This window comes from Babylonia areolata, chromosome 9 (assembly GCF_041734735.1).
Source record: "Babylonia areolata isolate BAREFJ2019XMU chromosome 9, ASM4173473v1, whole genome shotgun sequence".
NCBI lineage: Eukaryota > Metazoa > Mollusca > Gastropoda > Neogastropoda > Buccinidae > Babylonia > Babylonia areolata.
The window spans coordinates 44,961,958-45,106,136 of record NC_134884.1 but is presented as its reverse complement, the minus strand read 5'-3'; the positions used below and the strand labels follow the sequence as shown (position 1 = coordinate 45,106,136).

The 144,179-nt window shown below is 42.5% G+C and overlaps 2 protein-coding genes across 5 annotated transcripts in view; one reads left to right on the top strand and one right to left on the bottom strand.

The window, feature by feature from the left end:
- Positions 1 to 27,191: 27,191 nt before the first annotated feature.
- On the top strand, positions 27,192 to 89,736 carry LOC143285524 (CCR4-NOT transcription complex subunit 10-like). 4 transcript variants are annotated; one of them, XM_076592879.1, is made up of 17 exons: positions 27,192 to 27,294; positions 36,316 to 36,610; positions 36,787 to 36,937; positions 47,254 to 47,315; positions 48,532 to 48,681; positions 53,361 to 53,450; positions 54,852 to 55,104; positions 65,617 to 65,804; positions 69,287 to 69,402; positions 72,148 to 72,282; positions 74,003 to 74,077; positions 75,411 to 75,524; positions 77,531 to 77,667; positions 80,423 to 80,482; positions 82,249 to 82,370; positions 85,996 to 86,068; positions 86,697 to 89,736. In XM_076592879.1, exons 1-17 carry the CDS (start codon positions 27,287 to 27,289, stop codon positions 86,765 to 86,767), a joined length of 2,100 nt encoding a protein of 699 aa, XP_076448994.1. In that variant the 5' UTR covers positions 27,192 to 27,286; the 3' UTR covers positions 86,768 to 89,736. The 4 variants fall into 4 exon arrangements, with proteins under 4 accessions (XP_076448994.1, XP_076448995.1, XP_076448993.1 ...); XM_076592880.1 differs by lacking the exon at positions 27,192 to 27,294 and adding an exon at positions 27,324 to 27,465; XM_076592878.1 differs by lacking the exon at positions 27,192 to 27,294 and adding an exon at positions 27,876 to 28,081 and having other exon boundaries at positions 72,151 to 72,282.
- A 46,373-nt stretch (positions 89,737 to 136,109) lies between these two features.
- Positions 136,110 to 144,179, bottom strand: part of LOC143285891 (carbohydrate sulfotransferase 6-like) — a 75,053-nt gene continuing 66,983 nt past the window's right edge. Inside the window, exons 5-7 of the mRNA XM_076593337.1 lie at positions 143,768 to 143,939; positions 141,420 to 141,560; positions 136,110 to 136,953 (exon numbers count right to left, since the gene is read on the bottom strand). Coding sequence (XP_076449452.1) covers positions 136,236 to 136,953; positions 141,420 to 141,560; positions 143,768 to 143,939 — 1,031 coding nt within the window. The 3' untranslated portion in view covers positions 136,110 to 136,235. The remainder of the gene's footprint in view (positions 136,954 to 141,419; positions 141,561 to 143,767; positions 143,940 to 144,179) is intronic.

The following is a 144,179-nucleotide window of genomic DNA, read 5'->3' as shown; positions in this document are numbered from 1 at the left end:
GTGTGCACATGTCAAATGATCGGTATAAGGACTTTCTTGTGTCATTGCAGCTGTGTGCACATGTCAAATGATCGGTATAAGGACTTTCTTGTGTCATTGCAGCTGTGTGCACATGTCAAATGATCGGTATAAGGACTTTCTTGTGTCATTGCAGCTGTGTGCACATGTCAAATGATCGGTATAAGGACTTTCTTGTGTCATTGCTGCTGTGTGCACATGTCAAATGATCGGTATAAGGACTTTCTTGTGTCATTGCAGCTGTGTGCACATGTCAAATGATCGGTATAAGGACTTTCTTGTGTCATTGCAGCTGTGTGCACATGTCAAATGATCGGTATAAGGACAACCCCGGCGCTTCCTTTTTGAGAAAGTGTCTGGGTTTCTTCCGATGTACCTTTTATTTACCCGTGTGCTGGATAACCTAAGCAGCATTGACTTGGAGTTGTGTACCTTGTGAATGGAGAGAGTTACCACTCTTTACTGCTTCTCATTTCAGCGCGTGCACTGATATGGAAATATCTATTTTAGATCAGTGCAGCGCATGACACTCACACGCCGGGAGGAAGTCGGTAGTTGTCGAAACATCCCACGGATATATTCTGATGATTGACCCCAAGACCTCCCGTTAGTCGGTCCATGATGATAACTGCAATGGGACTGCGGCTGTCTGTGTTGTTTATTGATAGTCGTGATGCTTCCATCGCTCCGGTGGTGTCAGGATGGCGGTGATGTGTGTGTTAACCTTTCCCCCTCCTCTGTCTAGGATGAAACTCCACATCCGTACCACCCGAAGAGAGTGTGACGTGGCGTTTGGCTGATGGATAGTCGGATCATTTGAGGATTCATCTCTGTCCAGGGTTTCCTTCTGTGCCAGCTCTGGCTCACGTGTGTAAAAACTGGAGGGGTGGTCATGTGAGAGAGAGAGAGAGAGAGAGAGAGAGAGAGAGAGTGCGTGTATGATCTCTTTGTTACGATATGTCCAAATTTTACACACAGTGCAACAGTGCTTCTGTCCTATTAAGCTTGGTTATTTGAATTAAAATTTCGATCAGTTTGGATCGGAAGCAAAGTTTCCCACGCGTCCAATCAAAAGTACAGCTTGTGGAGTTTTACAAGTCATGAAAAATGTTATATGTATAACAGTGGAACCTCGTTCCAATCTGACGTAGCGAACACGTCTTTGTTTGTATTTGTTTGTTGTTTTTTTCTTCTTCTTTTTCTATGGCATATGTCTGCAATGATGTCTTTAGATCATGAAATGTGTAACAGAGCAATACGCTTTCATGGACATGCGTGTTGCATCTTCAGCATACAATGTCATACGTAAGGTCACAAAACGCAGCAACTTGGAAAGCAGCCATTATAAAACTCGTTTCTTTGTTTTTCTTTTTGTCTTTCTTCGTTTCATCTTCTTCTTCAGTTTTTTGCTTCTTTCGGTGCTTCAGTTTCCTTGAAGGTGTCTGATTCATGTGCAAGAGTTTCCTCCCTTCCTCCTCCTCTCCCTCTTCCCCTCCCCACCCCCTCCCACCTCCCCACCCCCTCTCCCTCACCCTCTCTCTCTCTCCCTCTGAGGGCATGGTGAAAAAGAGCTTGTAGCTTATCCTTTGACCATCAATTAAACAGTTGATTTCAAATTCCCTCTCTCTGAGTGTATGTGTGTGAATGCGAGTGTGCGCGCGCCTGTGTGTTCGTGTGTGTGTGTGTGTGTGTGTGTGTGTGTGTGTGTGTGTGAATGTGTGTGGGGTGGGGAGGGAGGTGATATTTCAGACATGAACTTCCTCTATTAAATACTGACCCGGTACAAAAAACAAAAAACAAACAAACAAAAAAGTTCTTGTCGAAGTCTTGACGATGATTTCACCATGGCAACTCTTCCTGAACACAACAAATGGAAGTGATGGCCTAGAGGTAAGGCGTCCGCCTAGGAAGCGAGAGAATCTGAGCGCGCTGGTTCGAATCACGGCAAAGCCGCCGATATTTTCTCCCCCTCCACTAGACCTTGAGTGGTGGTCCGGACGCTAGTCATTCGGATGTGACGATAAACCGAGGTCCCGTGTGCACTTTGCGCACGTAAAAGAACCCACGGCAACAAAAGGGTTGTTCCTGGCAAAATTCTGTAGAAAAATCCACTTCGAAAGGAAAAACAAATAAAAGTGCACGCAGGGGAAAAAAAAAAGAGTGGCGCTGTAATGTAGCGACACGCTCTCCTTGGGGAGAGCAGCCCGAATTTCACACAGAGAAATCTGTGGTGATAAAAAGAGAAACACTATGCAATATAATACAACAAAACAGAAAACAACATTTTTATCTTTGGAAAAAAAAAACAACCTTTGAGAAGTAAAACAAAGCGGTCAGACACGCCACGAAAGTCATTATAATTATTTTTGATAGCGTTGTGCAGACACGTTTCTCCAGGTTATCAGCAGCAGAAACAGCAGCCAAGACTGTGGTGATGATGCTACCACTGGCGGAAGACGTGTGATTAATACAACAGGTAGGTGTTTCATGTGACAGAACTGGAGGGGGGGGAATGACAACCAACCGTTGTAATAGCACAGGAAACACTGGCCAAAAACAAAAAATAAACAGCCAATGGGTGGTGTGGTACAGACGACTTCCTGTTTGCTGATGACTGCGCTCTCAACGCTGCCTCTGAAGCTGACATGCAACACAGCGTCGACAAGTTCCCTGCTGCCTGTGACAACTTTGGCCTCACAATCAGCACAAAGAAGACTGAGGTGATGCACCAGCCAGCTCCAGGAAAGCTTTACGTTGAACCAAACACCTTCATCAACGCGGTGGACAAGTTCACATACCTGGGCAGTACACTCTCTCGCACAGTTGTCATCGACGACGAGGTGAATGCCAGACTCGCCAAAGCCGGCGCTGCCTTCGGCAGACTCCAAAAGAACGTTTGGAACAGGAGAGGCATCACCCTGGAGACGAAGCTCAAAGTATATAAGGCCATAGTTCTCACCACACTGCTCTATGGATGTGAATCATGGACGGTCTACAAACGCCACGCCAAAAAGCTGAACCACTTCCACACCACTAGCCTCAGAAAACTTCTCGGCATAAAGTGGCAAGAGAAGATCCCTGACACAGAGGTGCTCACTCGTGCAAACTTGCCCAGCATCTGCACCATCTTGATGCAGGCCCAGCTGCGCTGGGCAGGCCATGTAGTTCGCATGCCAGACCACCGGCTCCCCAAAAAACTGCTGTACGGCGAACTCTCCCATGGAGGCCAAAAGAAGCGCTTCAAAGACACTCTGAAAGCTTCTCTGAAGGCTTTCAACATCAGCCACGACATATGGGAGCTGAATGCAATGGACAGACCAAAGTGGCGTTCAGCTGTCCACAAAGGCACCAAATCCTGTGAGGCCAACAGAATCGCTGCAGCAGAGCAACGCAGACAGGCCAGGAAAAGCAGTGCCAGCAAGTCCCTGACAGCCGCCACTATCCCTGTCCACACTGCGTCAGAACCTTCCGGGCGCGGATTGGCCTGACCAGTCATCTGCGCACCCACCCCCAGGATGACTAGATGGTCCTCGTCGATCCCGACGGACGAACCACAGTGCATGAAACACTGAAGAAGGAACTGGTGGTAACAACAGTGGGAAACCTGGCAGAAGAAGAACAAGCAGGAAACAGATCGAATATATAGAAACTGACAGTTTCAGTTTCAGTTTCAAGGAGTCAAAGCGTGCGGACCGGTCCACCCACGCAACACTTCATCTACTTTAAAAAAGAAAAAGAAAAAAAAAAGGAAGCTGATCCCTAACCTACGTATAGATTCGTCATGTTGGTCAGGCCTTGAGAGTTACCAAATTATGATATATATATATATATATAGAGAGAGAGAGAGAGAGAGAGAGAGAGATAGATAGATAGATATAGCTATACATGTTTATGAAAACAGTAAACAACATGAAATGGAATATATATATATATATATATATATATATATATATATTCCATTTCATGTTGTTTACTATATGTATATATATAGGAAGCAAATGGGTGTATAAATAAAACAAAGCAATGACAAGAAAGGCAAGGCCTTAGAAGACTCACTTATGATACGCTTAAAAAATCGCTTAAATATGTTCTGTATTTGTTATATATTATAAAGCTTCGGGTTCCCCCCCCCCCCCCCCCCCAAAAAAAAAAAAAAAAAAGAAAAAAAAAAATGAAATGAATAAATACATAAATGAAAAAAAAAAAAACCTTCTGAACACAGATTCGAACCAAACATGTTTGGGGTGGGGGAGGTTGTCTTAGCCATTACACTACAGCGGATCTGTCTGTTGAATTAAGAAATCAATACATAAGTATGCTTGTTTAAGCGTGATCAATCGATAGCGATAATGCTGTTTAAATCATGTTATTTTGGTGTATCTCCGGCACTTAAGAATTCTTTTAAGTCCGCGGTAAAGGAAAACCAGAAAAAAAAACATTACCATCGCCCCAATCACACTGCAACATTTAGCGTTTTTCTCTGGATCTAGACAGATGTACGAAGTTTAGTTCCACTCGTTGGGATTGTACGACACGATCGATTCAAATTCTCTTTTGTGTTGATTCTAGTTAATTGAGTATCCACTTAAAATATTCATAGGCAGTAAACACGTCGATGATGTAGTCTGTGTCACTGTATGTGTTCTGTCCAGAATCTGTATTTCTTTCCTTTTAATTTCGAACAAGAAAAACGAGGTCACGCCACTTCTTCGCTACAGCAACTGGGATGCAGAAATATGGTTTTCGTAATCCCGAAAATATCCTCAACGAAATAAACCGTTAATGATACGGGAAACACGGCTTAATTCGGGAGACTTACAACCTATTATTGGTATGATGGTGAAAAAAAAATCCTTCTATTTTTAAGCAAAATTTGGTATTGACGGACAACTGAAGTATTTGTCCAGAGAAAATGGCATTATTAAAGTTTAGCACGGGGACACACACACACACACACACACACACACACACACACACACACACACACACACACACACACACACACCATGTAGAACAGAATAGAATATTTTATTGTCATAAAACCTTAAGACACAATAAAAACATAAACATGAGCATATTAAGAAAAGAAACATTCGGGAACAAATTTCAGCAGCCTTGGCTGTAATTCTCTCACTAGGATCATGTATGTATGCATAGATGTATCACTGTCTTCCGTTTCTCATTTATTTACGGGCTACAACATTTCGTACAGTTTCTTTCCAGCATCTGTTTTGTTTCAGTTAATGTAATTCCCTAGTCTGTTTCCAACTTTTGCTGATGCACGTTTACCTATGTGGTCAACATAAGTTTGTTTTTGGTGTTGTTGTTGTTGTGTTCTTCCTATGATTCCCACCTTGCCTTTGATCGGAGAATGATTTCCTTGTTGTTGTTGTTGTTGTTGTTGTTGTCCTTCCTATGATGCCCACCTTGCCTTTGATCGGAGAGAATGATTAATGATTAACGACCGATGCCGACTACGCTGGGGTTGGTGGTGGTGGTGGTGGTGGTGGAGGCGGAGCCTGCAGACGGCAGACAGGTATCGATGCCGTGTTCCACGCACCAGGGCGCAGGCAGGCGGGGCGGGTGGAAGTAGTTGGTGCCCATGACGTGGGTCTGCAGGGCGAAGACGTTGTCCGCCTGGAAGCGGCAGTGGGCGGGGTCGGACAGAGGGGCACAGGCCGCGTACATGTCCGTGCGGAGCTGGCTGTCACAGTCCTCCTTCGTCAGCCCTGCTGAGGCTCCCTGTGACGATGCCAGACAGTGAGAGAGAGACAGAGACACACAGAGAGACAGAGAGAGAGGGGGACAGAGACAGAGACACAGAGAGAGAGTGTGAGACAGAGACAGAGAGAGAGAGAGGGAGACAGAGACAGAGAGACAGAGAGTGTGTGAGACAGAGAGAGGGGGGGGGAGACAGAGGAAGAGAGAGAGTGTGTGAGACAGACACAGAGAGAGAGACAGAGACAGACAGAGAGTCAGAGAGAGAGGGAGACAGAGACAGAGTGTGTGTGAGACAGAGACAGAGAGAGAGAGGGAGGGAGACAGAGAGAGAGAGAGAGAGAGGGAGGGAGACAGAGACAGAGAGAATACAAGACAAGACAAATGGTTTAATGTGTTTCGGCCATGGGCATACATACACAGGGGTATTGGGAAGGGGCGTAGAGTATTATGAATTTCAAAATAATCGTGTGATATCATTACTTTAAACCCATTCTTTTCATTTAAATATACTGAATCATTCCCATTCCCCCCCCCCCACCCCGTTCTCTCCCCACCCCCCCCGTTCTCTCCCCCTCCCCCCCTCCCCCCCCCGCCCCCCCCCTTTCTCTCCCCACACACCACACACCCCTTTCTCTTCCCACATTCAAAAAAAAATGTTAAAGGTAAAAGAACCCATAGCCTTTAACGGCCATCAGGGCGGTGAATTCACGTCCACCGTGACAAGGGCTCGGCATCAGAAGGCGGGGCCCAGTCCTCTCCTTCCGCTGTTCCAACCCATCTACATGAGGGTGGAGTTGGGAAATTCGGCATAAAATGCCTTTCCCGAGGTTATAGCGTCATGCTGACACAGGGTCTCGATCCAATGAACTGGTGAAAAAAAAGTATAAATCTTTCTTGATATTTCCTGACTGCCCTAATAATTCCAGTAAATGTTAAGAAGTTTGTCCTTGTGACAGCAGCATGTTTTTGTTTAAACTCATCAAAAGAAAGATGATTTCCATTTCCATCCATTAAATGGAAGATGTTAGTTATCCCTGCATCAATCCATTCCTTCATATAAACCATTTTTTTGTCTCTTGCAATGTTAGCATTATAATGTATCTTTTCAGATAAAAATTCTTTCCAGTCCTCAGGTTTACATTTTGAACGGTAGTACTTGTAGTGGTTGATGACATCTCTCCAGGAGAGGTTATCTGTTCTATTCATTAAAACATTGACATATTCTCCCCACTCCCCCTAGAACATTCATTTGTTTCAAGTCTGGATACAAGTTACGTTTGAAATCTGTGAAGTTCGAGCTGGACAATGTGCGTCTCAACCAGCTAATCTTTAACACTGCAAGAAAAGAAAATATTTCGCCATCTTTAAACCACCTTTTTCATATCCTTGGAACAGAGCAGTCTTCTTTATCTTACTTGGTTTTCCATTCCATAAAAACTGTAACATTTCTGACTCTGTCTGTTTCAATAACTGTTTTGCAGGATCTGGCAGGCTTATAGACAAGTAAGTCAACTGAGAAAGCATTATGGTTATTTTACCAAATGGTGTAAGATTTCTTCTTTTCCATTGTTTCATTGTTTTTTTTAACATTGAAAAGACAATTATCATAATCTGTGTCAACAAATCTATCAATGTCTGTCGAAAATATGATTCCAAGAACCTTAAACATTCCAGGATTCCACTGGAAAATTTGGTCTCTAAAATATGGCAGTTTTTTTCTTTCACCATTATCATTATCATCATTATCATTATTTTGATAAGGCCTTCATTCTGTGTCATAAACTTTTCTCCATTGTTGAATCATTCAGTCCCAGAAAGTATTTCGAAGTCTCTAAATTGCTTTCTAGAAACTTTGAAAATGTTTACGGACACCTTTTTAAAATCTCAGGATGCTCCTTTTAATGCGATATGTCATTCCAGCAAGTCTCAATCTTACACTGTCAGCTTAACAAGGGCTTTTTTCTGTTTCGCTTTCTTCCGTTTTTCTGTCTGTACACAACAATTTCTTTGTGTCTTCCAACATTTCTTTTTCCGTTGATTTAATTCTCTTGTCTGCTTCCAAATTGGCCGATGACATTTTATTTCTCTAGTCAACAGAAAAGTTGTTTCGGTTGTTTTTGTTTGTTTTGTTGTTGTTTTCCTCCCTGTGATGCCCGCATTGCCTTTGATCGCAAAGTGATTCCATGGAATTTAGTATTCCTTAGTTCATTAAACTGTTGTTGTGTTTTGTGTTTTTTCTTTGGGGGGAGAGGGGGGGGTTGTTTGTTTTTGTTTGTTGTTGGGTTTTTTTTCAGAAACGTCAGTGAAACATGATTCAATTTCCAATTTCTATATGTCATTTTCATGAGGTCTTTTCAAGTCGTTTCTGTTCTGATTTTTATGGGTACTTTAAGTTCTGTTTGTGATCTGATATCAATAATTGGCATTAAAAACTGTCCTGACATGGTAAATTGAATCTGATCCTTTGGAATCTTATTCAATGCTTCTCTTTCATGAAGTTTCAAGGCGTTTTGTTTGCTTGTTTAATTGCTTTCAATGGCTTCATTTATTACTTTTACATATTCTTTATCTTTGAGAAGTGGTGAGTTGAATTTCCAAAAGCCCGTGAGTCTCTTTGAAAGCAGTTTCATTATAGTTTTTACTTTTTCTTGTCATTATCATTGTTTATTAACTCTCTCCATACGAACGGCGAAAGAGACGACATTAACAGCGTTTCACCCCAGTTACCATCATCAAAATATTGCAAGCGGAGCGCTCTTATACTGAAGACGTGAATGTTGACAAAGAATACCACAATTCTGACGACGGAAGCTAAAGGTTGGGTCATTCAGACACCCACTGGACATCCGAGGGGTCTGTGTAGAGGAGAAGAGAGGACTGGCTGTACTGAGTGAGTTAACATTATTATTATCATTATTCTTTGCACCTTTGAGGACATTCTGCTGATTTCATTAAACTGTTGCTTGTTTTCCTGTTGATTCTTCTTTCCTTACCCTCCCTCTCTTCATCTTTTTCGTTCATTTTCTTTTTCCTTGTGTTTTGTTTCTGTGATGACACGATTCAAACCTTTCCCGCTTCCTTTCATCCTCAATATCTGATTTCCCTGTCTGTCTGTCTGTCTGTCTGTTGTCTGTCTGTCTGTCTGTGTGCCTGGCTGTCTGTCTGTGTGTCTGGCTGGCTGTTTGTTTTTCGTTATTGTTGTTGTTGTTTTGTGACACATGAAAAGGATAATTCTGCTCGAAACAACAACAGAAGAGCATGAACATTATTGTTGGCTAACAATTCAAAGTGCGCAGCTTCAAACGCATCTGAAGTCTTCTTCTCTCCCTTTCTTTCTCTGTAGTGATAATTTAGTGACGTGACTTGTGACTTTTGTTGATATCAAAATGAAATAGTGAAGTAGTCGTTGTTGTTGTTTGTTGTTATTATTTGTGATTCTTGTTGACTCACACAGCAATCTCAAATGCACGCATATAAAATCTTTCAAAGAATAAACACACACACACACACACACACACACACACACACACACACTTACGTACTTACTTACATGCTAACGTACGCACGTAAGCACATACACATAATAAAATTTGATAGGTTTGCGGGCGGCTATTTGTTCCGAAGCATGCAACTGATAAATAACCGACGCTTAACAAAGGATTGGGTAGATGTTGAACGTAGAGTGGAAAATAGCAAACGCGAAAATCAAAAGCAATTCAGATGTCATAAGACCAAACTGAGAAATCTTCGGCAATAAAGAGGGAACTAACAAAATGATGGTTATAGCCAGTCCCAACAAGAATCAAATTACGAAATTACAGGGCCCCCTGCCCCTCCCCACGCCCCCCCACCCCACCCCCCCACACCCCCCCCGACCCTCAACCCCCTCGCCTCTCTCTCTCTCTCTCTCTCTCTCTCTCTCTCTCCACTATGTGCCATTCCATCCATACTAAATGATTTTCTGTTGTTATTGATGATGATGTTTTTCAGACCAAATTGTGGCCCTTCACTCTCAACTTATCTCCCATTCCACCTCAACGTCACTTCCCTCCCTTGCTCCCTGTATAGTATATATCAGTGCTTGTTTGTGTCGATTAACTTTCGATACGACTGAGGAAAATACAAATAACTAAATAATAAATAAATATATGTAAACAAATACCGATGGATAATATAAACGGATAAATAAATAAATACAATAACAAAAAAAATACATAAAGCGATAAACGATTACAGACTTGAATTGTAAACAAATAATTTCATTAGAAATTAAACAGTACCGTTTACAGAATTCTGTCCCTCGCCGCTAATTCTACCGCAGAATAATTATTACTGATAATGAGAGTGACAATGTTTATCCTTCCTTTTCGTTGTCATTATCGACGTTGTAGTCGTCATCATCGTCATTACTATATTTTCTGTCATAATCATCATTCCTGTCGGATTTTTTTTTTTTTTTTTTTTTTTTAAATTGGTATAAGGGGTTTTATGTGCAGGCGATTGTTGTGAGAACTTCACCTTCGACGCTTGTGATTTTGTGGACCTATGTGAACTGTGCTCTGTTCTTTCCCTGGTGATACGAAAGGGAGAGCCGCGCGTGCTGTGTGTGTGTGAATTCTGTGAACAAGATGCAAGAGGGTGAGTCAGAACAAACCTGTTCATCAGTGTACTGTATACACGAAATGATGTTTGCATAATCTATGGGCCTGTTGAGGATATCGTTCCTACATAATGTCTCAGTCATATACACCAAAACCCACCACGCACCACACACACACACACACACACACACACATATATATATATATTTATATATGCACACGCTCGCGCGAACAGAAAGAGAGAGAATGCCAGTCTTGAAGAACACTCACACAGGAATAGCAGATGCTGTGCCTGTGACAGGAAGGGCTGAACAGAGTCTCGTAGGCCCCATCGAGCCCAAAGGGCGCGCGACATCCACTGCCACGTGACATGCACAGGTCAGCTGAGGTCACGTGAACTCCCATCAGCATCAGCAGCAGTGTAAGGGTCAGACAGGGCGACATTGTTGGTGGCGTTCTGTACAGATACATACATAACACATGCATCGTCTTTTTTTTTGTCTTTTTTTTTTTTTTTTTTTTTGTCCCTTTTTTTTGGGGGGGGGGGGGCGTGGGGGGGGTCTTTTTTTTTTAATGAAAAGAAAAGAAAAACAAAACGAAAACAAGCATGCGCGCGCGCACCACACACACACACACACACACACACACACACACATACGAAGCACAACAAATTGTCGATCTCTCTTCTCTCACTCTCTCTCTCTCTCTGTCTGTCTGTCTGTCTCTCTCTCTCTCTCGCTCTCTCTCTCTCTGTGTCCCGGTTTGTCTGTCTGTTTGTCCATCTTTCCGTCTGTCCCTTCTCACTCCTACGCCCACCCGCAACCCCCGACCCCCTCTTTCTCTTTCTCGTTCTGTGATTCCTTTCCACTTGTCCACCTGTTTGAAAACAAAGAGTGTGATTATACAGAATTTGTATCATACTAATTATAATTAATCGCATGACGTGGACTCCATGTTTTGATCAAGTGTACAGCGCGTCAGTTCTCATATTTGGTGACGTTTCGGACATGTACAGCCTTCCCCTTCCTGTCCCTGTCTGAATGGGCAAAATGAACCTGACCACAGTGAATCGTTCGTTCGTTCGTTCGTTCGTTCGTTGTGGAGGGAAGACAACAGCGCAGGGTGTGTCCTCAATACCGCACTGTCCATGATCACGATTCTGGCACAGTTGTGTTGCCAAGGCACCGAAAGACAGGAAATGTGAAGGTCATCATGCGATTAACACGAACTGGCCGATATATGATTTATACTGTTAGATTTCTTTGGGCGAAGCAGGAGGTTGGGGGGGGGGGGGTTCGGGGGGCGGGGGGGGGAGGGTGATGGGGTGGGGTGCATACTTAGTACTGATCCCAACATGATTTTTTTTTTTTCTTTTTTTTGTGCTGCCTCATCATCTGCACCGTTTCAGTGGCATTACTCCCACGCCGCTCATTTAGATTCCCCCATACACGGCCACACCCGGGTTCGCCCGTCGCAGTTCCACCGTCGGCAGTCCACAGGGAACCATCGATGTTAGGTCGCCAGGAGGCCACACACCAGAGGAGACCCTGCACTGCTGCTGAGTCACTTCGGTGGTGTTCAGTGGTGCCTGGTCTGTTTTAACGTACTTAGGACACCACCTACTAAGCCCCCTACTAACGACAATAATCGCTTAGTCGCGGAGCCAGACTGAGTGAGCGTCCTTCCCAGAGTGATCCCAACATGATTTGGTGGCGACAAAGTACGCGTCTGTCCCATAACGCACTGTGAGAAGCAAGACCCAAAGTTTTTTTACTTTTTTTTCTTTCTTTTTTTTTTCTTTCATTTTCATTCGCCAGCGCAAAGATACTGAGTCTTAATAATGACAACGTTTATGCATGGAGATATTCGTCAATTTCTCGGGATTGATGCAAATATTATTCGAAGCATTACTTTTTCATCGTGTGACACCAGCACAAGGCACATGTTAAACAAAAGATTCATTCACTCTTTTCTTTCTTTCTTTCTTTTTACATGATTCATTCCAGTCCTCAGTCGCACGAAATCACCTTTGACGTGGTATAAGACCCTGTATGCAATGAAACAGAAAAGCGAATTCTTACTTCACGGCAAAACAAACATGAGACAGGCACACTGCCATTTCACGTAAAACTAATGCATGGCCTTATATCTTTCAGTCAAATTAGTGAATAGTGACCATCATATCAAGACCCAACAGGCACTAAACATGAACAAACGTATCAGTAAATGTTTATATGCAGTGACTAGGACAAATCCAAGCCACACAATGATCAATCAGTTTCAGTTTCAAGGAAGTATCAAATGTCTGATCCATGGTTATACGCTACAACACCACATCAGCTGTTGGAAAAAGGAGAAGAAAAAGAAAAGAAAAATGGGAGGGGGTGGGGGACAGATGCCTGACCTTGGCATTAACCCAACACGCTGATCAGGCCTGGGGACCCTGCCACATACTATGATCAAATACCTCAGTAACTGCTCATTTTTAAAATGAAATAATTAAAGAAAAGAAAAAAAGGACTAGAACATTGCCATGCTAGGACCCACACCATCGAACAACGAAACCGTCAGAAAACAAAAAAACCTACGACCAGAGCAACTTGACCTTAACCCTTTCTACGCCAGTCAATTTAGAGTCCAAAATTCCCTTGTGCTACAAACAGAAAATATGGTGTCTAATAATAGCTGGGGATTCCCCCTGCGACAGTCAATTTAGAGTCCAAAATTCCCTTGTGCTACAAACAGAAAATATGGTGTCTAATAATAGCTGGGGATTCCCCCTGCGATGTGTAGAAAATATGGCCTGTCCTACCACCGAACATAAAGAGCAGTGGGTTCATGGATAAAAGACCCATGATCTGATCACCTTTCAGTGACATGGGTCCTCTACCTAGCTGCTGCATAAATGCGAGCTTGGTAGTGAAAGGGTTAAAGGCGCTAGTCAATTGTAGTTCGGAAAACAGTTCTGCCGACAAAAAGTAATACATGTAGAATGATTAAACAACTCAGTCATATTTTCCCCCACTGAATAGTGGATTGCAAAACATAGTCCCCCTCCTCCTCCTCCTCCTCCTCCTCATTTCTCTTCTTCCACGCTTGTGGGCTGCAACTTCCAGTCACGCGATTTTACTCCACCATGTAGACAGCCATTCTCCGTTTTCTGGACTACAATAGGGTTCAGTTTTGTTTATCTGAACGACGATACCTTCAATAGAATCAGACTGGCCTGCAATATGTTGTTGTTTTTTTCATTAGAATTGGGTAGGCCAACTTCGCAACAGTCCGCGTCTATCCATTTCGTCGTTTGTCTTGCCACATGATGATGAAAATAATGGCTTGCCACATGATGACAACAATGACTTGCCACATGATGATGACACTAATGACTTGCCACATGATGATGACAGTAATGACTTGCCACATGATGATGACAATAATGTCTTGCCACATGATGATGACACTAATGACTTACCACATGATGACAACAGTGTCTTGCCACATGATGATGAAAATAATGGCTTGCCACATGATGACAACAGTGTCTTGCCACATGATGATGACACTAATGACTTACCACATGATGACAACAATGTCTTGCCAGATGATGATGACAATAATGTCTTGCCACATGATGATGACAATAATGACTTGCCACATGATGATGACACTAACGACTTGCCACATGATGATGACAATAATGACTTGCCACATGATGATGACAATAATGACTTGCCCCGTGATGATGACAATAATGACTTGCCACATGATGATGACACTAACGACTTGCCCCGTGATGATGACAATAATGTCTTGCCACATGATGATGACAATAATGACTTGCCACATGATGATGACAATAACGACTTGCCCCGTGATGATGACAATAATGTCTTGCCACATGATGACGACAATACTGATCACAATTCACAGACTCCACTGACCAAGCAGTGGATGAGAACCGTGGCGTGTTGTCCACCAGACTTCCAAGTACCAGGTCTCAGCACTGACGACAGAGGGCTGACAACCACAACCACACTGGCCTCGTCACGGCTGTTGTCGTCAGCGAGCACACCACACTTCTGTCCGTCACGTCTTGTTCTTGCTTATCTTGTCCAGCCCTACACGTTCATTTACTTACATGTCGGCCGACTTCCACTCCTAGCTGGACAGTCCAGTGGGTCACAGTCCTGTTTTGCTTATCTCAGTCACTGCTGTTCTCCTGACTCAAAACTTCCTGCGCGACATAAAAAGTAAAAAAAAAGATTTTTTTAACTCACTCAGTACGGCCAGTCTTCTCTCCTCCTCTACACAGACCCCTCGGATGTCCAGTGGGTGTCTCAATGACCCAACCTTTAGCTTCCGTCGTCAGAATTGTGGTATTCTTTGTCAACATTCACCTCTTCAGTATAAGAGCCTTCCGCTTGCAATATTTTGATGGTGGTAATTGGGGTGAAACGCTGTTAACGTCGTCTCTTTCGCCGTTCGTATGGAGAGAGTTAAAAGCAATCAAGCAAGCACACTAAAGGCCTTGGAAAAGGTCGACTTTCTGTCCTAAATCTTACCCTTGTGTGTTCTTGCGTTTCAACCCATGGTCGTTCCTTTCTGACAATGTGTGACTGTTTTTACCCTTCAATAAATGAATGAACGATATGGATACTTATACAGCGCCTATCTTCGGTCGGAGACCAAGCTCTAAGCGCTTTACAAATTCGGGGTCATTTGCACAACAGGCTGCCTACCTGGGAAGAGCCAACTGACGGTTGCCATTGGGCGCTCATCATTGGTTTCCTGTGTCAGCTAATCAGATTTCAGACACGCACACATGCACACTCAGACAGACATGTAGCATTCTACGTGTATGACCGTTTTATTTATTTTCCCCGCCACGAAGGCAGCCATACTCCGTTTTGAAGGGTGTGCATGCTGGCTTTGTTCTTCTTTCCATAACCCACTGAACACTGACATGGATTACATTATCTTTAACGCGCGTATTTGATATTCCGCGTGCGTATACACGGGACCTATTTTGACCTGGGAGATCGGAAAACTATCCACCCTTTTACCGCCAGGTGCCGTTACCGAGATTCGAACCCGGGACCCTCAGACTGAAAGTCCAACGCCTTAATCACTCGGCTATTGCGCCTGGCTCAATTAAGGCAGCCATTCTCCGTTTCTGGGGTTGGCTGAGATTAGGGGTAAACCTCACATTGAAAGACCACATACAAAGCGGCACAGTCAGTAATTAATTAATTAATCAATGGTTTCTCCACTGCATTGGGAATTCAAGGCACTACAGTAAGTGATTAATTAATCAATTGATTGATTGATTAACACAGCATAAACCGCTTTTCAACGAAATCGCTTCTTAGGTCGGACACTTGCCTTTGTTTGAACACAGTCCTATTGTTCCCCTGAACAAACATTCCCTTCTACTCTTGTTTATTTTTCCTATAAAATAAAAATAAAAATAAAATAAAAAAACTCGCTGGATAAAATGGCTTCGGATATGCCGAACATCGCTTTCCATTGCACAATTTTCCGTTACAGAGGAAGCCATGGCAGACAGTAGTGACATGACATAATTTCATAATACCCCTCTCTCTCTCATCATCATTATTATTGTTATTATTATTATTATTATTATTATTATTATCATCATCATTATTATTATCATCATCATCATCATCATTTTCTTTCTTCTTCTTTTTTCTTTATTGATCGTGATGATCATCATAATGATGATGATGAAGATGATAATTAAAAACAAAAATTACAAATTATATATATATTATATTACACACACACACACACACACACACACACACACACACACACACACACACACACACACACACACACACACACACACTAACACACCTCTAGTTCTTCCTCATGAAACATCATGGCGAACAACTGACAAAGACATCGGTGATTTCGGAGGTGAGATGGCAACCCGCCGACAGATGCCCAGTTTGGGCATGTAGTTTCTCGGTTTTTGCTTCTCTCAAGGCCTGACTAAGCGCGTTGGGTTACGCTGCTGGTCAGGCATCTGCTTGGCAGATGTGGTGTAGCGTATATGGATTTGTCCGAACGCAGTGACGCCTCCTTGAGCTACTGAAACTGAGCTGCTTCTTCTTTTTTTCCTTTTCTTTTTTTTTCTTTTCTTTTTGTTGTTGTTGTTGCTTTTTTCTTATTTTTTCATCTTTTTCTTTTCTTCTTTTTTTTCTTTTCTTTTTTTTTCTTCTTCTTCCACCCCTCCCCCCCCCCCCCCCCCCCCCCCCCCCATCATCTGCACCGTGTGCGGCCAGTCGCCAAGCGTTGAGGTCTGTGACAAGAGTTTCCCACCCGATAACCACCACCGCCACCACCACTGCCAACAATAATAATGACAACAACAACAACAGCAACAACAACAATAATAATAATAATAATAATAATGATAATAATATGATAATCAACATCATCATCATCATCATTACCATCATGTCACTACAACAACAACAACTACTACTACTACTACTACCGCTACAAAAACAAAGACAGTAATGGTAATCATGACGACAGATGATGACAGATAAACTGAAGATGACGACTATAAACAACGATAACAAGCATGATGACGTTGCCCTTTCCCAAACAGCCAAGCCTCCAGGGGCCGAGGCTTACTGTGGAGCATTACACAACCCGTCACCCTCCATCTTCCTTCTGCAGTCTGCATCCACAGTGCTGCCACCAACGTAAGCCCGTCCGTCTCCCAGGGAGAGAACCTATACGTGTAGTTAGTTCCCCGGGCTCCAGTTTATGTCAGAGTGACGCCACCACAGTGTTCGGTGACCATAGAGCTTGCCCCTTGTTGTGAGCAATGCCCTTTGTTCGCTGCCAACACCCTCCACGTTGTCCATCGTCGGTATGGCGATCCATTAGTGTCAAAATGTTTTTAGTGGTGTGTTTTTTTTGTTTTTGTTTTCTTTCTTTCTTTCTTTCTTTCTTTTTCTTTTTTTCTTTTTTTTTTCTTTTTTTTTTCTTTTTTTTTTTTTCAAATGCTCTTTCTCTTCATATTTTCTCACATTCGTTTACATTCATCCACGCTATGCTTTTTTGTTGTGTTTGTTTCTTTTGCCTAAAATGAATGCAATGCTGTTTTGTTTTTTTGTTTTGTTTGTTTTGTTTTTTTGTTATTGTTGTTTTTTCATGTACTATTTTCTTTGGTTGAGATTAGGACGCAGATGGAGCAAACTGAACCCTAGTGTTATTAAGACATGCATTGCTTTGATTTGTGTCATTTTTTATGAGACAGGATGTAAACTGACAAGCCATCGTGTATTTAATATTGTTTCCCTAAAAATCATCCCTTTGTATTTGCACGCGCGTATGTGTGTGTGTGTGTGTGTGTGTGTGTGTGTGTGTGTGTGTGTGTGTGTGTGTGTGTGTGTGTGTGTGTGTGTGTGTGTGTGTTATAAGTATCCCGAAGTCAGAATGTTCAGTTTTGCACATGTAATGTTCCGCATATGTATACACAAGACTTGCAGGAATCTGGTATACTGTTATGTGCGGCGCCCAAATGACTCTTCACAGAGCTAAGGGGGACGAATGATTGATGAATGAATGATATGGATATTCATATCGCGCCTATCCTCGGTCGGAGACGAAGCTCTAAGCGTTTTACAACCACGGGGTCATTTGCACAACAGGCTGCCTACCTGGGTAGAGCCGACTGACGGCTGCCATTAGGAGCCTTCATTTCAGTGTTTCCTGTATCATTCAATCAGATTTCAGGCACGCACACATACACACTCAGACAGACATGCAACATTTTACGTGTGTGACGGTTTTGTTTATTTACCCCGCCATGTGGGCAGCCATACTCCGCTTTCGAGGGTGTGCACGCTAGGTATGTTCAGTGTTGTTTCCATAACCCACCGAACGCTGGCATGTTGGGTTTTGTTTCCCTCAAGGCCTGACTAAGCGCCTTGGGTATCGTACATGGATTTGTCCGAACGCAGTGACGCGTCCTTGAGCTACTGATACTGATGCTATTTTGCACGTGTTCCTGCTCACATCTGCTTCGCCCTCTCCGAGTTCAATAAGTTTCCCATGGAGACACGAGAATCCATAAGAAAAAGAAGATGTAAATCTACTTATGCTTTCTATTTCGGTTGATTCACTGATGGAGTCTCCCGTCGGACCGACGGATGAGTAGGCAGGCAGGCTTATCTGTCGATGTGTGTCCTCATATGGGAGAAGAGGCTGATTCTGCCGACATTAGCCTGGTTGCCCGACCAGCATAGGTGACTTTTTTTCTTTTCTTTTTTTCTTTTTTTTTTTTTTAGTGAAGAGGAGTTGTGCAGTCCCTTCCCCACTCTCTCGCCTACCGACGCTCACAGTCACACAGGTGCAGATACTGCCACGTGTAGGACGGCCTCGGCAGGTGCAGGTTTTTTCTTCGGAGTTCCGTCTCCTGGGAGGACTTCCAGCCAAGGATAGAAGCTTCCCTTTGGTCATCCTCTTCCGCCTTCACAGCCGCTGGGAAAGGTTTCCTCCTCCGCCTGGTCCATCGTTGGGACACTTCACATGTGGCAGGTAGTACTGGGTTACATGGTACCAGTAGCAAGGGCTATGCCCCTGACCTGACACTGATTCACTAAAGCTTCAGTAATTCGGGAGATAAATTCATATTGCGCTCGGTTTTATTTTGTTCGAAAAACAAAACAACTAGTAAATCAATAATACTGATAACAAGGTTCTAGCTTTCGCATGAACGTTGGTGTCACACAAAGTTCTATAAAACTGAACTCAAACGCTCAAACTATTCCAGGTTAAAAATAATAAAAATGAATAAATCAATAAAAATTAAAACAATAACTCTTTCCTCGATCCATCATTTGAAGTGGAGTGATGGCCAAGAGGTAATGCGTCCGCATAGGAAGCGAGAGAATCTGAGCGCGCTGGTTCGAATCACGTCTCAGCCGCCGATGTTTTCTCCCCCTCCACTAGACTCTGAGTGGTGGTCTGGACCCTAGTCATTCGGATGAGACGATAAACCGAGGTCCTGTGTGCTAGCATGCACTTAGCGCACGTAAAAGAAACCACGACAACAAAAGGGTTGTTCCCGGAAAAATTCTGCAGAAAAAATCCACTTCGATAGGAAAAACAAATAAAACTACACGCAGGAAAAAATACAAAAAAAATGGGTGGTGCTGTAGTGTAGCGACGCGCTCTCCCTGGGGAGAGCAGCCCGAATTTCACACGGAGAAATCTGTTGTGATAAAAAGAAATACAAATACAAATACAAAATACAATTTGCAGCACAACGACATGGAGCGTAGGAGTGACTAAAGGGAGAGAATGAGCTTGTGGATGAAAAGTCATTGTATACCAGTATTCCCCCTTCTCACAATCAACTGTGCCGCTTCACGGGGGCATCCACTTTTGAGCTGTTCGGTAGGATGGATAATGCGGGTTTAGAGATATATTTACCAGCTAGAAGAAGAAGAAGAGGATGCTGCGTGGATTGTGTGAGAGTGGGGTAGGAGGGGGAACAGGAAAAGAGAGGAACCATGAGCATTTTTGTGGTCAGGCTTGGATTTGTATATTTCTCACCACTCCACCTTCCCAGACAGCATCAAGCCCATCTAGAAGCTGGGACCCACTTGGTTTTGTCAAAGTTTCTTGGGGACAGGGGATGCAACTCACCTAAGTCTGACCCGTTCCCCACTTGACAAGAGATAGGTGGCCACTTACGCAACACACTGGCGCTTGTCTTACTTGGTAAAGCCCATGCGAAGCCCAAATCTCACACACACACACACACACACACACACACACACAGCCCGCCTCTCCCCCCCCCCCAACCCCTCCACCCCCACCCCCCACCCCCCTCCCATCTCCCACAGATCCCCAACCAACCTCTCCCAGTCATTATGTAATTCCAACCCCAGGCACGGCTGTGTGCAGCAGCTGACAGTTTGTCCTCACCAATCCGTAGCTGATTCTTGAGAGTGCTTCTCCATCTGTTGAGGTCATCTGCAAGGTCCTTCCAGGACTCAGTGTTGATCTCAAGTGCCTTCATGTCACGTTTGCAAACGTCTTTGTATCTCAGCTGTGGGCGGCCGATGCTTCTCTGCCCCGTGGCGAGCTCTCCATAAAGGATGTCTTTTGGGATGCGACCATCTTCCATGCGGCGAACGTGGCCCAGCCAGCACAGCCGACTGACGTTGTCTCAGCATGGTATACATGGTCGGGAGGCCAGCGCGAGTAAGGACTTAGGTGTTTGTCACCTTGTCTTGCCAGGAGATGCCGAGTATGCGCCGTAGGCTTCTCAGGTAGAAAGTATTGAGCCTTATATACAGCCATCTTTGTCTTCGTGGTCAGCTTGGGATTTGTCCACACTCTTTGTGTGAGGCGGGCTAGCGTTGTGGCTGCCTTCCCGATCCTCTTGTCGATCTCGGTGTCAAGGGAGAGGTTGTCAGTGATGGTGGACCCAAGGTAAGTGAATTGATGGATGGCTTCAAGCTCGTAGTCATCAATGGTGATGGCTGGTGGAGATGGCGTGTCTTGGCCTAGGACATTTGTCTTCTTGAGACTGATGGTCAGACCGAAGTATTTGCAGACCTGGGAGAAGTGGTCCATTAGTGACTGCAAGTCCCGCTGGGTGTGGATCACAACTGTGGCATCATCAGCAAAGAGCATGTTTTTGATAAGGGCTTCGCGGACTTTTGTCCTTGCTCTGAGGCGGGCGAGATTGAAGAGCCTGCCATCTGATCTGGTCCGCAGGTAGATCCCTTCTTGCGCTCTGCTGAACGCATGTCTCAGGAGAAGAGCAAAGAAGATTCCAAACAGGGTGGGGGCGAGGACACAGCCTTGTTTGACACCGCTGCGTACGTCGAAGGGCTTGGAGAGGTTACCATTAAACTGCAACGTCCCTTTCATGTTGGAGTGGAAGGACTCAATCAAGCTGTGCAGTTTGGGGGAGTAGCCAATCTTTCGAAGAGCCCTGAAAAGGCCGTCTCTGCTGACTAGGTCAAAGGCCTTGGTGAGGTCAATGAATGCGACATACAGGGGCATCCTCTGCTCTATGCACTTCTCCTGGATTTGGCGAAGGGAGAAGATCATGTCTACCGTGGATCTCTTTGCTTGAAAAGCGCACTGTGATTCCGGGTAAAGGCGTTCGGCCAGTTTCTGCAGGCGAATTAGGAGGACCCGAGCATAGTCTGCCTACAATGCTGAGAAGTGAGATGCCTCTGTAGTTGTTGCAGTCGCTCCTTTCACCCTTGTTTTTGTAGAGGGTGATAATCTTGGCGTCCCTCATGTCCTGTGGTACAGCTCCCTCATTCCAGCACTGACAGAGGAATGTGTGCAGAGGATGCAGCAGAGTAGTCTTGCAGTGTTTAATGAGGTCTGGGGGAATTCCATCACTGCCAGGTGCCTTGCCTGATGTCAGGCTGTTAATGGCCTTGCTGAGTTCGTCCTCAGTTGGCTTTGCGTCAAGTTCTTCCATGACCGGCATGCACTTGATGGCATCAAGGGCTGAGCTGGACACCATGTTTTCTGTGGAGTAGAGGTCGGAGTAGTGTTCTGCCCATCTCTCCATCTGCTGGCTAGGATCGTTGATTACTTCCCCAGTGGAGGATTTGAGGGGGACAGTCTTGCTCTGTGTTGGTCCCAGTGCCTTCTTGATACCATCATACATCCCTCGGATGTTCCCTCTTTCAGCAGCATTCTGTATCTCTTCGCTGATCTCTATCCAGTACTCATTTGCACATCGCCTGGCGTTAAACTGAACCTTACTCCTGGCGGCCCTGAGGATTTGCAGGTTCTTCTCACTGGGTGACCGTTTGTACTCAGTGAGTGCAGCGCGCTTGGCCTCAATACTGGGAGTCATCTCTGATGATTTGGCTTCAAACCAATCGTGGGACTTTGCGGTTTTCTTCCCAAAGGTGGCCATAGCAATGCGGTGCATGGTGTCTCGTCCCATCTTTCTGTGGCAGAGTCTCTGGGCTGCAATGCATCGAATTCTCTCTCAAAGGCCTCTGCGAACTGTTCTACAAGGTCTGGCTGAGACATCTTGCTGACGTCAATGCGGGAGTTCCCTTGTTTTTTTTTAGCAGTGGAACTTCTTTGGTTGCAGTCTGATCTTGCAGCATACCAGAGAGTGGTCCGTGTCGCAGTCTGCGCTGTGGTAAGAGCGAGTGTGGAGGTTTTTGATGGCAGCTCGTCTTACTAGGATCAGATCCGGTTGGTGCCAATGTTTTGAGCGCGGGTGTCTCCAGGAGACTTTGTGTTGGGGCTTCGTCTTGAAGAAGGAGTTGGCGATGCACAGTTCATGGCAGGTACAAAACTCAAGTAGTCGCTGTCCATTCTCATTCATTTTCCCCACTCCAAAGGAACCGAGACAGGAGGGCCACGAATCGTTGTCTGCACCCACTCTGGCATTGAAGTCGCCCAGGAGAACAAGTTGTTCTGTCCTGGGGATGTTCCTTATGGTTGATGCAAGATTTTCGTAGAACTCATCCTTGGCGTCTGGAGATGCGGACAGTGTTGGAGCATATGTGCTGACGAGAGTGACATAGCCTTCGGAGGTGTTGAGGCGGAGAGTCAATAGTCGTTCTGAACCGCCGCTGCCTGGTTCGATCAGGTTCAGCAGGCTGTTCCTGACTGGAAAGCCTACTCCGTACTCTCTTGGGGCATCAGAGCTCTTTCCTTGCCAGAAGAAGGTGTAGTCCCTCTCCTTTAGTGTTTTTGAGTCAGCCAGCCGTGTTTCCTGCAGAGTGGCAATGTCCACATTTAGTCTCTTCAGCTCGCTGTTTATGAAGGCCGTCTTTCTGACGTCCCTGATGTCTTGCAGATCTCGGGAGAGCCAAGGCATTATTGTCTGGACATCATTGTTGATCCGTTTCTTGAAGTTTTCATTTTGCCTGGTGCGGAAATTAACGACCTGCTTGTCGGATATTCTCCTAATCTTCATACACCCATAGAAGAAGGCAGGTCGCTGATGTCTTGCACTGAGATCGCGGGAGAGCCGTTTCTTGAAGTTTTCTTTTTGCCTGGTGCGGAAATTAACGACCTGCTTGTTGGATATTCTCCTAATCTTCATACACCCATAGAAGAAGGCAGATCGTGGAGGGACAGCACCTAACTGGCTGGGGGCTGCTCAGCTTGGGCGGGCGGTAGCTGTCGAGTGGGTCGCGAGGGTCCCTCCCACCGTCAGAAGCTACCCCTGGCGTCGGCTTTACGCCAGTTGAGCGCTAACTTATAACCGGTAACTGTTATTGAGCCCAGGCATCATTGTCCGGACATTCCAACAGGTCAGTTTCATTGTTGATCCGTTTCTTGAAGTTTTCTTTTTGCCTGGTGCGGAAATTAACGACCTGCTTGTCGGATATTCTCCTAATCTTCATACACCCATAGAAGAAGGCAGGTCGTGGAGGGACAGCACCTAACAGATAGGTATGTATGTATGTATGTAATGTTAAGATGTAATGTACTAAGTGAGAAACCCAATTGTTTTTTGGGTTTTTTTGTTGTTGTTTTTTTCTCAAGGCCTGACTAAGCGCGTTGGGCTACGCCGCTGGTCAGGCATCTGCTTGGCACATAAGGTGTAGCGTATGTGGATTTGTCCGAACGCAGTGACACCTCCTTGAGCTACTGAAACTGAAACTGAAAACTATCTAGCTACCCTCCTTACCATCCTCCTGAGAGGACTGGTGGGGGTACTGGTTTAGTCACCAGCAATTCGACCCTGTGACAGGTAGTACTGGGATCCAGGTTACCAGTAGCAGATATATCTATGTGACCTGACCTGTTTTAATATATATATATATATATATATATATATATATATATATATATATATGAACAATATAAAGAACTTTGTGCAGGAAAGCTTTGGCAGACAGGTAGGTAAGTATGAATGTATGTATGTAATGTTAAGATGTAATGTACTGAGTGAGAAACCCAGGACAGTTGCACTGTGACAAAAATTCACAAGACCAATAGACAGTCAATAATAATAATAATGGATATTTATATAGCACACTATCCAGAAATCTGCTCTAGGTGCTTTACAAAAATGCTTTTGTTAACATAAAACATTACATCAATGTTACATACACACACATCAAAATGTGACTACACACACACACACACACACACACACACACACACACACACTGCATACATACATTTTAACATACATATGTATCTAACAGCTACCCTAACACATATGCACACATAGGCAAGCACAAACTTACATAAACACACGTACACTCAATACACATTCATATACATGCATGTAGTTATGTACACATACATATGTATACACACATAATCAAGCACAGCTAACACAAAGGAAGTGGACCTGCCACAATTGAACTTATTGCTGAGGGAAAAGGTTAGTTTTGAGACAAGATTTAAAAGATGCAAAGGAATCAGAATGACGGAGGTTATCAGGGAGCTTGTTCCACGTCTTTGGCGATTGAAAAGAAAACAATCTGTGTCCATAGGTCTTACTTCTGACGTGAGGTATCCTGAGAAGTTGAGTATCAGAGGAAGAACAGAGCTGGCGAGACGGGGTATAGATATGGAGGAGTTCAGAAAGATACTTGGGGCCAGATCCGTTGACTGCAGAAAAGGTCAGAGTGGATAGCTTATAGTCTGTTTGATCAGAAACAGGCAACCAGTGGAGAGACTGAAGGAGAGGAGAAACATGGTCAAATTTAGAAGCTCTGCAAATCAAGTCAAGATACAGCACAACTGATTTTCCACTTGAGATCTGTGAAAATGAGCACCCTTTTAATTGTTGTTTCAACTGATATTTCACCAAAATTAACTCATTAGAACAAAACTGCATTGGGAAATGTAAATGTTATTTCTACCATGTCACCAAAATAATTTTAACACTATTTCATTTTGAATGAATTTCACACTCTGGCACATCCCAACTATCAACTGACAGAGATGAAATTAAAATTTAAAAAAAAAAAAAAATATATATATATATATATAGCAGCTTGCTTCACAGGCTGCATGTATGGAAGGTGCTTTCCTTTTCAGCCTTCTGTTCAGTTGCGTCTTTGAGAAGGTTGATTGTGACTTTTATTTATGACATCTGTTATTTTTCAGGTGATTTGTTTTTCTTTTATTCAGAAAGTGAAAGTTTGCTTTTCTTGTAGTCACCCATATCTTTATGCATGCTTTTGTTGTTGTTTTTTGTCTCAAGCATTTCCCCCATGTGACAGAGTTGCAATCAATGCTTGCTACCTATTGATTTTTTGTGAGTTTTGTATGACAATGCTTGATTCACAATGTCCAGTGCTCTGATGTTGTATAGCAATATGTATTTCAAGATAAGCATTTTCTTAAAAAAACAAAACAAAAAAACTGAGTATTCTTGGCTGCCTTAACTGTACTTCTGTTTATAAAGAAATACTTTTTCTTATGAATGCCACATTGGGGTGTTAGCTTTGTGATTTGGATGTTGCTGATGAAGCAGATGTATATTATGTAAAATGTCATGGAGTGAAATTGTAAAAATGCCAATGACCTTGTATTTGTGAAAATGATTTTCCACCATGCGATGTAATCTTATTCAAATAAAACTCCTGTTATTGTTTTTTTCAAAAATATGTGTGTGTGTGAGTGTGTGTGTGTGTGTGTGTGCGCGCGCGCGCACGTGCGCATGTATGTATGATCATAATCAGTTTCAGTTTCAGTAGCTCAAGGAGGCGTCACTGCATTCGGACAAATCCATATACGCTACACCACATCTGCCAAGCAGATGCCTGACCAGCAGCGTTACCCAACGTGCTTAGTCAGGCCTTGAGAAAAAAAAAAAAAAAAAGATTACAGATATGGGATTGCCCACTGGGATCCCAGCAGAAACCCATGTGGGTCCCACTTGGAAACCCCGTTGCGAATCTTAGTGGGGCCCACATGGTTAGCCCAAGTGGGGCCCATCCTGGTTAACCATGTGGGGCCCATTTGGCTCTGCTGTCTGGGTTCCCACTTCTCCCTCCCAACCCTTCTGTGTGTGTGTATGTGTGTGTGTGAGTGTGGGAATGGTGGTGGAAGTGATTCAGTGTTCGTATGTTCATATCAGCAATTTGTAGTGTTGGCGTAGTGTGTACGTACACCTGTACTGAATAGTTGTATTTTCATGTGCAACGGTATATTATTACTATGCACTGGTGTACATGTATTGTTTCATGTGAGGCGCTTAGAGCCCATTATATGGGAAGTTTGCGCCATATAAGTACTATCTATCTATCCGATTAGTTGTAGTAGGAGTAGTAGTAGTAGCAGTAGTATGATTATTATTATCATTACTCATCATCATTATTATCAATATTATCATCATAAACATTATTATCATTATTATTATCAATGGGTGCTGAAAGAACACTGAGCCAGTCATATATATTATTACAGCCTGTATAGTATTGTACTACCGGGCCGATCACATCAAGTTTGCAGACAAATCATACTTGTTGCACAGAGCATCATCAGCCGGCTATTTCAAGATCTTTCTGTTCTTCTTTTACACACACACACACACACACACACACACACACACGTGTCAAGTATATCATGTTGTTTTTTTGTTTTGTTTTTTCCCCTGCAGAATTTTATAGGCTCTCAAGGCCTGAGCAGCGCCAGTTTAGGCAATGCGTAACCAGGCATCTGCTTCCCTTTCATAAAATTATATTTTTTAAGCCGGTGTGCTGGGGGCGTATATGGTCCTATTGATCAAACCGCACGCTTTGACGGCTCCTGGGAAGAATGTTCAGCTTCATTCCGAAACTGTGGACTATTGTCTGTGCCGGAAATGATACAGAACGATTTCCCCTGGAGAAAAATCTTTTGAGTTTGGAGGAACGGAGTTTCAGGAGAGAGAAAAATCTTGCAGACGGTGACTTCATTTAGTCTTCATCGACTTGGATCTCTAAACAATGAGCCGGTAAGATTTTTGAAAGAATTTATTGTTATGTTTCAAATGCTCCTGTAACTCTTCCATTGGCTCATGATTTACAGGTGTGGATAATCGATCTAGGCCAGCAAGAGGGCAATATCGACATTTCTTCCCCCCCATTACTCTGCGTGACTGACGGAATGAACGTCCACCTCTTTTGTGAGTACTATTCATTCTGTCTTAGGGGGATTTTGCGGAATTCTGTAAACACACGCAGATGCACTCCAACATCACACAAAGGCCGGCGCTGGGCATCGGTCTGGATCTGGATCGATACGTCGCTACATCCATTTACTGGCATGAACGCGACTTAATCCTTGATCGATGTGCAGCGAACAGCTCGTCATCGGTCCATTCTCGGCCAATGAAAGTCAATGCGGACCTTTCTTGATTCTTGAGTTTGTCCGCAATAATTTTTCGCCGCGACCTCTGCCGTTTGCGAACGCAAAGCGGGTCACGTGATACGCAAGTTTTTGCTTGGAGGGTAAAAACAACTCTCGTGGAACATCGCCGGTCTGTTTTGAGTTTTACTGTACGCAGAAATGTCAATGAAAACCCATAACATTTTAAGTGAAAAAGCACTCATGAAGTTCATGGACACGCTCGATACCGTCTGCAGAGGAATATATGATGAAAAACGTCGTGCAGTGCAAAACACTGATCCCTATGGACACTCGGAATGGTCGGGTGACAAATCCTTACTGCCTTTCATTGAACACTGGGACGATATCACTAACTACCTGATTCACCGAGCCAGCAACTACACACGAAAAAGGTTTAATGCAGTTGTTGTTTAGCCCAGATGCTTTGTTTTTGTCTAGAATGTGCACGCTGTGTGTGTGTTTGGTTTCTGTTTGCTTTGTGTACACTGTGTGTGTGTGTGTCTCACTGTGTGTGTGTGTGGGGGGGGGGGGTTCTTTTTTCCTTCCACCCCCTGGTCTAGGAAAGTGCAACCAAAGTAGTGAATAGCATGAAGAACTTGCAGTTAAATAGTTTTGACTGGGTGTGCTGCAATCAACTGAAGTTAATTACTCATAATGACATGCTTGATACAGTTTTGTTTAAGAAGTCCTACCTTATTGTCATTAAACTTAAGTTTCTGGTTGTGTTCACTTGACACACCATGATATATTTAAAGTAAAGTGAACATAAATTATATTCATCAGACAGCTATGAAAGACAAGTGAACTGTAGTTGAAGTACACATTTCATGCATAAAGTATCAACCTTGTCAAGTTTTTTTGTGGCATTTTTTTTTTTTTTTTCAACTCAGTTGACCACAATGAAAGAGTTGTTTATGTTGTATTTCATGGTTTGAAGCGAAATAACTGAAAAGTGTTTTACAGTTTTGGTAGTGTCATTTCGCTGATAGCATCTGGCCTGATTCTGTAAACTGCACTTTTCTGTGTAAAACATGATCAACAGTATGTTTACAACAATACAAGAAAAGTAGTTTAAAGATGTGTTTAAAAGGTTTTGACCCAGACTACCTTGACCTGACTGCTATATTTTAATTGAATGTTAGCATAATTTAGTTCTTATCAGTTTGCTATTTTTGTTTATAGATATTACCTGTTATGTGTGAATGTTAACTCACTCGCTGCCATTGTCCGCATATGCGGATGTCATCGGACAAAGCGTTCGATGCCAATGTCCGCATATGCGGATTTGGATTTTGAAAAGTTGCGCTGTTGGAGTGACGTGTCGAATACGAAACTCAAAAGCAGAACTGATTCTTAAGTTATCTCCGGCCAACTTTTCATTCACACACACAGCGTGTGTGCAGTGACACGCTCATTATCAGACGACAACGAAGCATACCCTCGGTCAGCTCTGCAAGTTGTTTGACAAAAAAAAAAAAAAAAAAAAAGCCAACTAGCCCCCCAAGCTTCAGCAGTAAGAGCCAGTGCCACCTTGCCTCTTGGTTTGAGAGTGTTAGTCCTTCACAAAAGACTAAGCTGTAAATGAAATCCCCTTTGCAGTGGAGAAACTGTTGATCTTGGAGCTCTCACTTTGCTGTTGGCCCAACTGCAAGATAATGTCAGTCTCTGGTGTAAGTTGAGCGTTGAGCCAATGGTAGGAAAGATAAAAGATCCAACCTTTTTGAGATTCTGTGGCCTTTCATGCTCTGCTCTCATGGTGACCTCAGTTTCATACCCCGCTCCCACCCCCCACCACCCTTGCCCCTCCCCCCACCTTCCACCCTCTTGCACTTCAGTACTTGGGGTGGGTTCCGGTCAAAGGGGTTGTGTGTCAGCAGATTCATGGGGGACTGTCACAAGACTTGGTGGTGGTTTCCAATATAGGGTAGATGCTCACTCAGTCTGGCTCTGCCACTAAGTGATTTGTTGTCATCAGTAGGGGGTTTAGCAGGTGTGTCCTGTGTATATCAGATCAAAACACTTAAACAGGCAATACCGAACATCACCAAAGTGATCAGAAGCAGTGCAGGGTTTCCTCTAGTGTGTTGCCCTCTGGTGACCTAACATTGACAGTTTCTTATGGACAGCTGACCCTTGGACTGCGACTTGAACCAGTGACCATGTATCACCTTCACCTTCACCTTCACCTATCCCGTAGTCTTGTGGACCGTTGGGGCACCACAGGTGACCTGGCAACCAGCATCCTCCAGTCTTCTCGGGTGGAAAGAGACCATGTATAGTGGACTCAAAGTGAATGGTTTGGGAGAAATTCCACTGAAATGGTCCAGATGATGGGGCAGAAAGAAAAAAAAACACTAAAACTTTTGTGTGCCACTAGAATTATACTGATATGCTCTAAATGTGGGGAGGGGGGTGGGCTGTGCTTTGTTTAGTGAAAGGAAATGATTGTTCAAAAGATGATTTTTTTTTTAACTTGCTTATGTCTGTTTACATTTTGTACAGTTTCATACACAATGCATAAAGATACATTAACTCACTCGCTGCCATTGTCCGCATATGTGGATGTCGTCGGACAAAAGCGTTCGATGCCATTGTCCGCATATGCGGATTTGGATTTTGAAAAGTCGCGCTGTTGGAGTGACGTGTCGGACACGAAACTCAAAAGCAGAACTGATTCTGAAGTTATCTCCGGCCAACTTTTCATTCACACACACAGCGTGTGCGCAGTGACACGCTCATTAGCAGACGACAACGAAGCATACCCTCGGTCAGCTCTGCAAGTTGTTTGACAAGATGGCGTCGCGTCGAAGTGTTTGACACGGTAGGAGAGGTCAAACGCAACACAGCGTTGAAGCTACTCTGGAAATGATCCAGACTGAAGGCTCCGATGTTGAAGGAGATAATGTTGGTTCGTCGGACAGTGATTTTGAACCATATCCCGATGAACTAGAAATAGATTCGGCCGCTGAAGAGGGTGTTTACAGTGGAGAGGAAAGCGAGTCCTGACCATGTGCCAGCTGACCAACACTGACAACGAAATCACTGAGGAAACGGACAACTTTGCTGGTGTTTTTACCAGTGATTGGACTGAAAATGGTGAGTGTGTATGTATTATATATATATATATATATATATATGTGTGTGTGTGTGTGTGTGTGTGTGTGTGTGTGTGTGTGTGAAAGAAAACAATGTCACATGCTCAGGTGTACAACTGTGTGTGTGATTGTTTGCATATGTTTACTTATTTTCTGTTTTACTTGTTCATTTGTAGAACAAGGTGCTGTAGAATTCTAGAAATGACAGTAATAGTACTAATACTGATGATACTGTCATTTTTGTTTGTAATATTGTTAAAAAAAAAAAAAAAAATTTAATAAAAAAAATCAAAAAATCTAAAGTGGTTTTCTTTGACTACATGTAAAAAAAAAAAAACTTACCACATTATGCTTCCATTCACATAAATATTTAGAATAAACAAGGGAATAAGCAAACAAATAATTTAAACAATAAGAAGAAAGAGTCAGACCTGCATGATCATTTGTGTGTGTGTATGGTTGCAGGGCATGTTGCTGTGCTGAAGTGGCAGGACATAAAACCAGTTCATGTGCTGACAACAGTCATGCTGCCAACTACCATGGTCAGTGTGACAACACGACACCGTCCTGAAAGACAGAAGCCAGCTGCAGTACAAGACTACATCACCAACATGGCTGGAGTGGATATGAGTGACCAGCTACTGCAAGTGCAAGGTCTGTGAAGTCCTGATCAAGCGCCACAACACACAAAACACCAAACTGCCAACTGGTGTCCAAAATGTGGAGTTCCACTGTGTGTGAAGCTGTGCCCAGGACTCAACGTCACCTGCCATGAGCTTTTTCACTCCAGACAAGACAATTGTCAGTGATAATACATCAGGTTTTTGTGTGCAGTGAACTCCCTTTTTTATGTAGAGACAATATTTTCTTTTGTGTGCGTGATTTTCAACTTTCTCCACCATCTGTTCATACTTCATTGCATGTACTAGGTCTTCAGTTCCTCAAATAGTGTTAGGATGTGATGTGGAACATTTGTAAGCTGTTCAAGGACACTTGGTATACCTTTCTGATGAGTGCAAAAATGCTACAAAATACACAAAAAATGAATACCGTGATCAAGAACAAGATGGTGAGTAAATAATCTAATTTTTTGCACAAATATGGAACAACATTCACTGAATACACATACTAAATTTCAATTCTCTGGGTGTTTATTTGGTTTTTTTTGAGAATTTTTTTCCCATCCTATACAAACACTGGGTTTTCAGGGATTCGCAAGGGCAAAAACTCTTGGCATGGAGTGAGTTAAGAAGAGGTGACTTGACCAGTTTGAATGTTTTGGCTTGCATTAAAAAAATGTGAGTATGTTATGATGAGTGTGGTGTTTTTGGACTGGTGGTGGTAGGATTTATGGTAGTGTTGATAGTTTAATATGGATTGTAGTACTAGTAGTAGTGGTGGTTGATGATAGTGGTGGTATTTATTTATGCATTTTGCCATATGTTTAGTGACTTATGTCCCCATGATGTGGGAATCTTAATTACAAAGATTTGTTCAATTGTTGTGCTTGCATACATGTATGTGTGTGTGTGTGTTGGTGTGAGTGCAAGTGTGAAGAGAAGTGTGTGTGTGTGTGTGCATACAGAAAAGTCCAAACAGAAATCAAACTCTTGGTCCACAGATTGGTCACGTGACCCTCAGCACAGCTTCCTGACTCACCATTTCTCTCACCAGATTTACCAACGAACTCCCACTGTTTGTTGTTGTTGTTTGTTTGTTTGTTTACCAACAAACTCCCACCAAAATCATCTTATGTAACGATTACCAATGTTGTTCAATGACATTTTTGTCGGGAACTCCAGAAAATACCAAGTTTCGTATCCAGCAAGGATCGACGCCCAGCTACTTCGATATGCAAACATTTCTCAGTACACCCCCCATTCTCATGTTCAACCCCCCATTCTTCCAAGGCATGGACTAGGTTCTGATGAATGTGTATTGTCCAGCAGCTGAGTCTGCTGAGCTAAGTGGGTATGATAAGCGCGTGGCTTGTACTTCAAACTTGGTTTAGAAGGTTAAAACTGTGTACATGGTGGTTATTTGTTCGTAGTAAAGCCAGTATGCTGACCCAAACCAGCCTGGAAGAGCTCCAACAAAGGAGTATCCATGAGGCTGGGTGGCAGGTTGTTCCACTGGCACAGGGTTCTAGCAAAGAAGCCATTGAAGAAGGTTGGGTGGGTGGCATTTTCCTGGAACAGTCATTGGGCTCCCCTTTGCTGTAGAAAAGGAACTTACCAATGTTGACCATGTTGTTATTGATCTTGAAAAGCATGATGAGGCAGTTGTGTTGTCTTCTTTCTGTGAGAGGCTCCCAACACAGCATGGTGTCTGATCACTTTTGATGAAGACGCAGCATGCTGTGGCCTCTTTCTGACAGGTCGGGTCCCAGACTGTGGATGCATACTCTAAGACCAGTCTAACCATGGTCTTGTACGTCACTGACTTGATGCTTGTGGAGCATTTGCGGAAGATCCGCCTCAGAAAACCCACAACTCTGTTGCTCTTGTTGACTGTGTTGACAATGTATTTTCCCCAGGACAGGTCCTCTGTGATGTAACACTGAGGAATTTATTTAATGTCCCGTCACACATATCGGTGATTGAAGAAGTAACACTGAGGTATTTGTTGCATGCTGTTCTTTGCAGTGTCTGCCAATGTAGGCTGCACATAGTTGGTATTACAGCTTTCTTCTTACTCAGGGAGATACGAATGATGGTGCATTTGCTTGGGTTGAGGCTCATTTGATAGGTTGATTCCTTATGTTCCAGAGTTGATAGGTCATAGTGTACTGTTGTTGGAGGCTATCTTGAGAGGAGGCAATTCATTTGATGAGGAAACAGTCATCGGCAAAAAGTTTGGCGGTACTGAACTTGACAGCGTTAGGGAAGCCGTTTATGAAACTGAGGAAGACTTTTGGCTAAACTAGAGGACCGAAGACTGTGCCCTGCGGGACTCCGAAGATGACATCAACTGACGTTATTATGTTGCCCTCTAGAATAACCTGTTGCTGGCACTGACTAACAAATGCAGAGATCCACTGAAGGGTGTTTTCCGCACTCCATAGTTGTCCAGTTTTGTAAGCAGGCAGGCATGTGGGACCTCGTTGAATGTCTTTGAGAAATCCCTCAGCTGCTAGAAACATTTTATTGTTCTGTTGTTTCCAGTGTTCTGTTTTATGGTTCTGTGTGCTGGGGTGGGAATGTGACCAGACAGAACAAGGACAGACTTGACAAGATCATTAGAAAAGTGGGCGGGGTGGTGGGCAGAAAACAAGACAGTTTTGATGACATGTACTAGGAAAAGTTGACTTACAGGTTTTATGTCAGTTTAGACATTGAAACTCACCCTCTTACTCAGATTTTAACAGCAAACAGGTGGACAGAAGTGGTAGGTTTAGAGCCCCCCGTGCAAGAACAACACGTTACAGCTGTTCCTTTATTCCGACAGCCATTTGGACACTCAACCTTGGTAGGCAGCACACACACTTTTAACATATATCCATCTGTACCATTTCTCTTGTTGCTGTTGCAGTTGGAATTGTGTAAGATAAGGGGGTGGGGATGGAAGCGAGTGTGGGCATGGGCGCATTTTTCGAGTTGGAATGCAGGGTGTGCGCATGTGAGAGAGGGTGGACAGAATGTCAGGGTGGGTGGCAGGGGGTGATGGGTTGAAGTTGTCTGGGGAGAATGGGGGGTGGAGGTGATTGTGAATGTGTCAGTTTTTGAGTGGAAACATGTGCTTCTATATGTATGTTAAAAACAGTGGTCGTTTCTAAATGTACTTGCAGACAGTTGTGTTTGTTGTGTTTGTTCACATATTGTTAAAATGTTATATTTAATGCATACCATCTGTACCTGTTTTTTGTGTGGGTTTTTTTTTTTTGTTTGTTTTTTTGTGTGTGTGTTTGTTTTGGGGGGTTTTTTCGGGGGTGGGGGGGGTGTTGTTTTTTTGGGGTTGGTTTGTTTGTTTGTGTTTTTTGTTTTGGTTTTTTTTTTGGTTTGTTTTTTGTTTTGTCTTTAGAATTTCTGATAACTTGGGGTTTTTATTCTGAAAATCAATGTTTCTTAATGTATGTGATAAAATTGAATTGTAACTCATTTATGACATCCAAGAGTGTGATATTTTTTTTATTGCACAAAATGCTATTGAAGAATTCATTATAATAAAATGATAATTTTATCATAGTGTCTCTTAATCTTATTTGGAAATAGGGCTTCTTAGTTTTTCTTTAAGATACATGTTATAATTTCTCTTACCGGAAATAGTTCTTCTTAGTGTACTTAAGAATACATTTTTTATTTTGCTCTTTGTCTCTCACTGTGTTATAAAGTAAGTTGTTAAGCTTTTATCACTTTCGAATTTTAACTCAGTCTTTTCACTTTTAAGTTAAAATTTTGCTTTGTTCATATGTTAACTCGACTTCAGACTGACAGACTGATTGGTGTGAGTGACATGCACATGTAATTTCCAATTGGATTAAGAGATGAGATGTATTGTAAATCACTTTGAATCAGTTGTAGTCAATAGACAATAAAACCAGGAGAAAATGATGGTGGTTTTTTTGTTGTTGTTGTTTTTTTTTTTTTACATGATTTTAGCCTGGGTTGAGTTGAAGTGCAGAAATTAATTTTAATGATGAGCTGTACTGTTATTATTCTGTAACACTAACAGCACAGCTGTTCAAAATCCAATGATAATGCATAGTATTCTACATCAGTACATGTGTTGTGTGTTTTTTCAGACAACAGCATCACAATCATGCTTATAAAGTACAGTAATACTAATACTGTAATAGCATAGTGTGTCAACAGTTTTTGTCATTTTACAACAGTATGATTGTTCACAATCATGCTAAGCATTCTGCATGTGTGTGTTTGTGGTTGTATGTATGTGTTTGTGTTGTTCATGTGTGGTTTGTGTCTTACTGATCTGTAGAACTTTGTAAAATGTTTTGATATGTTTAAAAGTGTAGTCTACATTGGTATTTGTTTTCTCTTTTTATCACAATATATTTCTCTGTGTGAAATTTGGGTTGCTCTCCCCAGGGAGAGCGCGTCACTACACTACAGCGCCAACCATTTTTTTGTATTTTTTCCTTCATGCGGTTTTATTTGTTTTTCCTATCGAAGTGTTTTTTCTACAGAATTTTGCCAGGAACAACCCTTTTGTTGCTGTGGGTTCTTTTACATGCACTAAGTGCATGCTGCACACAGGACCTCAGTTTATCGTCTCATCCGAATGACCAGTATGTACTAGTATGATTATCATTATTTATATGTTTTAAGACACCACCAACAGTTGCATGATTATATTGGTTTAAACATTCTTGTTAAGCTGCCAGGTGTTTTGTAATATTGTTTATTAGATATGTATATTGTTAATGTCATTCTCTTGAATAGCAGATGGATGCAAAGATTGATGCTTAGCATTCTTTATTGTGGATTTTTTTTTAGTCACACAGCATATAGGTACACACATTCATTGATGTGTACCATTCAAGTATTTCTACATGTACATGTTTTGTTTTCCAGTCAGCAGCAGCAGACAAAGGCAACAGCGGCAGACAGCAATGCCGTTGGCAGCGGAGACATGTCCAGCGCCAGCATCCCGGCCCCCACAGAAGCCCAGAAGGAGATAGCGACCACGGCCACACAGGAGTTTGAGAAGGGTAACATGGAGAAGTGTAAGAACCATATGGAGAGGTTGCAGCGACAGAGGCCCATGGACCCAAAGGTGGTGCACAACCATGCCGTCGTCTGCTTCTACAACAGCAACCAGTGTGCTGTGGAAGAACTGAAGAATGGTCTGAACACTGCTTGTCAGCTGGTGAGCACAGAGAGTTCCTTTTTAGCTTTATTGACTTTAGTTTTCCATTTTTTCATTATTGATTTTAATGATGATATTAGTATTGAACATAAGTGATGTTCCTTGCCATCAATTTGGTGATATAGATTTATAAGTTATTGTCTGTTGTAAAGGTAAGCTATTTTGCACCTGGACAGGCCAAGAACAGTGAAGACCCTCTGGACGGTATTGAGGACGTGGACAATGCTGTTTTGTATTACAACCAGGCAGTGCTCAACTTTGTCCTGAAGCAGTACCGCACGGCCCTGGCCATCCTGGACCGTGGCTTCCAGTACATCGAGCCACCAGGTGAGTCTGGGTCACCGCTGGAGAGAGCCCGCGGTAAGTATTGGTCTGACAATGGAAGGGACAGTCATAGTAGTATTACAGCTTAACGTGTTTGACCTTCAGGGCGCATTGTGTTCTAGGTAGTTCTTTTCATAGAGTTGATGTTATGAAAAATCCTGCTCATAAAGACTCAGCTTGTGGTAAGCATGCTGGAGCTTGAAGTGAAAATTATTGCATGTAAGCTTTGGCTTCAACATGTGATTGCTCAGAACTTGATGTGACAGCTGCTGGTAATCTTCTCCACCCCAGGTCCCTTTCATCTGTCAAGTTGGTGTGTTCCTTCTGGTTGACATTGCACAGAACTGGGCTGTGGTGGGGTTTTTTTCCACAGTTTCTGATGTTGGCAAGAGAGGGAAATGGGATAGTAGACAGTACAGTAAATACCAGACTATACAGTGACTTTTTTCCCCCCTTTGTTGCATAAAATTAATCACAGAACAAGTGGAGATTTCCCAGTATACATCACAAGACAGCACAAGCTCACACAACAATACCAAAGAAGAGGAAAAAATGTGGGGAAAAATTGTGTGTTGTCGGAAAATGAGTGGAAAGCGATCAGAGGTCACCACACAGAAACAGACTTCCATAATCTTGCAGTCAGCAGATTGCAGAGTCTACAGCTAATTGTATTCATCATAATGAGCAGAAATAACTCTGATCAGAAAGGATAATGCTGAAAACAAAATGCACCTCACATGATTACGTGTTAAAACTGAAGGTGATTGACCATGTAGAACTTTCAGTTGACAGTAATAAAAAATTTTTAAAAATTAGAAAGAAAGAAAAAAGTGGTGGCAATCAGTGAGGCACATGCAAATGCTAAGGCAGTTGACAACCTTCAGCCTTCAGCAGAACCAGATAGTAGTGCTGTGGCCTTCACCTTGAATGCCAGCATGTTGGTAGAGGCTTCTTGATTTTGTTATCAGATTCTGCAAATTCAAATGTTTAAGCTTCTCATACGATAGTGACAGTGAATCCAGTTCATGAATGAGGATGTCCATTTTCCTGTTTCTTTTATTCGTTTTATAACATTCCATATGATGAAAGTTCATTAGCATGGGTTGCTAGTTCCAAAGTTTCTGGTCAAACATGATAAATTTGACAGCCCCTAATTCATGAGCACACCATATTCTACTTTTAATTTTATTTCTAGAATTTTTTGTGACTATTTTGAAATATTTTTGTGACTATTTTAAAATTCAAGTCATGCGCCTCAAGTACAGGACTGCCTTTCAGACCGAAAATGGTGTTGGTAACCACCCTGCTTGTTTGTGCTTTGCATGTCAAAGTCCTGTTCACACCAAGAAACTGTCGCATGTTGGCAGTTGAGCCACCCATAGTGCCTTGACCCACCCCTTGTGCTTTTAACCCCAAATAGCTCCAGCTGGTGTGGCCAAGGTGACTGGGACTGCCCCAGGTGGTCTAAACATCCACCACCAAGTTTGATGACTGGGTGATTAAAAATGAGGTTACCTACTTCCGGGAGGTTATCAGCCGTAGTTTCGTTTTCTCCGCATAGGCGGATAGTAGTTTGCACAGGCAGGAATGTCAGACCCCCGCCGGAGTCTGCACTAGTTGGGTCACGGTAAGTATGTTATTTAAACGTAATTTTAGATAGAAAATTTCCTTTTGAAAATACCTGGGAAATGATGCCAAAATTTGCAGCAAAGTTCTTGTCACATAGTTGGAAGAGGCTGTTTTTTTCATGCTTTTGTGAAACTGAAAGAGAAAGTTCATGTTTGTATTTTATTCCTTTACTCTTCCAGCATTGCTTGGTTGTGTTGAATTGTGACTTCACTTGGGGCTAACTTAACACATGGCTGATCAGCAATACAAGAGCTTAAATGGAGAAGCAGTGTGTGTATGTGCCAGGGACTAGCACTCATTGTCTCTGTGCACCGTCTGTGCTGCTTTTGATTGTACAGTCGTCGTCTGATGTGCTTGTTTTTAGCTTTAACCTTGCTCAGGTTTCTGTTGTTTTGCTCTGCTGGCTTACAAAACCCATTCCTTGATGAAAATGTTCTGTTGTGAGGTATTACAAAATATGATGCTGTGTCAGGAAAGTCCAGCAAAAAATTCTCAGCACTAAAGTTTAGTTTATCATGGAAAAATGAATTAAACATTCGCCCTCCCTTTACAGCAGGGCACTGTCCACTACCATATGTTGTGTTTGCTGTTGGTCTGAAATTATTGTACATAAAATGAAAAGAATAAGTTCAGACTTGCTGAAAAAAAGTTATGCAAAACCACTTAAGGTGACGTCTGTCTCAGTCCATGATCGACAGTCATGTGCATGTGAAAGACCTCTTAAACTGATAGGCAAGCACTTCCTTCATGCTTATACACTTTTTTCTACTTCTTTTTTCTGAAGGCAAGCACTTCCTTCATGCTTATACACCTTTTTCTACTTCTTTTTTCTGAAGGTAAGCACTTCCTTCATGCTTATACACCTTTTTCTACTTCTTTTTTCTGCTTCTCCTTCCCCTGCTTCTTCTTCTCCTCCTCCTCCTCCTCCTGCTTCTTCTTCTTCTTCTTCTTCTTCTTCTTTATAAAATGAAAAGACTAAGTTCAGACTTACTGAAAAAAAAAAAAATGCTACACCAATCATGGTGACATCTGTGTCAGTCCATGGTTGACAGTCAGAACTGGAGTGGATGTGAAAGACCTCTTAGACAGATAAACAAGCACTTCCTTCATGTTTTATACACTTCTTCTTCTTCTTCTTCTTCTTCTTCTTCTTCTTCTTCTGTGTTTCTCCTTCTCCTTCTTCTCCTTCTGTTTCTTTTTCTTCTTCCTCCTTAACTCTGTGAAGAGTGAAGAGTCAATGGGGCAGTGCACAAAACTGTTCGCCACATTCCTCCAGGTCTTTCACTTGTTTGTCAAAGCCTGGGTCTCTGTAAATGGTATTCCTTTCCATTGTGCAGTGTTGTCTCAGTCCATTGCTGTTTTTCTTCCGTCGTCCCCTCCATACAAAATAAAGTTATCTGAGGTTACATTGATTGAATCAAATAAAGATGACTTTCTTGACACAGCAACATGATCATTCTTCAGACATCAGACATTCCCTTTCTTGCTGCTGTATTTGTCCTTCCCAGATGTGTGAATGTTTGCTTTTATGGCTTCTTTGTCTGCTTTTATACAAGTATTAATTCATTTTTTAGATTCTGTTGTCTGTTTTTAGTATTTTCATTGCCTTTTGTTTTAATTTATTTCTGTTCCCGCTTTTACTCAGTCTTCAACGCCCCACACCTAATCACCTGGTTTTCGCAACAAGAGAGCGGTAAGCTAATGTCTTGCACAGTTGCAGTTCTCACATATATCCTAAAACTTTAAAACTGAACATTTGTTTGCGACTATTATGAGAACTGTATTAACTCTTCTTTCTCCTCTCTCACTTTGCAGTGAAAGCATTGGTGTGTGCTCTTCACTTTCACTTTTCTGTCATCAAGTTATAAAGTTTCCTTGGAATCCATAATGCATCGAATGTTTCACATGTATTATGATTAATGTTTTAACTAGTATTGTTTTGATATCGTGTTCACTACATGCCGGGGAAAATTTTCACATTTTGAGTGTTTGGAGGGGGTGGGGAGGGATGGGAGGTGGGTTTGATGCGGGCAGGAAAAGACAGACACACGGGACGTTCCAAAAGAGTTTCAAAGCATTACACTTTTTTTCCTTTTTTTTTAAGTCATGTTAAAAAAAAAAGACACTATCAACATCATTTTTTCCTCAGCGTCTAACAGGAGGTCTGGAGCAATGAAAAGAACCATTTCCAGGGTAGGAAAAGTCTTGGAAAAGTATGTTTTGGCCTTTAGGGTCTGGAAAAGCCTTGGGGGGGGGGGGGGGGGGACTTGATCAGTACCTTTCAGCAAAAAGATAGATTTATGCATTAAAAAATCAAAATTTAAGATTGACACAGGGATATATATATATATATACTATAGCTATTGACCTTTTTTATCAGTGGTGCAGCAGATAAATTTTTGATGGCAAGTAATTTGATACAGAATCAGCTGTCAGATTCTGGCCATGGTCATTTTTACTCGTGTTGAATTGTAATTTTCATATGATATGAAAGCAGATAGATTCTCAGATGAGGATTGTCAAAATGGGTCAGGAATAAACATGAGAGGAGATCAGTGGCAACATATGTGATTGTGGAATAGATTTATCACTGTGTGTGGGGGTGTGTGTGACAGTGTTTGTTCTTAAAATCCTATCACATATTTCTGTTTTGTGTGTGTGTGTTGACACGGATGAAGGAATTCATGGCATATGTACACATTTCTTGGTGTTGCTGTTTTCTTTATTCTGCAAACTGCTATTTTCTAACATTTGTACACATGTGTTTGTGTGTTCTTGTTTACTTTGAGTATATTTCCACTTTATTGCTTTTTTTATTGTGAAGAGGGAGGGGGGATAAGACTATATAACACTTCATTTTTCTTTTTTAAATTCCTTGTAAATTGAAAACTTTTTGAAATTATTTTTCTGCACTTTGTTTAGCTCTTTTCTGATAGAATGGTAGCATGATAGAGGTGTGGTTATTGCTTACTGCAACCATTTTATATGAACCAGTTGAGTGCTGCAGAATTTTGTATAAAAAAAGTGTTTTCCCCTTGCCAGGGATTTTTGAGGATTCAGAAGTAATAATGAATTGCAAAAAAAAATCTAGTACAAAAACTATGGAAGATACAGAAAGTAAATGTTTTCTTGAAGGAAAATTAATATAGAGTCTGCATCTGGGCTTTTTTTTTTTTTTTTTTTTTTTTTTTTTTTTTTTTTGCCAATTAGTTGGGTTGTAGATAAACTGTTCAGGCATTTAAAGTCAAGATGATAATTTTTGTCCAATACAAAAGTCTATTTTCACATCCACATAATGACATCTATAAAGAAAACAAACAAAATACAGCCAGAAATAGCTTGCCTACTGTCAGATTATACCTGTAGAAGAAATTAAAACAGTTTGTAAGTTTATAAAAAAAAAAAAAAACAAATAACAACTTGTATAGACATGTAAGTGAATCACTGTCCCAACAATTACAATGACAAACTTGGGTAAAGTCAATGTTAAAAGTCAATCACACTCTCAGAAATGGATCTGGCAAGTGTTTTGACAGCTAAGAGCTTTCGCAAGTTAGAGGGTGAAGTTCTTTGATGACATTCACTCCCTTCAAGTTGCATGTGGGCCGTTTAAAGTGTCTGCTGTGCATTCTGCAGGAAACAGACAACCACCAGTGTTCCATGATTTCCTTGAAACGCAGGGTTGAAGTGGATGTGAAATATGTGCTTTTTGTTATTAACACTTTTTGTTACTGAATCAGATAGTTGATTTGTTTGAAGAGGAGGCAAGCTGGATGCACAGCAGACACTTTTATCGGCCCATGTGCAGCTTGGAGGAAGTGAATGTCAGAGAACTTCACCCTCTAACTGGGGAAAGCTCTTAGCTGTCAAAAAGCTTGCCTGATCAGTTTCTGAGAACATGATTGAGTTTTTATGTTGACTGTACACACATTGGTCATTATTGGGACAGTGATTCACTTACATGTCTACACAAGGTGTGATTTGTTTTAATACTTGTAGCAGATATAATTTCTTCTACAGGTATAATCTGACAATATGTATGCTATTTCTAGCTGTATTTTGTTCGTTTACTTTTGGTTGCCATTCTGTGGAGGTGAAAATAGACTTTTTTGCACATGAATTATTATCTTCACTTTGAATGCCTGAACAGTTATCTGCAACCAAACTGATTGGGGAAAAAAGCCCAGATTCAGAATCATACATTTATTTTCCTTCACAGAAATGTTTACTTTCTTTCTGCATCTCCCATTGTTAAGAAAGCACAACTGTGCCTGTATGTTCTTCAGCGCCTCAAAAAGTTCGGAATTAAAAAAGAAATCATGGTTGATTTCTACTGAGCAGTCATTGAAAGTGTGCTAACTGTCGCTATTACAGTTTGGTACGGAAACATTTCCAAGGCAGAAGTTGCAGCCCTGAACAGAATCGTAAAAACTGCCCCCCTCTGGTCGATGGTACAGAAGTGTAAGGACGAAAACCAGTCGCTTCGCCAATAGCTTTTTCCCCAAAGCAGTCAGTGCCCTGTCTCGCGAACAAATCCAGTATGATAAAAAGAATTGTGCAATCAACAACCATCTACCTGAAGATCTAGTCATCAGCCCCATCCACATGTAATATGCGGCTTCTGTTCAGACGTGTGTGTGTGAGAGAGAGAGAGAGGGGGGGGGGGAGGGAGAGAGAGAGTGTGTGTGTGTGTTTGCGCATGTGTGAGCATGCACAAGTTTTTGTATTGATATACACATGTACGTATCCTGATTTATCCTGATTTCTACTGTATCTGTGTTTGTGTATGATTTTCGATGTATGTTCATAGCATGTTATGTACTATCCCCCACACCCCCACCCCCAATATTCCTTGTGACCCCAGTACACTTGGTAATCAAGATATATTCTGTTCTTTTCTATTCTATTCTAGTTCTTGTACTAGAATTTTAAAAAAATAAAAAAAAAATTATTGATTATCCCTGAATTCTCAAAATTCCTTGGCAAGGAGAGAGTACTTTTTTTACAAAATTATCTGGCACTCAACTGATAAAAAGTGGATGAAACCAATGATATTGCTGGTGGCCCAGAAGCAGGTAGGCAGGGAACATACTTGCTTCATCGGTTTTCATAACCTGCATTCCCCAAGGACAAGAAAAATGCACACAAGATGATCTGACTGATTTCTCAGCTGTCTCTGGACACATTTTCACCAGGTGTGTATCATAGACCCCACTGTCCCCAGCGGAAGTGCAAGTCAAAGAAGAAGGCGAGGAGGAGTAAGTGTATGTGCATGGCTTAGGTCACAATGACCCCACCCCCATTCCCCCACACACCCCTAAAAAAATCCAGGAAGGAAAAAGGAGAGTCTCTTTTTTTTCTTTTCTTTTTTGTTGTACTTTTTTTTTTCAGTAATGTTTTTCTCATTTTAATCTGTATCTTAGTGCTACTTTTTTGTAAACACAAGATACATAGGCATGCATTAAGCAGCTTGTTAATTTGCAAAGTTAATTGAACAATACAGAGATAATGAATAATATGCAGTGTTTGCAAGAAAATATTGAATATTTCCATTCAAACATTGCTTTTTTTTTTTTGCTTTTTTTTTTTTGTATTTGTGTGAAAACTTTTTTTGCGAATAGTTTTTTTGTTTTGTCTTTTTTCTGCATGCCTAAGTAAATCAATTGAACTCATTTCCGTGTGGTTTTCTGCTTTTTCTAGGGTTCCTTTTCACTTTTCAGCAATACATGTGTGCAACATCCCCAGAGGTGGTGTCAAAAGCGTGGCAGGAAGTTTCTTTGTTAATGACTGAACTGAAATTACAAAATACTCAAGAGTCAAGTGCTGTATCTGAAATATATTATTTGTTTTATTTGTTAAGAAGCTGTTTCAACAGGACTTTGCTGAATTGCTGGGTCCTTTTTTTTTTCTTTTTTCTTTTGCCTCAGAGTGTAGGATTCTCCAAGTTCTATTAACTTTCTTTGCTTTGTTTTGTTTGGTTGTTTTTTTTTGTTTTGTGAGTGTGTGTGTGTGTGTGTTTTTGTTTGTTTTTTGGGGTTTTTTTTGTTTTTAGAAATTGCTTCTGCTGTGTCTGTATATCATGATGCTATTAACATTTCAGCATGTTTTCTTGAAATTAAGTAGTTAATTTCTGAATACATTGTTTAAAGAAAGGTGGAATAAATTTTAAAGATTTTTTTTTTTAAGTATAATTATATTATACTTATTTTTGATTGGTCTGGGTGATCTTATGTCAGAATACCTATACTCGGGTCAGGAGAAATGGTCCACCTTTCACGCCCCCCCTCCCCCCCACTCCCACCCCCATAATAAATTTGTCATATGTATTTTTTGGTGCTTTAGAGTGTAGAGATCATGAAAAATCATGTCAACATCAAAAATCTTGGGATTCACTGTCCCTTCTGGCTTAATATGAAGGGTACCCATCTCAGGTGCCACGGCTGCTTTTCATCGGTCCAAAACCTTCAATAAGTTTGGTGATCACCCGTGTCTTTGTTATTTGAGCTACAAGAACTTCCTTAATGTTTTTGTTGACAGTAGTGCCTTCTACACGATACGCCATAATCAGAACGACAATATATGCAATAAAGTGACCGCAGTGAAGCTAAGTGTGTACCCATCTTCTGTCACATGTTGCGAACTGTGAATTTGCCTAAATGTTTGCAATAAACTCTCTCGAAAACTGTGCAACTTATTAGAAACAAAGTACACCACAGTTTCAAAGAACAGTCTCTTGTGATTCTTTTGAGCTAAGCCACATCACCATGGGCCTATTCTGCTGTCCTCTGCCGCCGGTTTATCTCCCCTACCCCCTATTTGGCTTCAACGCCAATTTAATTCTTTACAAATTCATATTGGTCAATTTATTGAAAAAAACGTTTATGTGCACTTTCCAAGTGGGAGCACATGTGTGTGTGTGTGTGTGCTGTCCTCTGTCACCGGTTTATCTCCCCTACCCCCTATCTCATCATTCTGAGTCGCTTCCCTCAGCATAAGTAGAAAGCGATTCTTCTGATAGGTAGGATATGACAGCTTCTTCTTCGTCGTCAGTCTGGAAAGTCCACAAGGAAGTCAACCATATCTGCGGGCAGGATGACGTCTTCTGCGGACCACATTGGTTCCCAGGTGCCATCATCGTCGATCCATCCATGTCCATTGCTTGCTGCTGGAACATCAGACATGGGTTCGAGAGCCCTTTTCCAAAAGGACAAAAAGCAGCCGTGGCACCTGAGATGGGTACCCTTCAAAATTAAGCCAGAAGGGACACTGAGTCCCAAGATTTTTTATGTTAACATGATTTTTCATGATCTATACACTCTAAAAAAAAATACATATGAAAAATTTGTTTGGGGGGGGGTGAAAGGTGGACCGTTTCTCCTGACAGACTACTAATGTTGAAGCTGACTTAACATAATTCTTTGTGTTCTTTTCTCCTTGCTTATTTTGCTTTCTAGATATTTGCTAGTGGTGGTGGTTTTTTGGGTTTTTTTTTTTGTTTTGTTGTTTTATTGTTTTTTTATTTATTTATTTATTTTTTTTAGTTTTGCTCATTTGTTACTTACTGTTCATTTATTTTACAGCCAATGATTCTGGAGTGATGTCAACTTGGCATTATCTAGAACGATATCATTCTGGCAGTTGTTGATGATTTGGCGTACATTTTGTTTAATCATCATGAATGTATCCTTTCATGACTTTCATCTTGGAAAACTTTGGTTAGACCATTTTAATACTTTTGTTTCAAGATTGCACAAGCACTCATTAATATACACACACCTCAAGCAATGGCATTAGTTGTGAGGTTACCACCAGAAATATTTCAAAAATATGTTTTCTTGTGAAATTGCCAACCTGTTCAGAAAGATATTGTTATTTAAGCAGTACGGGATCACCTATCTCCTGCAACAAGTGGAAAACACCAGTCCGTTTACATGACTTGGCACTTTGATACTGGAGCCACTTGAATCCTTGTGTGAAGTGACAGGTCAGGTTTTGAGTAATTCAGGACATTTGGCAAGATGTTTTTTTTCTGCTGCCTCACTAAGTTCATTTTTTACATAGAAATTTGCTGGGTTTTGGAGACACATTTTGCATGGACAAAGACACATTTTGCATGGACAAAGGGGTGATAACAAGTGTAACACTTATCTCTGGCTGTTTACGACTTTTGAAAATACAGGTGAAATACATTGCTGTAAAGATTTTACCCTGATTGAAATTGCCAGTTTCTGAATCTATGTTTTCTTTTGCAAGACTTTTTTTTCTTTAACATTTCAAATACTTTATTTGTTTCATTATAAATATGTCATGGTTTGAAAGTTATGAACAGTGTATCTGAGGAAATCAGGTGCTGATAAAAAGCGTTCTTACAATATTAGACATCTCACATCAAAATGGTAGGTTGTGTTTTGTTCCTATAAGTCAGTACACAGAGTACACATGAAGCAGTTCTTGAACTTGAATACATGTCACTTTGTTTGCGTTTCAGCGCGTTGGGTTACGCTGCTGGTCAGGCATCTGCTTGGCAGATGTGGTGTAGCGTATATGGATTTGTCCAAACGCAGTGACGCCTCCTTGAGCTACTGAAACTGAAACTGAAACTTGCGTTTCATCCAGGCTCATCAGTGAAGGGGTTAAGGAAGAGTCAAAGAAATCAAAAAGAAGAGAGAGAAAAGTGTTTTCTGTTTCAGATGAAGCCCTGGCACAGAACGTGTTACTGCTGTGGACAGAGTTGCACCTTTGTGTGGGACAGGTAAGTTTGGAGGGCATCACTCTTGCACAGGCCACTCGGGTGTCATAACACACACACACACACACACACACACACAGAGTGTATGTATGGGATGAAGGAATTAGACCAGAACACAAGATTGTAACATGACTGTAGGCCCATGTATTCACTGAAAAAAAACAGGCATTGCAGGTAAGGTGGCAATGTACACAGCAATGTATCACTGTTATTATTGTTAGTAGCTGTAGTATCAGCACTATTGTTATTGTTGTTACTATCATTATTATTGTTATCATTATTGACTCACTTGTGTAAACAAAGTGAGTCTGTGTTTTAATCTAGTGTTAGGTTGTCTGTTTGTGTGTCTGTGTGTCCGTGGTAAACTTTAACAATGCCATTTTCTCTGAAAATATGTGGTCCACCAATACCAAAATTGGCTTAAACATAGTGTGAAAAAAAAATTCTTCACGGTCATACCAATAACAGGTTTAAGTCTCCCGAATTAAGCCGTATTTCCAAATTATTGATGGTTTATTTCGTTGAGATGTGTTCCGAAATCCAAAAATTCTAAACACCCGCTTTCTACTAAGTTTGGCTGATGAGAAGGTAGGTTGTTTTTGAAGACAACACAACCTTGTGTTTATTGTTCACAATTAAAAGGAAAGAAACACAAATTCTGGACAGAACACTTACAGTGATACTGTCTACACCATTGATGTGTTTACTGCATATAAATATTCTAAACTGGACTCTGAATCATCTGGAATGAACATAAAAGAAAAATTGAATCAATCATTGTCTCCTCATGATTCCTTTACTGGATAAAGCGCAAAGCACAAGTGAGTCTTGAAGGCTTTGCCTCTTGTTATATTAGTTAGTATTACTACTGTGATTATTATCATAATGCTGAGATGGGTGACTCCAGATGATGTACAGACAGTAGATTGGTCACAAAAAGTTCACAGTAAAATCTTTTTCTTTTCTGTTTTTTTCAGTACCTTGTTTACTTCAATTTTTGCTTGTTTAAATGTGTTTAAAACACCTTATATATATTGCTATTTTACTCTCTCTCTCTCTCTCTCTCTCTCTCTCTCTCTCTGTTTTTGCTGTCTCTCTCTCTTTCTTTAACCTTGTTCTTTTTTTCTATATTCTCTTTCCTTTCCTTTTTTTTTTTTTTTTTTTTTTTTTTTTTTTTTTTTTTTTTTAAACAAACATGTGGTCTACTTGTATGCTTCAGCCGGACAAGGCGCTGCGGGTACTGGGATACCTGGAGAAGGGGGTGGCCAACGGGAAAGGTGGGCAGGGCACGGGCACACCTGAGCGAGGAGAGCAGGGGGCCTCTGGGGCCACGGACAGCAACGAAGCGCTCAGGTTCAAGATCTCTTTGGTAAGTCATGCAGTGCTGCAGCGCTGCTCCTCACGTTGCCTTGTGATGGGTCATGTGTGTTTGTTCTCTGGCTCCTGTATTGTATTATATCGTATTGTCTTGTATTCAATATTGTATTGTATCATTCTTTTGTCACAACAGATTTCTGTGTGTAAAATTCGAACTGGTATCTCCACGTGCGATGCTACACTGAGAGCGTCGGCTTTTTTTTTTTTTTTTTTTTTTTTTTTTTTTTTTTTTTTTTTTTGCCTGCAAGTGTATTTGCTTTCCTGTCAAAGTGGATTTTTCAGGGACAACCCTTTTGTTGCCGTGGGTTCTTTTATGTGTGCTAAGTGCATACTGCACATGGGAACTCAGGTTTTTTGTTTTCCTCGGAATGGCTAGTGTCCAGACCACCACTCAAGGAGGAGGAGAAAATACTGGCAAGTGTATGACTTGAACCACTGTGTTCAGATCCTCTCTCTCTTCCTAGTAGGTACTGGCAGTCAAAATTTTAAAATAGAAAAAAAGATTTGTGATACATTTTATTAAAAACTACTTTAAAAAATAGACAAAACACAAAAAGAATGAAGTCTCTACCTTTCTTAGTTTCTGAGATATGGACGTTTTAAGATGACATGTCATGACGAACTTCGTAAATTTAGATTCTCCTCAAGTTCAGTGATACCTGAACAGCATGATCATTACCACAGCAGCCCCATCTTAATACTTTTCAAGGGTACATAACATATAAAACAAATAAAAAGAAAAATCAAATCCATTACACAGAAAGTTTCTATTTTACAGAGCCTCAAATTTGACAAAAATGCCAGTTTCATATGTCCAAAATACCCTGATAAGGCATTTTTGGAGGACAGCCACACAAAAAATATACATTGGAAACAACTGAAATCTATGATTTGGACCCCATACAACACACTGATTTTGCTTATTTTTTTCTGCACATTTAACTTGATTTACAAATGAATAATTGGCCTTTAAAAATGGCGTTTTCCTTAATTTGTGCGATGGAAAAAGTGACGTCACAAGCTGTCGAACTTAAAACAGTCCTAACTCAAAAACTATTTGATGGATTTGCTTCAAATTTTGCAAGAGTGTTAAGAATGTTACAAGAAACAATTCTATTCAAAACAGTAATATACAGACATCAAACCGGCAGTTTTGGTTTATCCATATGATGAAAATGAATGTCTTGAGGTACAAAAAATCTTAAATCAGTGAATTAAAAAAAAAAAGTCTAACATATTTCTTTTAATCTTTACAACTTGTCAATACATGTACTACTTTATGTTTGTAAACTGTTTCCATAACATGAAAATATGACACAAAAGAGGGAAAAAAAAGGGGGGTTGGTGGTGTGGGAGGGAGGTTGGTGGCATTGTCACTGACTGTCAACAAGATTTATGCATATCTCTGTACAAGTATGTCTTCCTCAGTTTGTCATGTTCAGGAACAGACCGCACTCTGCCATTCTGCATTGTAACTTCAAAACCAGAAGAAAACACAAACATTGCAGAAATACTCCCATCTTCTGGCTTATGTGGCCACACATATGTGTTGTTGGCAACTGTACATTTGTGTGGAAAGTTCACCTTAGCCTGGTCTGGTCTAAAAATTTCAGACACTTCTGATATGAAAATCATTGTCATTGAAGACAGCCATATTTTCTTCAATCCTAGTGAAAACAAAATCCTCAAAAGTGTTTTCCTCTTCAGCTGTGTTTGCTGGATTCTGGAGACAGGTCATGGTCTGTATCAACATCCATTGGCTCTGAAAAAAAATCATTTGATCTGATACAGATGGTTTACAAGTTCACAAAACACAATGCAGGCTAAATCACTAAATGTGTAAATATTGGTTTATGATATGATGTACCTGAATATGGTTCAGTGTGTGCTGCCCGGAATTTATGCATGTGTGGTTCGTCCGTCGGGATCAACGAGGACCATCTAGTCATCCTGGGGGTGGGTGGGTTGGGCTCTGTGGGTGCGCAGATGACTGGTCAGGCCAATCCGTGCCCAGAAGGTTCTGACGCAGTGTGGACAGGAGATGGTGGCGGCTGTTGGGGACTTGCTGGCACTGCTTTTCCTGGCCTGTCTGCGTTGCTCTGCTGCAGCAATTCTGTTGGCCTCACAGGATTTGGCACCTTTGTGGACAGCTGAACGCCACTTTGGTCTGTCCATTGCATTCAGCTCCCATGTGTCGTGGCTGATGTTGAAGGCCTTCAGAGAAGCTTTCAGAGTGTCTTTGAAGCGCTTCTTTTGGCTTCCATGGGAGCGCTTGCCATGTTGGAGTTCGCCAGACAGCAGTTTCTTGGGGAGCCGGTGGTCTGGCATGCAAACTACATGTATACATATACTGAATGCATCTGCAAGTGCATCATTTCATTTGATTTATGCTGTGCGTATGTGTGTGTGTGTGTGTAATTATAAGCTATGCATTGTTTGTTTTTTTTGTTTTTTTTGTCATGTAGCTTTGGTATTTGCATATAAGAACAGGTTTATATAATACTGCTGCAGACCATATAACAAAAAAAAGAGAGAGGGAGTAAAACCTGTCAAGGCTCTTCTCTATGGACAGTTACATTAATATTTGCAATTGTCACTAAAACTGGGATTTTTTCCCCCAATTAATGAAAGCTAGTTTCTATTACTTATTTCTTATTTAACATTTGTTACATGTGTTAATGTTTGTTATCAAAAGGAATTGCATTAAATCAGTTATGGTGTGAATCCTGCATGTACAGCAAAGACACTGGGTATGAAATGCTTTGCACAATATTCATCATTCTGTCCCTCAGTGTTAGCACAAAAGCACACACAGCATGCACACTTCATGTGTGTGTGTGTGTGTGCTAAAACTATGAGAGAGGAAGGAGAGTGTATTGACAAATGTAAACAAAGAGCATGATGATGGATCAGTATATTCCATTAATGTTGGTATTTATTTCTGAACTAAGTTAACAATAAGTAATAACAAACCAATCTCAATCATTATGTTAACCTAGTTAACTTCTAGGTCACAAGAGGCCTGTGAGTTGGTTATTTCCGGTTTATATCATGAAAAATTGTCTTGATTTAAATCGGCAATCCTTTCTTTTAGAATCCTAGGATCATAAAAATGTAATAAAATGCAAAATAATGCATTTACTTTTCATTACACGAGTTTTCATACAATATTTCAGTCTAGAATAAAATAGCACTGACGCGAAACACAACTGGTGGAAACGTGTCGATCACTTCGTCAAGCGGTCAAAGCTTACTCCATTTATCATGAAATTGGAACGATCCTATGGATTAATAAGCCCTAAAAACTACGTGGATCAATTAAACATGAATCGATTTGTAAAATTTGTAATACTTAACCTTGGTGATTTTTTATCTGGATAACGAAAACGCTTGAAATGTTAGCGTCATCGTTTGTCGATTTCATAGGAGCCGCCGCCGCCGAGTCGAGTCGAGTCAATGTGTGAATGTGTGTCACGGTTGCAAGCGTGCTTTTCATTGGCTGCGCTATATTTGTGTGCGTATGAATACCTTGACCTTTGGTACCATTCGAATCAGCAAAAAATAAGCTTTCTATCGCTATGATGTACCAATGATTTTTATAAAAAGCTTTACATCGCGAAAAAAGCCTTCAAATGTGTCCTTTTAACCGGATCGGTGTGCTGGCTCTTTGTTATTAAGTAAATTAATAAAATAACAGACCCTCGGACAACGCGAATGTCCGCCATGGCAGAAGCGCGACAGGGGATCAGTTTCGCTGATTACGGTAGGCAGTTCTCAGAACGAATACACGCTCGCACTCGCACACAAGTAAATAAACAAACAATGGATTGAAAGATAATGGCTTGTCTTTATTTCCATTATATTTTAAACAAGACTTATACACAATTTCACACAAAAATCATCAAGTGAAAAGTGACAAATTTCGGCCTGCTGCCGGCTTTCCTGCAGCCTTTGTTAGCAGGTGTCGGTACTTATTCCAAGGCAGTTGCGTTACCTTTAAGCCAACAGTCGACTTCACACTCTTGTTACTGTGTGTCTTTTTTGTTGTTTGTGTGCATTGCTGCATCTCTCTCTTCAACCAAAAGACAGAGGGATGGGGGTGAAAGGGTGGTTTAGGAATATATGCATATAAAAATGTATACATGTATGTGTGTGTGTGTGTGAGTGAGAGAGAGAGAGAATGTTTAGTCTGCTGTTCAGTGTGTGGTAGTTCTGTCACAACAGTGCCAGCATATATGCTATAACTCCAAAGCCAAACGTCAAGGAACAGTTCCGAGTGCAAATTTTGAACAAACCAGACCAGACAGATGCAGTTTTTTTTGACTAAACATTGCTCTGTGAGTAAAAAAAAAAGAAATCTTGTTAAAAAAAAGGTTTGCCCATGTATTTTCTGAACAAGTCTTTCTTGGGGGTTTTTTGTTGTTGTTTTTTTTGTGTGTTTTTTTGTTTGTTTTTAGGAATGCTGCAGCTGCTTTTTGCTGTCTTGAGATCATGCTTCTGTATAGGGCTTACACCAACATGTCTAGAACACCTCTGATAATTTGCCGATACAGTCATAATAACTGTTATTCATGTAATTTTTTAAACAGTACATAAGTTTTGAAAATTGAAAAAAAAAAATTGATAAAATGCCTTGGACACGTTTCTGTTCACTGCTGTCTTGTGTGTCAGTTCAAGACACGATGTCTTGCCATGATGAAGTCACTCAAGTCTTGCAAGCGGGAGATCAAAGCTTTGACCAGCAACAGTCCTGGCCTGACAGTAAGTTGGTGCTTCAGGTGTCCGTGTTTGGGTTGTGTTTTGTTAATGAAGTGTGTTGTAGTGTAGAATAGAATGGAATAGAATGTCTTTATTACCACTAAGTGTACCGGGGTCACAAGGAATATTGAGGGGGGGTGGATAACAAGATACAAACATAAATTGAAAATCATACACAGATACAGTAGAAATAAGATACATACAAGTGCATATCAATATAAAAACTTGTGCATACTCATGCATACACGCACTGCGCACACACACACACACACATGTACACGCGCGCACACGCACACACACACACACGTTTGAACAGAAGCTGCATATTACTGCATATTACATGTGGATGGGGCAGATGACTAGATATTCAGGTAGATGGTTGTTGGTTGCACAGTTTTATTTATCACACTGGATTTGTTCGAGAGACAGGGCATTGACTGCTTTGGGGAAAAAGCTATTGGCGAAGCGATTGGTTTTTGTTTTTATACTTCTGTACCGTCGACCAGAGAGGAGCATCTAAAAAAATCCCAAAAGCTGGATGTGATTCGTCCTGGCTGATTGATTTTGCTTTTTTGAGTAGCCGCTTATAATATATATGTCTTGTAGAGAAGGTAGATCAGCCCCAGTAATCTTGGTGGCAGTTTTTTGGGGGTTTTTTTGGTGGCTCCAACTTCTGCCTTGGAAATGTTTCTGTACCAAACAGTAATAGCAAAGGTTAGCACACTTTCAATGACTGCTCGGTAGAGATGTACTGTTGTGTTTTGTGAATCAAGTGTGTACTGTTTGGTTTTGTTTGTATACTTTTATAGAAATATATGTATGACTATACAAGCCTACGAACATACAGGTATACATACATTTCCATAAAAGTGTACAGACGGATATATAATATGCAAACAAACACAGAGACTCTGAACAGTCAGACAGACAATGGGTGCTCTCAGAGATTTTGAACTCATTCAAAATTATGATTTTAAAACACACACACGTACACACACACACACACACACACACACATAAGTATAAGAATAAAAACATCTTGGTTATCCCTTTACAGAATATGCTTTTCCTGTGTAATTTCATATTATTCCTTTGCAACAGAATAAAGTGTGAGTGTGAGACAGTATAATCATCCAACCTTAAGTGTGTGTGTGTGTGACAATATAATCGTCCAACCTTAAATTTTGTGTGTGTTTGTGTGTGTGTGTTTCACAATATAATCATCCAACCATAAATTGTGTGTGCGTGTGTGTCTCAATATAACCTTCCAACCTTTTAATTATGTGTGTGTCACAATATGATAGTCCAACCTTAGATTCTGTTTGTGCATGCATGTGTGTGTGTGTGTGACAATATACATGTAATCGTCCAACCTTGAATTCTGTGTGTGTGTGTGTGACCCAGGGCACAGCAGTGCAGTACCTGCGGGCATACTTTGAGTACCTACGGGGGAACTGCCGCAAGGGGCAGAAGATCCTGGTGTCGGCGCCCACAGCGGGTGTGCCGTGTGTGGGCCAGAGCCTGACCACCATGCTACACAACAACCTGGCCTGCATCCACATGCAGATGAGGAAGCCCCATACGGGAGCCCACCTCCTGCGCTTGGCCTGGCAGGAGAATGAGAAGGCCATGAAGGAGATCAAGTCCACGTCTAAAGGTGGGTGTCGATGTTGGCGTTGGCGTCGTGGCGAGCGTGGGTAGAATTCGGATCGAGATGACATGCCAAGGTCCACACCCCTCCCTGTTTGCAGCCGTGCGCTAAATGCATGTGAAAGAGCCCTCTGCAACAACGACAGAAGTGGAAAATGTGATATCAGTGTTATATCATAACCTACCTTCCCAGTAACTACAGCTGGCACTGAAAGTCCCAGAGCAGCACTAGACAGAAACACACCTGCAACAGTCACAACAGGTGGTGGAGCAGTGGCCCAGTGGTAATGTGCTCAGCTAGGAAACCAGTGTCCAGGGGTTTGAGTCCCCTATACAGACCAGAATTTGTACTTTCCCCCTCCACTAGAGCTTGCGTGGTGGTCTGGACGCTACTTGTTCAGATGAGGCAAGGTGTTAAGGGAAATGAGCGAGCTGACAGACTTGCTGGTAACGCAACAACAACAAGCGGCCTACATCTAGGAAAATCGGAAATCCTCAGAAAAGTCAAAGAATACCAAAAAGAACAGGTACAAGGCCATCACACAACTGATCGCCTCAAAGAAATATAGGTAGAGAGAGGGAGCGGCCGTACATCTAGCATGAAAGGTAGAGCACGATGCTTTGCAAATCAAATGAATATCGGCATCATTTCCAAACCAACATTGCACAGATTTCTTTAAAAACAGAACAGAGTCTCTGTGGGCTTTTCCAAATACAATAGACTGAGCAACACCTAGACGCCACGTTCTTGTTATCAGAGATCTTTTCCCACCTCTCTTGCAGCCAATCAGTGGCAGCCTCTGCGTGTGTGTATGTGTGTGTTTGTATGTCTGTGGGTGTCTGTCTGTTTGTGTGCGTGTGTGCGTGCATGAGGGTATAATTGTACACATGTCAGGAGAGCTCTGTGCATGTGAGTGCATGCGTGCGTGCGTGTGTGTAGAGAATGAGGTATGTGTGTTTATGCATGTCTACACTGTGGGAGCAACGGAATATTGGAACATGCGGGTGTGCATATATTTGTATATGTGTGTGGGGTGGGGGATATGGGTGTATGTGTGTGTGCTTGTACAAGTAAGTTTGGGGAGTGGGGGGATGGGGGGGGTGAAACTGCATGCTTGTTGCATATCTGTTATGTGTATGTGAATGTGTGTCTGCATGTTTTACATTTATTTGCTTATTTATCATCATTGGTTTTTTGTGTGATGTGTGTGTGTGCGCTTAGAGTTGACTTCATCAAGATTTTGCACCGTATAAATATTAAATAGTAGTAGTAGTAGTATTTTTATGTATTTTTCTCTCTTTTTTCTCTCTCTCTCGAGGCCTGACTAAGCACGTTGGAATACGCGGCTAGTCAGGCATCTGCTTGGCAGATGTGGTGTAGCATATATGGATTTGACCGAACGCTGTGACGCCTCTTTGAGCTACTATATACTGATACTGCTATGGGAACCCTGTTTATTACATGTGCTGCTTTGTGTGTTTGGGGGGGATGCGGTGTGTTTGTCAGAGCACCTTTCCAGAGGATTTGGGATGCATGTTACATTTGTTGGGTGATACACTTTTAATTTCCATAGTGGATAGACAAAGGTGTATCATATTGTCTCACTGACTGGTGATACATGTTTTTAATCTCCATAGCGGATTGACAAAGGTGTATCGTATTGTCTCACTGACTGGTGATACATGTTTTTAATCTCCATAGCGGATTGACAAAGGTGTATCGTATTGTCTCACTGACTGGTGATACATGTTTTTAATCTCCATAGCGGATTGACAAAGGTGTATCGTATTGTCACACTGACTGGTGATACATGTTTTTAATCTCCAAAACAGATTGACAAAGGTGTATCGTATTGTCTCACTGACTGGTGATACATGTTTTTAATCTCATAGTGGATTGACAAAGGTGTATCGTATTGTCACACAGACTGGTGATATATGTTTTTAATCTCCATAGCGGATTGACAAAGGTGTACTCCATAGCGGATAGACAAGGGTGTATCGTATTGTCTCACTGACTGATGATACAGTTTTTTAATTTCCTTAACGGATTGACAAAGGTGTATCATGTTGTCTCACTGTCTGATGATACAGTTTTTTAATTTCCTTAACGGATTGACAAAGGTGTATCATATTGTCTCACTGTCTGACGATACAGTTTTTTAATTTCCTTAACGGATTGACAAAGGTGTATCATATTGTCTCACAGACTGGTGATACATGTTTCTGATTTCCATAGCAGATTGACAAAGATGTACCATATTGTATCTCTGGTGTTGCAGTTTTTTTAATTTCCTTAATGGATTGACAAAGCACTGCTGTCTAGGCTATAAGCAGAACCACACACTTAGCCGACTGCGAGACCCCCCCTGACAGGCCTGATAGTGCCAGACACTGATAAGTACCAGCTGCTGTGTCTGCTAACCCGTCACTGACCCTTCTTTGTCTTCTATTAAAGTGTGGCAATTTGCGCGCCTCTTTTGAGTGGGCTGGTGAGCATACTCCTATTTCTGTGGCATTAATGTTTGCACTGTTGGAAAGAGCGGACACTTCTCTTTTTGATGGTGGTAGTACTTTCCTTGGCTGGATAGCTGCATTTACTTGAGAGAACTGTGCTGACAATTGTGACTGGCGGTGGTGTGGGTTTTTTTTTCATAGCAGAAGTACCGTGAGTTTGGTTTTCCTTCACATTCTGTTCTCTCACATTTCTTTCTTCCATTCCTTTCTTTCATTCTGTTTTCTTCCCTGTCTTTCTTTCGTGCTGTTTCCTTCTCTCTCTTTCTCTCCTTCATCCCTTCCTTTCTTTCGTTCTGTTTCCTTCTCTCTCTCTCTTTCGTCAGTGCTGCTTTCTTCCCTCTCTGTTTTCTTCCCTCTCTTTCTTTCAGTTTCATGCTGTTTCCTTCCTTCTCTTTCTCTCCTTCATCCCTTCCTTTCTTTCTTTCATTCTGTTTTCTTCCCTCTCATTCTCTTGTTCATTCATTTTTTTATTTCACTGTTTCTTTTTCACCTCCCATCTCCTGTTGTTCTTTGTTTCTGTTTATTCTCTCTCTCTCTCTCTCTCTCTCTCTCTCTCTGTGTGTGTGTCCGTCATCCTTTCTGTTTGTCTTTCCTGTTTCTTTCATTTTGTTCTTCCTGTTTCTCTCACCCCTTCACCCCCACCCCTTTCTCTTCCCACGCCCTTCTTACTTTCATCAATCTCTCTCATCACCCATTCTTCCTGTTTCTCTCACCCCTTCACCCCCACCCCTTTCTCTTCCCACACCCTTCTTGCTTTCATCAATCTTTCTCATCACCCATTCTTCCTGTTTCTCTCACCCCTTCACCCCCACCCCTTTCTCTTCCCACGCCCTTCTTACTTTCATCAATCTTTCTCATCACCCATTCTTCCTGTTTCATCTCTTATTTATGTTTTCTTCTTTCTCTTTCTCACTCTTTTTTTCTTTCATTCTCTCTGCTCGCCCCCCTCTCTGACATTTTCTTTCTTTTTGCACTTCTTTATTTCTTTCCTCTTATTCTCTGTCTGTCTTGCACACATATTCTCGACCTCTTTCCTTTTTTCCTGCTCTCTCAGTTTTGTCCTTCATTCATTCTTTTTTGTGCCATTTCTTTCATTTCCTTTCTTTCCTCTCCACCCCAGTTCTGTATCCCTTTCCCAACTCACTAATTTTTTTTTTTTCGTGCATGTGTGGGCCAGACTCTGCCTTACGTAGAGTCAGGGCAAGCTAGCCCTTCCAGCTTGCTGGGGGTGAAGAGTGAAAAGTAGTAACCTGCTTGCAGCTCCACACTTGACCACGTGATAGGCAGTTTATGGCAAGTACTTTTTAATACTGTGTCAGTCCTTAACTTCTGGCAGAATGACAAAGTGATTACTGCCAATGACTGTATGATGAAGACCACCATTTTAACAGTTCTAGATTTAACACACACACACACACACACACACACACACACACACAAACCAGCAGAAATTTTTCTTACAAACTGCCATCCACACCCCATACATGTGGCTGTGGTTTTCTTCAATGTGCGTGAATGACTGAATCAGTGTGCCTGTGGAGTACTTGTACAAGCTGATCTTTAACACACCACAGCTACCTTCAGAATTTCCAGCCATCAACACAGGTTAGTGAGAGGCATGCTGATGTGTAATGCTGTGCATGGAATGTATTGTCTGTGTTAGCGAATTTCGTGAGATTAGATTCAATGTGTTAAAAATGTGTCAAAATGCATGTTAACAAACTGGTGGTAAGCATACCTGCTTTTTTCAAATAGTTATCCTGAGAAAAATAATCGGATGTTCACATTTGAGTTTCCTATCGTTTTAAAGCTAAGACTGTGCTCTTTCAAACCATACTATTCATTAAGCGATTGCGTTGACAAGCAGTGTGTTATCAAAAGTTAACGAAGAGGTGTTGTTTTCTCCCTGTGGCCGCTGCCATCGCGCGGAACAGCACACTGGTCTTTCTCCCTCCCAATAGCTAACGGCTGGAGGCGCAACGTGAAAGAGAACTCATAGCGTTTTTGTGCTCTCAATTCTTCCAAGTTAAAGTTCTAACCCTTCCGGCGGTAGCGTGTTATTTTTTAGGCAGTGCCTTTCCCTCCTGAGTTGAATGCAGGGTCAAGTTCGCTCCTCAGATGAACTAAACATCAAGCGCTGAACACGTGTGAAAGGTGTATTGTAATGTCTCGCTGACTGATGATACATGTTTTTGATTTCCATAACGGATTGACAAAGGTAAATGATATTGTCCCACTGACTGGTGATTCATGTTTTTGATTTCCATAACAGATTAACAAAGGTGTATTGTAGTGTCTCACTGACTGATGATACATGTTTTTTAAATTTCCATAGCGGATTAACAAAGGTGTATCTTATTGTATCACTGACTTGTGATACATGTTTTTGATTTCTATAACGGATTGACAAAGGTGTATCATGTTGCCTCACTGACTGGTGATATGTGTTTTTGATTTCCATAACAGATTGAGAAAGTGTATAGTATTGTCTCACTGACTGGTGATACAGTTTTTGATTTCCATAACGGATTGACAAAGGTGAATCGCATTGTATCACTTACTGATGATACAGTTTTTTTAATTTCCATAGCGGATTAACAAAGGCGTATCGTACTGTCTCACTGACTGATGATACAGTTTTTTTAACCCCTAGGCTGCCTATATGACGAGATAACTCATCAGCGCAAGCATGTACACTTCGCTGCCACAATGACGAGATAACTCGTCATCGAAATATTCAGACCTTTCCCTGGTTTGCATTCAGTTCATTGACGAAAATGCTGATTGCTTTAGCTTGGGGAATCTTTCTAGTTTCTGTTCATAGCTAGAAAACCCATCCACGTCATGAGGCAGTCCTTTGAATGTTTTGGTTGGGTCACTGTCGCTGTGTTTTGCCTGGCTCCTTTCCTCACTCGCTCAACAAAACATTGGACTGACGCCGTGCTCAAGACATGCGATCTCAGAACAGAACTGCAGGTAAATGTCAGTGTGGATAGAACATGCTTTAACTCACTCCATGCCAAGAGTTTTTGCCCTTGCGAATCCCAGAAAACCCAGGGTTTGTATAGGATGGGTAAAGAATTCTCAAAAAACAAATAAACGCCCAGACAATTGAAATTTAGTATGTGTATTCATTGAATGTTGTTCCATATTTGTGCAGAAAATTAAATTATTTACTCACCATCTTGTTGTTGATCGCGTTATCCATTTTTTGTGTATTTTGTAGCATTTTTGCACTCATCAGAAAGGTATACCAAGTGTCCTTGAACAGCTTACAAATGTTCCACATCACATCCTAACACTATTTGAGGAACTGAAGACCTAGTACATGCAGTGAAGTATGAACAGGTGGTGGAGAAAGTTGAAATTCACACACACACACAAAATATTGTCTCTACAAAAAAAAAAAAAAAGGAGTTCACTTTACACAAAAACCTGATGTATTATCACTGACAGTAGTCTTGTCTGGAGTGAAAAAGCTCATGGCAGGTGATGTCGAGTCCTGGGCACAGCTTCACACACAGTGAAACTCCACATTTTGGACACCAGTTGGCAGTTTGACACCTTTGTGTGTTGTGGCGCTTGATCAGGACTTCACAGACCTTGCACTTGCAGTAGCTGGTCACTCATATCCACTCCAGCCATGTTGGTGATGTAGTCTTGTACTGCAGCTGGCTTCTGTCTTTCAGGGCGGTGTCGTGTTGTGACATTGACCATGGTGGTTGGCAGCAACACTGTTGCCAGCACGTGAACTGGCTTTTTGTTCTGCCGCTTCAGCACAGCAACATGACCTGCAACCACACACACACACAAATGATCATGCAGGTCTGACTCTTTCTTCTTATTGTTGTTTAAATTATTTGTTTGCTTATTCCCTTGTTTGTTCTAAATATTTATGTGAATGGAAGCATAATGTAAGTTTTTTACATGTCAAAGAAAACCACCATAGATTTTTATTTTTCAATATTACAAACAATAATGACAGTATCATCAGTATTAGTACTGCTACTGTCATTTCTGTAGCACCTTGTTCTACAAATAAACTCCATGTTATTGTAAAACAGAAAATAAGTAAACGTATGCATGCAATCACACACACACACACACACACACACACACACACAGAGTTGTACACCTGAGCATGTGGCATTGTTTTCTTACACACACACACACACACACACACACACACACACATAATATATATATAATATATATATATATTTATTTATATATATATATATAAGACATACACACATCATTTTCAGTCCAATCACTGGTAAAAACACCAGCAAAGTCATCCGTTTCCTCAGTGATTTCGTTGACAGTGTCAGTCAGCTGGCACGTGTTCAGGACTCATTTTCCTCTCCACTGCAAACACCCTCTTCAGCGGCCGAATCTATTTCTAATTCATCGGGATATGGTTCAGAAGCCCTGTCCAACGAATCAACATTATCTCTTTCAAATTCGGAGCCTTCAGTTTGGATCATTTCCAAAGCAGCTTCAACGCTGTGTTGCATTTGACCTCACCTACCACATCGAACACTTCGACGTGACACCATCTTGTCAAACAACTTGCAGAGCTGACCAAGGGTATGCTTCGTTGTCAACTGCTAACAAGCATGTCACTACACTGAATGAAAAGTTGGCCGGAGATAACTTACGAATCAGCTCTGCTTTAGTTTCATATCCGACACGTCAATCCATCAGCGCGAATTTACAAAATCCAAATCCGCATATGCGGATATTGGCATCTTCCACTTCATCCGACGGCATCCGCATATGCGGACAATGGCAGTGAGTGAGTTAACATTGGATTGAAACTTTCTTTTCTTTCTTTCTTTCTTTCTTTTTTCCTTCATTTCTTTTTTTTTTTTTTTTTTTTCATTCTTGAGAGACAATTTTGGGTCCTGACTGATAAATTCAGATTAGCCATTGCCATGAACTAAGTGTGTGTGTGTGTGTGTGATATGTCTGTTCTCTCTCTCTGTCTTTTATGTCTGTTTCTGTCTGTCTCTCTCTCTCTCTTTGTTCAGTGCAGTATTTATGGATTAGTCCACATGCTTTGACAACACCAGAAAGCTGAAACTGTTGTATTTTTGTCTGTGCATTACTGCATGTGTGCATGCTTGTGTGTGCACATGTCTATGTGTGTGTGTGGAGGGGAGGAGTTTGGGTGGATGGGGAGATTGGAGAACCTGCAAGATTGATTGTTAATTGCATTAATTACCTTTTTTGCTGTTCATATTTCTTCTGTGGGTTTTTTCTCTCATTTTTCCTTTATATTCTTTATGTGACCAAGCGCTCTATGCTTGGTCCAAAACTGCTCACACACGAGCTACATCAGACAACGTTTTTCCCAACTAACCCGCACACAGATTGTGTGACATCACTTCCAGTTTGAACGCCAAGCCCCTTACATCATTTTGTCCTCCTAGCCAGACAACCTACTCACGGCTTGACCAGTGTCACGTCACGGTACGCTATTGGCTGAGCTGGAATCTGTGTTTCTGCACCACGGTATTTAATTAATATATCTTTTGTCGGATCAATAAACTACAAGTATTATATACCTGCAGAATCGTCGCGATTCCATCTTTAAGTCTATTCCATTTGCGTTTGCCTACATTAAACTGATTTAACGCAGTTTGTAATTTTCAGCGACGAGCTCGTTAAAACTGACCCTGCTCAGGTGACTTAAATTAAGGTTATAAATTCATAGTAAATAATCAACACTTTATTTTATACTCATTATAAAGTAGGTGTTGAGCTCTTCCTTTTGCAACTTATCCGACGTAAATCGGTTCAGGAATCATTTAGAAATCTATCACTGAACATCTTGTCAGAAACACAGTTGTTGTCAGATTTGGCCAGATTAGGGTCGATCTGCTCGCAGCACACGTGACTGTCTTTGCGGTCCGCTTAACTTGCATAAATTGGCACAGTGAGTGATGAGTGGTCATTTCATACCTGGTCAGTCATCTGACCAGAGCTTCTCTCTCTCTCTCTCTCTCTCTCTCTCTCTCTCTCTCTCGCTGTGTCGCGAGCAGTGTGTGTGTCATGTGTGTTCTCACAATGGCTGACATCTCGCTACGTATCGCTGTAAGTACTAGTGTGTAGAATGTGTTGATTTGTAAATTGTATTGTTCAACACAGTACTTGTGTTCATATGAGAATGTTCAGTTATTGCTTTGTTCAGTTATTGCTTTGACACGTTAGTCACAGCTCGGCTATGATTGATTTAGAAAATTGCCATGTCGTCATATGCTTGGAGCAGTGTTCCATTTGATTCTTCTTAACGTCACAGTCAGTGACGTCTCTGGACACTAAAAGTTTGTTTGAGAATATTCTAGTGAGTGCATATGACGCATTCTTTCTCATTTGCTGTCACTGATGAAGTAGTGTTTCACTGATTCTCCGTACTCTAAGATGTGTGTAGTATTCTGTCATGATTACAAGATAGTGTTGGGTTTATATCAGTTACTGGTTAAGACCACCTGATATGTATCAGTCTGTTAATTGTAATTTAGTTATCATACACTCTCCTATACGGCTTACTCCAGCATAGTGCTACATGATAAACTGATTCATTTGAGTCACTTTGGCACAGTATAAGCTTTACCTTATCTATACTGTCAGTATACTTTCACTAAATCAGCATAGCTTCAATCACTTTACCTGCACTATTTAAAAGTATTAGAAATGTCATTTGATGTCAGTGTTTGGTCTTCACACATATGCAGTCCCAAGTGGTAATCTTTCCATGTAATATGTATACATGTACTTTATTATTCACTTGTGCTGACATGTTGTGCTTATGACATTTATTTGTGTCATTCCAGGCACTGTCTTCTTCTCTTAGGTCTTCTCTTTTTATGTCTTCTTCTATTCTCTTCTCCTTTACATCATCTTCTTAGTTTTCTTTCACAATTATTGTAAATAAAACAATAGAAAAACCAATTTGTGACTGGCCTCTATATGTTCCTGGCCTGTGCGCGGAAATTCTTGACTATCCTTTCATTCAATCATTTAGTTTAGTTCTTTTGTACCGTCCGTACCCTTGAATAACCAGTCAGTAACACGGCTACATTTATCATTTTTTTTGTTTTTTTTTCTTTATCTCTCCCTCTTTTGCTATACATGTGAATAAAATAAATGTTTGCAATAGTGCTTAGGATAAGCGCTCTGTGAATTCCTGTTATTATTATTGAAACCTAGTAGGCTTCGGGTACCTCTTCCAAAATGACTCTCCCCTCCCCACCCCTTCCTGTTTGCAGTCAAGAGTTTCTCCAGCTTTCTGTTAACATGTTTAAGTTTTGTTTTTCAGCCCTCAGAATCAGAGATACGGATACGTGCATAAATGACTGGTGTGAAAGCAATTTGATTTGCTTCTGGTCAAGATAAAGCACTATATGAATATGTTTATAAATGCTATCATTATCAGTAGTAGTAGTAGTAGTACTATCTGGCGTGAAAGTAATTTGATTTGCCTCTGGTCAAGATAAAGCGCTATATAAATATGTTTATGAATGTCATTTTCATTATTATCATTAGTACTAATAGTAGTTGTAGTAGTAGCATCATTATTATGGACGGGTGCAATAGCTGAATGGTTAAAGCGTTGGACTTTCAATCTGAGGGTTCCTGGTAATGGCGCCTGATGGGGGTAAAGGATGGAGATTTTTCCGATCTCCCAGGTCAACATATGTGCAGACCTGCAAGTGCCTGAACCCCCCTCATGTGTATACGTATGCAGAAGATCAAATACACACGTTAAAGATCCTGTAATCCACGTCAGCGTTCGGTGGATTATGGAAACAAGAACATACCCAGCATGCACCCCCCTGAAAATGGAGTATGGTTGCCTACATGGCAGGGTAAAAACAGTCATTACACATAAAAGCCCGCTTGTGTGCGTATACAAGTGAACATGGGAGTTGCAGCCCATGAACAAAGAAGAAGAAGAGTATCATTATTATCAATATTATTATTACTGTCACTGCAGGCAAGCCCATCCAGTACATCGCCATCAGCCGACACCATGAACTGCTGTACAACATGGGCATCCAGGCGCTGCACTGCAACAGGGCGAGTCAGGCCTTCGACTTTCTGATTGTGGCCATCCAGGTCTACCAGATCAACCCTCGCCTCTGGCTGCGGCTGGCCGAGTGCTGTATCATGCACCACAGAGAGGTCAGTTCTTCTTCTTCTTCTTCTTCTTCATTCATGGGCTGAAACTCCCATGTTCACTTGTATGTACATGAGTGGGCTTTCATGTGTGTGACCACTTTTGCCCCCGCTATGTAGGCAGCCGTACCTCATTTTCGGGGGTGTGCATGCTGAGTATCTTCTTGTTTCCATGCTGTATGATAGTCCGTTGTGTGCGACTGTGACCATCAGAACAGCAGAGGAGGCAAATGCTGTCCTGACTATGTGGGCTAGAGTTTGGTTATGGTGGAGAGTGGCTTGCCCAGGTTACACCGCACTCTCTCGGCCAAGAGGGCTTCAGGACAGTCGGCATTGGGATGGTCCCCAAAAAGCCAACTAGCCCCCCAAGCTTCAGCAGTAAGAGCCAGTGCCACCTTGCCTCTTGGTTTGAGAGTGTTAGTCCTTCACAAAAGACTAAGCTGTAAATGAAATCCCCTTTGCAGTGGAGAAACTGTTGATCTTGGAGCTCTCACTTTGCTGTTGGCCCAACTGCAAGATAATGTCATTGTCAATCTCTGGTGTAAGTTGGGCGTTGAGCCAGTGGTAGGAAAGATAAAAGATCCAACCTTTTTGAGATTCTGTGGCCTTTCATGCTCTGCTCTCATGGTGACCTCAGTTTCATACCCCCCCCCTCCCCCCCTTGCCCCTCCCCCCACCTTCCACCCTCTTGCACTTCAGTACTTGGGATGGGTTCCTGTCAAAGGGGTTGTGTGTCAGCAGATTCATGGGGGACTGTCGCAAGACTTGGTGGTGGTTTCCAATATAGGGTAGATGCTCACTCAGTCTGGCTCTGCCACTAAGTGATTTGTTGTCATCAGTAGGGGGTTTAGCAGGTGTGTCCTGTGTATATCAGATCAAAACACTTAAACAGGGAATAACGAACATCACCAAAGTGATCAGAAGCAGTGCAGGGTTTCCTCTAGTGTGTTGCCCTCTGGTGACCTAACATTGACAGTTTCTTATGGACAGCTGACCCTTGGACTGCGACTTGAACCAGTGACCATGTATCACCTTCACCTTCACCTTCACCTATCCCGTAGTCTTGTGGATCGTTGGGGCGCTGCCACAGGTGACCTGGCAACCAGCATCCTCCAATCCTCTCGGTTGGAGAGAGACCATGTATAGTGGACTCAAAGTGATTGGTTTGGGAGAAATTCCACTGAAATGGTCCAGATGATGGGGCAGAAAGAAAAAAAAAACACTAAAACTTTTGTGTGCCACTAGAATTATACTGATATGCTCTAAATGTGGGGAGGGGGGTGGGCTGTGATTTTTTTAGTGAAAGGAAATGATTGTTCAAAAGATTATTTTTTTAAAAACTTGCTATGTCTGTTTACATTTTGTACAGTTTCATACACAATGCATAAAGATACGTTAACTCACTCGCTGCCATTGTCCGCATATGTGGATGTCGTCGGACAAAGCATTCGATGCCATTGTCCGCATATGCGGATTTGGATTTTGAAAAGTCGCGCTGTTGGAGTGATGTGTCGGACACGAAACTCAAAAGCAGAACTGATTCTTAAGTTATCTCCAGCCACCTTTTCATTCACACACACAGCGTGTGTGCAGTGACACGCTCGTTAGCAGACGACAACGAAGCAGACCCTCGGTCAGCTCTGCAAGTTGTTTGACAAGATGGCGTCGCGTCGAAGTGTTCGACATGGTAAGAGAGGTCAAACGCAACACAGCGTTGTTGAAGCTACTCTGGAAATGATCCAAACTGAAGGCTCCGATGTTGAAGGAGATAATGTTGGTTCGTCGGACAGTGATTTTGAACCATATCCCGATGAACTAGAAATAGATTCGGCCGCTGAAGAGGGTGTTTACAGTGGAGAGGAAAGCGAGTCCTGACCATGTGCCAGCTGACCGACACTGACAACGAAATCACTGAGGAAACGGACGACTTTGCTGGTGTTTTTACCAGTGATTGAACTGAAAATGGTGAGTGTGTATGTATTATATATATATGTGTGTGTGTGTGTGAAAGAAAGCAGTGCCACATGCTCAGGTGTACAACTCTGTGTGTGTGTGTGTGTGTGAGTGTGTGTGACTGTATGCATATGTTTACTTATTTTCTGTTTTACTTGTTCATTTGTAGAACAAGGTGCTGTAGAAATGACAGTAATAGTACTAATACTGATGATACTGTCATTATTGTTTGTAATATTGTAAAAAAAATATATATATAAAAATCTAAAGTGGTTTTCTTTGACTACATGTAAAAAAAAAAAACTTACCACATTATGCTTCCATTCACATAAATATTTAGAAAAAACAAGGGAATAAGCAAACAAATAATTTAAACAACAATAAGAAGAAAGAGTCAGACCTGCATGATCATTTGTGTGTGTGTATGGTTGCAGGGCATGTTGCTGTGCTGAAGTGGCAGGACAAAAAGCCAGTTCATGTGCTGACAACAGTCATGCTGCCAACTACCATGGTCAGTGTGACAACACGACACCGTCCTGAAAGACAGAAGCCAGCTGCAGTACAAGACTACATCACCAACATGGCTGGAGTGGATATGAGTGACCAGCTACTGCAAGTGCAAGGTCTGAAGACCTGTTCAAGCACCACAACACACCAAAACACCAAACTGCCAACTGGTGTCCAAAATGTGGAGTTCCACTGTGTGTGAAGCTGTGCCCAGGACTCAACATCACCTGCCATGAGCTTTTTCACTCCAGACAAGACTATTGTCAGTGATAATACATTAGGTTTTTGTGTGCAGTGAACTCCCTTTTTTATGTAGAGACAATATTTTCTTTTGTGTGCGTGATTTTCAACTTTCTCCACCATCTGTTCATACTTCACTGCATGTACTAGGTCTTCAGTTCCTCAAATAGTGTTAGGATGTGATGTGGAACATTTGTAAGCTGTTCAAGGACACTTGGGATACCTTTCTGATGGGTGCAAAAATGCTACAAAATACACAAAAAATGAATACCGTGGTCAACAACAAGATGGTGAGTAAATAATTTAATTTTTTGCACAAATATGGAACAACATTCACTGAATACACATACTAAATTTCAATTCTCTGGGTGTTCATTTGTTTTTTTGAGAATTTTTTTCCAATCCTATACAAACCCTGGGTTTCCAGGGATTCGCAAGGGCAAAAACTCTTGGCATGGAGTGAGTTAAAGTCTTTACTCTTTGGCTCTTGATGAAAGATGTTGAGAAAAAAAAACAAAAAAAAACCTGATGTATGGTATCATACATAATTCATATAAGATAATATATGTTAACATGTATGAGCTGTGACTTTTGATAAAAGAAGCTGAAAAGAAAAAAAAATGATATAAGGTTTATTGGTTACATTCTTTATAGTATCATACATAATTCATTGATGATGTTTCAACATCTTTGAGCTGTGGCTTTTGATGACATATATTATTCATCCTGCCTTTGCACTGTTTTCACAGTGGGCACAGTATCAATGATTGACCTGTGTGTGTCAACAGAACAATGACCAGGACTCCAAACTGGAGAAACGGCAACAGGTATTTCAAGGTTCTGTCGGCAGTGGCTTCCACAGGAAGCTGATCATAGGGCCTGGCACAGGGCAGGACAAACTCAGGTACATGATGGGCTTATGCTCTTCGTTCTAGGCTTTGGCTACCGCACTTTCCATAGCCCAGATTAGATGAATTTGAGAGCACCTTTCTAGCAGGGCTCCTTCTATTCAGTGCTTCACTGCAGGGACCACGAGAGCACCTTTCTAGCAAGGCTTCTTGTGTTCACTGCAGGGACCATGAGAGCACCTTTCTAGCAAGGCTCCTTGTGTTCACTGCAGGGACCATGAGAGCACCTTTCTAGCAAGGCTCCTTGTGTTCACTGCAGGGACCACGAGAGCACCTTTCTAGCAAGGCTCCTTGTGTTCACTGCAGGGACCATGAGAGCACCTTTCTAGCAAGGCTCCTTGTGTTCACTGCAGGGACCACGAGAGCACCTTTCTAGCAAGGCTCCTTGTGTTCACTGCAGGGACCTCAAGAGCACCTTTCTAGCAAGGTTCCTTGTGTTCACTGCAGGGACCATGAGAGCACCTTTCTAGCAAGGTTCCTTGTGTTCACTGCAGGGACCACGAGAGCACCTTTCTAGCAAGGCTCCTTGTGTTCACTGCAGGGACCATAAGAGCACCTTTCTAGCAAGGCTCCTTGTGTTCACTGCAGGGACCACGAGAGCACCTTTCTAGCTAGGCTCTTTGTGTTCACTGCAGGGACCATGAGAGCACCTTTCTAGCAAGGCTCCTTGTGTTCACTGCAGGGACCATGAGAGCACCTTTCTAGCAAGGCTCCTTGTGTTCACTGCAGGGACCATGAGAGCACCTTTCTAGCAAGGCTTCTTGTGTTCACTGCAGGGACCATGAGAGCACCTTTCTAGCAAGGCTTCTTGTGTTCACTGCAGGGACCACGAGAGCACCTTTCTAGCAAGGCTCCTTGTGTTCACTGCAGGGACCACGAGAGCACCTTTCTAGCAAGGCTTCTTGTGTTCACTGCAGGGACCATGAGAGCACCTTTCTAGCAAGGCTCTTTGTGTTCACTGCAGGGACCATGAGAGCACCTTTCTAGCAAGGCTCCTTGTGTTCACTGCAGGGACCAGAACTAAGGCAGACGGTGCCCTGGTTCGGGTGTCTCCTCTTGCCTGCGACAGGAGTCTGCTCCTTTCTGTGCAGGGTGTCTGTTGCTGCAGCCACTGCTGGACGTGTGTTGCTGTCTGTGGGCAAAATTCAGCTTTGTTTGCCTGCTGTTCTGTATGATTTTGTCTTAACTATATGTAATTATGCTTACGTTTGGGTTAATTTCTTTTTTTAACCTCAGGAAAAAAGTTGACCGAATGATCAGTGTCACAGGCATGGCCAACGTTTATGTGCCTAATAAGACTACTTGTACCTGATCTTTTCATGGTTTTTTTTTTTTTTCTCTCAGATTCAGTAGTTAAGACAGAATGTTGTGGATAGTTCCTTTCAAGCAGCAGTATTTCCTCTTGGTTTTGGATTAACCCTGTGGACTGTTCCAGTTTAATGGTGTTCTTTTCTAGTCAGTGCTAATGGTAGGCAAACTTTGCTGGACATCTTCCCTTGTTGAAGCATCTCCACGGTGCTGAACACAGCACGACAAAACACAGGACACTTGTGTGATGAAAGGAAGAGAAAGATGCATGCAGGGCTTCTCAAAACACATGAATATGTGTCCCTGACGCTTTTAACATGGAAAGTAGGCACTGCATGTTCATCAATCAAGTCCCAGAGATGCTCTAGAAAATTCTAGAATGAACACATGAAAAGAGGGAAAACATAGATCAGAGCTTCAGTCTCATGCCAGAGTTTTCTGCAAGAGGACCATTTGTTTCCCATCCCCACACCTTGGCCCAGAAACCAAGATGATCAAGACCAGAAGATATGCCTGACTTAGTGTGAGTGACAGTTGAGATTTGATCAGAACATGCAGTATTAGTATGACTCTCTGAAGGCACCTCCGAGAATTAAGGTAAAAAAATTCTGGGACCCCTGGATGTTGAAGTGACCAGAAACTGTGGTAGGACATTCAGAACACAGCACCATCGTTCAGTAAAGCAGGCAGGGGAAAAAAGCAGGTGTAAGTGTAATTGCGCTACACAGTCAAATAAAACAGGTATGAGAAGCAAGCAGCAGGTGAAGGAGGGACAGAGCGGCTGAGAGTAGAGGAGACAGTGCTGTGTTGAGACACAAAAGGGATTTTTGCCTCACAGTCAGACTATGACAAACGCACCACAAAGGAATTTGCTTCAAAAGATGTTAGTGTTTTTATTTCCAGTTTCTGATCAAGAAACAAATGAAAGCATGCAATACTTTCGACACTAGATTCACGAACCAAACCCAGGATGGATGTATGCATTTGTGACGATTTTGATGTGTTTTTTTGTGATGCATGGTACCTTGGTGTTTATTTTTGACTGTGGTGAATGTGATGTGCTTTGTTTTATTGTGATTTGTACCTGTGTGGTTTGAGACTGTGGTGGTGCCTGACTGTTGTGGTGCCTGAGTTGATTTGCATATTTTTGTATCACTTAGTCTTCAATATATATATTTTAGCCAGTGTCATGTGAGAAAGTGTTGACTTTGTATATATTTTATGCCACTTAGTCTTGAATTTGTATGTTTTATTGTAAAGTACGGTGAGCCCCATCTGTGATGGGGGTACTGCACTATTTAAGCCTGTTTTTGTTGTTGTTGTTTTTTTGTTTTTTGTTGTTTTTTGAGACACATGACATGAAACATCAGCCTCTCTCAAACGTCGATATTTGATGAACAGTGCCCTGAAAACTGTCACCATGTGATGTGCAGCAGCAACAACACGGCAGCGGTGCCGGCCTTGACCTTGGAGTTTGCCGCCTTCTGTCTGAGCAGCGCCCTCAGTCTCCTTCCCCCTGACCCTCTAGACATAGCAGACGTGCCCCCCACAGACGATGCTGACAGCAGGTGGGGTTTGGGGGGGAGCGGGATTTTGTCCGCTTTTTTGTTGCCAGGAGTCAGGACCAGTTTGTGGTGTTGTGAGAAACATTTACTGTATGTGCACACAGAAGGTTGGAATGTTACTGGAGGGAGACCTAGTGTGTGTGTGTGTGTGTGTTTGATGGATTTGGCAAAGGATGAAGAGAAGGTGGTGGAAGGTGTAACTAACTTAGAGAGGTTGAATGAATGCAAAGTGTCATTCTTCAAAGAAAACAAAACAAAAAACAAAAAAAAACAGTGTAAAAGTGCAAAAGACACAGGATTTATTTTTCTGTCTACACACACACACACGCACGCACACGCACACACACTGATACACACACACACACACACATACACATTGTTACTCACAGGCACACACGCGCACACACACACACACACACACACACACATAATTATATATATGTATGGTTAGTGATTGAAAAGAGTGATCAGTGAGGGAGAAGTGTGGTAAGTGACTGAGATACATGTTTTGAGACTGAGAAGTGTGTTCAGTGACTGAAAAACTTGTTCAGTGAGAGAGAGAAGGGTATTCAGTGAATGAAAAGCATGTTGACTGAGTGAAAAGTGTGTTCAGTGAGTGAACAGTACATTCAGAAGCATAAAACTTGTTCAGTGAGAGAGAGAAGGGTATTCAGTGAATGAAAAGCATGTTGATTGAGTGAAAAGTGTGTTCAGTGAGTGAACAGTACATTCAGAAGCATGTTCAGTGACTGAGGAGTGTGTTCAGTGAGTGAAAAGCGTTTTCAGAAGGATGTTCAGTGACTGAGAAATGTTCGATGACGTGAAAAGTGTGTTTCAGTCAATGAGAAGCATATTCAGTGAGGGAGAAGTGTGTTCAGTGAGTGAAAAACGTTTTCAGAAGGATGTTCAGTGACTGAGAAATGTTCGATGACGTGAAAAGTGTGTTCAGTCAGTGAGAAGCATGTTCAGTGAGGGAGAAGTGTGTTCAGTCAGTGAGAAGCATGTTCAGTGAGGGAGAAGTGTGTTCAGTCAGTGAGAAGCATGTTCAGTCAGTGAGAAGCATGTTCAGTGAGGGAGAAGCATGTTCAGTCAGTGAGAAGCATGTTCAGTGAGGGAGAAGCATGTTCAGTCAGTGAGAAGCATGTTCAGTCAGTGAGAAGCATGTTCAGTGAGGGAGAAGTGTGTTCAGTCAGTGAGAAGCATGTTCAGTGAGGGAGAAGTGTGTTCAGTCAGTGAGAAGCATGTTCAGTCAGTGAGAAGCATGTTCAGCAGAAGCGTGTTCAGTTTGTAAGAAGCATGTTCAGTGAGTGAAAAGCTTGTTCAGTGAGTGAGAAGCGTGTTCAGAAGCATGTTCAATGACGTAAAGTGTTCAGAGAGTAAGAAATGTGTTCAGTGACTGAGAAGGGTGTTCATTGAAGGAGAAGCATGTTCAGTGAGTGAGAAGCGTGTTCAGAAGCATGTTCAATGACGTAAAGTGTTCAGAGAGTAAGAAATGTGTTCAGTGACTGAGAAGGGTGTTCATTGAAGGAGAAGCATGTTCAGTGAGGGAGAAGCGTGTTCAGAAGTGTGTTCAGTGAGGGAGAAGCGTGTTCAGAAGTGTGTTCAGTGAGGGAGAAGCGTGTTCAGTGAGGGGGAAGCGTGTTCAGTGAGGGAGAAGCGTGTTCAGAAGTGTGTTCAGTGAGGGAGAAGCGTGTTCAGTGACTGTACATGTATATTCTGGCAGCAAAGCAGCAGAACCAGGCCTGGTGCCGGCCCCTCCTGCCAGTCCCATGAGGCCGGCTGAAGTGGCCAACCTCAGGTTAGTGCACAGTGTACACCGCTCACCAAAAGTAAGGAACCACTTGGGAACTTGCACACTGTTCTTCTTGGTGTGGGGCATGGTAAGATGGTGCTGAATTTTTGGCAAACAGCAGTGCATGGGGCCAGTGTGACTTGCACCACTCCTTTTTTTTCCCCCTTGCATTGTAGGTCATATCTCTCTTATTGAATCATCACCATCATCATTATCAGTATTTTGCACAGTTCATACATATCACTGTAGATGAAGTACACCATGGACACAATAAGTTATTGCAGAGTACTGCAGCAACAATTAATTTGTAGGGGTGTTTCTGCTACCAGCACCATTCATAACCAGAGGTGCATTTTTTTAATGTGCTCTTTCTTCTTTTTCTTTTTTTTCTTTTTGGTTTTGTGAGAGGACAGTGGTAGACCATAGGCAGCCTGCAGGATTTAAATCATCTCTAGATTTTTTTGACATTTTATGAAAACATACCCCTGAGCTTTTATGAAGTGGTGCTTGACTGTTGTGGAGTTTGTAATTCTGAATCGTTTGCTTTCAAGGTATACATGTGAGTTGGTATATTACTTTTTTTGTTGTTGTTGTTGTTATTCATTTATTTATGCATTTGCACGAATTATCTGCATTTGAAAATTGTCTAAGCTCTTTGGTTAACATTGTTCACAATTAGCAGGCAGTAGGCAGTACTGTCTGCATGTTGGTTTCCTTTTTAATTGAAAATATTTATGTTGCTTAAAATGTTAAATACTGAACTTTGCTAACTATTGCAAGTGTTATGCAATTTGCAAACAGTACCAAAATATAAACATTAATTGAAAGCAAAATATACATATACTTTGTCTTCCTTGAAATTCTGCAACAATGAGTACAGAGTTCTGTGAAGGACTTTTGCTTCTTTTTTTTACATAACATATATATTGTACAGTGCATACAATTAGTGAACTGAAAAACAGATAAATAAAAGCATATCAGTGTTGCATCCCCAGTTTGAAGCATTATGATTACTTTTCATGAAGACATCTGCGATAGTTGGTGGAGAGAGGAATGGGGCTGTATCAGTATGAATGTCTGCTGTGTGTGTGTGTGTGTGTGCATGCGTGTGTGTTTGACATGTTTATTTTGTGATATGTATAGGCAAATGAATGTTATGAAATTTATCTGCATCAATGTGTGTGTGTAATTGTATATTTGTAAACACTCTGGGCTCTCCAGAGATAGGGTGTCCAAATATCCATTATTATTATTATGATGATGATGATTATTATTAATGGGTGTATTATTATTGTTATAATATATATTGGTGTTATATGATTGATATTATTGGGTGCAGGTGCTCCATCCTGGCGGCCAGTGCCTATGTGTCCCTGTGTCTGAACGACTGCCTGCTGGCGCTCAAGCATGCCAACAACCTCCTCAGGCAGCCACGCCTCTCTGGAGCCCAGCGGTAAGGCACCTGTGGTCCATGCTTTTGACAGTTTAGATCTTATCCTGCACACGCGTGTGTGTGTGTTTATGAAATGTATGTTTTATGGAATGTATTTCATTTCACCCTAAGCAATATTTACTTGATATTTTTTATTGTTTGATGGATTATGCTTTTTGATTCTCATCTGTGAACGCAGTGGATTGACAGAGAGGTGTCGTAATGTTTTTATGCTACGTTTATATCTGTCTGGATGATGTAAGGCACTTTGAGCAGCATTAGTACTGGATATCGTGTTTTAGAAAAGTTACAAATCATTCTTTCAGCTAACATCTTGTAGCCTGTAACACCCAGTTGCTTCCCCTGGATAGAGGATGGCTATTTCCAAAACTGTAGTGGGCACACTCAGTTTCACATTCTAAAAGGGGACGCAAAGTGGTTTGGCTTTATGGCTTACATAGATAGATTTTAGGTAGTTATGATTCGTCCAGTACTTTTTAAAGTAAATGAATGTGTATCTTGAGAGAAAAACTTTGAGTGTGATGCTTTGAGTAGTCACAGAAACCTCCATTTTGGAAAGGTTATGACCTCACAGGTTCAGAGACTGGCTTTCACTTTTGGCTGACTTGGAAAGCAGATGGAAATGAATTCATTGAAAAATACTTTGCAAGGACTGTGTTGGAGGGGATTTGGGTTTAGTTCTGTATAATTTTTTACCACAGTTTTTGGGAGAAGAGTTAAAACGACCTGCTGAAGCATCACAGCACTGATGAAAGTTTTGAATGCCGATGTGGAAACTGCATGTTTCCCAACTCTTATCATGCCCAAAGAAAATACCTGTTGTAGAGACAATGATTTGACTGTCGCAGCTTTGGAAAATAACGAATGTGATGGGCATGCAGTTTCAGTCACAGAACATCCATCGTTTCCCATAGCTGTTCTAAACTGAGCAATCCTGGGAGTTGGCTTTGAACATGGTTGATGTGACATCACATACTCACAACTGACCTCTTTCTGTTTCCTTTCTAGAGAGCCAAGCCCAATATGGCGGTGCCGTGTGTTGCACCAGTTTGAATCAGCATAGTTGCTTTAATGTACAGATATGTTCAGTTTAATGCATGGCTCTGTAATTATAAGAATATTTACCCATTTGCCAGGTTTTTAGAGTATGATGCTATTTCACTTTGTGTCCCCCTTAAACAGTTGTACTATCACTGGGTGCCTTGGACTTGTTGGCTTTAAATGTACATTGTTGACCGGTATTTTCAAGGGGATAAAGCGTGTCTTTTATTGCATTGTATGCGTTTTGTGTATGAAGTATGGCTTCAACAGTGCACTCACCTGTGGTTGGGCTGATCCACAGAAACTGCAGTGTTTACAAACTTATAAAACATGTCTATGTAGTATGGGTTAGTGTGGTGCGTGCAAACATTTGGAGCAATGTGTCTGGGTTAGTGTGTATATATACAAATATTTAAAACAGTGTCTATGTTGTATGGTTTAATGTGTGTGAATACAAACATTTAAAACAATGTCTGTGTTGAATAGGTTTGTGTGTGTATGTACAAACCTCTAAAACAACCTGTATGTTCTATGGGTTAATGTGTGTTTGTGTAAACATATAAAGCAATGTGTATGTTGTATGGGTTAGTGTGTGAAAATAACAGTGTATGTGATTGGGGGGTTTAGTTATTGCAGCTGCGTGTATTTGATATGTTTCCGTGTGTATGTCTGTGTGTATGAGTGTGTGTTTTATGTTTATGTGTGAGTGTGTATGTCTGTATACAACCATTTAAAACGGCCAATTTTACATCATAGATGCAGTTCCTGTGGCAGTTTGAACATGTGTGTTAGTATGTGAGTGTGTTTGTGTCTGTGTGTATTTGTGTTTTTGTGTGTGTGACTGTTTGTTTCTGCATGTATCTGTGTATTAACATGTGTGTGTGTGTGTGTGTGTGACTGTCTGTGGCTGTCTGTGTCTGTGTACTAACATATAAAACAGTCAATTTGTGGTTGTGTGGTTGCAGTTACTGTGGGAACATGTACATGGCGGAAGCCCTGGTGGCGATGGACCGTATAGCTGACGCCATCAGTTTCCTTAACCCTGAGGCCCTCAGCCCTACAGATGTCTCCACTGTCCCTCCGGAGGCCAAGGTTGACCCGGGTAAGATCTTTCAAGAATTCTTTTTTCATTGCACGCACTTACCGTGACCCACTGGTGCTGATTCCAGCAGGTGCCTGATTCCTGTCCTGTGTGAAATATTTACGCCACCCAGGCAGAGAACTTGGGTGGATCTTTCAAGTTTTGTTGTTGTTGTTTTAAGTCCTTCTTCAGTCTGTTAAGGTGTTGGCTCGTTTTAAAACATTTTGTGTATTATTCTTTTCAGAAACATTTTCTTTCCTAAAACATTTTATTTATCTTATTGAAAAACTTTTATTGTAGCCTTGTTACAAAATACATCCACTCTTTGACTCGCTTGTGCAAACAAAGTGAGTATTTTATAACCCGGTGTTCAGTTGTGTGTGGGTCTGTGTGAGTGGTAAATTTTAACAAATTCATTTTCTCTGGGAATACTTTGTCTGTCAGTACCAAATTTGGAATAGACACAGTAGAAAAAACCAACTTCAAAATCATACCAGTTATAGGTTGTAAGTCTTATTCCTGGATCATTAACGGTTTATTTCCTGGAGGCTCCGGATCAAAAAAAACCATAATCAGGCTGTTTTCAGTAGCCAGAACCTATGTTTGGACAGAAGACAACATGACATCGTTTTTATTGTTTGCAGTTAAACAAAAAGAAATACAAATTCTGCACAGAAAATGATTTAATTGGTGTTTTTACCCTGAATACAATGATATACTTATCACATTATAAACACATAGCTGTAAATATAGAATTTGGTCATATGACGTCAGATGCGATGTAGTGCTGTAAGTCTTCTTGCTTTCATGTGTGACTAACCTCATTCAAACATGTCATGTGCTGTAATGAACTGACAATCTGCCAATGCTGTATTTGTGTAGTTTGCTTTTCTCTTATACATTTATGAATAATGTCCTAAGACATAGATCTACAGAATAAGTATCCGCCACTGTTTTAGATTTTCTTTACCATTTACATAATGATGTATGATGAATGATGACAGCTGTGTTTGACTGATTGTAAAATGATCTTTTGGACCATAAACACATATACTGATATTAGCTTTTTGAATGTTGCATTGCAGACAATAGTTTACTGTTATTTTACTACAGGCATTTTGTTTGGAAATAAGGAAAAATGGTGTACGAGTCATGACGCCTTTATGGTGTGGAAATAAGGTAAAATGATTTATCAGTCATGACACCTTTGTGGTGTGGAAATACGTTGAAATGGTGTATCGTCGTGACACCTTTGTGGTGTGGAAATACGTTGAAATGGTGTATCGTCGTGACACCTTTGTGGTGTGGAAATACGTTGAAATGGTGTATCGTCGTGACACCTTTGTGGTGTGGAAATAAGGTGAAATGGTGTATCGTCGTGACACCTTTGTGGTGTGGAAATAAGGTGAAATGGTGTATCGTCATGACACCTTTGTGGTGTGGAAATACGTTGAAATGGTGTATCGTCGTGACACCTTTGTGGTGTGGAAATAAGGTGAAATGGTGTATCGTCGTGACACCTTTGTGGTGTGGAAATACGTTGAAATGGTGTATCGTCGTGACACCTTTGTGGTGTGGAAATAAGGTGAAATGGTGTATCGTCGTGACACCTTTGTGGTGTGGAAATAAGGTGAAATGGTGTATCGTCATGACACCTTCATTGTGTGGAAATAAGGTGAAATGGTGTATCGTCGTGACACCTTTGTGGTGTGGAAATAAGGTGAAATGGTGTATCGTCGTGACACCTTCATCGTGTGGAAATAAGGTGAAATGGTGTATCGTCGTGACACCTTTGTGGTGTGGAAGTAAGGTGAAATGGTGTATCGTCATGACACCTTTATGGTGTGGAAATAAGGTGAAATGGTGTATCGTCATGACACCTTTGTGGTGTGGAAATAAGGTGAAATGGTGTATCGTCATGACACCTTCATGGTGTGGAAATAAGGTGAAATGGTGTATCGTCGTGACACCTTTGTGGTGTGGAAGTAAGGTAAAATGATATATCGTCATGACACCTTCATCGTGTGGAAATAAGGTGAAATGGTGTATTGTCATGACACCTTTGTGGTGTGGAAAATGTAAAATGATGTATCAGTCATGACACCTTTTTGGTGTGGAAATAAGGTGAAATGATGTATCATCATGACACCTTTGTGGTGTGGAAATGAGGTAAAATGATGTATTATCATGACACCTTAGTGGTGTGGAAATAAGGAAAAATGGTGTACGAGTCATGACGCCTTTATGGTGTGGAAATAAGGTAAAATGATGTATCAGTCATGACACCTTTATGGTGTGGAAATAAGGTGAAATGATGTATCGTCATGACACCTTAATGGTGTGGAAATAAGGTGAAATGATGTATCGTCATGACACCTTAATGGTGTGGAAATAAGGTAAAATGATGTATCGTCATGACACCTTTATGGTGTGGAAATAAGGTAAAATGATGTATCATCATGACACCTTTATGGTGTGGAAATAAGGTAAAATGATGTATCAGTCATGACACCTTTATGGTGTGGAAATAAGGTGAAATGATGTATCGTCATGACACCTTTATGGTGTGGAAATAAGGTAAAATGATGTATCATCATGACACCTTTATGGTGTGGAAATAAGGTAAAATGATGTATCAGTCATGACACCTTTATGGTGTGGAAATAAGGTAAAATGATGTATCAGTCATGACACCTTCATGGTGTGGAAATAAGGTAAAGTCATGAAACCTTTGTGTTTGTGACCTCTAAAAACTGATATCCTGTGCTTGTTTCAGAGAAGATAGACAAGAACGATAAGGGCGACAGAGATGCAACAGACTTCATAGAAGACAAAAGTAAGACATGTGAAATATTGTTTGTTCCTTTTCAACACACATTTACACACACACACACATCTTTTTTCACCTGTGACAGTACAGCTTTCTTTACTTAGATTGAGCTCATTGATTTTTTGTCTTCACGTTTTACATTTATTTGCTTATTTATCATCATTGTTGTCTTATTTATTTATTTATTATTATTATTTTATTATTATTATCATTACTACTACCTTTTTTTATATCATAATAATTATTTATTTATTTATGTAAGCTTATCTATTATTTATTCACCTTTTTTTTTTTTTTTTTTTTCTCCTCAAGGCCTGACTAAGCGCGTTGAGTTACGCTGCTGGTCAGGCATCTGCTTGGCAGATGTGGTGTAGCGTATATGGATTTGTCCGAACGCAGTGACGCCTCCTTGACCTACTGAAACTGAAACTGAAAACTGTACAGTCGGCTGCAGTGTGTCCCTTTTCAGAACACTTCCTGCACTCCACATCATTCTGTTTCTTGGCGATTTTCTGTTCCTTGTGATACAAGGAGGCTTTGAAAGGGCCAATGACGATGATTCCTGGAAGTGGCTCTTTGGGAACGTCACTGTAAATGAACCTTCTCCCTGTTTTTCATCTAACCAGTTTGCCATCTTTGTCTCTGTCTCTTTCAGCTATCAGTTTTGATCTGAAGTTCCTTCCCAGTTTTTTTGTTCTGCGTTCGTTGTTACATATGTTTCCACATGTTCTGTGTTTGTATCTACATATGTGTTCGCTTGTTCTGCTTTTGTGTGTACATATGTGTCCGCATGTTCTGCGTTTGTGTCTACATATATGTCTTCATATGTGTCCACTAGTTCTGCATTTTTTGCCTACACCGTGTTTGCTTGTTCTGCGATTGGAATGAACTTCCTCTTTCGCTTCGTCAAGTCTCCACACTCAGCTCTTTCGAGTCTGGCCTTAAAACCCACCTCTTCCCAAAATAGCCTCCCTTGCCTGCCCTTCCTTGTCTTTAGTTTCTACAGTTTTAGAGTTTTGCATGCGTGTGAATGACTGGTGCGAAAGCGCTTTGATTTCTCTCTGCACAAGATTCAGCGCTATATAAATACCATTAATATTATTATTATTGTTTGTGTCTCCATATGTGTCCACTTGTTCTACGTTTGTGTCTCCATATGTGTCCACTTGTTCTGCGTTTGTGTCTCCATATGTGTCCACTTGTTCTACGTTTGTGTCTACATATGTGTCCGCTATGTGTCCACTTGTTCTACGTTTGTGTCTACATATGTGTCCGCTTGTTCTGTGTTTGTGTCTCCATATGTGTCCACTTGTTCTGTGTTTGTGTCTCCACATGTATCTGCTTTTTTAGCATTTTTTGTCTCCGCATGTTCTCTTGTTCTGCGTTTGTGTCTACATATGTGTCCGCTTGTTCTGCGTCTACATATGTGTCCGCTTGTTTTGTGTTTGTGTCTACACGTGTTCACTTGTTCTGCGTTTGTGTCTACACGTGTTCACTTGTTCTGCGTTTGTGTCTTCATATGTGTCCACTTGTTCTGCATTTGTGTCTCCATATGTGTCCGCTTGTTCTACATATTTGTCCTCTATTCTGCGTTTGTGTCTCCATATGTGTCCGTTTGTTCTGCGTTTGTGTCTCCATATGTGTCTGCTTGTTCTGCGTTTGTGTCTTGTGGTGTTCATCATGAGCATGCTGCCCAAAAGCGTGTTGTGGTTGCCCTAGGGCCCACAGAGTAAGCTATCAGTGTGATGCAGGCAGGGAGTGTTGTGTTATAGGTGCCCTGGTGGCGTGGGTGCCACGGGACGTGACAAAAGCCAGGGCCTTCATGCAACACAACCTGGCTGTGGCCCACGCCACGCGCACAGAGTACGACAAGGCCATGAAGTACCTGACAGAGGTCAGCAACACTCTTGGTTTGCTTGGGTTTGGTTGGTTGGTTGATTGGATCAGAGTTTTCTTTTTCTGTGTTGTTGTTGTCATTCTGTTTTTAAGTATTCGCTTTTTTTTAATTTTTACTCTTTCACCTCCAAAAAAAGACAACAATGATGATAAATAAGCAAATAAATGTGAAACATGGAGACACACATTCACACATACACCCAAATATGCATAACAGATATGCACCAAACATGCAGTTTCACAGATATGAAAGCACAGTCAAATACACATACACGTACATGAGCCCCAGCACACACACACACACACACACACACACATTACCTTGCACCTCCTCTACCCCCCTCCTCCACACACTCATTTCTAGGCTACGTATCGCAGCTTCCACGGCACACACACACACAGATGAACACTTACTTGTACAAGCACACACACATACGCCCATATCCCCCACCCCCAACCCCACACATATATATACAAAGATATATATATATATACACACCCGCACATTCCAATATTCCGTTGCTCCCACAGTGTAGGCATGCATACACACACATACCTCATCCTCATCCTCTACCAGTTCAGTTATTTAAGATGTGAGGAATTTTTGATAATTAATTTGTTTTGTAAAATGGAGAGAGATGCCAAAGAAAAACCACCAACAACAAAAACTCAAGAACACACATGCACACACACACACAAAGGGAGCAGGGCAACAGTCCTGGACAAATACAAACAAACATACAAACAAGAACAGGCGTATGTCCATTGAACTAACAAGAAAAAACAAAACTGGTAAGACCAGCAGACTGATGTCTGGCGTGGGTTTTTTTTAACAACAACAACAAAAAAAAAGATTCCTGAATTAAAACCAGATCTTACAGTATAAACAAAACCATGTCCAAAATTTCCACAAGGAAAACTGAATATGAGCGTCTTGTCTTTTTGTATTCAGACTACAAGCATCAAAGTCATTATCTGAAGAGCCCAGCTTTGTTAGAAAGGGCAAGTCATCAAAATGGATGACTTCAGAATCCCCAAGCAGATCTTCTACAACTCTTCCTCGGCAAAAAAAAAAAAAAAAAAAAAAAAGGAAGGCATGAAAAATGCTTCAAAATCTGCTTAACTCATTCTGCTCTAGTTACGGATGAACTCGCACTATGATTACTTCACATGCAGACCTGGTATGAGTATTCTCATACCAATATACAGTTTTAATTTTGTTTATTCTTGCTTGGTACAGTTGGCAGTCTGAGCCATTTACGGATTCCGGAAGCATGAAAATGAAGCTGTGTTTGAGCGGTTTAATTGATTATTCTCTGTAGAGCGTGTTGCCATAATTTGGCACTGCCCATTTTTTGGTTTTGTTTACATGTCTGCAAGTGTATGTACAAAATGCTAACAAGACTAAGTGTGTGAAGCTGGCTTTTTACAGGGTCTCTGTGTCTGGTAAATGTGTGATGCTGGCTGTCTAAAGGGTCTCTGTGTGCTAGATGTGTGATGCTGGCTGTTGACAGGGTCTGTGTGTGTGCTAGATGTGTGATGCTGGCTGTTGACAGGGTCTGTGTGCTAGATGTGTGATGCTGGCTGTCTAAAGGGTCTCTGTGTCTGGTAAATGTGTGATGCTGGCTGTCTAAAGGGTCTCTGTGTGCTAGATGTGTGATGCTGGCTGTTGACAGGGTCTCTGTGTGCTAGATGTGTGATGCTGGCTGTTGACAGGGTCTGTGTGCTAGATGTGTGATGCTGGCTGTTGACAGGGTCTGTGTGCTAGATGTGTGATGCTGGCTGTTGACAGGGTCTGTGTGCTAGATGTGTGATGCTGGCTGTTGACAGGGTCTGTGTGTGTGCTAGATGTGTGATGCTGGCTGTTGACAGGGTCTGTGTGTGTGCTAGATGTGTGATGCTGGCTGTTGACAGGGTCTGTGTGTGTGCTAGATGTGTGATGCTGGCTGTTGACAGGGTCTGTGTGCTAGATGTGTGATGCTGGCTGTTGACAGGGTCTGTGTGCTGTATGTGTGACGCTGGCTGTTGACAGGGTCTGTGTGTGTGCTAGATGTGTGATGCTGGCTGTTGACAGGGTCTGTGTGCTAGATGTGTGATGCTGGCTGTTGACAGGGTCTCTGTGTGCTAGATGTGTGATGCTGGCTGTTGACAGGGTCTGTGTGCTAGATGTGTGATGCTGGCTGTTGACAGGGTCTCTCTGTGTGCTAGATGTGTGATGCTGGCTGTTGACAGGCTCTCTCTGTGTGCTAGATGTGTGATGCTGGCTGTTGACAGGGTCTGTGTGCTAGAAGTGTGACGCTGGCTGTTGACAGGGTCTGTGTGTGTGCTAGATGTGTGATGCTGGCTGTCTAAAGGGTCTCTGTGTGCTAGATGTGTGATGCTGGCTGTTGACAGGGTCTCTGTGTGCTAGATGTGTGATGCTGGCTGTTGACAGGGTCTCTCTGTGTGCTAGATGTGTGATGCTGGCTGTTGACAGGGTCTCTCTGTGTGCTAGATGTGTGATGCTGGCTGTTGACAGGGTCTGTGTGCTGTACGTGTGACGCTGGCTGTTGACAGGGTCTGTGTGCTAGATGTGTGATGCTGGCTGTTGACATGGTCTGTGTGCTTGATGTGTGATGCTGGCTGTTTCAGGGGTGTCTCTGTGTGGTAAATGTGTGATGCTGGCTGTTGACAGGGTCTATGTGGTAAATGTGTGATGCTGGCTGTTGACAGGGTCTCTCTATGTGGTAAATGTGTGATGCTGGCTGTTGACAGGGTCTGTGTGGTAAATGTGTGTTGCTGGCTGTTGACAGGGTCTGTGTGGTAAATGTGTGTTGCTGGCTGTTGACAGGGTCTCTGTATGTGGTAAATGTGTGATGTTGGCTGTTTCAGGGGTGTCTCTGTGTGGTAAATGTATGACATTAGTGGTTTTTCAGGGGTCTCCTAGTTCGTGGGGTAAGTGGTTGTTTCAGGGGTCACTTTGTGTGTGTGTGTGTGTGGTAATTGTTTGATATTTGTTTCAGGGGTCACTTTGTGTGTGTGTGTGGTAATTGTTTGATATTTGTTTCAGGGGTCACTTTGTGTGTGTGTGTGGTTATTGTTTGATATTTGTTTCAGGAGTTTGTGTGTGTGTGTGGTAATTATTTGATATTTGTTTCAGGGGTCACTTTCTGTGTGTGTGGTTATTGTTTGATATTTGTTTTAGGGGTTTCTTTGTGTGTGTGTGTATGGTTATTGTTTGATATTTGTTCAAGGGGTCTCTTTGTGTGTGTGGTATTTGATATTTGTTTCAGGGGTCTGTGTGTGTGTGGTGTAAGTATTTGTTTCAGGGGTCTTTGTGTTTGTGTGCGTGTGTGTGTGGTGAATGTTTGATATTTGTTACAGATGTTTATGTGTGTCTGTGTGTGGTAATTGTTTGATAGTTGTTTCAGGGGTCTTTGTGTTTTGTTGTTTTGTTTTGTTTTTTTGTTGCTGTTTTGTGTGTGTGTGTGTGTGGTAATTGTTTGATATTTGTTTCAGGGTTTTTGTGTGTGTGTGTGTGGTGAATGTTTGATATTTGTTTCAGGGGTGTGTGTGTGTGGTAAATGTTTGATATTTGTTACAGGGTGTGTGTGTGTGTGGTAAATGTTTGATATTTGTTACAGGGGTCCCGAAATGCCGGCTCTCCACTGCCAGCACAGATGTATTACTTAAAATTATACCTGGACCTCATGGAAGGTGAGTTGGCTGAATACTTGTGTGTGTGTGTGTGTGATTGTTTGTCAGTGTTTTAAAACAGTCATTGTTGGAGAAACTGTTGTTGGGTGTTTTTGTTCAGTCTGGTTTTTTGGGTTTTTTTGTATTGGTTTCTTGAGATTTTTTTCTTTCTTTAAGTTGGGTGTGTTGGAGTCATTTCTGAGTGCTGTAATTCATTGATGAAAAGTAATGGAATCCTAGGAGGGAGAAGTCCCAATATAAGAAGGTAACTGACATCCTGACCTGTAAGGTACGTCTTACCTCATTGAAGTGGATTGCGCTTCACTGACAAGGATACTTTGCAGCAGCAGTAACTGACATCCTGACCTGTAAGGTATGTCTTACCTCATTGAGGTGGACTGTGCGTCATTGACAGCATACTGTGCAGCAGTAGTCAAGGGGTTAACTATAGACCACCACATAAAAAATGTTCATGTTGCACAAAGTTTAAACTATAGGCCACCACAGTGCATTGCTATGATAAAAAATGTTCATGTTGCACAAAGTTTAAATGGGGCACAACTGCTGTGGTTATGACGTTAAACATCTCATGTTTTGTGTCAGTTTCAGTTGCAGCGCTGACATAGCACTCTTTCCTTCTGTTTTGCAGGCCGCAGGAATGCCGCCCAGGTTGTGATAAAGGATCACTTTGGTCATGTGACGCCAAACCAGGCGGTCTGAATGTGTATGACTTTTTGCTGCTCACACCCTTCTGCAGACCGTGTGTTCAACAGTCAGATGTAACCGGCATTTTTCTTGCATCTTCGGCACTTGGAACAACAAAGAGTGAAATGGTTAACAGCACAGAGTATGATGGGTGGAGGTGGTATGAAAGAATGGACAAAGACTGAAATCATAAATTGCACAGTTAAGGTGGACCACTGCGTCATTTTTAGCTAATTTTTGTTTCTCAGGAACTACTAAAGGTATCTGCATGAAATTTGGTACACATACACAGGATGTTAATATAGATATCTGTGCTAAGTTTGAAGTTTATAAGTCAAACAGATATGATAATTTTATCATAAAAATACATACCGTTATTTGCCCCCTTTGCAGCACTGAACACATGCATTACATAATGATTCTCATCATTTCCACAGTTTGTTTTGACATCATTTAGTGCAGTGATCACAAAAGCAGATGCCCATTGTCCACAAGCATTGTTCTCTGTCTTGTCAAAAATGCATTCGCGTTAGTATGCTTTAGTCACTTGCTATGAAAAAAACTACTAGAGATAGAGAGTTCTAACTATGTTCACTGTACTCAGCACACATTTTTACATCAGTATGCCTAATTTTATAATATTTTCACTGTATCAATTGTTACACAGGGGCCACTGACGCACCTGCAGCAGAAATTCAACTTTTGAGAAAAACGCCTTCTAAGATTGTGTTGAAAACTCACAAACTACAACCCATAGTTACACACTAAAAAAAAATAATACATAGGAAAACAGCACTTGGCCAATATCACTAAGTGATGAGAGAGTTTTTTCAGTCATTTGATTGTTCAAAATGCTCCTGGGGCGTATACTTCTCCCTCATCTGCCCGTTGATGTTCACGTTCCTGACGTCTTACAGTTTCAATTTTTGTCCTCTTTTCTTTTGCTCTGTCAGGATTTTCTGGTTGCTGTTTTGACCCTGAGCATGTCTGATTTCTCTGCAAACATCTCTGCTTTGCTCCCAGCCACAAGATCCAGTTCAGCTGACCCCATCCTCTTTGTCTCATCTTCAAATACAGAGACCTGAAAAAAAATCAAATGTGTGAGAATAGAAGGTACAAGAGAGAGAATGAGAGAGAGCTGACCCCATCCTCTTTGTCTCATCTTCAAATACAGAGACCTGAAAAAAAATCAAATGTGTGAGTGTAGAAGGTTCAAGAGAGAGAATGAGAGAGAGAGAGAAGAGACTCAGACTGACAGTTTTTTTTAAACACACACACACACACACACACACACACACACACACACTGAGAGAGAATAAAGAGACTCAGACTGACAGTTTTTTACACACACAAACAAACAGTATGTCAGACTCAGTAAAAACCCACAGAAATATTACTGGGAAAAGTATTTCAATACTTGAGAAAAATAAAAACTGCGTCTGAAAACAAAAATCAAAGAACTTAAAAAAAAAAAAAAAAAAGTAAATCAATGGGCTCACAAAAAAGAAGGTATTCAGATTTTTTTTTTTTTTTTTTTTTTTTTTTTTTTTTTTTTTTGTGGCTATGAAACGTAACAAAAACTCATGAAATGAAATAAAATAGAATACTATAATATATATATTAAATATTATATATCTGTAGACTATTATATTAATTTCCACAAACCTTTGCTTCGCATTTTTCACAATGAACTGACGACACCAAGCAGTCCTACTTCAGTTGTACTTCAGGAACTAATGCACTTTTTTTTTTTTACGGTGGTTCTTCGTCTGAACTGGGGTCACTGTCACCCGTTCACGCATGTTTTCTGGTGAAAACGTCCAATTTTCTCTTCGAACTGAGAAGCAGAATGCTTTCACTGATGCCCGTAGATGTCAAAGGCACCGCTAAGTCAGTCGCTGTTTCGGCAGGCTTTTTTTCAGCTTGTGTTGTAATCTTACGCTTTCTCTTCCTTTTGCCGAATGCAGAGACAGTCCTAAACTTCTTTCCAATGTGTTTTGGCATTGTCCGTGACTTGTAATAGAAAATTTCAATCAGAAGCTTAGGCAACTGGTGTGTCGATTGAAATCGTGAAGAAAACAGACGTCATCTTGGAAAAAGTCACATGACCGATTGGGCCAATGGGCTATTTATTTACTCCGACAAGCCAATCAGAAACCTCGACTCAGCCACAACCCCTCAAAAATGCCTCTCGGTTTCCTTCAGATTTGCTTTTCGTGTGTTTCCATGAGTGGAATTTTCCACAGGAAATAGGAATGAGAAGACAAACAGGTGGATGACCTTCACACTGATACCAAATAAGTGGGGGTTTCCAAACCAGATCGCGAGCACCAGGCCGTCCAAATCGATGCAAACTTTGATTTTTTTGTCACATTCGCTCAAACTTCACACACACCCATGTCAGAAAATGATTTTATTTGCAATGAAATCAGTCAAATTGAGCAAAATGGTTGACAGAAATGCAAAGAAGAGACATTATTTGACCAAATACAAGTATAATCCCCAAACACGTTTTTTTAATGATTTTTGGTGAAAAACCTATGCCGTGGTCCACCTAAAGCTGGTGTGAAAGAATTATGTTTGAGTTGAATTCCTCGACAGTGTTAAGTGTGAGTGACATTCTGTGAAAGAAAAGGAAGATACTTCTGCAAAAGTCAAATGTATGTATGTGAACGTTTACCATTTTGCATGGTTGGTATCTGTACGAGGGAAGTCTGTAAAGTCGTGGAAAAATGATAGAACCATTTCCTGGGCTGGAAAAGTCTTGAAATAGAATAAAGGCCTTGACCAGAACTATTCAGCAAAGCACTTTATACATTTAGAAAACAAACAAAAAATTATGGAAATTGAAAATAAGGTAGGTCTGGTCGCTATGTAATACTGTATAACTATGGCTGGATCATATGTTTATCCACTTCGCCCTAGCAAGCGCAATACTGCATACATCAAGCCGAAAGATAGAAAATAAAACCACATTTGTTCGCCCCTGTAAGTGCTTCTTTTTTCTGTGTGTAAGACAGTGTGAGTGAAACTGATCGCCCTAGCGGAGTATCCTTCGCTCTTCAAAACGCAGCATGGTAAACAAGTTTGCCGACGTCTGCTTCTGGTCTGAGAGAGTTGTTGACAAAAATAGGTTACGGACATGGCTCCGTACAACCAGTCGACTTAAGTGACCTATCAAATAAAAGATCACGTTCTCTACTTTACGTGGGCTAAGTTTCCAGTTGATACATTGTACTTGATTTACACAAAAAAAACATGGCTTAAAATGTACCTATTTTTCTTGACACTCCACTGCGCTTCCAGACAAAATAAATCTTTTAGTTAAACCCACCACTGAAAAATTCATTCTTTCATCATTAAAATGCATTATGATATGACCCAAAAGCTTTCAAGGAGCAGCGTCTGTTAACGAAGAAACGGAGACCTCATATTTTTTATACCACTGATCAACTAGATTTATTTTTAGATCTGACGTTTCAATGCCTGGCTTTGTGGAAGTCTCAAGTGTCGTAAAGCTCAACGTAGTTGAGGTTTTGATTCAAATACAGTGGGGAATTAAAAAAAAATTGGAAACCAACTTTACATTACTTATTTTAGTCAGTATTTGAATGATAGGTTTCATGACTTCAGATAATATGATCGTTTTCTGTTCTTTCCAAAAATGAAAGACGGCCAAGAACTCCATCAAAATAGCAGACAAATTTTTGAGTGAGAAATTCCATTGGTCTTGTTCAACTTTGTGATCGCACAACATACTGCTTTCTTCCTTCTGTTTTATTTCTCTCTCACAACACACGCACACACACACACACACACACGCATATCCCTCTTTCTCTCTCTATAAATATATATATGACAGAGAAATTTTCTCTCTCTCTCTCTCTCTCTCTCTATGATGGCTACCAGGTGGACATAGCAGCCCTGAGCGAAAGCAGGTTTGCCGGTGAAACCCAGTTGGAGGGGGCTACACCTTCTACTGCATTGGGAAGCCAGATGGCACCCCAAGAACCTCAGGTGTGGGCTTTGCCATACGAACCAAACTTGCACGACAGCTTGACCACCTTCCACGTGGGATAAACGATAGGCTGATGACCCTGCGTCTGAAGCTGTCCAAGGATCGTTTCTCCACAGTCATCAGCTGTTATGCCCCAACGATGACCAACCCTGATGACATCAAAGAATCTTTCTACAAGGAGCTCAGCCGCACCATTTCAGCGGTAGACAGAAAGAACAGGCTGATCATCCTTGGGGATTTCAATGCCCGTGTCGGCGTGGACTTCTCCTCATGGCCAAAAGCCCTAGGACAGCACGGCATTGGCAAGTGCAACTCCAACAGACTGCTTTTGCTCTCGCTTTGCGCACAGCAGGGACTGACCATCACCAACACCTTCTTCCAACAGACTGGTTGACCGTGTCTCCAACACAGTCATCCCTGAAGCACAGTGTGGCTTCCGCTCAGGCAGGGGAACATGTGACATGGTGTTTACCATATGCCAGATGCAAGAGAAGTGCTGTGAGCAGAACAAGGAGCTCCACATGGCCTTTGTAGACCTGACTGAAGCCTTCGACACGGTGAACTGCCATGGTCTGTGGAAGATCCTCCTAAAGTTCGGCTGTCCAGAGAGCCTAATTCAGCTGATTGCGTCATTCCATGATGGCATGCAAGCGAGAGTACAGGAAAATACGGACATGTCGGATCCGTTCCCTGTGGTAAATGGAGTGAAGCAGGGCTGCGTCCTGGCACCCACACTGTTCTCCATTCTCTTTTCTGCCATGCTGATTGACGCCTTCCAAGACTGTGACCGACAATTGGCAAACTTTTCAACTTGCAGCGACTCCATGCCAGGTCCAGGCTGTTTGAGGCACTGTTGAGAGAGTTCCTCTTCGCTGATGACTGCGCGCTTGCTGCACACACCCATGAGGACATGCAGTTCATTATGGACAGGTTCTCAACCTCCTGCAGGCGCTTCGGACTCACCATCAGCCTCAGCAAGACCGAGTCCATGTACCAACCAGCTAGCTCACAGAATGCCAGTGCCTCCCCCCCAACCTGCAATCAAGATCGATGACACAGAGATCAAGTCAGTCGACAAGTTTTGCTACCTGGGCAGCACACTATGCAGCAACGGAGCCCTTGATGCAGAAGTGACGCTGCGCATCGCCAAGGCCAGCTCCGCCTTTGGCAGACTCACCAACAGGCTGTAGAACAACAAAGGCATCAGGCTCAGCACCAAAATGAAAACCTACAAAGCTGTTGTTCTGACCACCTTGTTGTACTGCTGTGAAACATGGACGACGTATCGCCGTCACATTCAACAACTTGAGTAGTTTCACCAGAGATGCCTACGAAAGATCCTTGGCATAAAGTGGCAAGACAGGGTCTCCAACCTCCAGGTCCTGGAGAGGAGTGGCCTGCCAAGCATCGAAAGCCTGCTGATCCAGTGCCAGCTACAGGACGGGGCACGTTGTCCGCATGACAGACAGCAGGATCCCAAAGATGCTTTTGTATGGCCAGCTGAAGGAAGGCCACTGTGAACTTGGAAGACCCTGCAAGTGCTTCAAGGACACCTTGAAGACAAACCTCAAAGCCTGTGACATAGACATCGCTTCCTGGGTAACTGATGCCCTTGACCGCTCGCGCTGGAGGATGCTGTGCTCTAGTGGCCTAAAGACGTTTGAAAACAAGAGAACGCTGACCATTAAGGAGTAGCGTGAGCGAAGGAAGCAGGGCTCAACTTCTGGGGACGTTTTCCTTTGCAACACCTGTGGGAAGTGCTGAGCAGTCAGAATCGGCCTCTTCTCCCATATGAGGACACACACCGACAGATAAGCCTGCCAGCCTACTCATCCGTCGGTCCAACGGGAGACTCCATCGTGAATCAGTTGTGCTGATTAATAGTTAATGATGTATAAACAAGAAAGCAGTTACATAAAGTGATGCATACATATTTATTTTGAAACATGCACACACACACACACACAAAAAACAGCTGAAAAATATCTAAAAGGAGAATCATTTTTAGCATTAATGGAGCACTTCATCCCTGATTGTCATGATAAAGCTTATTATTGTCATGTAATCTTGTCATTTATCAAGATTTATTATTAACATTTGCTGTCTTGTAAGTCTACAGTCTTTCCTGAACCTGAAAGTATCTTAAATGTTTATGTAGGTGCAATAGTTTTTGAGTTTTTCATTTTAGTAATGCTACCATCAAAACTGCAGGATCGGACATGCAGAAAACAAGCATTTTCCTCAGAATGTATGACACTGGCATTTAGCCAATAACATTATCAGCCAACTAAAAAAAATCGTAGGTCTTCTGCATACTGTGTAGATCATATATGAAGAGTTTTGACCATGAGAATGCATTTGTGGCAATTCTACACGGGTTCCAAAATGCCATTTTGTGAGATTGGCTAAAATCGCAGAATTTTTTGAAAATTCAAAAGTCTATATCAAAAGCTATTTGAGATACCGCTTTGAAATTTGGCGTGGCTTCTTACTTTATTGCACTCTTTCATTCATGCAAATATGAGGCTTCTGCTATATATTTGAAAATTTGGCCAGACATACCTAAATTTATATCCACCAATTTCTTTTGTCTGGTGTGATGGTGGTTTTTATTATTATTATTCAAACTGGCTTTGTGCATGGTATGGACAATTTTTATTCTGGTCGGGAAGAAACAAGAAATTTTATTTGGTCACATCTGGAATCGTGGTCATTGTGGCAGTGAACAGCCTTCTGCCTGCAGTTTGTTCAGTCAGCTGTGAGGGGTCATTCATCATGGACTGCTTTTGTTTGTTTGTTTCTTTAGTGTTCCCCTTCTTTTTGACATGAGCGTATTATTAAAGTGAGTCTGTGTTGTCTTAGTTGTCTGTGTGTGTATGTATGACTGTGCTTGTGAGTGTGTGTGGATTGTAGAAACTATGACAGTGGTCAGGTTTTCGTCCAGTTTCCGTTAGACCTGGTACAGTGACTGGTTATGGCCAGAACACAAACCCTTTACTTACTGTGTCATATTCCTTTTTTTTGTCACATCTGAGATCTCTGCATGAAATTCGGGCTGCTCTGCCCTGGGAGAACATGTCGCCATAGTGCAGCGCCTCTTTTTTTTTCTTCTTTTTTTTTTCTGTCTGCAGATTATTTCCTTTACTATCAAAGTTGATTTTTCTGCAGACCTTTTGTTGCTGTGGGTTCTTTTATGTGTACTTAACAAGTTCTGCAGGTGGGACTCATCCAAAAGGCTAGCAGCCAGACCACTGCTCAAGGTCTTGGAAGATAGTTTAGATGTGAGACTGGAACCTGTGGACGCTCGCTTCCTAGTCCGGTGCATTAGCACTGAGCCACCACTCCACTCCAATTGTCATGGTTGCCTTGGGGGTCATGGTCATAGCAATGCATGATTAAAAAATGTTGGCACAAAGTTTAAAGGAGGCACAGCAGCTATGATGGTAATGTTTTCATTTCTTTAAACGCTGATTTCATTGAAGGACTCCAGTCTTTCTCAGTTATTTCACTTTTTTCTACACCAGTGTCCACAGCCTTGGAAGAGAAGAGGGAGGTACAAGGGAAATGTTGACTTTAACCTGGCTCATGTGAACCAGAGTGGTAACAGGTGAAAATAAAATTTACAGACTTGAACACAATATTATTATTATTATGAGCATCTATGCCTAATCTTGAAAATAAGCCTGAGTCATTTGCACACACACCGAGACAAAACAAAAAACACCAACACGTCTTGTCAGTGTGTGTGCTGCACAGACATGTTGGTTTATTGGAATTTGCTGACAGTGACTGAAATCAAATGATCAAACCAGCCACAGTGGGAATAGAAGCACACAATGAATGTGAAAAAAAAAACCCAGCAGACTCGAACCTTGAACACAGGATGACGGGCGCAATAGCCGAGTGGTTAAAGCGTTGGACTTAAAATCTGAGGGTCCCGGGTTCGAATCTCGGTAACGGCGCCTGGATGGAGATTTTTCCGATCTCCCAGGTCAACATATGTGCAGACCTGCTAGTGCCTGAACCCCCTTCGTGTGAAAACGCACGCAGAAGATCAAATACGCACGTTAAAGATCCTGTAATCCATGTCAGCGTACGGTGGGTTATGGAAACAAGAACATACCCACCATGCACGCCCCACCCCCTCCGAAAACGGAGTATGGCTGCCTACATGGCGGGGTAAAAACGGTCAAAAAAAGCCCACTCATGTACGTACGAGTGAACGTGGGAGTTGCAGCCCACGAACGCAGAAGAACACACAGGATATGTTTGTTGCTGGTTGAGGGCCACATGGAGAGAAAGGGATGGAGGTGTTCATTGGTGAAGAAACTCTCATTCTGGACACATTTAGTAGGAAGTTTCAACTTGGTCCCTCAACACTATCAACCTCCACCTTCCTCCGGGCAACTTTACAACAGCTGTGAACTCCGTTCACACACAGCCTGTCCAACCCAAGACTTTCCTGTGTCAGTTTTGCTGAGCAAGGTGGTGAACAACCACTGAAATATTCAAGCTCGTTCAAACTTTTGATTCAAAGTAAAGGAATCTTTACACCTTGGGAGGAGGTCTTGTGAACAACAATTGGAGTGAGTCTGGGTAATGAAATGAGGCAGTTTGTACACAAAGCATTGAAGTTGATTTCTGGTTATTATCATTTTGTCTTCTTTCTGCTGGTCAGTTAATTTATTTAGTCTCTTCAATTATCCCCGATAATTTTACCAGAGCGCTGACTGTGACACAGACCATTCATTGAGCACTACACATGGTACAGCCTTGGCTACCTTCTGGAAGAAGACTTCACAGCCACATGACTGGTTTGAGGCTAAGTCAACAGAGATGACTCCCGCCATAGAAGCCAAGCGTGCTGGTCTTGCCGAGCACATGAAGACTCCCCGTGAGAGGAATCGACAGATTCTCAAAGTCGCAAGGAACAAAGTCCACAAAAAAAGGATTCCATGATAATCACCCTCTACAAAAACAAGTGCAAGAGAAGCAATTGCAATAACAACAGAGGCGTTTCTGTCTTCAGCATTGTAAGTAAACAGATCTACAGCAGACATGGTCTTCTCCTTCCGCCGGCCAGCTTCAGGAGAAAAGCAGAGAACAGAACATGCCCTTGTACACACACACACACACACACACACACACACACACACACACACACACACACACAGATAAGAGAGGAACATACACACTGCACGCACATATATGTATAAATATATACATACGTGTGAGAGTGTATAAACACACACACACACATACACACACACACACACACACACACACACAATATATATATAGATAGATAGATAGATAGATAGATATCTAAAGAGAAAAAAGAAAAACAAACACATCAATCTGTCAAACATTCCAAATTTTCGGAACGATCACGTTCCTTCCTCAAAGGATAAGTTGTTTACATGTTACCAGGGTCACTCTCACGCAGCTATTAAGACGCAAGCACGCCATGACGTACATGTTGTGATGCAATTTCACTATGCCAGGTTTCGCCCAGAGCCTAAAGAATAGCAATTGTCTATTTTCTTCTACTGTCAAAAAATAAGTTCCTTAAAACCCAACTTACTGAATAACTCGATCAACAGTAGAGAAATAAAACGATAAATACTGAATAACAATAATAAGAAAAATGAAATAAAAATCATTGATAAATAAATAAAGAAAATAAATAGATATTCAAAATAAAGAAAGAAAGAAAATAAAGGGATGTGGGGTGGGGAAAATCAAAAGAAGATGAAGAATGATAATAATAATAACAATAGAATTTTTTAATATACAATGTGTGTGTGTGTGTGTGTGTGTGTGTGTGTGTGTGTGTGTGTGCAGTGAGAGAGAGAACATTGCTCTTTTTCAGGAGGAGTCTTGCTACTCGGCTGAAGTGATGTGGACAAACTGGACACTTAAAATACATACTTTAAAAATGTTTTGAATAACTTTAATCTTTCTACAATAACATTCACTATATATGTAATCTAATTCTCTCTCTCTCTCTCTCTCTCTCTCTCTCTATATATATATATATATATATATATATATATATGTGTGTGTGTGTGTGTGTGTGTGTGTGTGTGTGTGTACCTTTGGGCATTACTATTGAGTCCAATTGTCATGCGCTTGTGTGGCTGGGTTGAAAATCAGTCTCCAGCATGCCTGATGACTGTGTATAATGAGTCAGACTGTTACACCTTCAGTTTCCACCACCTTTGCTTTAAATGATTTTTTTTTCTCGTAAGGCATGCCTGACCTAGGCTAAAAACCAATGCACTAATCGGGCCTTCCCTGGTTCAGGACAAGATATTGATATGAAATAATTAATTGAAATATAGGGAATAAAGTAATGACATTAAAATATTGACACTTAGAAGGCAATTGAAGGAGGGGAAGAAGAAAAAAAAACACTAGAGAAGAAGAAAAAAACAACTAGAGTAAAAAAAAAAACGGGCCAAGTTATTAAAAGTTGTGTGAACTCATGCATGCATTCTCACACATAACAAAACTTTTATTTATACTGTAGATTCTTGCACATAATCATCAAAATTGATAGCACAGCGTTATTGTTTCAAGTTTAGATGTGCACGCTGTATCACAAAACCCATTCATACCCTTCGCGGATAGAATTCATATCATACCTTTTCACATAACTGTACACATTGGCATGTTGAAGTTCTTTGCCCCCAGATCATTTAACAGTTATTGTACGTCGGAATACCAAAAGTTATTCCAACGAGATAAAAATTTAAACTAAGGTCACCACGTTTCAGTGGCATTACTCCCCAGTATAGTGTTTCGAGCAAGAATTCGTATAATACGGCGTTTCAACATAAAAAGGTGTTTTATTTATTAAAATAATAAATTAGTAAACACTCATTTATAAGAAAATAAATTTCCTATCAACAAAAGCTATGATTCTAAATCTGAATAGCAATAATATTGCTACATAGATATATTTCATTTTGCTCAAAAATTTTAATTCAGAAATAAAATATATTAAATTTTATTAAAAATGCAAGGGAAGTAAAAAGTAAGTTAGCATTGTCTGATTGGTTTTCCCTGTTCAGAAAAGAGCTATCCGAATGCTCTAGAAACACCAGTCTCCGGCTATATCAGAACTGTGACTTGGTTTTTGAGAATTTCTTTAAGTGCACTGATCTTCTGGACATTACGTTTATTTCTATCAATGCAAGTTAAACATATTTGTAATCGCGAATGAATTATCTCCTCCTGATTCTAACAAAGATTGTATGTGAAACCTTCATTTGCACTATCAAAATTTGATGTGCTATGCTATCGAGATGAAAACGTGTTCTTTTTGTGGTGAAAAAGAAGGAATAGGCCATTTCAAAAATAATTTCAGATAAATTTCAAGACAAGACAAACATCATGAAATCTCTCTCTCTCTCTCTCTCTCTCTCTCTCTCTCTCTCTCTCTCTCTTCTCCTTCTTCTCTTTCATATTGAACATCGTAAAAATGCTCATCTTTAATTAAGTCATAAGTAGAAAATGATTTTAACATTAAATCTTAAGCGAAAATACACGGCTTCTTATCCTGTGCAGACATGCATACTACACATGTCTCTCAGTCTCTCTGTCTCTGTCTCTGTCTCTCTCGATTCGAAAACTTTTTATTACTCAAGGATCAAGAGAGAAAAAAATGCATTCAAGTATTTAGAGTGCTCGTTATAACATGGCATCAACTGAAGAGATGCAAGTAAATCTCCATTTTTGGTCATGGGCTGTGTCTTCTAACGATGTATGATTCGTACATGTCACAATTTTAACCGCCGTAATCGAAACAAACAGGTTAGAAAACAATTTAAGCAAGAAATATGTTCGTATTCTTACATTTTGTCATTAAAGACCAATCTTGTACACACACACACACACACATATATATATATATATATATATATATATATATATCAGTATATAATATATATACTGATATATATATATATATATATATATATATATATATATATATATATATATATATATATGTGTGTGTGTGTGTGTGTGTGTAATATATATACTGATACCTAAATTTATAATTATAGCTGTGATAATGTTACTTATTATTTTCATTATGAATGAAAGTCAGGCTTCAAATTTCAGAAACATTAATACATTTTGCGACTGAATGTAAACAAGAAAAATAGAAAAGGAGAATATTGGCTGTGGAACACTGAAAACAACCGATATTATCTGTTGTTGTAAATTATACGAATCATATATGATACCTGATTTCACCGTCTTCGTCTTCCATAAGTTTATTCGGAATAACCAATGACGAATGAAAACGTTTTAGGTCTGATTGCGATCATTTTCCCCCCGTTTCAGAGTTTCATAGTTTGTGTGAGCGCACACCTAACCAAGGGAGGTAATAGCGACCAGGAACAGAGTGATCGCGTTATTTCACTTTCCCAATTTCAGAGACAGAGAGAGAGAGTGGATGAAATAGCCACACTTGGTTCAACAGTTCATTCTCTTCTTTTTCTCTCTTTATTTTCTAATCGAACCCAGACTCCCACGGACATTGTATTGGCAGATAAGCGTATTGATTAACCATTCTCCGACACCTTGCTTCCGCGCAGTAAAGTGAGAAGATAACTGTTTTGGGTTATTCTTCACGCAGTTGTCCCTCTTGTCTGGATCCGGATGATGCCATCAAGATGTGTGCAGGCAACATGTGTTTAAAACAGGACCACTGCTGCTCCCTGAACGCATTTCGAAACGCTACATATCATACGTGTGATCTGTATGTTTGACTCGGTGATGTGTGTGTGTGTGTGTGTGTGTGTGTGTGTGTGTGTGTGTGTGTGACTCTGGCAGTGATGTGTGTGTGTGTTTACGTGTGTGATCATGTGTGAGGAGGTGCAAGGTAATGTGTGTGTGTGTGTGTGTGTGTGTGTGTGTTGGAGCTCATGTACGTTTATATGTATTTGACTGTGCTTTCATATCTGTGAAACTGCATGTTTGGTGCATTTCTGTTGTGCATGTGTGGGTGTGTGTGTGAATGTGTGTCTTCATGTTTTACATTTATTCGCTTATTTATCACCATTGTTGTCTTATTTATTTATTAATTATTATTATTTTTTATTTTTTATTTTTATTTTTATTTATTATTATTTTTTTTTTTTAGTATTACTATTATTATTACTACTACCTTTTTCTATATTATAATTATTATTCATTTATTTATTTATTTATGTAAGCTTATCTATTATTTATTCCCCCGTTTTTTGTTGTTGTTTTTTTTTGTTTTGTTTTTGTTTTTTTTCTCAAGGCCTGACTAAGCGCGTTGGGTTACGCTGCTGGTCAGGCATCTGCTAGGCAGATGTGGTGTAGCGTATATGGTTTGTCCGAACGCAGTGACGCCTCCTTGAGCAACTGAAACTGAAACTGAAACTGATTATGTGTGTTTACGCGAACCGTCGGCGCCGCTTGCTCAGTTGCGTGCTAGTACTTGCTTGCGCACGGTCGCCAACTGAGGCTAACTGCGCATACAATGTATGTGCTTGGCCACGTAAATTCAGTACAGCCTGCCCCTGGTAGTGGACGTGAGTGAACTGGAGTCATGCGAGGACAGCCAGGTGACAGAGCACTCCGCGCACTAACCACTGACGACAGGACAGGGACAGGAAAGAGATGTCCTGTTCACAGGGACAAGAAGGGATTCACTATTCCCTATTCACAGGGACAAGAAGGGATTCACTATTCCCAGGGACAAGAAGGGATTCACTATTCACAGGGCCAAGACAGGGATCCCCTATTCACAGGGACAAGACAGGGATCCCCTATTCCCCTATTCACAGGGACGGATAAGACAGGTATTCCCTGTTTCCCCTATTGACAGGGATAAAACAGGGATCCTCTGCCGGTTCCCCTATTGACAGGGATAAAACAGGGGATCCTCTGTTCCCCTATTGACAGGGATAAAACAGGGATCCTCTGTTCCCCTATCCACCGGGATAAGACAGGGATTCCCTGATCCCCCTATTGTATTTTCATATTGTATTACTTTTGTTTTGTCACAACAGATTTCTCTCACGGTGTGAAATTCGGGCTGCTCTCCCCGGGGAGAACGTGTCGCTACACTGAGAGCGCCACCCAATTTTTCAGTGTGTTTTTGTTTTCCCTGCGTACATTTTTTTTATTTGTTTTTCCTATCGAAGCGGATTTTTCTACAGAATTTTGCCAGGGACAACCCTTTTGTTGCCGTGGGTTCTTTTACGTTCGCTATTCTTTAGAAGTGCATGCAAGACACAGGACCTAGGTTTTTCGTTTCATCCGAATGACTGACTAGCGTCCAGACCACCACTCATTGTCTAGTAGAGGGGGAGAAAATACTGGCGACTGTACCGTGATTCGAACCTGTGCGTTCACGGTAGATTCTCTCACTTCCTATGCGGACGCGTTACCTCTAGGCCATCAGTCCACTGACATTCACAGGGACAAGACAGGGATCCCCTTAGTGTTCCCCCAATTCCCTTATCCCTCTTGTCGTTTCCCAGTCAGGTCTGTGGCGTCAGGTCTGTCCAGGCTAACAATGCGCTGCTGTGTGCAGGGCTCACAACGATTCCTGCTTCTTCTCCCCGCCCCCTACTCACAAAATCTAATAGAACTTGCATAAACGTGATCGTGAATCCCGGCTTCGAAACGAAACCGGACTGTATCAATGGCACCCTAGCGTCGCTAATTTCAGTGTGTGTGTGTGTGTGTGTGTGTGTGTGTGTGTGTGTGTGTGTGTGTGTTCGAGTGTTCGTGCGTGCTTGCCTGTGTGTGTGTCCGTGCGTGTGTTTTCTTAGGTTTGTTTGTTTGTGTATGTGTATGTGCGTATCTATCTGTCTACCTGTCTGTCTATCTAAATATATGTATTCCTTCTTTACATCCTTCTTTTTATTACACGCACGACCAACATCGACTTACTGATGACTCATATTTTCCTGTCTTCATAACCCACTGAACACTGACATGGATTACAGGATCTTTCACGTGCGTATTTGATCTTTTGCTTGCGTATACACACGGTGGAGATTCAGCCGCCAACAGGTCTGCACATATACTGACCTGGGAGATGGGAACAATCTCCGCCCTTCACCCATCAGGTACGCCGAACCGGGGATTCGAACTCAGGAAACTCGGGTGAGACCCCACCTCTCTAACCATTCAACCACCACACACGTCATACACACACGCGCGCGCGCACACACACACACACAGACACACACACACGCACGCACGCACACGCACACACACACACGCACAAAACAAACAAACAAACAAAAAATGCTAAAAAAAAAAACCGCATACACACTGACACTACAGCACGCAAACGAACGCATGAACACAGACAGGCACACCGACACACATCCCCACACACCAATCACACACACACACACACACACACACACACACACACACACACACACACACACACACAAACACACGACGGACGCAGGCTCACCAATACACGTTCACGAAAGTGTGAAGAATAAAACGCACACGATAAGAGAGACCAGCCTCCTGTCCTCGTTATTTGATCATTATTCGATGGTGACATTACACACATGTATATGCATAACAACGTAGGAGTCGTTGAAGATAGATAGACAGATAGATAGATATAAGAATGTGGGAGTCGTGGTTTTGAATGTGGGTGCAGATAAACGCATTTCCTTTCGTTAAAACCACGCACAGCATACATAATTACAACACATGAATGCATAGACCAGTATCAGTTTCACCTTAACCTTACAAACGCCCAGTATACAGAGGAATGCGTGATTACAAATCGCCCGGCAGAAAATGAGTTAATAATGATAATAATGTGGTTATTTACATAACACATTTTTAATGCAGTCAAAAAGCAAGTATTCTCTGATAAACCAATGGAAACGCGAAAACCATATCACCACAGTTCCAACTCATGAGCAGCAGTAGTACCAACAGCAGTAGTAGTAATCTAGCAGCAACAACATCAGTAGCAACAGTAGCAGCAGCTGTGATAGCTGTAGCTGCAATAATGATAATAGCTATACAACAACGTACAATAATAACTGTGCTCTCGAAAGTGTTTATTTCTTTTCTTTTTTATGAAATTTATAGCAACATACACAAGCGTGCACACACGCACGCACGCACACACACACACAGGCAGACAGATAGGGACAGACAGAAACAGAGAGATCATGTACGAAATGACTGTTTTTGCCCATTGTGACTTTGTACAGAAGTGAAATCCTTCACCAAACTCAACGCGACCCCCAACCCCACCCCACCTCCTTTTTTTTTCTTTTTAAGGAAACAGGCCACAACAATTTTCTAGAAATGGAATCAAACACTTTCTCAAAATCAACAAAGGCAACATATAACTTCCTATTGTTAGCAAATTGTTTCTGGACTGCAGCTAATAATACAAATGTATGGTCAATAGTAGAATAGTCTTTCTTGAATCCAGTTTGGTATTCCCCAGTTATATTATTCATAGTAATCCATTCTTGCAATCTATTGTTAATAATTTGCCATTTTTGACTCACTTGTGTAAACAAAGTGAGTCTATGTTTTAACCCGGTGTTCGGTTCTGTGTGTGTGTGTGTGTGTCTGTGTGTCTGTGTGTCCGTGGTAAACTTTAACATTGCCTTTTTCTCTGCAAATACTTTGTCAGTTGACACCAAATTTAGCATAAAAATAGGAAAAATTCAATTCTTTCCAGTCATCTTGCTTAAAACAATAATTCACCTCTGGGATGGGCACAAAAAAAATTAAAAAAAGAAGCCAAATTATATGCGAACTGAATTTACCGTTATATATATTATTCTCTAAACTTGACACTTTAATCGATATTCTGACACAACAACAACAGCAGTCATTTTTATCATTTTTTGTTCAAACAGCAACTTCTTTTGCAAAGCGTGGAAGTTATATTTATTTTGCATGTCTCTGGTGCAGATAGTAATAAAGGGAAATTAATCTGTAATTAATGCTAGGGGGCTTAATTTGCTTTAAACTGATCTTTCTCATCTTAAACATTAAATTTTGAAATTATACTCAATACATAAAAAGCTTGTGTGTTTTACTCTCAGTGTACAGGACTTTCACTATGTTCGTTCGCCCAAGTGGTCTTTGTCGGAAAATACTAAAATCAATACGACAAGTGGACTTTATAGATCTATTGGCTGAACCCTGAAGGTCATGGGCAAAAATCAATTACGTACACATATTTATACATATTCAAAGCGCGTGCTCATATTCTACGCGAACGATGCCATTAATTTTTTGTTTCAAGTTGTTGACCTGCCGGTTCAATCCTATATTCAATCGACAATACACGATAACATGTGATGGAAAGTTGGAGAAGGAGAGCGTTAAATATTTATTCAGAGAAAGATTTGTGAACGCCTCATCACTTACTGGTTTCTGCCCTAAACTGCCATAAAATTATCCATAGAATCAGTCGGAATTCACAGATTAAAATAATAAACCATGATAGTTAATACCCTTGAATTGATGAAACACAAAAATTTCCAATTCGGCTTGACTTTTCTCAAAATGAAGTCCTTTTCACTTCATATGACGTTTAGAAGTACTTGTACTTGGCTCTACATGTTACTTGTTTAACAAAATACTTAATTTTCATATCAACTTTAAAACTATAAAACTAGAATGAACATAAAAGAGAAACTGAATCGAAAGTATCAACCGGGTGTAACTAAACTTGTACATCCGTCTAGATCCAGAGAAAACGGCTAAATGTTGCAGTGTGATTGCGGTGATAGCCACGTCCCCTTTACCGCGGACTTAAAAAGAATTTTTAATTGCCCTTGAATGCCCAAGATACACCAGAATAATACGATTTAAACAGCGTTCTCACTGCGAATACCGCGATCGATTTATCGCCCTTTAAAAAAACATGTTTATATATTATATTTTTTAACGTCAGTTAACGAGCCACGATAGTGTAATGGTTAAGTTTCTTCTCATCCAAACACGCGGGGTTCGAATCTGCTGTTAGGACTTTTTTCTTTTTTTTTTCTTTTTTTTTTTTTAACCCGAAGCTTTATAATAATAAATACAGAACACATTTTAACGATTAGATTTTATTTTTATTTTTAAGTGTATCACAAGTGAGTCTTGAAGGCCTTGCCTCTCTTGTTCAGTCTTCTGATTGCATGTGACACTTCATCTCTTGATATTGCTCTATCATTCACACATACTGTTCGTCAACACCCACAACTTCTTCCTCACTAATTTCCTCCTCATTATTTTTGAAGTGTTGAAACCATTCATCAACAGTAATATCATTCAAAGGTTGTGATTTCTTTTTCATTATTTTGTAAAATTTCCCCCAAAACATAATGTCTCATCATATTCCTTCTTTTTCTTTTTAATTAAGTTTTTATATTCACGTCTTGCAATACACAGCACAGACTTGTCATTCACATCCAGTGTTTTTCTATATGTTCTTAAAAGTTTGCGTACACCAGATCTTTCTTTCCTACATTCATGATTAAACCAGTCCTTTGTTTAAATTTTATATTCACAGGTATTCTTTTCAACATATATGTTTGTTCTTTAATGATGACATTAAAAGTATTCAAAACATCATTAACATTCACGCTGATCACATCTTCAGCAGCAGAAAGCTTCTGCTGTATCTCATGTGAATTCATAGAATTGAAGAAGTGCTGACTAAATTCCCCTTTCCAACAATATTTAACAATACGTTGTTTTTCATCAGTATGTAAATTTCTGTTGCATTTCAATTCATTTTGCTTATCTATACATAATACAAGAGGCAGATGGTCTGATTCAATCCACTCCACCACACTAAGTGTTAATTTGTCGTTAATAGATTCAAACACATTCATAGACGCTAAGAAATAATCATTGACACTACTACCAATGCCGCTATTAAACTCATACATAGAGTAATTAGGTGCATGTTCAGGTGGTACATAAGTACATACAAGTAAAACATTCTGACAAAAACCAAAGAAATCTTTGTCAAGCAAAAATGATAAACAATAATCACTGTCACACTCGCTCTGGTGCACATGCGAAACCAAAGACTTACGAACAAGACAAATTATTCCTCCTGAACATCTTCCGTGTCGTGTTAGCCGAATTGCAGGTTTGACATTGAGGCATAATCTTTAAACACGAAGGAGTCAAATTTCTCTGCTAAAAGTTTCAACCAGGCAAACAAAATCAAACATGGAAACAAACCGTCATCTAATTTTGAATACAAACCACACACATTCCAATTTAGAAAAGATAACTTATTTTCAAGTGAATCAAAATATACATACTGTTTAGAAAAACTATCATTACCCAACCTGCTTATCTCACTGCTATCATCACCCTCTGCCACGTCATTCACACAGTCATCACAACCTCCACTGGACTTCCTGCCAGCTAAAGAACCGTCCATTCCACCGCCGACTGCATCTACCGTGCTTTTCCCACCCTCCCCATCCCCAGTCTGACCACTTACAACACTGTCAACACCATCATCACAGTCATTCACACGCACTGCCATGATTTACTCATTCTCTCATCGTCTTTGAAAAACAACAACATTGCCAAAAGGGCGGCCACAATCCTATCATTTTTCTCTCCAGTATAGCATCCCCTCCCTCTGATAAAAAGTTCTTTTTACTGTCAACAATGAGATGATTGTATACCATTGACACCTTGTGACCCATCTTTCTCTTTTCTTGCATAAATGTTGACAGTGTTTTCCTTATTTCCCTGATCCCATTAGAAAAGTCCTCCCCAATGAAAATGTTTGTTCCCTTCAGTTTGTTTTTAACTTTGAGGATTTTTACCTTGTCCTCATAATATGTGCATCGTGCAATCAGTGGGGAATTAGGCTTGGAGCTGATGCGGTGGACGCGGTCAAAATCAACACTGTCGGTCAGATCAAGCTGGTCAGTGAGGAGGTCTTTGAGGCGTGCCTCACAAGTTTCATTCGTCTCACCCACCTCCCTGTCCAGTCCATAGAACAACAAATTATTCCTTTTCGACCGACCCTCAAGATCATCCATTTGTTTCTCCAAGCTCTCCACTTTCTTCGTTAGCACATCATTGCAGTTCTTTGACTGTTTATTTTCTTCACGAAAAGTTCATCTAGTACACAAAATTTCTCTTTAATATCTCCTTCCATTTTATCCAGTTTACCGTTTACGTCGCCTTCCATTTTGTCCAGTTTACCGTTTACGTCGCCTTCCATTTTATCCAGTTTACCGTTTACGTCGCCTTCCATTTTGTCCAGCTTACCGTTCGGAGCAATGTCAATCTCATTCAAATTTTCCGCTACGTCCATGAAGCTAAAGCCCTGGGGGGTAGTCCGTGGGGGGGCGTAGACACGTCACCACCTCCTGCAGTCCTTTCTCCACTCCTGGCACTGAGCCTGGTCTGCTTTATGCTGCCCGGTCTGTCCACAGGTCCTGGGTTCCGCTCCACGTCACCGGCCCGCAACAGCAGCAAACTTCCCCAAAACAGGTAGGACAAAATGGCGCCAAAGACCATGCCCTGACAACGGCTCTTGAGGGAGAAAACACAAATTCTCATACTCATTTTTTTTTAAAGGCTCCTTTCCTGATAAACACACGGAAAGTAAAGAAGAATGAGCCACAGGCGCTCCTGAAGGAAGTTGCTGCAACAGGCATTCGGACTCCGTGTTCACTGTCCGCTCTCCAATACGGTCTATCTCGCAAAACCCATGACAAGCTGGAGCGACTGCGCAACACGTCCGCACTCGACCGCTGCTTGCCACACACTCAAGAGAGACAGACAGAGAGAGACAGAGACAGAGACAGAGAGAGGTATTTGGTTGAATTTAATTTTTGTTTGAAGTTACTCAGGGGAGAGAGGTGGAGAGACAGACCAACTGACAACAGAGAAATATCTATCATTAGTTTTTTACTTTTGTGTGTGTGTGTGTGTGTGTGTGTGTGTGTGTGTGTGTGTGTGTGTGTGTGTGTGTGTGTGTGTGTGTGTGTGTGTGTGTGTGTGTGAACTTTAACAAATCAATTTTCTCTGGAAGTACTTTGTCTGACACTACCAAATTTGGATTAGATATAGTAGAAAAGAAATCTTTGCAGTCATACCAATAATAGGTTGCAAGTCTTCAGGATTAAGCCGTATATCCGGATAATGAACGGTTTATTTCGTTGTGACTCCAATGACACCACAAGCACTCAGAACAAAGTAACACGGCACATGGGATAATGACAATATTAAAGATCCAATGCCAGTAAAGTCCTGCTTCTCTTTGAATGGCATTGATGATACAGAGCACATACTATACATGGACAATAATAATGAAAAGTTTAACGGTGCTAATGTGCATGAGAATGAGAGAGAGTACACCCTTTATAGAGTCACTGCAGCATATTCTAAGTTTATGATTTATGTCAGTGACAGATTCATCTGCTAAGTCATAAATACTAATGCAACTTATTTTCAAAGTGCGGAAGTATTTTTCGTGCATGAGCAATGATTTATTTGTGGGCAATGACGTGTGTGTGTGTGTGTGTGTGTGTGTGTGTGTGTGTGTGTGTGTGTGTGTGTGTGTGTGTGTGTGTGCGTGCGTGCGTGCGTGCGTTAGTGCGTGCACGCGCGCATGTGTGCGTGTGTGTGTGTGTGTATGTGTGTGTGCGTGTGCGTGTTTGTGTGTGTGTGTGTGTGTGTGTGTGTGTGTGTGTGTGTGTGTGTGTTTACTTGAGCGTGTGTGTATCCTGTTCGTGCAAATGTGCGTGCATGGTGATGTATGTGAGTGTGTTGTGTGGGTTTGTGTGCGGTCGCCTTCGTGTGCACGTGTCAATGTATATGGAAGTGTGTGACTGTTGTGAAAATTATTGTCATGAACAGAAAGCTGCGCTGAAATTACACAAATCCAACCTCTCATGATTGTGTGTTTTTGCGCAGTCGTATGTATGTGTGTATACATATCTCTGTCTCTCTGTGTAATAATAAGCGTGAAGGCAATTTCATATTTGTGTTTCCTGAAATTTTATTTTTGAAAATAAAAACTCAGAAACTGACCACAGTTGCCAATAATATTCTGATATAAAGTTTCAGTTTCCAGGAGGTTTCAAAGCGTGTGGACTGATTCATAAGAAAAACGGTACGCCACATCTATCTGCCATGAAAAATAAGGACCAGATTCCTGACCTTTGCATTACCAACACGCCATCAGAGCGGATATAAAAGCAAACCGCTCCTTGGTGTTGTTGGTTTAACTCTCTCCATACGAACGGCGAAAGAGACGACGTTAACAGCGTTTCACCCCAGTTACCATCATCAAAATATTGCAAGCGGAAGGCTCTTATACTGAAGAGGTGAATGTTGACAAAGAATACCACAATTCTGACGACGGAAGCTAAAGGTTGGGTCATTCAGACACCCACTGGACATCTGAGGGGTCTGTGTAGAGGAGAAGAGAGGACTGGCCGTACTGAGTTGAGTTAAACTACAGTTGTTAGGCAGTGAGGCTCAATGGGTGATGCTGACGAGTTTGATCTATGGTAAGATTGTGCGTTGTTGTCTGCCTTTCCATATTTCAGCGAAGGAAGAAATAGGATTTGTTTGGAGAAAGGGGTCGATGTTAACCGCTGAATTGTCGCTGATCGACGACAAATCAGCGTTTTGGTGACAATTCAGTGGTAAACGCCAAACTGTCGCTTTTTGTTTTACTGTGTCATGATGATGTTGAAGACGACAATAATGCTCATGAAAATGATGTCGTTAAAGATGATGATGATGATGATGATATACATCAGTGAAAAGATGTCAGTCTTGGGATCGTTCACATGTGATTGACAATTTTTCTCCCTCGATTTTATTGATAGATTTCATAATTTCCGTGTGTGATCCCCCGTTCAGTTGATGTGTCATCGTGGTTTCCCACTGCACACAAATCCACTATTATCACCTGTGTGTCACTGAACGAAATGACTTTCGTTGTCTGTCTTTTCTCTCTACTCTCCATCCTTGATTCCCAGATGCTCATTAACCCTTGGTGTCTGGCTTAATCAGCTGGAGATCTGTAACAGTTCGTGACTGGCAAAAAAAAAGAAGGCTGAAATGTGGTCGATCAGCTGATCTGTCTCCCGCCAGGAACAAACTGACGGATATCTGACATTCTGACCTGTTGTCGATCCACTGGTTTGTCACTGACTGGAGGCCTGTTAAACGTGTATATGTCATTGGTCAGCTGATCTGTCTCCCGCCAGGAACAAACTGACGGATATCTGACATTCTGACCTGTTGTCGATCCACTGCTTTGTCACTGACTGGAGGCCTGTTAAACGTTTATATGTGATTGGTCAGCTGATTTGTCGTGGACAATTCAGCGGTTAACATCGGTCGAATCACCCTTTCTCTTTCAGCGGGAGAATTTTGATTGAAGCAGTCACCATAGTGTGTGTTCTTTCGTCTCTCAATACCGAGATGTATTTTTACACACACACACACACACACACACACACACACACACACACACACACACACACACACACACACACACACACACACACACACACACACACACACACACACACACACACACACCAACACATAGTTTAAAATGTTGTTTCAACAAACAGATATTTTTTAAGATTGTCTTTGAAAACTGTAACTTTTTTTTCGAAATTGATATCCAGAACCAAAAAGCAGCCTGGCCCCCTGTCTTAAACAGCGTTGTCTGTTCACCATATGACAAACGGTACAGAACATTGACACTGACTTTTCAGGCTGCTGACTAAAACGAACAAATGTAATGTTCCTGGTCAGTTGATGCTTGTAAGCGATGTACAACCAAGGCTTGGAAAATTTCTGTTTGAGTGCTGTACCAACACAGGACGATAACTAGTATTTATCTTGTAGGCCTGTATGTGTCAAGAACCATAAAACAGTTCCAAGAACACATTTACGAACGTACTTATAACCGGTTGGCCTGATTTTTCCCCCCTTTCACAGAGGGTACTATTTTCTCTTGAGCATTATCACCATGACATTCCCAAACTACAGGCCAAACCAACGTAACAAAATGTTAACTTGTGACATATTTTGCAGTTGTATTACATGTACAATACAATAACACTCTGCAAGGGCATTTTTAACAAAGAAACAGACAAAAAAACAACAACAAAAAACAACAACAAACAACACAAATGTAAACTTAGAATAACATATAGATAATGACACTTCAGTTCTTAATTCACAGTCCACAATGACATTCAAGTTTCATAGATCACAAGGAACATCAGAATCATACCAGACCAAATGTCCAAATGTATGTTTCTACATTTGGATATGAATTTGACGTCACTCCTGAATTGCGCGGATGAAGTGGTGTGAGCAACAGTGGTCTGATGGTACTCCCCACATATTTCAAAATAATTATTGAGGTATTTTTGAACAGTGAGAGAAAGAAGGAAATATGTGCAGTGACGTTGTCTGAGGTGTTCTTTGTTGCATGTCATCGTCTTCACCTTGTTTGTTTTTCCCATCGTCAGTCAAATATCAGTTCTTCAGTTCTTTTCAAGATTTTTAAAATCTTCCGGTGCCAGAGGAATACAGTTGACGAATGTGTAGGTGTGTGTGGATGCTTATTTATAGTTGAATGATTAGTTAACTTCAACAGCTTTCATCATGCTCAAGAACATCTGGGCATCTGGAGCAATCAGTATGAAAACCAAACTCCGCATCTTCAACTCCAATGTGAAGTCAATTCTGCTCTACGGATGCGAGACATGGCGGACAACACAGACGATGCAGCAGAAAATTCAGACATTCTTCAACACCTGTCTGAGGCGCATCTACAAGATCCGATGGCAGGAGAAGATCCGAAACGAAGATCTGTGGGAGCGAGCGGGACAGGAACCAGTGGCTAAGCAGATATTGCGGAGGAAGTGGGGCTGGATCGGACACACCCTCAGGAAGCCAGCGTCCAGCATCACACGCCAAGCCCTGACCTGGAACCCGCAGGGAAAGAGGAAGAGAGGCCGGCCTCGAAACAGCTGGAGGCGAGATACCGAGGCAGAGCTGAAGCAGCAAGGGACCAACTGGACTGGAATGGCCAGAACAGCCCAGAACAGAGTGCGATGGCGAGGGGTCGTCGATGGCCTATGCTCCACCAGGAGCGATGGGCAAAATGAATGAATGAAATGATTAGTTAACTTGGGCTGAGGGGAGGATAACTAGTATCAATAAACTTGTTTTTGCATATGTTGCTTAATCCGTTGTTGGTCTAAGTATGTGATGTGAGCAAGGAGTGCACACAACCATCTAAATTTTTCTTGTGTTTTTTTTTTTTTTTTTTTTTTTCAAATTCTCCTAAAATAAAATGTTCTCACTACAACACTGTCTGTGACAATATCTGTGCCTTGTGTCATGTAAATTTCAAGGTTTCACGCCAAATATATCATATTATGTTCTATTCTATTTTGTCCATGACGTAGGACTGAAAGATACGCAATGCAGTCTCCATCTGTGCCTCACCTTCTCTTGACAGCCACGGTTCTCCTCCACAACCTGAACACGGCAGGTTCGGTTTTTTCCTTGCAGAAAATAGGACACCATCTCCAAGCTGACTCAACCACTGACAATCAGTCACCAGAATCACTGACATTCACTGCGGATGACAGACACAACGCAGTGGCCCCAGAAGGCCCGGGAGAGCAGATGTCTTCTGGCACAACACAAGGAGAGATGTTTCCCACCACAAGTCCCGATCCCAACACGACGTTTCTTACACACTTTGTGATGGGACCCCACTCCATGAACCAGTGTTTCAGCAGTGGGGAGAAGGTTCAGGTCATGGCTCTGCACGTGGAGCTCATCACTCACAACGGCACAAACTGGGGCCTGCTGCCTGAAGCAGCAGGGATAGCCCATTTTCAGTGTCATGTTGACCTGATCGTTCCTGAAGACATGGTGGTCAAGGTACAGGTGGTCAACTTCACCTCCAAGCGTAACGATTTCAGAAGACTGCACGTGGTGGACAGCCAGAGTCTGGTCAGCCTGGTGGATGAGTGTCGGTCCACAATGATAGCTGGAGAGTTCAGCCTGACCAACAGGGTGTCGGTCAAGGTCACTATGGACACTGGGTGGAACTTGTTGGTTTCACCATTCTTCCTGCATCTCAACCTGACGGCCGTGGCGCCAGATAGTCAGCTGGAGGTGCACTACCTGACTAACATGAACGGTAAGTGACACTCACAAGCGAAATGAACTTATGAAATGGCAGTTCACTGAACAATGATTTTTGGATGTGAGTTTCCCATAGTGGGTGGTTCTTTGTTTTCCCTCTGAACCTGCACACACATTCTTTCTTTCGTTTGTTCTGCAGGATGAATGAAGGAATGCTCAGGATATTCACAACTTTATTTCTTTTCTATTCTTTCTTTCTCTCCAAAACTAAGAATGTCCCCGACATGCATTAGTGACTATACACTCCTACTCACACTGTTCGTATTTGGGAGTCGAAGATGACAACGACTTCAGTGTTAGATGGAGGATCTGTGACTGTGGGTCCAGAGGTGACTGGTGAGGACACAAAAAGATGTGTTTCAAGAAAACTAAGTGATGAAGCGTTATGCATCTGTTGAACGAAACGCGTGCAGTTTGACATCTGACACTGTAAAGTCATTGAAATATGATGATTCAACAGAAGTACAAAACTAATTCCATCATCTTCAACTAGTTCACAAAGGAAAATTTAGGAAGGGGCTTGTCCACGTCTGCAGCAGGCTTGCTGGTGGTAGGCGAGGCCAATTCGGGACAGGCAGGTCCGTCCGCAGCCTTCGAGCCTGCTTAGTGGAGAGTTGAGGTAAAGTGCAGAACTGATTTCCATATTCAGAAATTTTCTCACACACAAAAGACACAACAACGTAATTATGTAGGTGTTTATGAAACAGAATCTTCGCACTTTGTAACTATTGTGGTGCACATACAAACCCTTAGTGAACTGGAAGAAACAAACACGATTTCCGATTTCTCAAAAATATCTTTTCTCAAGTTTTCTGTATAGTTTGATTTAAACTCTTCCCACATATGGTGTAAATTTGCTACTGAAAAGTTACGTTCCTCGTGTATTCTGTATAGTTTGATAATGAACTCTTCTTGTATATGATATATTTGCTACCTTAGAATAATGTTCCCAAGTTTTTTGCATCTTTTGACAGTAAAGCCATCTAGAAAATGATATATTTGCCAGTTCAAGAGTAACGTTTCTTTCATTGGTAGCATGACTGATGACACCTCCACTCCACTGTTAGCTGTTTTTTTCTTCTTCTGTTTTTTTTTTTAAATCTCAGCACCCTCCCTCCTCCGCCCCTCTCTTTACGTCGAATACCTCAGCCACTCTCCAAACCCACTGATTGAGTATGTGTGTGCTGACATGAATGAATGTGCACGTTCCTAAATACGTTTGTGTCAAATAAACAATAGTCCATTAAGAAGAAGGAGAAGAAAAAGTAACGTTTTCTAAAATGTTCTATATAGTTTGATAGTTATTCCTATGTAGCACAGTGACAGTATCCTGTGTGGATGTTTGGTGTGCATTGTGATCAGGGTTTGTACAGACCCCTAGATGGGACGGGCAGGTGAACTACCCACGTAACATGAACAGTGAGGTTTCCGTTCATGCCCCGGACCTCCATGAGATCATGCTCAGTTTCTACAGCTTGGACTTCGGAGAATTTAATGAATGTGGAGAGGATCGTCTCCAAGTATCCTTCAAAAATGCTAAGCACGTACGTACGAATTCACACACACACACACACACACACACACACACACACACACACACACACACACACACACACACACACACACACACACACACACACACACACACACACACACACACACACACTACAATACAGTACAATACAATACAATACAATACAATCTCCTTCTTTATCTTTCCCCCCAAATTCCTCCAGGCCTGTCACCTGTGTGTCCACAAAGCCCAAGTCTCTGCAAATGGTTTTCCTGCTTATTCTGCAATGTTCTCAGTCCATCGGTGTGTGTGTTGTGTGTGTGTGTGTGTGTTCTGTTTGCTTTTGTTGGTGTTTGTTTTGTTTTCTTTTCGTTGTTGTTTTGTTTTGTTTGTTTCTTTTTTGTTTTCTCTCTGTCTTCCTGCCTGTCTTGACCCTTAATCAATACCTTGGAGAATTGTTTTTTTAAGGCCTTTGAATCCTCTTACGTAGCCATACCAGCGTCGCTTTCTTTTCTTGACTGAAACACTCAGCAGATTGGGGGGGGGGGGGGGAATGAAAAAAGATTTCAAGTCATGGAAATAAGGTGCTGTAGCAAGATACCAAACATCAGATAAGCAGACGACATCACCATTGAATAAGTGTCCAAAACCATCAAGCAGCCCATCGGACCTTCTGATGATCTGCTGACATCAGTTAGAAAAACATGCTGAAATGCTGCATAACAAGACCCAATGGCCTTGCAAAAACAATCCTCCAAGGAACTGTTGATGTGTTGATGGAGGGAGAAGGAGGGGGGAAGAAAGAAGAAAAAAGGACTGACAATATTACAGACCTGACAGGAAAACCATTTTCACAGACCCAGGCTTTAGGACACAACTGACAGACTTGGAGGTAGAACATTTGCTTTCTAAACCGAATCTTGCATTATTCTGTTCTAAAACGTATTTCATTTGTGCAACATCATACCGTTTGTTCTGCCCGAATTTTGGAAATTCCTCCGTTTGCATTTCTCCCAAGATTTATTTTTTTCGTAGTAAATTGTTTAACAACAACAACAACAAAAATCCACATCTTCCTCTTTTATATATATATATATATATATATATTTTATTCGTGTGATTGTTTGATTATGTTCTTTTATGTCTGTTCGATTCCTTACGGGGAAATCTCTTCTGGCCACTATGACAGAGGGGTGCCCAAAAAGAGGTACTTGGACTCTTTAAAGAAATCCCTAGGCACCTGTCACATTGACAATTGGCAGTGGTCCACTCTAGCTGCAGATCGTGCGACGTGGAGACACACCATCCACCAAACTGTCGCCTCTTGGAGGACACACACAGATCCTGCCTGGAGGAAAAAAGGAAAGGAGGAAAACCCGAGACATCATAGCAACCAACCACAGGACAGACTTTCCATCACATTTGGGATGAATGAAACTGTCTGTCCTGAACTGACATCGTCAGTCTAGCATGCAGAAGACGTGGGCGAACCTCTTCATTTCCGAAGCCAAATCATGAGTTTGCTTCTTTGTTTGTGAGTGTTTGTTTTGTAGCAGTTGCTGCTGTTTATTATTTGCTTATGTTCCAAAAGAGCATATTCACCTCTCAGATTTTTCTGTTCAAAGGCTATCAAAGGCAGATCCATGAAACCACCACCTACCTTGTCACTGTGCTCGAATCCAATACTTCCAACCCCAAAAGTCCACAAAGCAGTGGCCATCACATTTTTCTTTGTCAGCAACAGAATGAAACAGCACACCGGCTTCCGAGCTCTGTTCTCGTTCCACAACGTGTCCTCTATACCACAGCAGTCTGCAGCAGGCCAGTGGAACTGCACGGTGCCTCACTGGCCCCAGTTCAGCCAGCACTTCCCCTGCAACCTGGAGTCCAACTGTATCAGCTATGAGGACGAGGTGGAGTGTGATTACGTCACCACTGGCTGCGGCCTTGGGGTGATCACGGTAGGGGAGGGGTGCTACGTGTTATTGAATCTGGGTTGGGACGAACATACCTACTGGACGATGATGGAACGGTGTGAGGCCCGTGGTGGCTCCCTGGCCAGTCTGAACACTGTGCAGGAATTGGAGGACGTGTATAACGTGCTGTTTCATGGACAGTGGAGAAAGGTCATGGTGGGTCTGCAGCCTGCTCCTGCTGACTGGAATCATATGTGCGTGCCTACGTTCATGTGCCTGTGTCTGTTTGTCTGTCCGTGTGTATGTGTGTGCATGTGTTTGCATCTCTTTGTGTGTTGGTGTATGTATGTGTGTTGGACATGCATGATTGTCTACACATGAATGTCTGTGTGCATGCCCAGCCATATCCATCCCTCTCTCTCCCTCCACTCATGTTCTTTGCGATATTACTTTTATTTATTATCTGAATTTGTTTATGTATAATTTACGTTGTATCGTTCATTACGAACCACATCGCCGTCATTGTCAACAGCATCGTTGAGTCAAAGATAAAGATGGCTGAGAGAAAAACAAAACAAAACAAACAAACAAAAAAAACAACAACAGCAGAAGACATTAACCAACAGAAAGGTTATGACACCATGTCGCAGTTCGTCATATCACGCAGGACGTCGATCTCGTCACACATGACGTCGCATCATTCATCTCAACTTTCCTTTCTTCATCTCACCTCTGTCTCCTGCACTATGCTCTTCTGTTCTATCTATGTACTGAACCCCCCACCATAGATGCCCCCACTTTGAACAATGGAACCAAATCTGGACATGAACGACAGGCACTTTTTGATCAAGTCCATCCATCCATTCCTTTGCTGTGCAGGTACCGGGAGTCATTTTACTGGGCGGACGGATCTGTTGCTCATTACATCATGCTGGTTGACATACGGCAAGGAAACATGTGCTCCTATTTCACTGGTATGTCCAATGCAAATACTATGCCTCCATAAACAGTATGAATTAAAATACTGTTGAGTGTTTAGGGACGAATTTCAGAAACATTAACATTGCAGTAATCAGAAACATTTACTTTTGAACTAAAAACCAGGTTCATTGAAATAAAACAGGAGCACGTTAATAATCATGCACATTTTAAGTGCATTTTTGTGCGACAGTGCACTAGAGTGTATGTGTGTGTGTTTGTAGTGTGTGTGAGTGTCTGTGAACGTTTGTATGTGTACGTATGCAGGCGTGTTTTGTGTGTGTATGTGTGCGTCAGCATGTTGGAAACTAAAATAGTTAAACTGAAACATTGTATTTCATATTTTTCATACACCATGACATGTACTTCCCAAAGACACCACCAAAAAAAGAAAGAAATCATTATACACCTACAGGATACTGGCAGTTCCCAGAGTTAGCAGGTCGACATTGCTATGAATCACTCGCAGTAAATCATATCCTATGTGAGCTGGACCCACCACAGACCTCACCAGTGTCCACTGCCTTACCACTGCCACACCTCACGAGCCTCCCAGTCCAAGGGAGGCAAGTGCGCTGTCCTTCTGGTCACGTGACGCACAACTTCCTGTCCTGTGACGTTCGCAGTCAGTGCTGGGCTGATCCCACGTCACCTTCCACTTCCTGCCAGCCCCCTGTGGAGTCCCCTCCCCCTGTCTTTGCCTGCTCTGACGGGACAGCTGACGTGCCGTACACTCTGGTCTGTGACCATCGCCATGATTGTTCTGACGGCAGTGACGAGGTGTTCTGCTCCTTCCCTCCCTGTACCGTTGAGGAGGATTTCCAGTGTGACAATGGACAGGTAGACACTGGCCTGGGACATGGCTTGCACCATTGCACTGATACAAGCATGTCGAAAACGAAGTATTCAGCTAGTATCAACCGAATGTACATGGATGTATTTTGTTTTTTAGCGATATTGACTGCAGTGAGTTTTATGAGTTGTCTGTGTCTGAGTCTTGAGCCAGGAACATTCAGACACACAGCTATTTCTGTTAAATGTCTCAAACCATCTTTCACGTAAACCTGTCATACTTCTGTACAGTCATTAAAGCTGATAACCAGTTTCAGGTAGAAAATTACCATACCACTCTCTCTCTCTCTGATTAAAAAATCAAGTCATCACAGACAGCATCCTCTTTGTAATATTTTAAGTTTTTCTATCAATCATTTTATCTCAGTCATTAAATTAGTTAAAAGCAATAGCCCTAACTAGGTGTAATTTTTGTTTGTTGTTTTGTTTCTGACTGAAGTTTCGCATGTATAATAATGACAATAATAATATTTTATTTTTTTGTAGCGCTATAATTCAAGCATGAGCAAGCTCAAAGTGTTTTACAATTCAGTACCTTAAGTAAAACAAGAAAGCACATAAAACGTAGTAGAAACATAAAACAGAATCATTAATATTATGAAAACACAATGCACAAACCCACAAAGTAACATACTCTCAATACTACAACCGTTACACTCCAACACACACACAAACACACACGTACACACATGATTAAACGGCTGACATAATAGCAATTTTCACTTAAAATACATACATGTAGAAAGGAGCACAACTGTAATTTGCATGCCATAGATTTTGCAAAAATTGTGAAATAAAGTTTTGGATAGAAAAGGTAAAAGGGGTAAAAATCATTCTCCCTTTCGAACCACACCACTACCATCCATCTACCCACCCCCATTCTCTACTCACACATCACACACACTCACATTGCCTTGAGACTGGGCAACAGCACTATTTGAGTTATGACAAGTATTTTTAAACATATAATTTTCAAGATTTGCTTTAATAGATAGATGAGTTGTTTGTCTGAGAGCAATAGGCAGAGAATTCCAAGTTGTTGGACCGAAGACGGAAAATGACCTCTTTCCACAGGAGTTCAGGTATGGTAATTTGAAAACGTGGTGTGTGTTTTTTCTCAGTGTGTTTCTGCGGAAAAAGTCTGTGACGGACCGATCCACTGTTTGGACAAATCAGATGAGGACAAATGTTACAAAAATCCTAAAACAAGTCGGAGGTCCAAGCCTCCTCCACGCATAATAGACATGGACCAGCATGGCCAGTTACAAGTGAACAACGTCTCTCCTGCCAGATTGCCAGATGGTTCCATCTCATGTCCAGAAACCCATTTCCAATGTGCCATGGACAACTACTACTGTCTGCCAATCTATCTACGTTGCAACAACGTCTATGACTGTCCCTGGCATGAGGATGAAATGAACTGTTTTAATTATACATGTTCCGGGTTTTACAGATGCCGTTCATCTCCGATCTGCGTACATCCTAGCCATCTGTGTGATCATCTGTACCAGTGTCCACAACACGATGATGAGTTGACATGTGACCTCTACTGTCCTAACAACTGCACGTGCTATGGTCTTGCTTTCATGTGCACCACTCTGTTTAATGTGAGCGATGCTCCAGACTTGAGGTACCTTGATGCCCGAGGCACTTTCATGACACTTTCCCAGTTAAAGAACAACACAATGCTTATCTATCTAAGTTTAGCCCAATGCAATGTAACCAGTTTATATTCTGTATCATTTCCAAACTTACAGCACTTAGATCTTAGTGATAATCTGATTCTCATATTTCATAGCCACCACCTGGTAGCTGCACCACATCTGAAGAGTTTGTCCCTCTCTGGCAATCCCCTTTCACTCATTTTTCGCAGTATCTCTGCTGTCTCCTTTAATCTACACATTCTGGACTTGTCCAACATTCATTTACTGTATTTAGACACTTCTAACTTGACAATGTTCAGCAAGCTTTCCTTCCTCAATTTGTCAGGAAGTGGTGTGGAGCAGGTCAGTGACAAGGGTTTCCAGCCATTACCCCAGCTTCAGGTGTTAGATGTACGTGGCTGTTCCATGACAGAGTTTTCAAGAGGCCTCATGGAGAATCTAGAGAAGCTGCGCTTAGTGTTTGCTGACAACTACAAGCTGTGCTGTCCAGCTGTTCTGCCTGCAGGTTTCCCCCAAGCAGGATTGCCATGCCCCGTACAATGAGGTCTCTTCCTGTGACACCTTACTGCGTTCAGATTTCTTCCGACTATTTCTCTACGTCTTTGCTGTGATGGGACTCACTGGTAACGCTGGCAGTTTCATGTACCGCATGGTCTTCAACAAAGCAGAATGTAAGCAAGGTTTTAGTGTTTTTGTGACACATCTTTGTGCATCAGATTTCTTGATGGGTTTGTATTTGACAGCCATTGGTGTTGCAGACAAACGATACCAAGGTTCCTATCTCTGGGAGGACGTGACTTGGAGAAACAGTATTGTGTGCAAAGCATCAGGGTTCCTTTCTCTCGTTTCTTGTGAAGTGTCCACCTTCATCATTTGTCTGATCACTGTGGATCGTTTTCTGGTTTTACGCTTTCCTTTCAGTCGGTGTCACTTCAGAAGGAATTCTGCACAAACAGCATGCCTCTTGTCCTGGCTGATGGGAATGGTGCTGGCTCTTCTGCCACTCTTACCACTGACGTCCCACTGGGAGTTCTACAAGCAAAGCAGCATCTGTCTTCCTCTGCCTGTCACACGTCAGTACTTCAAGGGCCAGGCTTATTCTTTCTGTGTCATGGTCGTCCTCAACTTCATTTTGTTCCTCCTGATTGCTGTGGGTCAGGCCTTCATTTACCACGCCATCAGAAGGAACAGCATATCCATGGCAGACTCCTCGAAATCCTCGTCCAAGGAACTGACCATCGCCAGACGTCTCATCACCGTGGCCATGTCAGACTTTCTGTGCTGGTTCCCCATTGGTTTTCTGGGCCTATTGGCCTCCCAGAACATGGCCATTCCTGGAGAGGTAAGTGTGGGTCTGGCCATCTTCGTGCTGCCCCTCAACTCTGCCCTCAACCCCTTCCTCTACACACTGAACGTGATCCGGGAGAAAAGGAGACAGGCCTACTTCAAGAAACTGCAGGGTATTTTTCGGAGTCAGCAGCAAATAAAAACCACAGACGTGTCTGTCAACAGACACCAATAGGCTGTCGTCTTCATTATGTTACACATAACTATATATTGACCCACGCGGATTTAACACAGGAAGCGTACACTTGAAAACACACTTAAAAGCCGACAGGCACATACACAGCCTTGGCTTTGTCATGTCACTGGAGTTTGGAGCTATGACGGATCTGGTTCATTCTAATGCAGACCATCTTATAGAAATTAAACAAAAATCTATATGTTGAGTGATGCTCTCTGCACAATTAAATAATGTCTTCTGTCAATCTAATCACATGATATGCTTGTCACACCATTAGCAGGAAGTTGCTTTTTGCCACGTTAATGCGCTGTTCAATTACAATTCTGAGTGCAGTGTATTGCCAGATTAGTCCTGTGTAATGTATGATACTGAAACACGCACTGTCTGTGTCAGTACTCTGTTTTGAACGCAGTATCCGTATCAACACTTTTGAATGCACTGTGCAATCACAGTCTTTTGAACATGGTGTCCGTGTCAGCATTTTCCCTTGTCCTTGTCAGCATTTGTCTTTTGAATGCATTGTCCTTGTCAGCACTTGTCTTTTGAATGCGCAGCCCGTATCAACACGTCTTTTCATGTCAGCATTTGCATTTTGAATGCACTGACAGTGTGAGCACTTTTCGTTGGAACCCACTGTCAACATAATCACTTGCCTTTTGAATGTACTATTCGTATGAGCACCTCCAGGCACTAGCAGGTCTGCACATATGTTGACCTGGGAGATCGTAAAAATCTCCACCCTTTACCCACCAGGCGCCGTCACCGTGATTCGAACCCGGGACCCTCAGATCGAAAGCCCAACGCTTTAACCACTCGGCTATGGCGCCCGTCAGGAAAGTGAACGAGTTCCGTATGATATAGTAATACTCCTTCATAAGCTACAGTCGTATCACTATCTCATGTGGAATATACTGAAGCTGCTACCATGGCATACAACATGAGCAGATGCGCTAACAAGACCATACCTTGACGGAGAGAAATAATCTGCCTGCACAGAAGACCTCACAAGTTACTTATATGATAATAGCCTAATAATTTTATATAAAACTCACTATGATTGTGTGTGTGTGTGTGTGTGTGTGTGTGTGTGTGTGTGTGTGTGTGTGTGTGTGTGTGTGTGTGTGTGTGTTTAATGATTCTTTATTTTCGAGGGTAATAAATAAGCAATTTATTCATCCAATCCCTGCTCCATATAGGATATACTCTGTATGATAATACAAAATGACACCAAAAGCTTGTAAATGGAATACACCCTCAACCCCTCTCAATCCCCCCCCCCCCCCCCCCCCCCCCCCCCCCCCCGTCCCCCTTGGCCCCTCCCCTACACACACACACACACACACACACACACACACACGATACACTTTCACACACAACAATTACAGAATGCATAACACACTCAAAAACACGCAATGGAAAAGTAAGTTGTGGCATGTATGAGTTTAACTTCATATTGGTGATAGAATGATATACGGACTGACACAGAGCGAGATACAGACACACAATGGGAGAGAGAGAGAGAGATAACGATAACTATCTTTATTCAGATCAAGCCTAAGCCACAAACTGAAGGAAATGCTTGAAGAAAATAAAGAAAATAACATAACGCAATAAACCAACATCACAATTTAAACAAGTATAGCAAATACCACAACCTTCACTAAATAACGGTTAGCAGTCTCTTCAGTGGTTCATATCAGTAGATGGTCAACTAATGTACAGAAAAGTCCTGTCTTGACCACATGAGCAAATCAAATCTAAACGTATTTGGTTGAATTAAGTTTTGTCCTCCACAACCGTCACGCTGCAAGTGTAGCTTTTCCCTTGCAGAAAACTGTGAATCAGTTGTCGGTAACAGGTCACTCATGAGAGAGAGACAGACAGAGAGAGACAGACAGAGAGAGAGAGACAGAGAGACAGAGAGAGAATCTCTGACATGTTTTTCAATGAGAGATGAAAAGCCATACGTGGAAAAGGAAGGGAATATATCATAAGTATTCAGAACGGAAGGGAACACGGTGCATGGAATAATGATGATATTCATGATCCGATGCCAGTAGTGTCTTGCTTCTGTTTGAATGATAATGACAATACAGAGCATAATTATGATAATATACATGGGGAATGGTAACGAAAGGCTCAACAGCGTTAGTGTGCCTAAGAGAGAGACAGAGTATGCCCTGAACAGTCACTGTTGCACGCAGTGATAAGAAACTCCAGGGACAGCTGGACAGTACAAGGTCTTCAGAGAAGAAGCCCCCCTCAGTCAAGTGTTTCGGCCCTTAACTCCTTACACTCTACGGGGGCCGGGCCACACCCAGGTTATGACTCCTGGATGCCATTGTATTGCCGCCTTTTTTCTACTGGAACTTCTGGTGGTGTGGGTGCTCCTTGGACAGTGCTCACCAAGGTGTGCAATTTCTTTTAGCACTTGGTTGTGCCTTCATGTGTACCGTCCTTGGCTCAACGCCGCTTTGCATGAGCTGAGGACATGTTCCACTGTTTGTTTGCCATGGTAGAGTGGGCATGCAGGGTCATCTGCTTTCCCCCATTTCACCAAGTTTGTAATCGAGGGAAGGAGGTCGTACACAGATCTTAGGATGAAGCTGATCCTCAGAGGGGCCATGTTCCACAAATCGCTCCAGCTGAGGCTCCTTTGGAGAGCATTTTCTCATGTTGTCCACTGCCCCTGCCGGCCTTGCTCAGTGGACTGCCTTCTGGACTCTTTTATCATCCTCTTCCTTCTTGATCTCCTGTATGATCATGTCTCGTTTTGCTTTCCCCCTTGCCTTGGACCACCATTCCATCTTTGTCGATCCCAGGCCCTGTCTGTTGGTTTGGGTGTGTCCTATTATTTCCTTCTTCTTAAGGCTTTCTTTCGCTGCACTGACTGCCTCCCTGACTTTCCATTTTCTGCCAGTCTTCAGCTTGGGTTGGTTGGATCTCACAATACTGTCACCTGAGTCTTCGAGCATGCTGACAAGTCTTGCCTTCCTACCTTGTATTCTTCGACAAGGGGCTTCAGAGGTAACCTCAGCTTTGCTTGGCGACAGTAGAGTGCCACTTCAGTGAGACCAGGTGGGACACTAAGCCATCTGCGTGTGTACTTGTTGATCTTTACCTCATTTGACTCGACTGTACTACAGCTGATATATATCAGGAGAGGCCACAGGAGCTTTGGTATCACTATGGACTGTAGGCACCACACTTTGTATTTACCAGGGAGGCCACACTGGTGTATGATATGCAGGCCTTCCTTTGCTGTCTGCTTGGTTTCCTTTCCTTTTTTTGTATCTTTCAGGGACTCATCATACCATCTTCCAAGGCTCTTGACTGGTTCATCTGACACCGTTGGAATGGCTTGGTTGGCTACACTGAGTGAATGTGACCGTTTCAGCTACCTTTCCTTTACGCAGTGAGAGGTTCCGTTATTTCTTTGGTTTGAAGTTCATCCTGGCTGAGGCAGCTAGCTCGTTCAGCCGCTTCAGTATTTGACGGGCGTCATCCTCTTTTGTTGAAAGGACTGTTTTTTCACCCATGAAGGCTTTCAAAGGAGGCATCTGGTATCCATTACCGAGGTCGGCTCGATCCGTTCCCTTCATTGAGGCTTTCAAGATCACTTCCATTGCCAGCACGAACAGGATTGGAGCAATTGCATAGTCCATGGCTATGCCCACTTCCAGATTGATCCAATCTGTCGTGTATTCCTTGGTGGTGAACCGCATTGAGAAGCTATGGAAGTACTTCTTCAGCATTTCCCTGATGTTCGTTTTTGAGAATTTTTTAAGTGCACTGATCTTCTAGACATTACGTTTATTTCTATCAATGCAAATTAAACATATTTGTGATCGCGAATGAATTATCTCCTCCTGATTGTGACAAAGATTGTATGTGAAAGCTTCGTTTGCACTATTAAATGTGCTATGCTATCGAGACGAAAGCGTGTTCTTTTTGTGGTGAAATGAAGGAACAGACCATTTTAAAAATAATTTCAGACAAATTTCAAGACAAGAGAAACATCATTGATTATATATATATATATATATATATATATATATATATATATATATATTCTTTTTTCTCTCTTCGTCTTGTTATTTTTCTTTTTTTATATGTATATTGAACATCATAAAAATGATCATCTTTAATAAAGTCATAAACAGAAAATGATTTTAACATTAATTCTTAAGCGAAAATACGCTTCTTATCTGCAGACATGCATACTACACATCTCTCTCTCTCTCTCTCTCTCTCTCACACACACACACACACACACACACACACTCTCTCTCTCTCTGAAGAGAAAAACATTTTTATATCTATTCAAGTATTTAGAGTACTCGTTAACATGGCATCAACTGAAGAGATGCGAGTAAATCTCCATTTTTGGTCATGGGCTGTGTCTTCTAACGATGTATGATTCGTACATGTCACAATTTTAACCGCCGTAATCGAAACGAACAGGTTAGAAAACAATTCAAGCAAGAAATATGTTCGTATTCTTACATTTTGTCATTAAAGACCAATCTTGTATATATATATATATATATATATATATATATATATATATATATATATATGTATCGGGGGTTAGGGGGTGCACGGGAGGGGTATACCTCTATAGGGGGGGGGGGGGGGGTTGTCACGCTCTTCCGGGAGTGGTTCGTCCTCTATTGGTCCCCACCGGCACCCAGCTCTCACCTATGGGTCCTAGAAGCTGCTAGCATGCGGCAGCGCCCAACCCCCGGGCAACGGCTTTGACAGGCTGGCTAAACTAGGTGAGGGTAGCCGACGGGTCTCAGACCCTCGGTGAGTTAGGGCTTGTCTACCCAAGCATGTGAAGACTGGATCCGGCGGACTCTGCGGAAGAAACCTTCATGGTTCAATGGAGAGGAAGGCGGTTGCAGCAGAGCACTGTGGAGTGCTGAGGGCAGGATGAGGCACATAGGACATCCTGGTCATCCACTGCATCCGTTTCCATCTCCAGTCGTCTTGACCTCGTCTTGCCACTGGATACAGACGGTCTCGGACAAGAGAGTGAGGTCGACGGTGCGCAACTCCTCCTCACTATAAACAAAGTCATCACGCAAGTCATCAGTCATCCTTCATCCCATACCAGCATTTTCCCCAAGCCCTGTGGCGACAGGCGAGCGACGAAGCGACAGGTGTGGGTACACTGGCAGTCGTAGCCGCGGACCTGCACACAGGCGGCTCAGGCCATAGGGTCGTTTTTCACCGACTGGAGCAGCGGTGGAGATCGGCAGCCCCCTGAGCGACTGAGCAGCCCTCTTCAGGACAGCACTGCTCACCTCCATGGCATGAGTAAGAGGCTAGAAAAGGTGCCCTAAACATTGCCTGCTCCACACCACCCTAGTCAGCATACCGCGGCTGACGGGGACACTACTCAAGCGGTCGACACACAAAGGAAAGAAAGAAGAAAACAAGGAGCACCCCATTGACCATTGCCACATGGAACCTGCGTATGCTTCTGGACAGAGGCGACTCAGCCAGACCACAGAGACGCACAGCACTCATTGCGAGTGAACTATCCAGGTACAACATCGACATCGCTGCCTTAAGTGAGACCAGACTGGCAGAAAAAGGTGAACTCTGTGAGCGAGGCGCAGGCTACACCTTCTTTTAGAGTGGTCGCGGACCTGAAGAGAAACGTGAGGCTGGAGTTGGCTTTGCAGTGAAGACAACTCTTGTTGGCAAGCTGGCTGGCCCCCCGAAAGGAGTGAACGATCGCCTGATGACGATGAAACTCCCTTTATGCAATGGCCCCATTTGGAGGGGATACACATTAATAGGAAACATTCTAGAAAATGATGCACACAAAAATATTGTACATGTTATTCGTGAATATTATATGTATATCTTTGAACAACATCGTAGTATCAGCTCATAATGGTTCTTCTCTGAAACGACTTATACAGAAAACCTGTGAAGTTCCTGATAACAGATTCATTTCTGCAAGACATTGATAATGTTAGTCTGAAAAGGTTGGTGTACTATAATACTTTGAAGGGATGAATCTTTTTCTTTTTTTTAAGATCATCGGACATGCACTTTTCATTTTTCTTGTATCTTGACTGTGCACAACTATATCAGAAACACCAGTCCTAAACTTAGTTGTGTAATTCCATTAACTTAACTCTGTCACCGCCAAGTTTTGGTGTGAAAAACACTCCCCAACGCCAAATATTTTAGAAATGATGCTCTGTCACCGGCTTGGGTTCATGTCAAACAACAAAATGGACTTGTTCACTTCAGAGTCGGTCGGGGGGTAAAGGTTAGTCATTTTTTTCTGTTGGTGGGAAACTGGCTGCAGCAGTCAGGCTTTGTTACCATGTGAAAAATGGTCTCATCCTCATGACCCCTCTCTGTCGACAAAAGTCGCCTGTGGCTGTGCACTGTCTAGTCAACTAAAGTCGCTTATGGTGGTGAAAGAGTTCCGTTTATCACCCCCATTGCCATATGCTAGCTCTTTTTTTTATCGTTGTTTTGTGCTGTGGCATTGCTATTTCATTCTTCGGTTACCAGTAGTGTACATAGAAGCCAGTGATATTATATCCATGTATTGCTTCAAGTACTTATGTTCTACCTGCTAAAGTGCTTCCAGTACATACGAGAGGAACATACAGTATAACTTATAGTGTGTTTAGTCAAGCTATAATATGCTTAGTCTTCTATTACGGGTGTCTGTAGTTCTGCACACGGGACTTGTGCAGCACGCACTTGGCGCACTGAAAAAGAACCCATGGCAACGAGAGTGTTGTCCTCTGGCGAAATTACGTAAAATGAAATCCACTTTCATAGGTACACAAATATGTAAGCATGCACTCAAGGCCTGACTAAGCGCGTTGGGTTATGCTGCTGGTCAGGCATCTGCTCAACAGATGTGGTGTGGCGTGTATGGATTTGTCCGAGCGCAGTGACGCCTCCTTGAGAAAGTGAAACTGAAACTGTAGTTCTGCTGTGATGATTACAGGACAATACTGTATCATTAACCATCTGATATGTATCAGAGTCTGGTAACTGTCATTCCGGTATCATGCTTTTCCTATCCAGTTTATTCCAGTGCCACATAACTAATTCATTTGTGTCACATTATGACACAGTGCGAGCTTCACAATATATATAGTCAGCGCACTTTCACCAAATCAGCTTAGCCTTACCCACTGTCAATACAATGCTATTTGATGTCATGTGTTCGATGTTAAGTTGTTGTCCAGTGGTAGTCTTTCCATTCCATCGTATTATGTGCAAACGTGCTTACTGTACATTTGCATAAGTGACAGTGTACTTACGACATTAGTTTTGTTCAAGTAGTCACTGTTTCCTTAGTCTTCTCCTTAACCACTGAACATAAAACAATACAACCCCTTTTATGACTGGCCTCTACATGCCCCTACAAGTCCCTGACAGCCGCCACCATCCCCTGTCCACACTGCGTCAGAACCTTCCGGGCGCGGATTGGCCTGACCAGTCATCTGCGCACCCACAGAACCCATCCCACCCACCCCCAGGATGACTAGATGGTCCTCGTCGATTCCGACGGACGAACCACACATGCCCCTGGCCCGCGTGTGGATTCTTCAATCCTTTTATCTCCCTTTGATCCACATTCCTCCAAAATCCTCTTCGAACTTATCCTCTCAGTAAACCTAACAAGATTTTAACTCCATCAGGTGTGAAAACGTTGTATGTGCAAGGTATGTTTTGACGATCAAAGGGAAAGAAGGGAAGACACATCTTACACGAATTTGGAGTGGTGGGGTGGTGGTAACGCGTCCGCTTAGGAAGCGAGAGAATCTGAGCGCACCGGTTCGAACCGCACACATGCAAGTAATTTCTCCCCCTCCACTACACCTTCAGTGGTGGTCTGGACGCTAGTCATTCGGATGAGACGATAAACCGAGGTCCCATGTGCAGCATGCACTTAGCGCACATAAAAGAACTGACGACAATAGAAGGTTTGCCCCGAACAAGATTCTGTAGAAAAAAAAACTTCGCTTTGATAGGAAAAGAAAATAATACACTCGCAAGCAGCGGAAAAAAAGAGAGAAGAAGAAGAAAAAGGGTGATGCTCTCAGTGTAGCGACGCGCTCTCCCTGGTGAAAGCAGCCCGAATTTCACACATAATAATCTGTTGTGTTAAAAGAGTAATACAATACAATACAATACAATATTTGCAGAAAAAGTGATGAACAATTCCACTGCCTTATATGTCCAGGATTGGCGGTAATTTAGATTGCCCAATCAAAAGAAGAACCTCCAAACAGCTTTTTGTTTTGCTGTTTTTAATGTTGTTTGGCGATTGTGTGTGCGTGTGTTTATATGAGCGCGCGTGTGTGTGTGAATGAGTGAGTGAGTGTGTGTGTATATGTATCTGCGAGAGAGAGTGTGTGTGTGTGTGAATGCGTGCGTGTGTGCACGCGCGTGCCGACACATGACACTGACAAACAAAACGCCCGGACAGGAAACACACACCGTTCTCTCTGCCTCTGCAACATTCAGATGTCAGGACAATCCAGCTCAAAAAAGATACCCACGTTGTTCTCGAACGAGCATTTGTCAAGACATATGAACATCACAAACACACCTCTATGTTTGTCTGTGTGTGTTTGGCTGCATGTATGTCTGTGTACGTGTCTGTCTCTCAATTTCTCTCTGTCTGTATATCCGTATTTCTCCCACTCTGCCCTCCCCTCCACCCCCTCCTCTCCCCGCCCCCTCTTCCTTCTTCTTCCTTCCTCTGTTTTCCATGTTTATTTTTTGTGAGGGTATAGTGAAAGATTGTAGCTTATTCTTCAACCCTCAACCCCCCCCCCCCTCTCTCTCTCTCCCTCTTCTTTCTCTCCCCCTCCCCTCTACCTCTCTCTTATTTTCCTCCCCGCTAGCAGAAGGTATATGAAGGTGTGAGAGAAAAATAAATAAGTAGATCTGCCAACATGAATAAATCTTAAATTCTCCTTCCCAATCTCTCGTTTATTTTGAATTGTACAATACATAACGCAACACAACACATCAATCACATCACATCACACTGCAAATGCTTTCTCTGTGAGTGTGCGTATGGGACAGAGGTTATGGAGGTGGAGAGCACGCGTGTGCGTGTATGTGTCACTTGTGTGTGTATGCGTGTGTGTGTGTGTGTGTTATAATTATGTATATATGCAGATTTTGCGTTTAGCTGTTCGTTGTTAGCATTTCTTTTTTGGTGCAATCTGTGCTGTAGTGTGTCCTGTTTTCTTCCTTTTTCTTGTTCATCATTCCATTTATTGATGCGTTGTTTCCGATCCGATGTGCGTTTTCACACACACACACACACACACACGCGCGCGCGCGCGCGCGCGAAAGAGAGAGAGAGAGAGAGAGAGAGGGGAGATGGAAAGAGAGGGGGGGGAGAGAGAGAGGGGGAGAGAGAGGGGGGAGAGGGAGAGAGAGGGGGGGGGGCAGATTGAGAGAGGGGGGAGAGAGAGAGGGGAGATGGAAAGAGAGGGGGGGAGGAAGAGAGAGAGAGGCGGGGGACAGAGACAGAGACACAGAGAGAGAGGGGGGAGATGGAGAGAGAGAGAGGGGGAGAGAGAGGGGGGTGATGGAGAGAGAGGGGGGAGAGAGGGGGAGAGAGAGGGGGGAGATGGAGAGGGGGGAGATGGAGAGAGAGGGGGGAGAGAGGGAGAGAGAGAGAGGCGGGGGAGATTGAGAGAGGGGAGATGGAAAGAGAGGGGTGGGGGGAGAGAGAGAGAGGCGGGGGAGATGGAGAGAGGGGAGATGGAGAGAGAGGGGTGGGGGAGAGAGAGAGAGGCGGGGGAGATTGAGAGAGGGGAGATGGAGAGAGAGGGGGGGGAGAGAGAGAGAGAGAGGCGGGGGAGATTGAGAGAGGGGAGATGGAGAGAGAGGGGGGGGGAGAGAGAGAGGCGGGGGAGATTGAGAGAGGGGAGATGGAGAGAGAGGGGGGGGGAGAGAGAGAGAGAGAGGCGGGGGAGATTGAGAGAGGGGAGATGGAGAGAGAGGGGGGGGGGGAGAGAGAGAGAGGCGGGGGAGATTGAGAGAGGGGAGATGGAGAGAGAGAGGGGGGGGAGAGAGAGAGAGAGAGGCGGGGGAGATTGAGAGAGGGGAGATGGAGAGAGAGGGGGGGGGGAGAGAGAGAGAGGCGGGGGAGATTGAGAGGGGGGAGATGGAGAGAGGGGGGGGGGAGAGAGAGAGGCGGGGGAGATTGAGAGAGGGGAGATGGAGAGAGAGGGGTGGGGAAGAGAGAGAGAGGCGGGGGAGATTGAGAGAGGGGAGATGGAGAGAGAGGGGGGGGGAGAGAGAGAGAGAGGCGGGGGAGATTGAGAGAGGGGAGATGGAGAGAGAGGGGTGGGGGAGAGAGAGAGAGAGGCGGGGGAGATTGAGAGAGGGGAGATGGAGAGAGAGGGGGGGGAGAGAGAGAGGCGGGGGAGATTGAGAGAGGGGAGATGGAGAGAGAGGGGGGGGGGGAGAGAGAGAGGCGGGGGAGATTGAGAGAGGGGAGATGGAGAGAGAGGGGGGGGAGAGAGAGAGAGAGAGGCGGGGGAGATTGAGAGAGGGGAGATGGAGAGAGAGGGGGGGGGGAGAGAGAGAGAGGCGGGGGAGATTGAGAGAGGGGAGATGGAGAGAGAGAGGGGGGGGGAGAGAGAGAGAGAGAGGCGGGGGAGATTGAGAGAGGGGAGATGGAGAGAGAGGGGGGGGGGGGAGAGAGAGAGAGGCGGGGGAGATTGAGAGGGGGGAGATGGAGAGAGGGGGGGGGGGGAGAGAGAGAGAGGCGGGGGAGATTGAGAGAGGGGAGATGGAGAGAGAGGGGTGGGGAAGAGAGAGAGAGGCGGGGGAGATTGAGAGAGGGGAGATGGAGAGAGAGGGGTGGGGGAGAGAGAGAGAGGCGGGGGAGATTGAGAGAGGGGAGATGGAGAGAGAGGGGGGGGGAGAGAGAGAGAGGCGGGGGGAGATTGAGAGAGGGGAGATGGAGAGAGAGGGGGGGGGAGAGAGAGAGAGGCGGGGGAGATTGAGAGAGGGGAGATGGAGAGAGAGGGGGGGGGAGAGAGAGAGAGGCGGGGGAGATTGAGAGAGGGGAGATGGAGAGAGAGGGGTGGGGGAGAGAGAGAGAGGCGGGGGAGATTGAGAGAGGGGAGATGGAGAGAGAGAGGGGGGGAGAGAGAGAGGGGAGATGGAGAGAGAGGGGGGAGAGAGGGAGAGAGAGAGAGGCGGGGGAGATTGAGAGAGGGGAGATGGAAAGAGAAGGGGGGGGGAGAGAGAGAGGCGGGGGGCAGAGACAGACACAGAGAGAGGGAGAGAAATTCGCTTGTGTTTATTTTGAAGGGAGACAGAGAGACAAGACTGGGAAGAAGAGCCCAAATTGAGGTTTTGCTGACTCACTTGTGTAAACAAAGTGAGTCTATGTTTTAACCCGGTGTTCGGTTGTCTGTGTGTGTGTGTGTCTGTGTGTCCGTGGTAAACTTTAACATTGACATTTTCTCTGCAAATACTTTGTCAGTTGACACCAAATTAGGCATTAAAATAGGAAAAATTCAGTTCTTTCCAGTCATCTTGTTTAAAACAATATTGCACCTCTGGGATGGGCACACAAAAAAAAATTAAAAAAAAATTATATGCAAACTGCATTTACTGTTATATTTATATTTTTTGTATTCTCTAAACTTGGCACTTTGATCTGATATTCTGACACAACAAAAGCAGTCATTATTATCATTTTTTTGTTCAAACAGGAACTTCTTTTGCTAAGCATGGAAGTTTTATTTATTTTGCAAACGTTTTGGTGCAGATAGTAGAAAAGGGAAATTACTCTGTAATTAATGCTACGGGACTTAATTTGCTTTAAACTGATCTTTCTCATCTTAAACATTACATTTTGAAATTATACTCAATACATAAAAAGCTTGAGTGTTTTACTCTCAATGTACAGGGCTTTCACTATGTTCATTCGCCCAAGTGGTCTTTTTCGAAAAATACTAAAATCAATACGACGAGTGGACTTTACAGATCTATTGGCTGAGCCCTTAAGGTCATGGGCAAAAATCAATTGTGTACACATATTTATACACATTCAAAGCGCGTGCTCATATTCTTCGCGAACGCAAACGACGCCATTTTGTTTCAAGTTGTTGACCTGCCCGTTCAATCCTATATTCAATCGACAATACACGATAACATGTGAAGGAAAGTTGGAGAAGGAGATCGTTAAATATTTATTCAGAGAAAGATTTGTGAACGCCTCATCACTTACTGGATTATGCCCCAAACTGTCATAAAAATATCCACAGAATCAGTCGGAATTCACAGTTAAAAATTGTAAACCATGCGAGTTAATACCCTTGAATTGATCACGATGAAACGAAAAAATTTCCAGTCTTGACTTTTCTCAAAATGAAGTCCTTTTCACTTCATACGACGTTTAGAAGTACTTGTACTTGGCTCTACATGTTATTAGTTTAACAAAATACTAAATTTTCATATCAACTTTAAAACTATAAAACTAGAATGAACATAAAAGAGAAATTGAATCGACCGTGTCGTACTACATTCCCGGCGGGTGTAACTAAACTTGTACATTTATCTAGATCTACAGAAAAAGGCTAAATGTTGCAGTGTGATTGCGGCGATAGCCACGTCTCCTTTACCGTGGACTTAAAAAGATTTTTTGAATGCCCAAGATACACCAGAATGATATGATTTAAACAGCGTTCTCACTGCAAATACCGCAATTGATTTATCGCCCTTTAAAAAAGTATGTTCCAATATTAAATTTTAGAACGTCAGTTAAGGAGCCACGATAGTGTAATGGGTAAGACAGTTTCTTCTCACCCGGACACGCGGGGTTCGAATCTGGTTAGGACTTCTTTTTTTTTTTCTCTCTCTCTTTTTTTTTTTTTTTTTTTTTTTTTTTTTTGAAATCCAAAGCTTTATAATAATACAGAACACATTTTAACGATTAGATTTTTTTATTTTTTTTATTTTTTTTTTAGTGTATCACAAGTGAGTCTTGAAGGCCTTGCCTCTCTTGTTTAACTTTGAACCTTAAAATCCGATTTGTGATGGGATGACGAGTAGGGCTGGGGCGTCAGTTTCGGAATCCGTCATCAATGGTCGTGTTAAGCATTTTTTTTTTTTTTTTTGTTTCTCCCTTTTCTTTATACTTTTTTTTCCAGCGCCCCTACCCCCATCCCCCCCCCCCCCCCCCCCCGCCCCCCCCCCCCCCCCCCCCCCCCCCCCCATAACCCTCCCTGCCGATAGTGTCCCTGTACGGTCCGTTGTGCTGACAACAAAGAAACAGAAGAGGCAGACACCGCAGGTATCTCTGGAAGAAGGTACTGCACTGCAGTAATAAGATCCTGGGTGTAGCTGATGCTGAAACCTCCCGAGAGTCACACACACACACACACACACACACACACACACACAAATACACACACAAATACACACACAGACACGCACGCACAAACACACATAGATAGACAGATAGATAGATAGATTGATGGATGGATGGATGGATGGATGAACGAATGAATAAAAAAAAGAAAGAAAAGAAATAACAAATAAACACACACATAAAAAAGAATGAATAAATAAACACCACCACCAAACTGCCACCTAAAACAAAAACAGACTTCGAGTCACCCCCACCCGTGCAGTAAGTCAGTTCATTTGAGCACAGGGGGGAAAACACACACACACACAAAAAACCCAACACTTTTACAAATCCGCGATTGGTTCCTGTGACAATGTGTGTGCACCGCAGGACAGGGCAGGGCAGGGCAGGGCAGCAGGGTCAAGATGACAGGACAGGGCAGGGCAGGGCAGCAGGGTCAAGATGACAGGACAGGGCAGGGCAGGGCAGCAGGGTCAAGATGACAGGACAGGGCAGGGCAGGGCAGGGCAGGGCAGCAGGGTCAAGATGTCAGGACAGGGCAGGGCAGCAGGGTCAATATGTCAGGACAGGGCAGGGCAGCAGGGTCAAGATGTCAGGACAAGGCAGGGCAGCAGGGTCAAGATGACAGGACAGGGCAGGGCAGCAGGGTCAAGATGACAGGACAGGGCAGGGCAGCAGGGTCAAGATGACAGGACAGGGCAGGGCAGCAGGGTCAAGATGTCAGGACAGGACAGGGCAGGGCAGGGCAGCAGGGTCAAGATGTCAGGACAGGGCAGGGCAGGGCAGGGCAGCAGGGTCAAGATGTCAGGACAGGGCAGGGCAGGGCAGCAGGGTCAAGATGTCAGGACAGGACAGGGCAGGGCAGCAGGGTCAAGATGACAGGGCAGGGCAGGGCAGCAGGGTCAAGATGTCAGGACAGGGCAGGGCAGCCGGGTCAAGATGTCAGGACAGGGCAGGGCAGCCGGGTCAAGATGTCAGGACAGGGCAGGGCAGCAGGGTCAAGATGTCAGGACAGGGCAGGGCAGCAGGGTCAAGATGTCAGGACAGGGCAGGGCAGGGTAGCAGGGTCAAGATGTCAGGACAGGGCAGGGCAGCAGGGTCAAGATGTCAGGACAGGGCAGGGTAGCAGGGTCAAGATGTCAGGACAGGGCAGGGCAGCCGGGTCAAGATGTCAGGACAGGGCAGGGCAGCAGGGTCAAGATGTCAGGGCAGGGCAGGGCAGCAGGGTCAAGATGTCAGGACAGGACAGGGCAGGGTAGCAGGGTCAAGATGTCAGGACAGGGCAGGGTAGCAGGGTCAAGATGTCAGGACAGGACAGGGCAGGGTAGAAGGGTCAAGATGTCAGGAGAGCTGCCCGCACCAGTCTCCCCCCTTCACAGAAAACCCAACCTGCCGAACGGCGCGGTAAGGGATTGACCCAGGTCCCTCAGCACGGACTCGTTGAGGGCCTCCCTGTACCCCAGCCACTGGTAGGCCCCCACACACACCCCGTCGTCCTCCCGCACAGAGCTGAAGCTGATCTTTGTCCGCCACGCACTCGACGACTTCCGCGGATCGGAGCGGAAAATGGAATAGGCGCCCTCGTTGGAGGAGGAGGAGGAGGAGTTCCGGCCACCGCCCGAGGTCATCTTCCGCACCTTGCTCTCCACATCGGAAGTGAGCGGCAGCTGTAGGGCACTGTACAGGCGCCGCGTGTAGATCAGGGGGTCAGAGGCCACGTCCTCGTACCGCAGCGCCACCACCCGGCCGGGAAACGTCTCCTGCAGGAGCCGGATATGGGCCGCGTCGTCCTCCACCATCCGACAGAAGTCCTTGGCGCGCGGGGCGGCCCCGAAGAGCGCGCGCTGGGAGGAGAGGATGGCGCGAGGGTCACGCGCCAGGTAGACCACACGCAGGTCGGCGTGCTTCTGGAGCAGGGGGGAGAGAGCGCGCGCGGGGAGGCGGATGAGCTTGAAGAGGCGGGTGGTGGCGGCCTGGCAAGACGCCCAGAAGTCCAGGAGGCACTGCAGGTAGTGGGACAGGTTGAGGTAGCCCTCGGCCTTTACCATGGGCTGCAGGCACTGCGTCACCTTGGACACGTTGCCGTGTAGCCTGGGAAAGGGGGTGGGGGGGTTGGTGGGGAGGTAGGAGGAGGGGGGGGGGGGTCAGGGGGAGGGAAACACAGCAACACACAAAGTAAATGATCAAGGAAGCAAGCAAAAAGGCGCGCGCGCGCGTGCGCGAGCTCACGCACATCCATACACACACACTCACACACACACAAACGGTGTTCAAACTGTGTTCAGAAACTTTGTGGAAAGTTTGTTGAAAAAAAAGTATTTTAATAATGAAACTAAAACAAAACAAAAGCAAAAACAATAAAATCATGAACAGATTTTTTTTTTTAAAGAACAAAAAAAAAAAAGGAAAAAAAGAAAGAAAAGAAATTACAAAAATAAGGAACTGGCGAATGTATGGAACAGCGTTCCCCTGTCATCCCCATCTCATCCTGTCCTGTACCTGTCAATTAGTTTTTCCTGTAATTGCTCTTGATAAATGATTTTCCGAATTAAAAAAGACATCAAATTTCCATCGTCGAGTTGTTGTTTTTTATAATTCTATCCAGGAGATAGAAAAATTCGAATATTTCTGAATCTAAAAAATCAAATTTGCAAAGTCGAGTTGTTTTTTTTAGTTGTATCCAGGAGGTAGAAAAACTAAAACTTCTTTTAAAACATAAAACTCCACATTTCTTTAATCTTTTAACGCCTTGACTTGCTGAGCCAAAGTGGATAAATTAGTACACTTTGTGAACTTTTAAGCATGGTAAGACGTTTCGCGAAACAAAATAGCAATGCAGTCTCTTGAAGAATGAGTCCAGTAATACAGAGCGGTAACTCACACCCGGACCTGTAAATTCAATCTAATCTCAGTGAGGTCACCTTCACCTCTCCCGTAGTCTGGGTTCAGACCGTTGGGGCACCGCTGCTGACCTGGCCAACACCCCTCTCCACTCTTCACGGTTTTCTGATTTCCTCAGGGCGTCACCGAGCGTCAAGCCTGTCCAACCCCGGATGTTGTCTTCCCATCTCTTCCTCTGCCGTCCTCTCCTTCTGCCTCCTTGTACGGTGCCTTGCAGGAACGTTTTGGCAAGACCAGATGATCGGGAGATGTGTCCATACCACCTAAGTTTGCGTTTTTTCACTATGGACAGAAGGTCTTCGTAGGGTCCAATACTTTGCTTGATTCTGTTCTTCACTTCCGTGTTAGTGATGTGGTCTCTGTAGGAGATGCCAAGTAGTCTACGAAAGCATCTCATCTCGACAGCTTGGATTCTTCTCTCGATGTCCGCAGTCAGGGTCCAAGTCTCGCAGGCGTAGAGCAATATTGAAATAACCAGGGAACGCATCAGTCTGATTTTTGAGCTGAGAGCGATGTTTTTGTTGTTCCAGATGGTGTTCAGCTTGTTGAGTGCCATTGTTGTTTGGGCAATTCTCGAGAGTACTTCTGGTTTAGATCCTTCATCTGACACGATTGCTCCCAGATATTTGAAGCTGTGGACTGTTTTAAGCTTTTCGTCGTTGACTTTGATGTCAATGCTGATGCCGTTGGTGTTGTTAGTCATCAGTTTGGTTTTCTCCGCACTGATTTGCATTCCATACGATGTGGAGGCTTTGTCTAGATGTTTGACCAGGCTTGCCAGTTCTTCTTCTTTTCCAGCCAGTCCATCAATGTCGTCGGCAAAACGTAGGTTTGTGATTGTTCTGCCGCCTATGCTGACTGTTCCTACATGCTCTTCCAGTGCGTCAGTCATTATTCTTTCTAAGAAGATGTTGAAGAGTGTTGGGGAGAGTAGACAGCCTTGTCTCACTCCAACTGTGGTTCTGAACCAGTCCCCGATGCTATTGTTGAGGTAGACGGCGCTGGTGGCTTTGTCATAGAGGTGCTGTATCAGTCTGATCAGGTTGGCGTTGATGTTGTACAGATTCATGGTAGCCCACAAAGCTGCATGCCAGACCCTGTCAAATGCCTTCTCAGTGAGGTGACATCCCTCAAACTGACCTGCATACTCGGCACTAGCATGCACGTGGTTAACGGGGAAAATTCGAAGACTTGACATTGACAAGACAGCAAGCAATGGTTCCGTGCCCCCATTTTTCATCGAGTAATTAGGCAATTAATTATTTTCAAATGAAATCTTAAAATGGGGCTGAGTTTCTGGGGCATATAGAGAAAACAGGAACAGGATTCTGATCGATTGGTCAGTGTGTGTGTGTGTGTGTGTGTGTGTGTGTGTGTGTGTGTGTGTGTGTGTGTGTGTGTGTGTGTGTGTGTGTGTTTGTGCGTGTGTGTGTGTGTGTGTTTGTGCGTGTGTATGTGTGTGTAGTGTGTGTGTGTGTGTGTGTGTGTGTGTTTGGTGTGTGCGTGTGTTTGGTGTGTGTGTGTGGGTGCGTGCGTGCGTGCGTGCGTGCGTGTGTGTGTGTGTGCATGTGTGTGTGTGTATGTGTGTGTATGTGTGTTTTTATGTGTGTGTGTGTGTTTGTGTGTGGTGTATGTGTAGATGTGCGTGTGTGTGAGTGTATGTGTGTTTGTGCGTGTGTTTGTGTATGTGTGTGTCTGTATCTGTGTGTGTGGTGGTGGTGGTGGTGGTGGTGTGTGTGTGTGTGTGTGTGTGTGTGTGTCTGTCTGTAGTGTGTGTCTGCGCGCGCGCGCGCGCGTGTGTGTGTGTGTGTGTGTATGTGTGTGTGTGTGTGTAGTGTGTGTCTGCGCGCGCGCGCGTGTGTGTGTGTGTGGTGTGTGTGTGTGTGTGTGTGTGTGTGTGTGTAATGGTTTATTAATAATGACGATGAGAACACACACACAATTCACGGATAAAGGGGGCCGGGAAACTGTGAGAGTGTTAAGTATATCTGTTTTCTGATCCTCTCTCTCTCTCTCTCTCTCTCTCTCTCTCTCTGCCACATCTCCTTATGCATAGGCTATCTGTCGACATAACCCGTACCACTGGAGTCACAAACTGTGAATAATTCCATACACGAATGCACGTGTATACTAAGTGCCACATACTGTACTGCGTTTTATCGTGTGTGTCCTTACAATGTTAATGTTTTATGTCCTTGTGTTTGATTCGAGTGGGTGGTTTTCTGTGTGTGTGTGTGTGTGTGTGTGTGTCTGTGTCTGTGTGTGTGTGTGTCTGTGTGTGTGTGTGTGTAAGGAGGGGGGCATATGTACGTTACCCCAGATTCCCCTGGGTCTATGTTCCTCCAGGTCGGTGTTTCCCCAGATCTCTATTCTCCCGCATCTATGTTCCCCGAAGTCTATATTCTCCTAGGTCTATGTTACCCCTAGGTCTATATTCCCCCAGGTCTATGTTCGCCCAAACCTATGTATGTTGAATCATTCCTGCACTTTTGGGTGCTGGTCAGCAGTAGTCAGTGGTCAGGAGTGATCAGTTGTGGTCAGCGGTGGGCAGCGGTCAGTAGTACTAAGCGGTGGTCAGAGGTCAGCGGTGGTCAGCAGAGGACAGTGATGTTAAGTAGTGGTCAGCAATGGACGGTGGTGGTCAGTGGCGGTTGTGGTCAATGGTGGTCAGCAGTTAGTAGTGGTCTGTAGTCAGTATATAGTGGTTAGTGCTTGTCAGTGGTCAGTGGTGGGCAGCATCGGTCAGCAGTGGTCAGGCGGTAGTGCAGCGGTCATTGGTGATCAGCAGTGATCACACGTTTGCAGCGGTGGTCAATGGTCAACTACGGTCAGTGCAGTGATGGTCAACAGTGGTCAGAGGTCAATTGTAGTCAGCAGTGGTCAGTGGTGGTCAGCAGTCAATAGTAATCAGCGGTCATTATATAGTGGTCAGTAATAATTAGCAGTGATAAGTGGCGGTCAATAGTGGTCCGCGGTGGTCAGTTGTCAACAATGGTCAGTTGTGGTCAGCAGTGGTCAGTGATCAGTACTGGTTAAGGTTCAATTATGGTGAGTTGTCAGTCATGACCAGTGACCAGCACTGATCAGTACTGGTCAGCTGTGGTCAGTGGCTAGCAGCGGTGAATAATCAGCAGTGGTCAGCGGTCAGTGGTGGTCAGCAGCGGTCAGCAGTGTGCAGCAGTAGTTAGTGGTGGTCAGCAGTAGTCAGTGGTGGTCAGCAGTGGTCAGTGGTGGTCAGCAGTGGTCAGTGGTGGTCAGCAGTGGTCAGTGGTGGTCGGTGGTGGTCAGCAGTGGTCAGTGGTGGTCAGCAGTGGTCAGTGGTGGTCAGCAGTGGTCAGTGGTGGTCAGCAGTGGTCAGTGGCGGTCAGCAGTGGTCAGTGGTGGTCAGCAATGGTAAGCGGTCAGCAGTGGTCAGTGGTGGTCAGCAGTGGTAAGCGGTCAGCAGTGGTCAGCAGTAGTCAGTGGTGGTCAGCAGTGGTCAGTGGTGGTCAGCAGTAGTCAGTGGTGGTCAGCAGTGGTCAGCGGTGGTCAGCAGTGGTCAGCAGTGGTAAGCGATGGTCAGCAGTGGTCAGTGGTGGTCAGCAGTGGTAAGCGATTGTCAGCAGTGGTCAGTGGTGGTCAGCAGTGGTTAAGTCGTGGTCCTGACGTGGACTCACAGGAAGTGGGTGCTGAGGTAGTCGGTGACGGGGAAGTTGCCGATGTCGCAGCGGAAGAGCTGGTCCAGCAGGGTGACTGCCTTCTGCTCGTACCCCGTCAGCTGGCTCACCGCCACCTCCTGTACTGGCCAGTACCTCCCCCTGCCTCCACACACACACACACACACACACACACACACACGCACACACGCACACACACACACACGCGCACACACACACACACGCACGCACGCACGCACGCACGCACACGCACAGAATAGTGAGAGCACACACACACACATTTACTAGTGAGAGCACACACACACACACACACACACACACACACACACACACACACACACACACACACACACATTTAGTTGTCTGCCGTAAGTGGAAAGTGAAAAAAAGAAAGGCATAAAAAGAAAATCGCGCACGAGTGCATGCACGTGCGTACGCATGCCCGCCGACACACACACACACACACACACACACACACACACACACGCACAAATGCACTCACTCAAAAGTCCAGACTTAAAAATTTTACGTTTCATCACGGGTATTAACTCTCATGGTTTATTATTTTTAACTGTGAATCCTGACTGATTTTGTGGATATTTTTTATGGCAGTTTGGGGCATAATCCAGTAAGTGATGAGGCGTTCACAAATCTTTCTCTGAATAAATATTTAACGGTCTCCTTCAACTTTCCATCACATGTTATCGTGTATTGTCGATTGAATATAGGATTGAACCGGCAGGTCAACAACTTGAAACAAAATGGCGTCCTTCGCGTTCGCGTGGAATATGAACACGCGCTTTGAGTGTGTATAAATGTGTACGCAATTGATTTTTGCCCATAACCTTCAGGGCTCAGCCAATAGATCTATAAAGTCCACTCGTAGTACTGATTTTAGTATTTTCCGAAAAAGACCACTTGGGCGAATGAACATAGTGAAAGCCCTGAACACTGAGAGTAAAACATAGAAGCTTTTTATATATTGAGTATAATTTCAAAATGTAATGTTTAAAATGAGAAAGATCAGTTCAAAACACATTGTATTGGTGGGTAGAATGTTTAATATCACTTGAGTTATTGCAATAACAGTGCGTATCCATACCATGAATATACTTTCTTTTTCAAATATAACTTTGAAGGATCAAACTTTTCGTATCTACCTCTGTCTTTCAAGGTAGCCTGCCATTCTTGGATAAATACATCTATTAATCTTTGTTTAAATTCACACAGAAAAGCTTTTACATGACCAACGTTTTATTGCAACCACACAATATTAAATCCAGCTGCACATAAAATTGCTCTGATATTTGAAGGCCAACACTGCTTTCCATTTCTGTCTAGTTCAAGTAGCGATTCGTAAGCATTTCGAGGTCGTCTATTATAATCCATCTGAAATAATTTCAACTAATGTCTAATTGCGTTTGTAAGTGAATTGATTCAAAGTGGATACCAACCTAAGTCGTGATAGACCATTCCATTCGGGGTCCTTACAGGTACTCTTAAGAATGTTTGCACGCCATCAAGTGAACTTTTTCGATATGTTCCATTCTGTTTAATCCCCACATTTCCGACGAATATAACAAAACAGACCGAATCTTAACATCAAATATCTTGAAGAAAGTATTTGCAGCCATTTCTTTAAACTTATCAAAGGCCTTGTTGAATTCTGTACAACAGCTTTTTTTCCCTTTGTAACTTCATGTTCGGTTCCGAATCTAGCACTTATCTTTGTCATGAAGTGAAAATCCAAATAGCAATATCTGTCAACCACGTACAGTTTAAAACCGTTCTGGAACCAACATTCGCGTTTACCAAGAAACTCCCCTTTTCTAAATACAGTCACTTCTGTTTTCTCTATATAAACACTCATTTGCATGTTATCACAACAAGAGAGAGAGAGAGAGAGGCACACGATCAGAGAGAAACAGTTCAACAGACCAACCACAAAACAAAAACAAACAACAACAAACAACAGGCAACAACAACAACAACACACACACACACACACACACACACACACACACACACACGCACACACACACAACACAACACAACACAACACACACACACACACACACACACACAAAGAGAGAAAGAGAGAGAGAGGCACACGATCAGAGAGAAACAGTTCAACAGACCAACCACAAAACAAAAACAAACAACAACAAACAACAGGCAACAACAACAACAACAACAACACACACACACACACACACACACACACACACACACACACACACACACACACACACACACACACAAAGAGAGAAAGAGAGAGAACTACAGCGATCATGAACCCCCCTCCCCCAACACCCCCAAGCCCGCACGTGCAGCACAGCAGCACTGACCCCAGAGCCTCATAGCTCATGATGGTGCCCACTCCCCCGGTGTTCTTCACCAACAGAGGCCTGAGAGGCTCGAAGAAGAAGAATGTGCCTGGGGTCTCCTTCAGGATGTACGACGTGAAGGTCGACCCGCTCCGGCCGTACGTCACCAGCAGGATCCGCTTCAGCGAGGGCCCTGCAACGCCCAGACACATCCGTACCGTGTATCTGGACACTTCTCTGTGCAGATGGGTGTACCTGGAAACTTCTGTGTACCTGGAAACCTCTGTGTACCTGTTAGAAACCTCTGTGTACCTGGGTGTACCTGGAAGCTTTTGTGTACCTGCTGGAAACCTCTGAGTACCTGGAAACCTCGGTGTAGCTGGAAACCTCTTGGAAACCTCGGTGTACCTGGAAACCTCGGTGTACCTGGAAA

Excerpts from the sequence above, each read along its gene's own strand:
- LOC143285524 (XM_076592877.1), top strand. The coding sequence starts at position 27,891 with ATGAAGTTCATGGACACGCTCGATACCGTCTGCAGAGGAATATATGAT. Across the intron at positions 53,451-54,851 it reads GCAACAGTCCTGGCCTGACA|GGCACAGCAGTGCAGTACCT; the intron begins GTAAGTTGGTGC and ends TGTGTGACCCAG. Across the intron at positions 69,403-72,147 it reads ACAGGGCAGGACAAACTCAG|CAGCAACAACACGGCAGCGG; the intron begins GTACATGATGGG and ends TGTGATGTGCAG.